This window comes from Cricetulus griseus, chromosome 6 (genome assembly GCF_003668045.3).
Source record: "Cricetulus griseus strain 17A/GY chromosome 6, alternate assembly CriGri-PICRH-1.0, whole genome shotgun sequence".
NCBI lineage: Eukaryota > Metazoa > Chordata > Mammalia > Rodentia > Cricetidae > Cricetulus > Cricetulus griseus.
Window position 1 is genome coordinate 59,655,582 of NC_048599.1, and position 134,183 is coordinate 59,789,764.

The 134,183-nt window shown below is 49.3% G+C and overlaps 8 protein-coding genes and 1 pseudogene across 9 annotated transcripts in view; 4 read left to right on the top strand and 5 right to left on the bottom strand.

Annotated features, from left to right (window-relative positions):
• Positions 1-5,994: 5,994 nt before the first annotated feature.
• Positions 5,995-6,138, top strand: LOC113831034 (annotated as a pseudogene).
• Positions 6,095-22,965, bottom strand: Knstrn (kinetochore localized astrin (SPAG5) binding protein). Its single transcript, XM_027422193.1, has 9 exons — positions 22,757-22,965; positions 22,564-22,655; positions 19,206-19,332; positions 17,592-17,639; positions 15,261-15,366; positions 14,991-15,084; positions 13,094-13,149; positions 10,193-10,267; positions 6,095-7,834 (listed from the first exon to the last, which is right to left on the bottom strand). The coding sequence occupies exons 1-9, from the start codon at positions 22,963-22,965 to the stop codon at positions 7,703-7,705; spliced, it is 939 nt and encodes a 312-aa protein (XP_027277994.1). The 3' UTR covers positions 6,095-7,702.
• Positions 22,966-37,588: 14,623 nt separating this feature from the next.
• Disp2 (dispatched RND transporter family member 2) lies at positions 37,589-46,703 on the bottom strand. Its single transcript, XM_035446133.1, has 7 exons — positions 46,387-46,703; positions 46,019-46,048; positions 45,778-45,901; positions 45,392-45,507; positions 45,074-45,201; positions 44,660-44,757; positions 37,589-43,087 (listed from the first exon to the last, which is right to left on the bottom strand). The coding sequence occupies exons 1-7, from the start codon at positions 46,698-46,700 to the stop codon at positions 39,839-39,841; spliced, it is 4,059 nt and encodes a 1,352-aa protein (XP_035302024.1). The 5' UTR covers positions 46,701-46,703; the 3' UTR covers positions 37,589-39,838.
• Positions 46,704-54,560: 7,857 nt separating this feature from the next.
• Phgr1 (proline, histidine and glycine rich 1) lies at positions 54,561-68,590 on the bottom strand. 2 transcript variants are annotated; one of them, XM_035446134.1, is made up of 5 exons: positions 66,886-68,271; positions 66,782-66,806; positions 57,977-58,024; positions 56,937-56,944; positions 54,561-55,021 (listed from the first exon to the last, which is right to left on the bottom strand). In XM_035446134.1, exons 1-5 carry the CDS (start codon positions 66,910-66,912, stop codon positions 54,692-54,694), a joined length of 438 nt encoding a protein of 145 aa, XP_035302025.1. In that variant the 5' UTR covers positions 66,913-68,271; the 3' UTR covers positions 54,561-54,691. The 2 variants fall into 2 exon arrangements, 1 of the variants encoding a protein (XP_035302025.1); XR_004770435.1 differs by lacking the exons at positions 54,561-55,021; positions 56,937-56,944; positions 57,977-58,024 and adding an exon at positions 64,722-65,201 and having other exon boundaries at positions 66,782-68,590.
• Positions 68,591-68,643: 53 nt separating this feature from the next.
• On the top strand, positions 68,644-77,300 carry Ccdc9b (coiled-coil domain containing 9B). The gene is given in 13 exon segments (XM_027422195.1): positions 68,644-68,705; positions 68,707-68,751; positions 68,753-68,804; positions 69,598-69,711; positions 69,997-70,104; positions 70,690-70,842; positions 70,927-71,055; positions 71,687-71,886; positions 72,139-72,191; positions 72,766-72,798; positions 72,883-72,973; positions 73,499-73,538; positions 73,621-77,300. Coding segments are annotated over 13 exon segments (1,608 nt in total). The 5' UTR covers positions 68,644-68,658; the 3' UTR covers positions 74,164-77,300.
• A 4,580-nt stretch (positions 77,301-81,880) lies between these two features.
• LOC113836408 (putative transmembrane protein INAFM2) lies at positions 81,881-84,922 on the bottom strand. Its single transcript, XM_027422196.2, has one exon. It carries the CDS (start codon positions 84,756-84,758, stop codon positions 84,306-84,308), a length of 453 nt encoding a protein of 150 aa, XP_027277997.1. The 5' UTR covers positions 84,759-84,922; the 3' UTR covers positions 81,881-84,305.
• Positions 84,923-102,379: 17,457 nt separating this feature from the next.
• On the top strand, positions 102,380-121,079 carry Plcb2 (phospholipase C beta 2). Its single transcript, XM_027422200.2, has 31 exons — positions 102,380-102,463; positions 105,957-106,034; positions 106,627-106,695; positions 107,334-107,474; positions 107,601-107,680; positions 107,772-107,825; positions 107,926-108,001; positions 110,237-110,337; positions 110,492-110,658; positions 110,750-110,896; positions 111,060-111,217; positions 111,459-111,541; positions 111,816-111,900; positions 112,557-112,731; positions 112,797-112,918; positions 113,031-113,127; positions 114,704-114,788; positions 114,900-115,024; positions 115,536-115,690; positions 116,231-116,395; positions 116,841-116,940; positions 117,625-117,729; positions 117,879-117,973; positions 118,099-118,174; positions 118,526-118,736; positions 118,821-118,980; positions 119,072-119,148; positions 119,237-119,332; positions 119,770-119,827; positions 120,432-120,518; positions 120,876-121,079. The coding sequence occupies exons 1-31, from the start codon at positions 102,380-102,382 to the stop codon at positions 121,077-121,079; spliced, it is 3,516 nt and encodes a 1,171-aa protein (XP_027278001.1).
• A 5,638-nt stretch (positions 121,080-126,717) lies between these two features.
• Ankrd63 (ankyrin repeat domain 63) lies at positions 126,718-127,893 on the top strand. The gene has a single exon (XM_035446607.1). It carries the CDS (start codon positions 126,718-126,720, stop codon positions 127,891-127,893), a length of 1,176 nt encoding a protein of 391 aa, XP_035302498.1.
• Positions 127,894-133,048: 5,155 nt separating this feature from the next.
• Positions 133,049-134,183, bottom strand: part of LOC100758984 (serine/threonine-protein kinase PAK 6) — a 6,420-nt gene continuing 5,285 nt past the window's right edge. The window contains exon 8 of the mRNA XM_035447050.1: positions 133,049-133,251. Coding sequence (XP_035302941.1) covers positions 133,049-133,251 — 203 coding nt within the window. The remainder of the gene's footprint in view (positions 133,252-134,183) is intronic.

Below are 134,183 nucleotides of genomic sequence, written 5' to 3' on the forward strand. Positions count from 1 at the left end.
TCTCCACCCAGGCACCAATCAGACGCCCTTTCACCTGGTTGTCACGTGGAACCACTCAAGTGCTTTTGACACCCTTAGATTGGCCTCCAGAGGGCTCCGCTCAGCTCAGAGGAGCCAGAACATGACAAGTCATCGTCCAGATTCCTCAAAGGTTACCTCTTCTCAGGGGAAACATGACAACTTCCATGACAACAGAAACTGGTTGGGAAGCTTTAAGGCAGCGACCCCGGAAGCAGCAGCTCCTGAAATGTCCTTGGTCCTGTCGTCAGCTTTGTCCTTGCTACAGGCCAGAAATGCCAGGAAGGCTTTCCAGTTCCTGGTTAGCTCTCTTAAGCGAGCAGCACTGCCTGGCAGCTCACGTGAGAATGTGATGAAAACTGAGGGGGGGGGGCACCTGCAGATTTCGTGGGTGGTCCAGCTGGACCGCCCACCTGCCCAAGCCTGACCCTAGTCTCTGCCATAGGTCCTAAAACACTCGCCTGGTCTAGCAGCTGCGTCTTGGGACCCGCTCCAGCCGCTACTCCCCCCACCCCCCACCCCACGCTTCACTCCCTACAATAAAACTCACCCTCTGAGGGCCAAGAATTTTTATTCTTTGAATTCACAAGAACCTGGAGCCAGTGGTTCGGTAAAAGTTTTGTGTGACTGTGAGCTTTTGGCTCCCTAACTTCCGAGTCAACGCCCCACCGCCCGTGAGAGAGAAAGCCTCCACAAACTCTAGAATCTCACTTTCCCTAGTCACCTGGGTTAGGGGCCCCTTTCCTCTCCCCAAGTCTCAAAACGTCCCTTGTCTTTCTATCCTGCCTCAGCTCTATTTTTTGAGAGCAGGTCTGGTTCTGAACTTTACACCTCCCAAGAATATAGGCTGTGCTGGGTAAACGTTCACTTCAGTATAAACTACCGTCGCTGGCACCCCATAAACCAAAAAGATGTCAGGGTGGTGTGATCAGTGCAAAGAATCCACTCCAGCGGAGAAGGACTTACTTACAATTCTGGGGCTGCATGCGTAAGACAGACCTTAAAAGGAATCAGCAGTGGCTCTCCTCAGTTCCTCCTGGGGTCTCGGGAGTTTTCAACTTCTGTGTGTCTTTTCTTCGGCTGCCAGATCCGTCCAACAGCAGAATTAAAATAGATTGTGGTTTCTAATTGCTTAACTTTTGAGAATTGAGCATTATATTCAATAGAATAAGTTAAGTGCATACTGATGAGGTTTTACAAAAAGAGAAGAGCTTGAAAAAGCAGAAACAAAACGCAGATTGGTCAATTTCCTTGGAGGGTAGAGACAGATATAGGAAATGGTAGGAAAGCAACTCTTACCACGTTGTTAAGTGAGCTTCCTGGCCAAACTAAGATAGAGTGCATATTAACTTTCTTTGTGTGAGGATTAAGGCAGAAGGAACTCCTTTATCATGCAACTTGGTAGTGGCAAGTTTTCCAAATTTTACTGTTATCAGTCTAATCTTATCTGTAAGAGCAGATAAACATTTTAGTTTTATTTTGGTGAAGTTAGTTTCTCTTTTGAATTTTAACCTGGCCTGTTTAGATCAGTTCAAAACAATGACCTCCTGTAACTCTCTCTCTGTTCCCCTAAAAAAAGGAAAAACAAAACAAAACCCTGGCTGTGTATGTAGCTGAGGATGATCTAAATAAAAGTTCTCTAATCTTGTGTGTGTGTGTGTGTGTGTGTGTGTCCTCAGGAGCCACAAGAGGACATTAGATCACTTAGAGCTGGTGACACAGTGCTGGAAAGTGAACTCTGGTCTTCTGGAGGAGAAGGTTCTTAACTGCTGAGCCATCTCTCTAGCCCAGCTGAGTCCACTTGCCTCCAGGCTTAGAAGCATGCATTATCACACCACCAAGCTCAGTTTAATACAGTGCTAGGGACTGGACACAGGCCTTCATGTATGCTAGGTAAGAATTTTGCTAACTGGCCAGGCAGCGGTGTCACACACCTTGAATCCCACCACTTGGGAGGCACAGGTAGACGGATCTCTGTGAGTTCGAGGCCAGCCTGGTCTACAGAGCAAGTTCCAGGACAGCCTCCAAAGCCACAGAGAAACCCTGTCACGAAAAACCAAAAAATAAATAAATAAAATAAATAAAAAATAATTTTTTTTCCAACTAACTACATCCCTAGCCTGGCCTCCTGTAACTTTCATTTACCATTAGAAGTAGCTCTTGGGAAATTATTCTGAATAATCAAACTGGAAAGCCTCAGGGTGGCTGGGGTGGTGATATATGCCTGTAGTCCTAGCTCTCAGCAGGGTAAGAGTAAGAGGGGCATAAGTTTAAGGGCAGCCTGGGCTACATATCGAGTTCCAGGCTAGACTGTGATACACAGACAGATACTGTTTCTAATAAATGAATGAAGTAATTTTGGCCTGGCAATGTTGCTCAGTAGTAGAATACTTGCTTAGCATTCTGGGATCCCTGGATTCAATTTTCAGCATTGAAAAAAAAACAAAAAACAAACCTTTAATTTATAAAATCAGCATAAGCATGTAGCAATTGAGAATAGGTTTATTTCTGATTTGTGAAAGGATCTCGCTATATAGATCAGGCTAGCTTTAAACTCACAGAGATCCACCAGTCTGTCTCTTTCAGGCTGGGATTAGAGGAATGCTAAAAATGATAACAAATCTTGAGAAAAAGCAACTAAACAAAAACCACTGAACATCAGAAACTTGATGCTACTTGCTGAACACTAATTCCTTCTCCCTCCATGCTCTACTCTACTTTCTGTCTGAATGAATTTGACTATTTTAGTGACTTTTGCATCAGTGGCTTCATTTGGTGTGTGTTGCCCGGGATTGAATCCAGTGCCTTGTGCATAGTGATGGAATACTTTACCAGTGAGTGCCCTCCTCTCATCACTTGAGCCCCAAAATGGCCTTGAGAAGCTTTCTGAAGTTTGGTTTTAGAGATGGTTAAATCTGAGTGTAAGAGTCAGTGATAAACACAGGAGAAGGGGGCAGTCTAGGGAGGCAGTGGGCATGCAGTCAGGACCCTGGCTGGAGGTGAAGCTGGAAACAGTGAGAACGCCTCGCTAAGGCACTGTCACAGGGCACTGGGCTACAGGTGCTGGAGTTGGCAGGGAATGGATCTCAAAGTAAAGGGTTATCACTCCCCATCACTTGCCACCTGCAATCTGTGCTTACACAGCAGCACTGGGGTAGTGCGATTCTACACATTCATGATCTCTAATTGGAAGGAGGGACAGCAAGAAGGGGATTAGGAGGTTGTTTAACTTGCCTGCCCTTCCCTCATGCTCCTGTAGCAGAGAGAAGATAAAAATGGGACACACGGAATCTCTAAAAACAGTTTAATGGAAAAAGCATAGACAATTACCGTGGACATAAGAGAAACGTTTGTGGTAAATCCCTTTCCAAGTGGTCAGTCATAGGTTGACTGGTTGGATTTCACCTTGTGTTTTATATAAAATAGAATTGATAAAACTTTTTTTTTTTTTTTTTTTTTGGTTTTTCGAGACAGGGTTTCTCTGTGTAGCTTTGGAGTCTATCCTGGCACTCGCTCTGGAGACCAGGTTGGCCTCGAACTCACAGAGATCCACCTGCCTCTGCCTCCTAAGTGCTGGGATTAAAGGTGTGCGCCACCAACGCCCGGCTTAATAAAAACATTTTTTGCAAAATTTAAAAGTGACATACATGAAAATATCAAAACGAAATCCATTATTTTGTATGTTAACTAAAGAGTAATAATGAGACTGGGTGGTGGTGGCACATACCATTAATCCCAGGCAGAGGCAGGAGGATCTCTGTGAGTTCAAGGCCAGCCTGGTCTACATATTGAGTTCCAGGACAGCCAGGACTTGATAGACTATCTCAAAAAACAAAAAACAAAAAACAAAGGGTTGAAGGTGAGTGTTCCTAGCTTGGGGTATAGAGAATCAAATGCTTGCAGTAAAATCTGGGTGCAATATTTTGGTGTGAAGAAAGAAGCTGGAGTAGAAATTGCATGAGAGATTAGAAAGAGAATCTTTTGTCAAGATTGTTTTACATTTTATTTTATGAGACGGAACCTTATGTAGCCCAGGCTGGCCTTAACTTTACTGTGTTGTTGAATATTACTTTAACTATGTAAAGGTGTGTTACATGTTTATATTGTGGAATATTACTTTAACTATGTAAAGGTGTGTTACATTTGTTAATGCTGAATTTGTTTAATTATGTAAAGATGTGTTGTTGTTTCACCTGGTTGGTCTAACAAAAAGCTGAATGGCCAATAGCTAGACAGGAGAGAGACAGGTGGGGCTGGCTGGCCGAGGGAATAAATAAGAGAAATCTAGGCTTGAGAGAGAACCAGAGAAGAATGAGGGAGAAAGAAAGGGAGACACTCAGGCCAGGCAGCCAGGCAGCCAGGCAGCCAGGCAGCCAGAATGAAAGAAAGGTAAAAAGCCTCAAGGCAAAATGTAGATGAAGAGAAACAGGTTGATTTAAATTATAAGAGCTAATGGGATGATGAGGGAAGACCTTCTGTGTATATGTTTGTCTTATTGGTTGATAAATAAAGCTCTGTTGGCCAATAGGAAAGCAAGATAGGTGGGTCTAGGAGTCAAGGAGGATTCTAGGAAATATAGTAGGGACAGGGTCGCCATGTGATCACCGGCAAGAGAGGATGCATGCCGCCAGCATCCTCGGTAAGATAAGTCCTTATAAAATATATAGATTAGTAGTTATGGTTGATAATTAAGACTGAGCTAGCATAAGAAATCCTAGTCACTGACCAGCAGCATTGTAAATAATATGTCTCTCTGTGTTACTTGGGGCCCTAATGTGGTGGTGGGCAGAACTCAGGTGGCTGGCAATAAGAGTTATCCTTCCAATGGGACAAGCATAAGAGCAAACATTCGTAACTATCAAGTCTCTGTGTTGGAGCTGGAGAGATGGCTCAGTGATTAAGAACACTGACTGCTCTTACAGAGGACCTGGCAGCTCACGACTGTCTCTAACTCCAGTTCCAGGGGACCCAACACCCATGGCAAAACACCAATGTACATTAAAAAAAAAAAAAAGTATCTGTGTCATTTGGGAGCTGGTTGGTGGCCCAAAAGAAATCGTGATACATCACTGTATAGTCCAGGATGCCTGAATTCCCAAGACCCACCTGGTTATTCTCTCAACTTCCCAGCTGGCTTTTAAATGTTGTTCTTCAAGTTCTAGTTTACTTTCCCTTCCAGGTCTTCCCTGGCTAAAGTAAAGGGCTGAACTACACCAAAGCGGCAGACAACAAAGTATTGTAGCCTGTTACGTAGCTGTGTGTTGCACATTTTGTTTCCTCAAATAGACCGTAAGCATCTTAGCAGACTGGAATGTCAGGTTTTAGGTTTCTGTAATTTCCTCTCAAGTAGGAGAGACAAATCTGAGAGCAGATGAGACCAGAAGACCTCCATGTATATTTACAGCAAAGAAGGAAGAAGAGGGGGTACAGATGCTGGCTGGCAGTGCTAAATGGAGCCCAGGGGGGCAGGAGAGGAAGCAAGGCCCCCCTAAGTAAGCAGCCAACCTCTCCTCCTAAGGAAGAAATGTTACTTTCTTTTCTGCCAGAAGTCAACTACAAATTTGAGCAGTTATTTAACCTGAACATCCTGAAAATGGGCAAAGAAAAATATTACCATTATCACTGGTTAAGAATATTTATTTAGGCTGGGCAGTGGTGGCACACACCTTTAATTCCAGCGCTAGGGAGGCAGAGGCAGTCAGATCTCAGTGAGTTCAAGGCCAGCCTGGTCTACAGGGCAAGTTCCAGGACAGCCAGAACTGTTACACAGACAAACCCTGTCTTGAAAAAAAAAAAAAAAATAAAAAAAACCAAAAATCAAAAACCAAAACCAAAACACCCCCAAAACAAACAAACAAGAGTATTTATTCTTCCCCTATTATACTATTTATGACATACTCAACAATATGAGGTTGTTTAGCAATTTCAGCCCTTTAAGATTGTGTGTGTGTGTGTGTGTGTGTGTGTGTGTGTGTGTGTGTGTGTGTGTGCTTTTGTTCCGCTGGTGGAAAAAGGCATGGAAGACAGGTTAAAAAAACAAAACAAAAAACAAAAGCACTCTTTTGCAACCCAGAACTCATTGTTCAGTATTAGTTTTTATAGATACAAGAATGGCATATGATAGTAAGGCAGCTATCTCAAAGTGATGGTGTGGGTCACACGCTCCCATAGTGGATCCTGTTGCTGGTGAGTGTCCTTTGGTCTCCTGCATGCATGAGCAGAGCATACTCCTGTGAGACTGCATGGCTGTCCACCCCTCATCTGAACTCTGCATACCATTCAGGACTTCACCAGAGTCTTGGAAGGATCGTGCATCACAAAGGAACCCAGAATGCATTCCTCTATAGCCACCCCTCCTGGAGTCCCACCTTGCATATGGTGAAGGTGCGTTGCTTTATCTACTGTGTGATGGTCCTTATTTGTGCCTTTACATTATAAGCCATTTTATACATTTGAAAAAGAAAGAAAATAAGTATGGGGTATGACTTGGCTTCACTGGGTTAGGGGACTCTGGGCAGTCTTAGTGATTTAGAAGGATATATTAGGCAGGTTTGGTGGAAGGCACAAAACCAAGGGGAGATAGCCAAAGCAAAAGCTGGAATATTTCAATTAAGAAAGGAAACATGGTAGCACTTTTGGTGACCCCAAGTGGGAGGCTACCATGGGTGCCAGGCCATAAACCACAGAGACCATAGGGCCTGTGGGATGAGGTTCTGGGTTGGCTGTGATAGATAAACTGCAGACATACAGGCAACAGAGACAGCAGCTGGCCATAAACATGGTGAATAGGACATGGCCCACAGTGCAGAAGAACCAGTGACCTGGACGGCAAGGGGGCTTGTTACAAGCAAGTAACAGGTGGAGGGAAAAATACACCACAGAAGTCAGGAAGCCTTGAACTTACCCAGTATGCTCGACTCATCTATCTAGACTGAAGTGCTAATTAATCCTTCCTCCCTCCCTTTTCCTCCTTTTTTGAGATAGGATCTCTGAAGCCTTGGCTAGTCTCTAATTCAAGGCAATTCTCCTGCCTCAGATTCCCAAGTCCTGATTATAGACATGAGCCACCACACTGGGCTAAAAAGCTATTTCATTCCTCAGTGCTAATCAGAATATGAAAATTCACATATGTATTTATTTCAAAAGCAGTACTTAAAAGCTCCAAGTGCTATTTGTTGCAGGTAGGTGTTATATATACCTCCACCCCGTTTATTAAGCCAAAAAAACTTCAAGAATTTCAAGTTCATGAATTTAGCTTAACCGGGTGGACAAAGAAGGGGACAGCATGGTTCTCAGTGACATCTCCTGTACAGTAAGTATATGCACTGTTGTATGAAGGCTTTCCTCCCACATTTCTGCATAAGAGCCTCTGGATTCTCCAAGGTGGCTGGCTGGGTTAGCATCCAGGCTCTGAGGGTTGGTGCTTTGTTGCGCAGGTGGTGGAGTCAAGCTTCTAGGTCCCTCTCTTGCAGGTCTCCATGAGCAAGCACCTTGTGAGGCCAGGTGAGCTGAGCAGTCTGAAGGTGGGCAGTCTGCTTAAGGAGGAACCCCGTTCCACATCAACTACCCTAAGTAAGATTAACTGCTACAGTGCATAAGGGATGGTGAGTCCTTGAGGATACCCTAAGGGGCTTCCTCTGGGAGTTTGCCCCAGGAAGAAGCCGTCTGGCCACACTGCCTTGTATTACATCTCTAAAAGCTGCTCCATTTCCTCCAGGACTACTGTGAAGTCACTGGCTTGGTCCTTACATCCGTTTTGCTGCTCCAGGAACTGGAGCCTTTCTTCTTCTTTCAACTTCAACTTCACCTTCAAGGCCTGAAAGGGAAGGCATTCCAAAGGAAACCCACAACAAAACTCTGGCCTCACAGAAGGATAGCACTTGGACCAGAGTGTCACATCTGTGCGGCAGAGAGCAAGACCAGCCAGTGCCAGACATCCAATTCCCTACCTTGGGAATTACTTGGGCAATTTTTTCACTCCTGTGTTTAAACTGGAGTATTGAAATCCTGTGTCTCCTGCCCCATGGTTTCTCTAGGCAACCTAAAGCCACCCAGGCCCAGTTTATTTTTAAAACAGGGTCTCACCATGTAGACTAGCCTTACAGAGATCCTCCTACCCCCTATGATAAAAGGTGTGTGCTACCATGCCTGGCTTCTTATTATTTTTCTGTGTGTGTGTGTCTGTCTGTGTGTGTGTATGTGTGTCTGTATGTCTATGTCTGTCTGTGTGCATCTGTGTCTGCCTGTGTGTGTGTGTGTATGTGTGTGTGTGTGCACTCGCGTGAATGCTTTGGATGCCTGTAGAGAGGAGAAAAGGGCATCAGATCCCTAGAGTTGGAGCTATGGAGTTATGAGCTCTGGGAAGCAGAACCTGGGACCACTGCAGGAGCAGCAGGCACTCTCAACTGTGAGCTGTCCCTCTCGCCCTGGAATCCGGATGTTTTGCTCAGGTCTCTTTACATCTTGACATAAGCTTTCTAGCATGGATTTCACATAGTCTCAACTTTGAGCAGCCTACTGTGTGGACCACTGGAGGTATGGATTTCCCCCCTCTCCGCACCAGCTTTATCCCTGGGAACATTTCTGGATCCTCAGGAACATAAAAAGAAAAACTTGCAGAGGAAAAGCATCCAAAACAGAAACTGATTCAGTAAAAACTCCAGGAATTTAGTTAACAATGACACACCAGTATTGGTTTCTTACTGGTGACAAATGTGTGAGGATTTGTGAGGTGTTATCCTTAGGGGAGCTATGCAACTTTTCTATACATCTAAAATTATTTAGAAAATGGGTTTTTGCTTGGTTTGGTTTTTAGAGTCAGGGTTTCTCTGTGTAACAGCTCTAGCTGTTTTGGAACTAGCTCTGTAGACAAGGCTGGCCTCTGTCTCCCAAGTGCTGGGATTAAAGGTGTTCAACACCCCAACATGGCTTAAAAATAGTGTATTAAAAACAAACTAGGAGCCAATCATGGGGACAGATGAAATAGCTCAGTGGGTAAAGGTACTTGCCACCAAGCCTGAGGACCTGAGTTTGAGTCCCATATGCTGTGGCATGTATGGACCCACAAACATTTATACATACATACTATACACACACTCACACATAACAAATAATATAAAGGCAGAGGGAACTGGAGATGTCTCTGCAGTTAAGTATCACCGCTCTTCCAGACAACTAGAATTCAGTTTTTAGTATCCATGTTAGTCAGCTCACAATTGCCTATAACTCTAGTTCCAGGGGATCTGAAGCCCTCTCATGTCTTCCATTGGTACCTGTACATACATGACATAATTCACAGTGACACATACTCATGAATAAAAATAAATGTTAAAAACAAAAAAAAAGCCGCCGGGTGGTGGTGGTGCACACCTTTAATCCCAGCACTGGGGAGGCAGAGGCAGGTGGATCTCTGAGTTTGAGACCAGCCTGGTTTACAAGAGCTAGTTCCAGGTTAAAAAAAAAAGGCAGACATGGTGGCTCACACCCATAGTACAGCACTTAAGGGGCTGAGATAAGAAAATCATCCTGAATTCAAGACCAATCTGGGCTACAAAGCAAGACTCTATCTAAAGAGAAGTAAAGAGTCAGGAGGTGGTGGTTCACACCTTTACTCCAGCATGTGGGAGGCAGAAGCAGGCAGATCTCTGAGTTCGAGGCCAGCCTGGTCTATAAAAGTTCTAGAGCACCCTGGGCTGTTACACAGAGAAACCCTATCTCAAAACAAACAAGAAGAAAGAAAAAAAGAAAGAAAGAAATGGAGAAAGGAAGAGAGAAAGGAAGAAAGAGAAAAAGAAAGAAAGAAAGAAAAAAAAGAAAGGGGGAAAGAAAGAAAGGAAGAAAAAAGAGAAAGGGAGAAAGGAAGGAAGGAAGGAAGAGAAAGGAATAAAGAGAGAAAAGGAAGGGAGAATAGAGAGATGTCTTAAGCAGCTAAGCAGCTGCTCTTGCAGAGGACCTCAGGTTCAGTTCCCAGGACCCAACATGGTCATTCTTAACTGCCTGTAACTCCAGTTCCTGGGGATCCAATGCCCTCTTCTGACCTCCGTGGGTGCTGTTTCTCATACATATCTTAGGCAAAATTAACTTAAAAAAAAAAAAAAAAACCAGGAAGAACTATTCCCCCAAATCTACAAACTGTAGTAAGAATGACACCCTGCCTTGGGGGTGGGTGTCTTACCTGTAACTCTTCCATCTGCTTCTTGGCAGTTTCATTGAAAGCCTTCAGCTCACCTTGTAAAGTTTCTAGCAGCAGCTGAAAAGAAAGAATATATAGAGCTGAGATGGGGTGGTGGTACAAGCCTCAATCCCATACTCAGGAGGCAGAGACTGAGGGAGATCTCTGAGTTCAAGGCCAGCCTGGACTACATTGCCAGCCTGGACTACATTGCCAGTTCTAGGATAGTGGGGAGTACGTAGTGAGACCCTATTTTAAAAGTTAGGGGCAAGGGAGAGAGGGGGGAGAGAGAGGTGCTGCTCTTAGGAATTGTTCCTCTATACCATATGTTCCTTTATCTAGCGTGATAAAATTCCCTATGTCCAATATCCCATCATTTATCCAAACAATTTCAACTGTCCAGACCCAAGAAACTTGGTTTTTACTACAGGTCCCTTCCTTGAGATATCAAATTTATCTACCACAATGTGCTCTGGGCTGCACAGACCTCAGGAGCAAACCCTACAGAGAGAAGCCAGAGGTGGCTTTCTCAGATGGCATTGTGACAATTGATCTTAGGTTTGGAAGTCTTTATGCCCAGATACACTACCTTCCTTTAGGGAAAGAAACTATGAATTCAAACAGGCTAGACTTTAGCATTATGAGTTGTCAGCAATGGAATAGGGGAGATGTTTGAAGAAGTGTAGAAGGTCTCTATACAAGTTCTCCCTATCCAAGGATTTTGTGTGTACACACATGTGCATGTGTGGTCTGTCTGAAGTGCTGGAGTCAATCTTAAATGTCATACATACTAGGTAAGCACTCCACCATTGAGCCATATCCCCAGATTGTGTGTGTGTGTGTGTGTGTGTGTGTCTGTGTGTGTGTGTGTATGTATGTGTGTGTGTGGTGTATGTGTGTGTCTGTGTGTATGTATGTGTGTGTGTGGTGTGTGTTTGTGTCTGTGTGTGTGTCTCTGTGTGTGTGTGTGTGTGTGTGTGTATGTATGTGTGTGTGTGGTGTATGTATGTGTGTGTGTATGTATGTGTGTGTGTGGTATGTCTGTGTGTGTGTGTATGTATGTGTGTGTGTGGTGTATGCGTGTGTGTATGCGTGTGTGTGTGTGTGTGTGTGTGTGTGTGTGTGTGTGTGTGTCTCTGTGTGTGTGCGTGTGTCTCTGTGTGTGTGTGTGTGGTGTATGTATGTGTGTGTGTGGTGTATGTATGTGTGTGTGTGGTGTATGTATGTGTGTGTGTGGTGTATGTGGTGTATGTGTGTGTGTGTGTGTGTGTGTATGTATATGTTCCTTTGGCATATGCACACATACATGCAGTTACAAATGCTTGTGGAGGCCAGAGATAGACATCAGATACCTTCTTTGCTTTCTACCTTTAACAATTATTTTCAATATTATCATTTATAATTGTGTGAGTGCATGCTACAACATATATGTAGAGATCATGGGACAACTCTGTGGAGTGGGTTCTCTTCATCCACTTTTTCTTCCAGGGATCAAACTCATGGTGATGTTTGTACTGCAAGGACCTTAATCCACTGACCAGTCATCTTAAGTCATCTGCCCAGCCTTTCCCCATCTTAAAGTTTTAAAAACATATATATATTTAATATGTATGTGAACACATGCATGCATGTACTGTGATATGTGTGTGGAGGCCGGTTGGCAACTTAGGGGAATTGGTTTCTTCCTCCTATCATATGTGTTCTGGGGATCTAAGTTGGGTTGTGAGGCTTGAAGCAAGCACCTTTACCTACTGAGCCACCTCAACAGCTCTCCACTTGTCAAAAAACATTTATTTATATGTGGGAGTGGGACTAATTCATACACCATGTGACGGTCAGAGGACAAACTGAAGGAGCCAGTTCAGGGACTGAACACAGGTCATCAGGCTTGGTAGGCACCTTTCCCTGCTAGCCCATCTCGTAGATCCATCTTTATTTTTTTGAGATCAATTGGTAGGCTGGCAGGACAGTGAGTGCCAGAGACCCACCTGCTTCCACTCCTCTATCACCCAGCTTTTACATGGGTGCTGTAAGAGGATCTGAACTCGGGTCCTCTTGCTTTGTGGCAGGCACTTTACTGACTGAGCCCATTCTGTGCTTTACTGTGTTTTCAGTCACTTACATCTATCTACCTGTGAGGATACAACCACTTTTCACGTAAAATATGCTGGAAGTAGATACTCCATTTCTCTCATCTAGTATCTTGGACAACCAAAGCCAAGCATCTTAAAATTTTCAGAGCACAATACATAATCTTAGCTCCTGCTGGGTGGCAGACCAGGCAAACCCATTTTAAGACTGAAAGTCATTGTCAGTCAGGCATTGGTGGCACACGCCTTTAATCCCAGTGCTTGGGAGGCAGAGGCAGGTGGATCTCTGTGAGTTCGAGACCAGCCTGGTCTACAAGAGCTAGTTGCAAGACAGGCTCCAAAGCTACACAGAGAAACTCTGTTTCGAACCACCTCTGTCCCTGTCCCCACTACACCCCCCCCAAAAAAAAGATTGAAATCCCCTTACAAAATCAAAATAAGTTAATTCCTGCTTTCAGTAAAATTTGGATTTGACCAGGCCTTGAACCATTTTCTGGACTCTGACGTATCCACACCCTATACCCTGATTTCCACCATGATAAGATGTTCAGCCAAGTCCGGTGTAACCAAAATTCCTCTGGAAAGTCCCCAACCCTTGAGAGTCCCCTAATCTTGCAGTTTTGGGAGCTGTATAGACCCCACTGTCTCCTATGATCAATGCTATTTTCTCAAACCCTCCTTTAGGGGATAGCCCTGTCTGACAGAAAATAAAGCTTAACTTGACCAAAGACTTTGGTGATGTATTTACTCTCATTTGGTGAGACCAGCACCAGACCCTGGCTGAGGGCCTGCCCATCCACACCCTTGCCCTCACCATGGAGTTCGTGTGATCTGTAGTAGGTTCCCGCTGTGATGCCAGGGTCCCGATGCCTAAAATGGATGGATACAACAAAGTCAGCCTCACATGGGACGCACACCTTAATCAGAGGGGAAATAGCCCTCCACGGACAGTACACACATATTTTTGAGGGAAGCCTCTCCAATGCCTGTTCCTGGAAGTTTTGCCCTGACCATGTCTCCCACGCCTGCCCTCAGAGCTGTATTTTCTCCAGAGCTGTCTCTCTAGGTTTGCAAATGATCTGCTTTTCTCTGGAGAAACTTTGTCTGAAGGAAATGCGTGTGTTAGTTTTCATTTTGTTTACAATATACAAACTATTTAAAAAAATCTTTCAGGCCTTAAAAGTCATTATCTTTGGTAACTATGGTGTGGTTTGAATGAGAATGGCCCCACAGTCTCATACATTTGAATGCTTAGTCACCAGAGAGTGACACTATTTGAGAAAGATTAGGAGGCAAGGCCTTGTTGGAAGAAATGTGTCGTTAGAATGGGCTTTGAGGTTTCAAAAGCCCATGCCAGTCCCAGTCTTTCTCTCTGCCAGCCTATAGATCATGATCTAGCTCTCAGCTACTAGTTCTGTGCCTGCCTGCATGCCACCATTGTTCCAACCATGATGGGACTTAGCCTCTGAAACTCTAAGCAAGCCCCCAATTAAATGCTTTCTTTTATAAGACTTGGCTTAGACAGAGAGTCTCATCACAGCAATATAAGTTGATTAAGACAGTAAATATACGCATACAGTAAAGATGGTGGGCTAGGTGTGCTATTTCCCTGCCTTTTAACTCCAGCACCTAGGAAGCTTCAGCAGTAAGATTCCATTTTCAAGGTTAGCATGGGTTACCAAGTAAGGTCTTGTCTCACAGGCTTCCCCCATAAACCTATTCTAGTACCATGGGATTCAATACCTTCTTCTGGACTCTAAGGGTACCAGGCTCACATGTGGCACACATATGTATACATGTAGGCAAAACATTCATATACATAAAATAAAGTCTTACAAAAAGAAAAACAGGGCTGGGTGGTGGTGGCACACACCTTCAGTCCCAGCACTTGGGAGGCAGAAGCAGGCAGATCTCTGTGAGTTCAAGGCCAACCATGGGTTGCAAAGCAAGTTCCAGGACAGCCAGGGCTATTATATGGCTGTTTTCAAAAACAAACAAACAAACAAACAAAAACAAAAAAGAAAGAAAGAAAAAAAAAAGAAAGAAAACACTCCCACAAATGTCCTACACCCCCAAACAGACACTAAAACTGGGTCAGAGGGTGTAATAAATTCTGGCATATGGCAGGCCCTGGGTTCCATCTCCAGCACCAGCATTCCTTAATTCAAGGAGGCCCAAGTCCCTTTCCTGGGCAGTCTCTGGCTCTTCAGTGCAGACTGAGGACATCTCTCAGTCTTTGGACAAACTCTCTTCTTGGGGGTGCATACTGGGGATAGAACTTAGGGTCTCCCACATCCTAAGCACATCCCTTCACTGAGCTATACCCTACCCAGGAGTCACATATTACAGGTACTGTGAAGAAGCCAACTCAAGAACCATTGAGACAGAATTCTCCCTCTTGTCACCTGAGCAGGCTACCGTTTAAGCTCTATTGCCCTGGAAAGAAACACAATGTTTCTGGTCTCTTTGCAAGCTCATACCTGTTGGCACCAAGTGAAGCAGTACTCAGCTAAGAGAGAGAAGTGACTCTACAGTCACCTGAAATCATATTAGTCAGGCAGAAATGGACATTTCCTAAGAACATTAAGAAACACTCAATAGGGCTTGGCTAAGAAGCTCCTGTACTCAGGGCAAAGATCCTTTGCTGCCAACAAAGCCCCAGGAAGGGTGCCTGTACTGACTTTGGAAGGCAGTTGTGTGGTGCCCCTTACCTGGGCTGAGGCCTTTGCTCTCCAAAATTGCTAAGCAGTTATCCTGAAACTTCTCCAGTAGCTCCACTTTCTGGGTCAGGTCCTTCAGCTCTCCCTGTAGAGTGGCAACCGACAGACACATCAGGAGGCATCCTGCAAGTGATGGGTCTTCCTTGCTTGTACTCCTGTGGAGGCCTCTTTTCTGTCTGTGGTGGTCTGCTGGCTCCCACCCAGCGTCCACCCGAATCACCCAGGGGCCTCCAATGAGTTAGATCTGGGTGGGCTTCTTACCTGAGTCTCTGCCAGCTTCTGGTGTAACTGCTGGTTGACAGCCTCCAGGAGCTGGTTTTTATCCTTTAGTTCCTCCTCTGGTTTTTGCTTATTCAGTGGTTTGTAGCTAAGATAAATTTGTAGTAACATGATGGGAGTACATGCTATTGACTTAGTCAAATGGGTTCCAGTCCTGGCTTCCTGACAGTGGCCTATAACCCGAGGCTCTGTTATCTCATTTCTAGAATTAAGACAATGTTTCTATATCTTACCATTACTATAAGACAGAGAATCCATGGACATTTGCCGGCACATGGCAAATGTAATCAACAGCTGTTATCCTTAATATTAAACCTTCAGTTTTGAAGGTTTGAAAACCTTGAGTTTTCAAAAATGTGTGTGTGTGGTGTGTACATATGCAGTGGCCGAGAAGGACTTGAGGAATCTTCCCCGATTGCTCTCCACTTCATTCCCTTGAGATAGGATCTCTTACTGAGTCGGAAGCTCACCCAGACCACCAGCCAGCAAGTTCTCAGGGTCTACCTGCTTCCCCCTCCTAATTCTGCAGCTACAGGCAGATGTGGCCATGCCCAGCTTTTTACAAGGGTGCTGTGGGATTCTAATGAAGGCCTTCATACTTACATAGCAAGCACTCTTACCTAGTGAGATATCTCCCCAGCCCCCAAAACCTTTTGTGTGGGGGGGGAGGGTGTATGAAACACCATGACCAAAGCAATTTGGGAAGGAAAGGGTTTATGGAGTTTATGCTTGCAGATCACTGTTCATCACTGAAGGGAGTCAGAACAGGAACCCAAGCAGGACAGGAACCTGGAGGCAGGAGCTGATGATGAAGGCCAGGGAGGGGAGCTGCTTCCGTGGCTTGCTCTGCCTGCTTTCTTACAGAACCCAGGACCTCCAGCCCAGGGGTGCTCCACCCACAATGGGTGGGCCCTCCTCCCTTGACCACTAATGAAAAAGATGTCCTACAGGCTTGTCTGCAGTCTGATCTTCTGGAGGCATTTTCTTCAGTTGAGGCTCCCTCCTCTCCAGTGACTCTATCTTGAGTGGTTGATATGACACTACTTAGCATACCCTACACCCTGGTTGCTCAGGATGGCCTTGAACTTGTGGCAATCTTGCCTCAATTTTCTAAGTACTTCTATTACAGGCATAATCCAGCACATCCGGCAAGAAATTGTTCTGGGAGAGGGGTATTGCAGGATATTTAATCACACTGTAAATCCCAAGATCCAGTTATTTACTTGAAAAACCTATTTCTAGTTGTGGTGTGGCTCAGCCCTAGCACACACCTTTAATCCAAGAGCTTTGTGCTTGAATATTGTAAATAGGAATAAATCAAATCATAGGTCAAGACGCAGAGCAAGCACCCAGTTGACAGGAAGTGAACATAGGATTATTAAGAAAAAAACAGAGTAAGAGGGAGTCAGAAGGACAGAGAGAGAGACACGCACAGGTGGTAGGAGGGAAGGACACTGAGTTTGAATTTTTGTTTGAGATGGTGTAGAAGAGGGATCTTTTCAGGGATGATGGAGGAGCAGGGTCAGCTGGGTGCCTTCTCTGCCTCTCTGAGCTAGCAGGCTTAAACCCCAGCAACTGGCTCTCAGGTCTTTATTGGTAAAATCAAACCATTGAGATTTTGATTAAACAAACAAACAAAAAAAACAAAAAAAAAAAAAACAAAAAAAAAGAGGGGGACTGTCAGATGGTTCAGTGGTTAAGAGCATGCACTGTTCTTCCAAAAGATCCAAGTTCAATTCCTAACACTCAAATCAGGCAGCTCACACTGCCTATGATTCCAGCTCCATCGAGGATCCGATACCCTGCAGGTACCTGCATTTGCGAGCGCGTGCTCACACACATACACATGCACAACACACTCAAGAGTTAAAAAGTAAAATAAGAAAATACAAATTTTAAAGAAGCTTTGGGGTTTCCAGTCAAGACTACCATCAAGATGATGGTACCACTGATCCTTGCCCTAATGGTGGTTCTTACACCTTGTTGTGTCTTACCCCCCAAATTCTACTCAGGTATATGTCATGGTACCTAGACTCAAACACAACAAGCAAGCCTAATGTGACTGTTATCTGTATCCACACTGGCGCCTCCACCCTCAGTCTACCCCTGCTCATGTCATCTGTATTCACACTGGAGCTCCCACCCTCAGTCTACCCCTGCTCATGTCATCTGTATCCACACTGGCGCCTCCACCCTCAGTCTACCCCTGCTCATGTCATCTGTATCCACACTGGCGCCTCCACCCTCAGTCTACCCCTGCTCATGTCATCTGTATCCACACTGGAGCCCCCACCCTCAGTCTACCCCGCTCACCTCTTCCTGATGTTCTTCTTGCTGGGGGCCTCTGCAGCTCTCACTTGCCTACGGAAGCAGAATCAAAGCTAATCAGAGAACCACAGCGCTAGGTGCTATGAATGAGGTGCAGCTGGGGGCTTGGCTTCACTACTGTTTGGAAACAGGGTTTGGACTCCCAATCCTCCTGCCTCAGCCTCTCCAGTTCTGGGATTACAGGTGCATACTACCATACCTGGTTTACGAGATTTCAATTTCTGAGGAAAGAATCAAAGTAAACAGTAAACAGCACAGGCTGAGGGCCAGTGGGCCCATGCCTGTTGTGGGATATTTGTACACTGTGTGAAATGTATTGCTGTGATTGGTATAATAAAAAGCTACATGGCCAATAGCTAGGCAAGGGGCTAAAGGCGGGACTTCCAAGCAGAGAGAAGCTGGGAGGAGGAATCTAGTCGCTCACAATTTCACCAGCAGACTCAGAGCAAGTGGGATGTGTAGCACTAAGAAGAAGTAACTGAGCCACATGGTAGAATGTAGATTTAAAAAGTATGGGTTAATTAACTTATAAGAGCTAGTTGGGGGAAAAGCCTAAGCTAAGGTCAAGCTTTCATAATTAATAACAAGTCTCTGGGTCATTATTAGTTGAGGGCTGGTGGTCCAAAGATAGTCCGACAAGAAAGCTTGCTACACATGCATGCTGGTTTCAGCCGGTGTGGGAAGATGGCTTTTTATAAAGGTAAGGGGCCTTATGCACACCAACAACCTGACAGACCTGAGCTTGCTTCAGATACTGTGGCCATCTCATGTCAACCACACCCATCTGGCAGAGGATCAGGGCTAGGGTCACATACACACTAGACCCTGGGGCTACCAGCCAGCCAGGTGCTGCTGGTGTAGTCAGAGCCAGTGTGGCAGAGGAAGTTCGGCTTTCTCAGAACCCTTACTGTGTCTCTTCAGAAAGATGAACAGAGGGTCCTCACAAAGACTACAAGGGCCCCATTTTGTTTGTATGAGACAAGGGCTCCCATACCCTATTTTTTTTTCTTTTAGATTTTTTCAGGAGGGAGTTTTTTGAGACAGGGTCTCACTGTGTTGCTCTGCCTGTCCTGGAACTCACTCTGTAGACCAGGCTGGCCTCAAACTCACAGAGATCTACCTGTCTCTCTCTCCCAAGTGCTGGGATTAAGGTGAGCACCACTATGCCCAGCTTTAGTCTTTTTAAATGTATTTTTATTTATTTATTTATTTATTTATTTATTTATTTATTTATTTTGTGTATGGGTGTTTTGTCTGCAGGTATCTATCTGCATCAAATATGTACCTGGTATCAACAGAAGTCAGAGGATGTTGGATCCCCTAGAACTGGGTTATGGATGGCTGTGACCTACCATGTGGGTGCTAGGAACCAAACTGGGGTCCTCTGAAAGAACCACAAGTGCTAAGCCATCTCCTCAGCCTCGTTTTAAAATTTTGGTGCTCAGCAATTTCTAGAAAGATCAGTTTCTCCCGTCCTCCCCCTCTCTGCTGGAGAGTCAATCCAGGCCCTTGAACACACAAGGCAAGCACTCTGGCACTGAGCTCCACCCACTAGCTCTAGCAAGATGTTCTAACTAGATGCCAACCGTCTGCTCTTACGCATTCTCTCGTCTTGTTTTGGTGACTTTTGTAACATCAGGATCTGAACCTCCTGGATGAAGATGTCTAAACACATCAGCTTCTTTGGACTTAACAGGAAGCTTAGAAGTAGTTCGAGTTTGTGCATCTGAAAGGGAAAACAAGAGTGAATCACAGCATCTTGCCCCCCAGCAGCTGCCACCCTGTGCCACACAGAGTCCCCTTACGAGTTATCATAAGCCCTTATTTTCATACTGTCCACTTCCAGTAAAGGAATGGAGGTTGTTTCCAAAGACAAGGACTCTATACTAATTGGCTTTAGAAAGATTCCTTTTTATTTTTTGGAGATACGGTTCTTCCTTTATATCTGAATGGCCTTGATCTAGATATGTAGAGACTGTTCGAGACTTACAGTGATACTCCTGACTCTGTCTCCAAATGCTAGATTGCAGGTATGCACCAACACACACAGCTTCAAAATCCATTACAAGTGATAGCTCAGTGTACCTGACAATACATCAAATTGATAGGCTACATGTATGTGAATATAGAGGTCAATTCAAGCAAAGAGTCAGAGGAAAGGCCGAGTTAGTAGGGAGAGCCCAACTGGAACTGACCTGTCTCAAGGTTCCATCCACCCTCCCCAGACAACATCTAGCTGGTTTCTCTTAAGAGTTGCCTATTTTCACCAAAATGTCTTCCTAACCACTCAGAGACATCTTTACTCCTGGTGCCTACTAAAGGATCTGGATACCACCAAAGGTCAAGAACCAACAAGTGGAATAGACGGAACACATCAGCCATACACTGCTTCACTGCCCTGTTCCTGTGAACAATTTCCTCTCCTCTTCCCTGTGCCAGGCTCTTGCCCTTCTATAGCACTTTTACTTGGATGACCCCTTATTAAACTTAAGAGGTTCCTATCTGGTATTCCTGTTCATCTCCCTACCTGGCCAGGCTGGGTAACCCATCCGCCCCCACCATACATGTCATTTAGCATACATGTTATATTAGTATTTACACATCACAGCACCTGTCATGCCCCACCCCCAAGCTTTTCTATTTCTTTCCAGCTCAGGGTTTCCTAGAATATATTAACTTCACATTGTTCACTGTAAAATGGCTATACTAATTAAATAATTAAGTTGAAGAAATGAGGTATAAAGTGCTGGATCATATTGCAGGGTACTTTGTATTTAATAAAAATTTTATTCAAATAACTTGCTGCACAATAATTTGGAGTAAATATATAATTTCTAAGGTTGACACATTTTGGTTTATAGGTACAATTTACAGGGCACCAGATCTCTAGTTTCAATATTCATAATGCTATGCAAATATTAAATGGGATCTTTGGAGGTATCTTTTAGAAAAGTTATTTTGTGTCATTATCTTGTCTTATCTCAAATAGTATTAAGTTAAATACAATTATATATCTAGCCCATGTAAGAGAGTTCATAGTAAATTGAAAAACAAAACAAAAAAAACAAAAGAAAAAAAACATTTGCCAGGCGGTGGTGGCACACACCTTTAGTCCCAGCACTCGGGAGGCAGAGGCAGGTGAATCTCTGTGAGTTCCAGACCAGCCTGGTCTACAAGAGCTAGTTCCAGGACAGCATCCAAAGCCACAGAGAAACCCTGTCTCGGAAAAAAAATTTTTTTTTTCATTAATTGCAATAAGCTCCAACAATCTCTTTCTGCTGAGCCCTGAGGATTGCACTGTAGGAAAAAGTCAGAATTTAACAACAATCATCTTCTAGAAAGAAGACACTAAGGAGAACTGGATGGCTGATGTAAAGAACACTTGTCAAACTTGTTGATTCAAACCCCTTCCAGAAAGATCTTACTGTTCAGCCCTGGCCTGCAACTCACTATATAGACCAGGTTGGCCTTGAACATGCATTCATATAGGGGCACACCACACCCAGACTCACTCTTCCTTTGTAGGTGCAGACCGCCTAAAAACCTTAAAATGTTGCAGTTCATGTGATCATAAAGCTGGGACAGGTCTTACAAGTGGAGAGATGAAACCTGGGGTTTGTCTAGGAAGACTGGTCACTGCCAACTATCCAGAACACTGTGAGGGACAAGGCTGCAGAGGTCTGCGCATCCTGCCTCCACTCCCTAAGCAGTGCCTCTGCTGACAAGATATTTTGAGGAAAATGGCAAAGAGAACAACCCTTTAATCCTGATAGAAAAGCCTATCTTACCTTAGAGACCCATCCTGCCTGCCACTGCTCTTCAACCAGCTGCATGGAATTTTTGGAAAGCGATGGTAAAGGCTGCTCCAAAATTCCACAAAAGAGCTTCAGGGTGCCAGGGCCATCTTCTGTGCTATAATCTTTACATTAAGCAGCACGACCACTACAGACCCCATCAGATGACTTTCAACCACAAGACAATCAACACCGACCAAGATGGAAACGCAACTACAAATTGTTTTCGGTCACATCTCCCTTCTGTCAAGGTTCTCAGTAATGGGTTCTTCTCTCTCACTCTTTTCAACATATATGTGAGTGACAGGGAGAGCCACTGGGCACCTGCTAATGTGAACAAGGCATCCTGAGGCTTTCTCCCCACTATCCTACTCCTCAAAGGGTTCATTCTTATCTGACAACAAACCCACAGCTGCATGACAACCAACCTTAATTTAGAAATAAAAAGGATAATTGCATAAAAAGTGATTTCTAGGGCTGAAGAGATGGCTCAGCAGTTAAGAGGGAGAACTACTCTTCCAGAGGACTGAAGTTTGATTCCATGACTCACATCAGGTGGCTCACAACTGCCTTTAACTCCAGCTGTAGGGGATCAAGTCCCCTGACCTCCCTAGGGCACCTATATTTATGTGCACAAGCGCCCTGCCCCCCAACTCCCCGTTTAAAAAAGTAATTCTTTCAAACAGAGTTCTAGAGAGGCAGGTGTGGTGGCTTTGAGCCTACAATCTCAGCATGCAGGAGCTGAAGCAGGAAGATTCCGGCAAAATTAATGTTAGGCAGAGCTACATATTGAAAACCTAGTTTAAAAAGAAAAGTCAGGCCAGGCACTTGGGCATGGTGGCACACGCCTTTAATTCCAGCACTCAGGATCTCCGTGAGTTCGAGGCCAGCTGGCCTATAAAGCGAGTTTCCCCACCACCACTATATCACACAAAAAAGCTATTCCTAAACAACAATTTGGGTCTAACTGGAAAACACAGGAGGAGGTGGGGTCAGGGGTAGGAACAGGGACTCGTCCGTCATAAGCATACACAGCCCGGTTTGGGGTGAGGAGCAGGCAGGCGTCAGAGCTAACCGAACGCCGTCCCAACATACACAGATTTCAATCCTCTACTCCTGGTATAGTCCACGGAGCCCCGGCCGGTGGCGGTGTGGACACCCACCTGTGGCCAGGCCGCCGCTCGGCAACGAATGGGGCTGCGTGTCGCACACCGTCTTAGCACTGGCCATCGTAGCCGGGCGGCTTGACTGGGCCCTGGAAGGTGCAAGGTGGATTATTAGCAGCGCCGGGGTAACGCCACGCCAGCCGGCCCGACCGCCCACACGCAGCCCAGCCCCGGGCCCGCAGAGCCGAACCCAAGCTCCAGCTGCTCCCGCCCGCAGTCCTCTTCTTCCCCTTTCAAAAGATGCTCGGCAGCAACCGCCCGGCTCTGGGCAGAGCTTGCCGCCACGCTTTCAAAAGGAAACTTCCGGGAGCTGGGCGGGAGGGGGCGTGGCTCCGAGTCAGTAGGCGGCCCTGTTGTACGGAAGACTTTCTCCTGCTCCACGGCCTCGGAAGCCGCCATGCTGTACGGAAGTTTAGAGCCGCCTGCCCGAACCTGCGGGTCACGGCAGGCCAGGGATGCACTTGGCAGGCTTGAATGGGGCTAGTGAGCCACTGTGTCACATTTCTGGGTGGAGGCAGAAACGTGATCTTTCTTAGCGTCCAAGTCACAATCCTCTTTATTTGTCTTTGATTGTTAAAAAGATCCTACTAGGAGTACATATGACCTGAATAAAAACTACCAGATACCTGGTGTAGTATGGCAGAACCTTCTTGAAGGACACCAGTGGGCTGAAATACCTAACAAACCCGCATCCGGATTTAATTAGAAGTTAAAGTTATTCATACAAAACAAAGCAGAGTTTTCAGTCTTTCGTTAAAAAACACACATTGGAGCAGCAGGTATGCTGGACACTAAGAGGGTGGATGGGTTAGGGGAAGTAAATACCAAAACTGACTTTAGCTCTACCATCTTGGAGTTCACACTCTAGGAAAGACACTAAACACAAAAATTCCAAATACATACTTACCATCCTTGGAAAGCCACAAAATGCTATAAGAGAGAAAAGCCAGGAAGAGTTTTAAATTGAGGAAAACAGTTTAAATTGGGAAGATTGAGGCCCTGGTGGTTCACAACCATAATTCCATCACTCAGGAGGGCTGCCTCTCGGGAACTGCTATGTCTTCGAGGTTAGCCTGGGCTACATGGTGAACTCCAGGCCAGGCAGAGCTACAATAGTCCAGTAAAATCTTGTCTCAATAAATAAGATTTAGGATAGGTGGACTTTTCTGTCCTGCCAGCTGCTCAAGAAATAACCACACAGAGACTTAATATTAATTGTAAATGCTCAGCCATTAGTTTAGGCTTATTTTAAGCTAGCTCTTACAACAAATTAGCCCATTTCTATTAATCTATGTGCTGCCACTAGGCTCAGGTTTTTTGTTTTTGTTTTTGCTTTTTTGTTTTTTTTTGAGACAGGGTTTCTCTGTAGGTTTGGAGAGTGTCCTGGAACTCTCTTTGAAGACCAGGCTGGCCTCGAACTCACAGAGATCCACCTGCATCTGCCTCCCGAGTGCTGGGATTAAAGGTGAGCACCACCACCACTCAGCTGCCCCTAGCTCGGCTTGTTTAACTCACCTGCATATTTCCCATTTCCCATCCTGCTTGCTCTGCATCTCATGGCATCTTTCAAGACTTCACTTTCCTTCCCAGCGTCCTCCTAGTCTGACTTTCTTGCCCAACCTCTTCCTGCTATAAACCAGCCAGCTCTTTATTAGTGAATGAGTGTAATACATATTTATAGTGTGCAAAGACACAGCAATTTTGGTGTATTGATTTGGGAAAGACAAGTTAGTTAATATCATTAACACTGAGAAGTACAAAGTTCTAAGGTAGAGATGAGTTTTTCTCTTCATGGAACTGAAAGATAGGAGAAATGTACAGGTTAAACTGGGGGTAGGAATTAAAGTGGGGCCCTGGTATCACAGGCCAGTAGGGTATGCTGGTGGAGCCAAGAGGATCAGATGTTTTTTTCTTTTTTTTTTTTTTTTCTTTTTTGGTTTTTCGAGACTGGGTTTTGTGGCTTTGGAGGCTGTCCTGGAAGTAGCTCTTGTAGACCAGGCTAGTCTTGAACTCACAGAGATCCACCTGTCTCTGCCTCCCGAGTGCTGGGATCAATGCCCAGCTTAGTCCATATCTTCTAATCTATGCTGTTTTATGTGTGTCATTTACCTTTACTCTATACTCCCCATCCTGCTTCCTCTCCATATGGCTGTTGACTCTACCTTTCTTCCTCCCAGAGCTCTCTCTGTCCAGAATTCCTGCCTAACCTCCTGCCTAGCTATTGACCATTTAGCTTTTTACTAAACCATTCACAGAGACACATCTTTGCAGGGTGTAAAGGAATGTTCCATAATAGCTAGAAGCAAGTTTTTCCAGTAAATACCACAATCTTGGGTTTCACAGTGTGATCAACCATCCTGCAACAATCAGGAGTTTGGGGCCAGAAGTAGTCGGCAAAGAGAGTTCCAGGCCAGTCCCGGTTATATAGTGAGACTCTGTCTCCAAAGTAAAAGAAGAAAATCGTAGGTGGAGTTTTTTGTTGGGACCACAGTTCAGTTTTGTCCCACCAGCTGGCTCCCAAATAACCACAGAGAGGGGCTGGAGAGATAGCTCCATGGTTAAGAGCACCGACTGCTCTTCCAAATGGATCTGTGTTCAATTCCCAGCACCCACATAGCAGCTCATGGCTGCCTGTAATTCCAGTTCCAGGGAACCTGACACCCATTGCAAAACACCAAATAACCACACAGAGACATCAATTATAAATGTTCAGCCAATAGCTTAGGCTCATTACTAACTAGCTCTTACAACTTAAATTAACCTGTATTTTTATCTATCTTCTGTCAGGTGGCTTGGTACCTTTTCCCAGTATGGCATGTTCATCTCCTGCTTCGTCTGCCTTCACCTTTAGAGTACTGTGTTGCCAGATTGTTGTGGGATATTTTGATCAAATTATGACACTCCAGTGTAGGTGGATATTCTCTGTGTCCCCCCAGTAGCTCCCAAATAACCACACAGAGGCTTACTATTATAAACGCTCGGCTAAGAGCTCAGGCTTGTTACTAGCTAACTCTTAGATTTTAAATTAACCCATTTGTATTAATCCACATTCTGCCGTGCGGCATTACCTCTCTTTCATCTTGCACCTCTGGTTTCCTCTCTGTGTCTGGCTGGTGACTCCTCTGTCCTTCTTTCGAGTGTTCTTAGTCTGGCTTTCCTGCCTAACCTTATCCTGTCCAGCTATTGGCTAGTCAGCTTCTTTATTAAACCAACCTCAGTGACATATATTCACATAGTGTAAAGGAATATTTGACACTCTAGACCGTCAATAATGTTTACTTTGAATCAGGGAGCAGAGCCAGTGACTGGCAGATCATTGTTAGGAAGCTAACAGCCTGACAAGAAGGTCTGGCTACTGTAGTGGGATTAAAGATATACAGCAGACATTTCTTTTCTTGTTAGAGCTCCTAAATCCCCCCCCCTTTTAGAGACAGGTTTTTTCTGAGTAACAGCTCTAGCTGTCCTGGAACTAGCTTTGTAGACCAGGCTGGCCTCAAACTCACAGAGATCCACCTGCCTCTGCCTCCTGAGTGCTAGGGTTAAAGGTGTGCGCCACCACTGCCATATTCAATTTTTTTCCTTTTATTTCCTTTTATGAGTGTTTTGACTGTGTCTATATCAGAGAACATAAGAGAGTGTCAGATCCCTTGGAACTGGAGTTATAGAGATAGTTATGTGTTACCAGGTAGGTTCTGGGAATCAAACCCTGGTCCTTTACAAGGGCAGCAAGAGTTCTTAACTGCTGGGCCATCTCTCCAGCCTACTGTTAATATCCTTTAAACAAAATAATATAGCAATGAATCAGTGATGTAACTCATTTATAGAGTGCTTGCCAAGTACAAAGAATGCACAAACCCTCGGCTTGACCCTCTGTAATGGGACTTTCTTTGGACCAACTTCCTCTTCCTGTTGCTGGTGAATCCTCATCTCTCATTCTTCCCAGAGTTCCTATCTCTGCCTATAAGTCCTGCCTATCCTTTTCTGCATAGTTATTGGCCATTCAGCTCTTCATTAAACCAATTAGAAGGTGCCTTAGTTAGGCAAGGTAAAACAGTGACACATCTTCACACAATGTGATCAAGTAACCCCTAGCACTGCATAAAGCTAGCTATGATGCCCACACCTGTAACCCCATCTCTCAGAAGATAGAGGCAGAGATAATCAGGAAGGAATTCAAGGTCATTCTCAGCTACAAATCAGTTTGAGGATATCCTGGGCTATGTAAGACCCTGTTTCAAAAAAGTTTTTTTTTTTAAATTTATCAATGGTGTATATGTTATTTATATTGTATTGTATATTACAAGCAACCTCAAGATAATTTAAAGTGTATGTGTCAATTATATGCAAATACTTTGCCATTTTACACAGAGGATTTGAGTATCTGGTTTTGGGATCCTGTGGGGTTCTAGAACCAACCTACTGCAGATACTGATTGGGCTCTTGGGAGTTATTGGTATACAAATGTATTAAAGTTGTAATACTTGTTGAGATCATTAAAAGTATAGACAGAGCCTTGGAGCCAAGGGCAGGAACTCTGGCACTTAGAAGTTGCAGTGATACAAAGTGATACAAGCTTCCTGCCAAGAAACCTGATAAGGAGGTTCAAGAGAGGTGAGAAGAAATGGAGGGCAGGGCAGTGTCCCAGAATCCAAGGAGGAAGTGGTGAACTGTTACAAGAGAATGGCAAACTACGGGAAATAATGGAAAGGTCTACAAAGTGAAGAGGTCAAACCAGACTGGGCGAGACCCTATCGAAAGAGGGCTGAGATGTAGATCAGCGTTACTGTACTTTGTGCTGCATGGGTGAACCCCTAAATTCAATTCTGGCTACTGCAATAAAATGAACAAGATGGAAAAAACAAGCTAGATGAGACCTAAAAAGGATTCTTTTAATTTAGTAAAAGCAAGTTATTGATGAGTCTAGCAAGAGGATCTGTGGTAGAAATCTTGAGGGGAAAGCCACATTAGAAGATGTAAGTGAAAGAGGAAGCAGAGACAGCCAGGAAACAGAAAATAGAATTTGAGGAGGAGCTGGAGGTGGGTGGTGATGGTCAAAGGAAGGTTTTCTCAGAGATGTGGATGCAGTGGGGGTGGGGAGGGGATAGAAGCATGCCAGTTAAGAGAGGAGAGGGGTGCTTTGAGGGATGAGGTGGTTAAAGAGAAGGGGGAGAAGGTGGATCTACAGTAGCACCCACAAACTGTTTTCCAGTGTGCCCACACTGTTGTGAAATAATCTGTTGTGGAATAATCTTTTTGTACACTGTGAATATGTGTCACTCTGATTGACTTAATAAAAAGCTGAATGGTCAATAGCTGGGCAGGATTTTGGGGGGCAGAAAGAATGCTGGGAAGAAGGGCAGAGTCTTGAAGAGACTCACCAGGGATGCAGATCAAGCAGCATGGGCTTTACAAAGTAAAGGTAACCGAACCAGGTTAAAGAACGTAGATTAAGCCAGATGTTGGTGGCGCATGTCTTTAATCCCAGCACTTGGGAGGCAGAGGCAGGTGGATCTCTGTGAGTTTGAGGCCAGCCTGGTCTCCAGAGTGAGTGCCAGGATAGGCTCCAAAGCTGCACAGAGAAACCCTGTCTTGAAAAACAAAACAAAACAAAACAAAAACAAACAAAAAAGAACTTAGATTAAAAGATGTGGGCTAATTTAAGTTATATGAACTAGTTACAAACAAGCCTACGCTATTGGCCAAGATTTCATAGTTAATATTAAGTCTCTGTTGTGATTTGGGAGCTGGCTGGTGGGACAGAGAAAGATTTGCAACAATAATCTTTTTGTACACTCTGAAGATGTGTCTTTACCAACATGCCTTCTGATTGGCTTAATAAAGAGCTAAATGGCCAACAGCTAGGCAGGACTTCCAGGCACAGAGAGGACTCTGGGAAGAAGAGAGAGGCAGAGAACCAGCCAGATGCAGAAATAAATCATTTCACCCCGAAGTCGCTTCTGGTCATGGTATTTCATCACAGCAATAGAAATCCTAAGACACTGGCCTAGAATTCATTATGTAGCCAAGACTGACTTTGAACATGAAGTAATCTTTTGCCCTTCACCTCTCAAGTGCTACAATTATGGTCATGAAACACCACACTCTGCTAGTTTACCATTTTTAATTTTTTGGGGGGGACAGGCTTGGTGGCACATGTTTGTAATACTAGTACTTAGACAGTAGAGACAAGAGGATGAGGTGTTCAAGTCCAGCCTGGGCTATATGAGGCCAGACCTCAAAAGTAAACAAAAACCCTTAGCATCACAGAGACTTATATGAAAGCTCAGCCTATAGCTTAGTCTTGTTCCTAACTAGCTCTTATAACTTAAATTAACCCATATTTTTTTTTATTAATCTACATTCTACCACGTGGCTTTTACCTCTATCCCATTATGTGTGTCCATAGCACAGTTCATCATTGAAGGCGGTTCTGTTGTGGGATATTTGTATACTGTGTGAAGATGTGCTGTTTTAATTGGTGTAATAAAAAGCTGAATGGCTAATAGCTGCATGATTTCCAGGGATAGGAGGAGGACTCTAGGTATGCAGAAGCCAGGAAACATGGAGAGAAAACAGGAGGTGCAAGAGAGAAATGACACCACAGCTGTCAGGGCAGGGATTCAAGGTAGGGTAGGAACCTGGACACAGAGCCCATGGAGGAGTACCGCTTACTGGTATGCTCCTCATGGTTTGCTCAGCTGGAGACGGATTTTTCTTTGGGCCACCAGCTCACAAAAATCGAGACGGAGACTCCTTTTTTTTTTTTTCGAGACAGGGTTTCTCTGTGTAACTTCCCTAGTTGTCCTAGAACTAGCTCTGTAGGTCTGGCTGGCCTTGAACTCACAGAGACCCACCTACCTCTGCCTCCCAAGTGCTGGGATTAATGGCATGCACCATCACCACCTGACTGACACAGAGACTTCTGAATTATGAAGCTCAGCCTGTAGCTTAGGCTTGTCCCACTAGCTCTGATAACTTATAGTAATGCATTTATATTAATCTATATTTTGTCTCGTGGCTTTTTACCTCTCTTCTGTCTTACACCTCCTGTCCTCTGACATCTCTCCCATGCCTCGATTCATCTCCCCTTCTTCATTCTCTGCCCAGAAGTCCTGCCTAACCTCTTCCTGCCCCGCTATTGGCCATCCAGCTCTTTATCAAACCAATCAGAAGGTGCCTTGGCAAAGACACATCTTCACAGTGTACAAAAAGATTATTCTACAACACTCAGCCTGCTTTCTTATAATACCCAGGACTACCAGCTCATAAGTGGCTCTGCCCCCAAGGGGCTGGGCATTCCCCCATCTATCATTTATTAAGAAAGTGCCCTATAGACTTGCCTACAATCTAATCTTTTGTTGTTATTGTTGTTTTTTTGTTTTTCAAGACAGGGTTTCTCTGTGGTTTTAGAGGTTGTCCTGGAACTTGTGCTGGAGACCAGGCTGGCCTCGACCTCACAGAGATCTGCCTGCCTCTACCTCCCGAGTGCTGGGATTAAAGGCGTGCGCCACCAATGCCCAGCTAGACTAAATCTTATGGAGGCATTTTCTCAGTTGAGGTTCTCTTCTCTCAAATGACTCTAGCTCACAAGACAGGATGAGTCCTTGTCCTGAAAATAATTTTAAAGCTCAGTGAGATGGCTCAGTTAGTAAAGACACCTGCCTGCAAGCCCGACAACTTGAGTTCAATGTCCTGGACCCACCTTGTGGAGAGTTACTGTCATGCTCTTTCCCCCCACACAAGCACTGTGGCCACGAGTGCTCAGCAAACCATAAATAAACAAATGTCAAAAATTATTTTTAAGAGTACTCTCTGTCTTGTTTTTAGTTAATGGCTAGTTTTTTGTTTGTTTAAGACAAGGTCTTGCACTACTATGCAATCCTAGCTAATCTGGAACTTACTATGTAGACCAGCCAGGAGGACCTTAAACTTATAGAGATCTACCTGCCTCTGCCTCCTAAAAGCTACAGCTAAAAGCATGTGCCTGGCCCTTATCTTTTGGTTTTTGTTATTGTTTGTTTGGTTTGGGTTTTGCCCAAAATTTTAGATAATTGTAAGGGACATAATTTCAATGTAGTCTCTATTTTGCATTTTTTTAAACATTCATATATTTTTCTTGGTGTTCTGTTTGTATAATTTCTTTTATCATGTCCTCATGGTGGGGGCTAGAACCCAGAACTTTGATTATGCCAGGCAAATGTTCTACTTTTAAACTACATCCTCAGTCCCTATTGTTATGTGTATACACACATACTCACTGGAATTTCTAAACTGTTGATTTCAACCACTGATTCCCCCACCCCAATCTCAACCATTTTAGTTTTCACAACCACTAGTTCAAGGTGGATATTTTTATACATCCTAAATCCCTCCTTTGACATATGGGAGAGAGCTGTAATAACCACTTATCTTTGTCTAATTATCACTTACTGTCAATTTGGCTTCATTTCCATTGATTTCCCACCTCCCTCAGGATGGGTCATTTTTGTTTTGCTGGTAATTGTTTTTCTAGAGACTCCAGACATTGTGAATTTTGTGTTTTGTGGGGCTGGTTATTTTTGGACTTATATAAATATTCTTGAGCTTTTCTGGGATGCATTTGGTTGCTTAATGAGAGTTTACTCTTTCCTAGTTGGTCTCGAGATTTGATAGCATAGAACTGAGGGTGTAGCTTGGTGATGAGTGTGTGCTTAGAATGTGTGAGGGTGAGGGCTGGAGAGATGGCTCCACAGTTAATAGAGCATTTGACTCTTCTAGAAGACCCAAGCTCCTAGCACCAAATGAGGAAAGTTTACAACTGCCTGTAACCCCAGCTCCAAGAAATCTGACATGTTCCTCTGGACCAGGGGCAGTCACATAGACACACACACACACACACACACACACACACACACACACACACACACACACAGAGAGAGAGAGAGAGAGAGAGAGAGTTTAAAAGATAATAACAACAGCAAGGACCTAAGGACCTTTCTCCACAGCTGAGGGAGTTTTCTATCTGGCTGGTGGGAACAGGTCTTATGTGAGTAGTATCATCTTTGTTATTTTTGGTGGATTTTTCCTTGGGTTCAAGGAGTTTCCTCCCTCTTAGATGAAGACCTGTGGCTGGCAGAACACCCCAGAAGATGGGGAGTGGTGACATTTTCCAAAAGCCCCAGAATTGTCTTTGTACTCTCCAGTACTGTGTTCTGAGCACTACCCTATTTGGCTCCCCAACTCTAAACTGACACCCAAGGCTCCACAGTCTTTGCCCCCGACTCTCCCTCCCTGTGGTACACATTGGAATTTCAGCAGTAAACTGGGGCACTCCCGGGCCTGGTCTTATGTTTCTTATCTGCCAGAGATCACTGGTCTTTGCTGTCTGATGTTCAGGGTTGTGAATTCCACCATTTTCTGGCTTTTGCTGTTGGGTTGGTTGTTTCAGACAGGACGGTGAATTTGGTCATGGATACCCTCCATTTTTGCTGAAAAGGGAAGTTTTGTTAAATTTTATTTATTTGTTTGTATTTGTTCATTTTTGAGACAGGGTTTCACTATGTAATATAAATGGCCATGAAAGCCCGGATAAAGGGAAGGCCACGTATTTATTGGGAAATCACTCACAAATGACAAAGCAAGGTAGAGAACCGCCAAGGTCTTCTGTCCTTAGCAGCTGGGTGTTGCTAGCCGCCTTCTGACCACCATCCGAGAGACTGAGTGCTTACTCCCAGCCCACATGTAGCCTCTGAGCCCTGCCCCGAAGGGGCGGATACCTCAAAGACTATTGGCTGAAAGAATTCCCGCAACAATGTAACTCTGGCTAATTTGAACTGCTTTGTAGACAGGTTGAATTTAAATACATGGAGCGCTGCCTGCTACTCTGCCTGCCTCTGCTTCGCTTGTTCTAGGATTAAGGGTACGAACCACTACACCTGGCTCTGTTTTATTTTAGTTTTAAATATTTTTTATGTGTATGAGTGTTTGCCTGCATGTATGTTTGTGCACCATGTGAATGCCTGATACCTACAGAGGTCAGAAGAAGGCATTGGATTCCCTGGAACTGTTATTATAGATGGCTATGAGCTCCTGTGCTGGGAACTAACTTGGAAGAGCAGCAAGTGCTCTTAACCACTGAGCCATCTCTCTAAACCCATTGTTTTTTTTTTGTTTTTGTTTTTGTTTTTTTTTTTTTAATAGCACTGGAGATCAAACTCAGAGCCTTGCACATGCTAGACGTATCAGCACTTTAAATATGTTCTTGCTTAAACTATGGAGCAGATTGAGATTATTCTATTTTGAGATTAAGTGATCACCATATGTCTTCTTTACAAGCCACCTTCCCCCATCCCCAGTGCTGAGGATAGACCCCTAGACCTTACATACACGTTAGGCAGACGCTCCATCGATAACCTACATCCCTTGTTTTGAGACAAAGTCTTGCTAGATAGCCTAGCCTGGTATTGAATTTGTGATACTCATGTCTGGGATTACAGGCGTGTACTACCATGTCTGACCCAGTTCTAATCCATTAGCCAAATCAAACTAATTTTCTATAAGATTTTATTGTCCTATTCAGATAAATGGGGCTAATAATACCCTCCATTAACCTTCTAAATATATGTTTTTATTATTTTTAATTATGTGTTGTGACTGTGTGTGGGTATTTAATGTGTGAGTATACATGCCTGCTGAGGCCGGAGACATCAGTTCCCCTGAGGCTGGAGTTACAGGTTATTGTCAGTACTCAGTTTCCCAGAACTTGGGTCCTCTGCAAGAGCAGTACGACACACTTAACCAGGTGAGAGGCCATCTCTCCAGTCTTTTGACCTTTTTTTTTTTTTTCCTTCTTCGAGACAGGGTTTCTCTGTGTAGCTTTGGAGCCTGTCCTGGAACTCGCTCTGTAGACCAGGCTGGCCTCAAACTCAAGAGATCTACCCGCCTCTGTCTTCCAAGTGCTGGGATTAAAGGTGTGAGTCACCACACCTGGCAAAGTCAAATGCTTTGTGACACAGGTCTCACTATATAGGCCAGGCTAGTCCTGAACCTGAGTCACTCCTCCTGCCAGCTCCCCCTAGTGTTGGGACTACAGCCGCTCTCTACCATCCCCAGCAAAACTGAACTTTGCCCTCAGTGCAGGCACACTTGCTTCATGGTGCTCATGAGGACAATTTTGTGGAGTCAGTTTTCTCCTCCCCCAGTTAAGTGGGTTCTGGGTCTGGAACTCAGGTTGTCAGTCTTGTGTGGCAGTCTGCACCTGCTGAACCATTTTACTCATCCAAAACTGAAGTGGTTTTGTTGTTGTTATTTTCTTAAAAAAACAAACAAGAAAACAACTCTCTAGCCCCACTTATGTGTGTTTGTGTGAGGGGTATGTGCACATGATTGTAGGTACCCCTGGATGCCAGGGGTATCTGATATTTCTGGAGCTCACTGGAGCTGGAGTTATAGGAAGTTGTCAGCTTCCTGGTGTGGGCGTTGAGAACTGATCCTCTGCAAGAGTCTCTAGACCAGGCTGGCCTCGAACTCAACAGAGATCAGCCTGCCTCTGCCTCCCCAGTGCTGTGATTAAAGGTGTGCAACACCACTTCCAGGCTCATCCCTTGCATTAGCTTGTTTGTTTGTTTTGAGACAAGGTTTCTCTGTATTCTGGAACGCTGTAGACCAGGATGGCCTTGAACTCACAGGGATCAGCCTGTTTCTGCTTAAAGCGGTTGGCCACCACCGCCGGGTTCCACCACTTGTATTCTGAAATGGAGGAGGCAGGTAACAGCCACAGAGCTGCCCTTTGGGAGTTCTCAGGCAAGTTTTTCTGCTCTTTGTTTTTGCTCACGGAGCTCATTCATTTGCAGCTCTCTTGTTGCTAAACTACAAATCCAGAGTCACTGGGGTCATCGTGACAGGGGAAGTTCTACAAGAAAGCAGGTTGGGCAAGCCATGAGGAGCAAGCCAGTAATCAGCCCTCCTGCTTGGCCCCTGCATCAGCTCCTGTTTCCAGGTTCCTTCCCTGAATGAGTTGCTCTCCTCACTGCTTTTGATGGTGAACTGTTGTTTGGAACTGTGAGTGAAATAAACTCTTTCTTCCCCAAGTTGATTTGGGTCATGGTGTTTCATCACAGCACTAGTAACCCTGACCAAGACAGGAGACAATCCTAAAAATTAATTTCCTGAAAACTTGGTGTTCCCCCACCCTCCCAAAAGTCTTCACATCATTGAGTAGCATCAGCTCTTGTTTGAAGGGCTGTCAAGCAAAGTGCAAGGAGACATTGCTGGTGCCATCATTGGTTCCTTCATCATCACAGAAAGGATGGGAGGGATCCAGGACACGGCAGAGGCAGGAGTGAGTGATTGGATAGCCTCCTATCTGGGAAGTCAGTGACTGGATGAACTCCTATCTGGGGGTAGGGAGGTGGGGTTGTTTTCCCCCTTTTAAAGAATTATTTATTTATTTAGTTTTTTTGAGACAGGGTTTTTCTGTATTGCTGTGGAGGTTGTCCTGCAACTCACTCTGTAGATCAGGCTGGCCTTGAACTCACAGAGATCCACCTGCCTCTGCCTCCCAAGTGCTGGTATTAAAGGCATGCGCCACCAACGCCTAGCATAAAAAGATTTATTTTTATTATTTTTAATTATATGTATTTATGTGTGTCTATGTGTAGGTGTGCACCCCGTATTCAGGTGTTTTCAGAGGCCAGAGGCACCAGATTTCCCCGGAGCTGGAATTACAGGCTGTGTGAGCTGTTCAACATGTTAAGAACCTGGGTCCACTTCTAAGAACAATTATGCTCTTAACCACTGAGCCATCTCTCTAGCCCTCTTCTCTCTCACTCTCTCTCTCTCTCTCTCTCTCTCTCTCTCTCTCTCTCTCTCTCTCTCTCTGTTTTGACACAAGTTTTCACCAGGTAGTTATGTAGTCCTGGCCGGCCTTGAACTCTTGATTCTGGTGTCTCAGGTGTGTGCTGCGGCCCCTAATCCCAGGAACTGGGATTATAGGCATGAGGTAGCAACCTGTAAGACTTTAGTTTTCCTTATGAAGAATGAGTTTCTTCTGTTCTCTGAAGTAGGGGTGGGAGGAGCAGGTAGAGTGGAGAGCACCAGATGTTGGAAGAAGGTGGGAAAACAGTCATCTCAAATGATGAAAACTAGTAGTTAGAATAGAACTTCTAGCTAGGCAGGGCTGAGGGTACAGGTGATGAATTCAAGTCTGCATCCAAAAATTCCATCAGTCTGCTCCACTGTGTGATTTTGTTTGTTTGTTTTGGAGATGTAGCCCAGATGGACCAAGGATGACATTGATACTCTCTGCTTCTACTTCCCCTGCAGGCACTTTGCCAGATGAGCTACATCCTGAGGCCCAAAGCTACTCAGAGAAACCCTGTCTTGGAAAAATCAAAAAAAACAACAACAACAACAAAACCAAACCAAACCAAAAAACAACAACAAAAAAACCAAACCAAACCAAACCAAACCAAAACAAAAAAACAAAAACAAAACAAAACCCCCAAACAAAAAAACCCTAATGTACACACACACACACACACACACACACACACACACACACACACACACACTTAAGATTCCAGGGATGGGGGGGCTTGCAGATTCTTTGTGGGGAGGGTTTTTTTGAGACTTGAGACAGTCTGGCTTCAAACCTGCTATAAGAGGATGACCTTGAAGCCAGCCGTGGTGGTACGTACCTTTAATACCAGCACTCGGGAATCTCTGTGAGTTCCAGGATAGCCAGGGCTACACAGAGAAAGCCTGTCTTAGAAAAACAAAACGGGGGCTGGGAGACGGCTCAGTGGTTAAGAGCATTTGTTGCTCTTGCTGAGGACCTGGGTTCCACTCTCAGCACACACATGGCAGCCCACAACCGTCCGTCACTCTAGTTCTAGGGGATCTGATATCTTCTGACCGCTTCAGGTACCAGGCATGAGCACGGAGCACATGCATACAAGACAGGGAAAACATTCATACACATAAAATAAAATAAGTAAGTCTTTAAAAAAAGCAAAACAAAACAACAAACAAACAAAATCAACCAACACCTCCCTCCAAGAGGATAACCTTGAACTCTTGATCTTCTTGCCTCCATTTTCAAGTGCAGATATTATGGACATGCACAACCATACCCAGGGGAGGGAGTAGACTCTTCAGGGTTCATGAACCTGTTGGTCTCCCATAACACAAAGTAGAATAGCCAAGGCCAGTTGCTGAGGAGATACTGTGCTCTCTTCTGAGTTAAGGTAAAATTTTGTGGAGAGGGATGCAGGAGACGGATTACAGCACTACTGTACGCTAAACATACACTATACTGCTGAGCTGTACCCCAGCCCAAGGCAGAAATGCTCAAGAACATAAGTCGACTTGCCTTCCCTGGAACCTTCATCTCAGCCTGGCTGCCTGATAGAGAGAGAGGTGCACAGTACACGGTGCATACAAGCCAGTTTCCTGATGAATAGTCACAGGCTAGGAAGGCTGAATGCCGCTTGGGAATAACTGGAGAGATGTTCTTCTACTCCCTACTCAAGGAAACTGGTTCATACAAGCAATCCAGTGACTGCTTATGCTTTCAAATATCAGCAGCTAGTTAGCTCCTCTCTCTCTCTCTCCCTCCCTCTCTCTCTCTCTCTCTCTCTCTCTCTTCCTCCTTCTCTTTCTTTCTTTCTTTCTTTCTTTCTTTCTTTCTTTCTTTCTTTCTTTCTCTCTTTTTCTTCCCTTCTTCCTTTCTGTTTTAGCTGGTCTTGTTATGTTTGTTGCCCAAGCTAACCTTGGTCTTCAGGGCTCAAGTGATCTCCTGCTTTAGCCTCCCGGGTAGCTGAGACTGCAGAATATGCCTGGTACCAGCATGATCAAGAGTTACTTATCTCAATTTAGTTATCTTGCAAGGAGCTGGCCTTCACGGTCAGCTCTCTGTAGCCATGAGTTCTGTATCTACAGATTCAACCACACAGACCCAGAATATTTGGGGGTGGGGGAGGACCGCACCAAACCTGAACACATTAAGAAAGAAAAGGAAAGAAACACAAGCTCAACACACACATTTTTTTTCTCGTCATTGTTACCACAACACAGTATAAGGAGTGACATAGCATTTACATCATATTAGGCATTATAAGTACTCTAGAGATGATTTAAAGTATACAGGAGAATATGCATCATTGTATGCAGATACTATACCATTCTACACAAGGGACTTGAGCATCCTCAGATTTTGATACCCTGGGAGGGGGGCAGGGGTGCTGGAACCAGTTTGCCATGGATACTGAGGGACAACTGTCTTCTGTCTTTTCCACATTCTTATGCTCTCATTTGAGTTTCTGCTTCACTTGTCCTGGGCTACTTGGGGTGGGAGGTAGATCTCAATAACACAGGAATGCAACAAAATAAAACAAAGACACCCTCTGGCTTGCCTCTAGCTTCACCAGAGATGATTTGGCTCTGAACAATTCTTTTTATTTCTCTCTTCCTCATATGTAAAATGGCCTAGACTGGTGGTCTTCATTCTATGTCTCATGGGTCTGCCAGGAACCTGGGGCCCCTGGAGAGCTGCACTAGAAAGGGAGCTAAGCTGGCTGTCCCCAGTGCTCAGACCCACTGAAGCAGCTACTTTTAGACACAGGAGTTCTTTGAAAGAACGGTCCTTAGGGGACAGGGTTTGTCGCTGAATCACCATGCCCCCTCCCGTTTGAAGTGCTTGATCTTCTGAAGCTGCTCAAGCCTCTCCTCTTCAGGAGATCTTCCTGGTCACCTCACTCTGGGTACCCACGCTGCTCAGCAATAGCACTGACCCATTAATGCCCGCCTGTGTATGGAAGCTGCTTCCCCCATCACACCTATACTGCTGGCAATACCATTCCCAAAGCAGGTGTGCAGTCAACTTGACAATGCTGCCTAGATGCTGCCGAGTGTCAGCAGCTGTGTCACATGGGACAAAGCCTCAGGACAGAACCTTTGCTTTTGGTGGGGAATGCCAGGCTTTGGTCTTTGAGTCCCCCTAGCACTCTAGAGAGAGCTGGTCTTTAGAAACCAGGGACCTGACCTAGAGAACTCCCCCACAAGAGCAAGGCTGTGTAGTGTCTTAAATAGATTCTGCTCAAATTCTTCTGTCCCTCAGTACCTGGCAAAGTCTCTTTGCAGTCCTTAGCCATGGAAGAGGCATGTCCTTGAAGCCTAAGACGGAGATTGGCTGCTTGCGATCTGCTATGCCCCATTGTGAATTGTCATCTCAGAGGATTTCAGAGGGGGGATCACAAAGGCAAGGAGGGACTCTGGGGTCTGCTCAGACTGCAACTCTTTCTGCAGGTGGAAAGGGAAGGAAGGTTTACAGAGAGATACTCAAGAAAGGAGAATGGGTAAGTGCCAGAAGCAAAGGATCAAGACAGCCAGGGTCCAAAGTCTCTGAAGCAGGCAGTCGTTAGGAGGAGACTGGGAGCTACTGTGGCAGAATGAGTCAGTGACATGACTTTGGGTAAATCAATCAACCCTACGTAGTGTCTTGACCAACTGCAGGCCTTTCTGCAGTGGAGTTCCAAGAGTCCAAGGAGGCTGACAGGTGTGGTGATGGTAGAAGATGTTCTCAGTAGGGGAGCATTCTGGCGCCCACTTCTGGTAAGGGAATCTGGGGGATTACAGGCACTCCAAAGCCAACCTTCACATCTTCTCCTGCTTCTCCCTCAGCAGCCGTCTCTGCCCTGCTTCTGGGGAGTGTCTACTCACACCGGTGAGTATGAGTAGAACAGGGCAGTGCAGGACAGAGGCCCCGGGTTCAATTCTGGCCCAAGAAAGCTCTCCTAGAAGTGAAGCCTCCTGATTAAGAGCTGTTGAGAAAGGGATGAGATTCAGCAGGCTGTGGAGGTTCTTAAGGGCTTTTCTAGTCAGCAAGGTACCCTGACGATCCCAAAGATGGGGTACCTTAGCATCACTGAACTTGCCACGTGGGAGAGAAATGATCAGCCTCCCCTGATACCTGGAGGCTGCATATCTGGCCTCCCCCCTTTCCAGAGGAGGGGGGTCCTTGTTGGCACTGTGGGGGAGATGAGCCCTCAGCTCATCACAGGGAGAGCCTGGTATTACCTTGCAAGGCCCTGCCACTGAATCCTCCAGATGTAGGGGTTAAGTAGCAGAGAGATCAAGGCTGGAACATCTGGCAGGGTTTCGACTCCATAACTGGAGAGTAAGATATCAAGTCGATATGGAGAAATACCTTCAGGCTCTAGGCGAGTGTGGCTGCTGCCTTATTTTCTTTTACCAACAGGGTTCTGGACCCTGGTCTGGTCTTCCTTGGGCTCTCTCAGCTGCTGTAGCCAGAGGTGTAGGTGCTGGGCCTACGGAGCCAAACATCAGGAAGATCTGGCTGACTGTTGGGAAGCATCACAGGACTGATATCACCTGGCCCCCCACGGCCCTTCCAGGATAAGCTGGTGTGATGAGAGTTGGGCAGGTTTGGATCGTAGATGGTCTCCTTCAGAGCCAGCCATAGAGTGTCACGCTTCCCATTCAGCTGGCCTCGTTCAAGTATGGGGTGCCCAGTGCCATTCACAGCTTCTGGTGAGGTGCCCACAGAATCTGGCACACGGATACTGGGCTCAGAGGCACAGGTGTCATCAGAAACGCTGAGTCCCTCCAGAGTGCTGGCTGAAGAGCAGAGGCCATCCGGGAGCTCTTCGACTTTGGACTTGGGGCAGTGGGCAGGGGCTTCTGGCAGGGCCTGCAAGGGCTCCGCTTTCTGTCCCTGGGAGTCCTGCCTGATCCAGGGTTGGGGGTTGGGGCCGGCCTGCTTATAGGGAGAGGAAGTCTGCAGGGCTGGGCACTGGCTGAAGACTGTCTGGTGGTCCAGAAGCAGATCTCTCGGGGAGACGGGGGCGGGGACGAGGATGGGGGCGTGGGCGTGGGCGTGGCAGCAGCTACCGTCATGCAGCTGCAGATCTTCAGAGAGTATGGAAGGCCGGTGGGACAGCTTGCTGGTGGCTGTGCTGGTATCAAAGCTGGGGCTCCGGCGCCGTGCCAGGGGCTGCAACTCATAGTGCTCGGAGAACCCGTGTGGCCCCATTCGTCCTTTCTCTTCATCAGGATCCTCAGTCCCGGCATCCCACGGCAGGTGGGCACAGGGCCACAGGATCTGCCCACAGTTTTTCTCTGGCCCAAAGAAACAGCACAGGGACTGGAAGAAGAAGCTGGCAAAGCCACAGCCAACAAACTTGACCATCATGACGATGATGCCCAGCTTTCGATAAAGCAGTATGGTGGAAGGCAGCATGAGCACGCCAGAGGCAAACAGCGCTCCAGTCGCCATTGCGGTGGCACGGCTGGTCTGACGCAAGGAGTAGGCCACACGGCTCAGGCGGTCAGGGTGTGGGCTCAAGTGATAGGAGATGCAGTAGTTGACAGTTAAGTCTACAGAGAGGCCCACAGAGGCAGAGAGAAAAAGGGACTCGGCAGTGTTGAGTTGCCACTCGAGTAGAACTAGCAAGCCCACAGTGAGCAGCACAGTGCCAGCCACAGCTGCCACAGAGAACAGGCTGAGGGGAACGTTCCAGGAGCCCAGCAGCAGTGTGGCAAAGGCCAGTGCCAGAGCCAGACCGAGCACCACAGCAGGCTCTGTGCTTAGGCTATGCTGCAAGCTGTACAGCTCCAAGGTGCTGGTGAACCAACCCTGGTTGAGGCCTGGAGGTGCCTTGCCCAGCTCTGTTGACAACCAGCGGCTGACCTCAGTGTAGAAGTGGTGGACCGGGCCGTACTCTGTACTGTATGGTAAGTTGGTCTGGAACTTTAGAACTAGAGCTGCCAGGTTGCCATGAGCATCGAAGCGGAGTCCCAGGTCACGGGTGCCATCAGGACTTTGCTCCAGAGCCATCATCTTGAGGCAGTGCAGGTAAAGCTGGGGGGCCCAGGGGAATTCTGACTGGCCACAGCATAGATCGGAACCCAGGCGGCCACAGCTGGGGCTTTCCATCCACTCCTGGAGGGTTTCCACTAAACACAGTGTAGGCCAACCCTCTGGCTGGTCTCCAAAGAAGCTCTGATTCCGGGCTCCATGGCAGAGAGCCAGGAGCCACTCCTGGGCCTCGGGGCTGCTGGGCGCAAAGTCAGGATCGGTTACTACTGAGCTGTTGGTGCGAGGGTCCAGGGGATCACTAGTGTCCACTGGCAGGACTCCCCACACCATTACCACTGGCAAGTTGCCGCCCTCGTTTGGAGGCAGGTCCTCGAATAGGAACTGCTGACGGTATTCAGCATCAAAGCGCTCAAAGGGGTGGCTAGCCCTGAAGACCTGGCCGCCAAGGGGTAGTAGAATGGGCAGTCGCAGGCGAGGGCTTACGCCGCCGATGTAGGCGCCCCCTGCCGCCAAAGCCGCGAACCAGCAGATCCAGATGTACCGAAACTTAATGACGCCACAGGGCAGCAGGCGCTGGAAGAGCAGGCGCGAAAGGATGGAAAAAATCCTGCGAAGAACGCGGATCCGTCTGTGCAACGCCAGCAAGAGCCGCAAGGGGTCGGCGCCGCCCCTCTGACCCTGCGCTTGGGACACACAGCCTCGTGCCAGGTAGCGCTCATGGAGCACTATGGTGGCAGGAAGCCAGACTAGTGTGAGCCCCATGTGCACTAGCACAGCGGTGCCCATGAAAAGAGCAAAGCAACGCACTGTGGGCAGGCGGCTCAGGTAGCTGCCGTAGAAGCCCGCGCTGGTGGTGAGGCCTGAGACCAGAAGCAGGTAGCCAAAGTGGTGCATGGTGCGGCCCACACGATGCGCTAGACCCCCAGAGGGCACCTGGCCCCTGCTGAGGCGCCACAGGTCGAAGAAGATCAGAGTGTAATTGACACAGACGCCAGTAAGCAGAAGGAGGGATGCTAGATTGACGAAGGGGAAGTAGGCCATGCGGAATACAACATGGTAAAGAAAGAAGGCCACCATTAGGGAGCCCAACACCCCCAGCAGTGACATGAATGTGATGAAGAGTGAACGCAGATAGAAGGACATGCCAAAGAAGATGACAACCAGGGCTAGCAAGGGGTACATGGTATCTTCGGCCAGGTAGTACTTCAGCAGTCTAGGCTTGAGGCCCAAGTCCATGCCACTGATGGATGTGTAGTTATCAGAGACCTTAATGGGGTCAACAAGGCCATCCAGATAGATATCTAGCAGGGAGGAAGTCTTTGTAATGGGCAGGAAGAGCAGGCCGAACTTGAGGGAGGGCACCTGGTAATCTGCCGTCTGGGGACTCAGAAAGTCTCTGTCTAGCAGAAAGTGCAGGAGTTGATAGATAGCACTGCTCCAGGTACACTTGGTGGGGACTTGAGCACAATATGGGGGCTTATTCTTCCCAGGTCCCACACAAGCTGGCACCAGGACACCCCGATGGTAGTAGGTGGCACAGAACCGAAGCAGGGCCAGTGTGCGGTCTGCATCAGCCTGGGTAGTGTCCTGGCAGGAGGAGCGGTTGGACAGCACAGCCAGATAGTTGCCCAGGGACCAGCTGGGGCAGCACTCATTGGCTGCTGATCGCTGGCACAGAGCCCCAAAGCTGATGTGAGAGCGGATCTGTAGGGCACACAAGAGTGGGAGGAGGGAGCTCAGAGGCAAGTTCGGGGGCCCAGGTCACCCCAGCCCTGTCCTCTCACCTCTTGTCACACTGAAGGGCACAGAAAAAACATCCTGACAGCTCAACAGAAATGCGTTATCTCAGAGCTGCCTTTGCCTCTGGCCTAGCTCCTAGGAGCCCTAGCTTGGCTTCATCGAACAGGGAAGTTTCCCCAGGCCCCTCCCAGAGGCTCTGCCAGAGGGCTCCAATAGGCCACACACCCTAACTCTGCAACTTCCTGAGTCAGGAATTGGAGTGGAGGTGACAAGTCACACACGGAACAGGGCAAGAGATCGGGAGCTGGAAGCAAGCCATAGGAGACATTCTAGGGTCACTGAGAACGCCTGGCTTTCCCCGGGGTGCTTAAATCCTTCTTCTTTGCCCAGCTTGTACCCCTTTCCTCTTCAGCCTTGCTGTTCACATCACAACAGCTGGTTTAGTACAAATTGCTCCCAGCCGGGAGTCACATGCCCCGCTCTACCACTAACCTAACATGCACAGCCTTGGGACTTTGCTCACAGTGATGACAATGCTGAACGTTTATCACTTCATTACTAGTGCCAGCATTGTGTAAGATTATTCCAAATCCTATCTCATTTCACTGTCACTATCCCTATAAAGAATGCACTATTACTGTTCCTATTTCACATATAAGGAAGGGCTGAGGATGTAGCTCAGTCATAAAGCACATACCTAGTACATACAAGTATCTAGGTTTGATCCCCCAGCACTACAAAAACAAACCAAACATAAAACAACCAGCACATATGAGGCACTAAGAGATTAAGAAGCATATTCCAAAGGAGCCAGTCCTAGAGCTGGCCTTGAGCTTGGGCATCTGAGTGCAGAACACATATTCTTAACCAGTGTCCTCTGATGCTCTGGACATCATGCCATAGCACAGGAGGACTTGAGCTACAGAACTATAGAATAGTTTCCACACTTCTTTTTAGCAGCAAACATACCATAGATGTGATTGTATGTAGTTCTCTAATAGCACAATCGAATTGGCATTCCTTGGGTTGACGAGAGCTGCATCCTTGAAGCCTGGAGTCTCAGCTTCCAAGGGCCAGAATCTCCTCCACACATTTTTTTGTTATTGTTTTTCGAGACAGGGTTTCTCTGTGTAGCTTTGGAGTCTATCCTGGCACTCGCTCTGGAGACCAGGCTGGCCTTGAACTCACAGAGATCTGCCTGTCTCTGCCTCCCGAATGCTGGGATTAAAGGCGTGCGCCACCAACGCCCGGCTTCCTCCACACATTTTTGAGATCTCTTTTCAAAGCCCTTTGAAACCCTCCAGGCTCTGCTTTAGCTCTCTCTGAGACAGGGGGCTGGTGCTTCTACACTCAGCCAGTTCTGTTTTTTCCTAACCCAGCCCAGAGCCTCCAGGAGAGCTGAATATTTCTAAGCAGGCCGAGCTGTCCCGGGTCCACCCTGGCGGTTCTGGCTAAGCTGTATTGCCCTGGGACTGGGACCTTTGTGTCCTCAGTTCCCACCCAAGCCCCTGGCAGATATCTCCCCAGCCAGCTCACCTGCTCCTGTTCTATGCGGCACATGGAATGGATGGCTTGCAGGTTCCACAGGCTTCCCCCAGAGGTGGACACAAACACCAACTTTGCATGGCTCTTCTCTGCAACACAATCCACACACAGCTCAGACCTTTGGCCCCAGAACGTGGGCCCACTAAAGAGAAGATGCCCAGCCTGGGCCACCTGAAACCTTGATGCCCAGGAGCCTAAAGCCTATGCCTGATGTCTTGTCTTCCCCATATCAGCTTGACTGAACCTGGCTGGAATACATGAGACCTATTCATTACTCCATCTTCCTCGGCTTGAATATGGCTTGTGGTCATTTTCTCTTTCTGTCTGCCCACATATGCTCTGGACCTGCTGATCTGACTCGGTGGGGCCCCCACTGATGTCAGGACTGGCCATGCTGTAGCTTACCGGGAGGACCACAGAAGAAGTTCTCTTCTTCTTTGTCTTCCACGGGCTCTACCATCCTCTTGGTCCGGACCACACTCTCCTCAGCCCTGCCCCAGGATGCAGGGCTCAGTGTGCTGAGGAGGCTTGAGCTGAGGTAGAGAGAGTAGTTTTCCCAGGCTACTGTTTGGGACGGTGAACTCACACGAAATGAAAGAGCACTGTCCCAGGGAGCATCAGCAACCCCTCACTGCCTCATGTCTTTGGAGAGGTCAACCAGCGTCCCCTCCTGGAAATTTTTCTCCCTTTGCTACCCTCAGTGGGAAGATGGGAACCTGTTACCTGTTCATCTCAGGGTCTGGGGAAAGAGAAAACAGATTCTTGGGGCCAGTGAGGGCCTGCATAGCTTTCCAGACCTCTAGTTTTCTGGAGATCTCTGTGTCTCGAGGCTCAAAACCCTGCAGGGGGGAGAGCAGAGAGGAGCAGGTGTTCAGGAGCGAGTGGGGCCAAGGGGGGAGTGCCTTCCCTCTGGGACCTTCCCAGCTCTCCCCCTATGTTCCCCCTGCCTGGATTGTAGACACATACATGGTCTCTGTGCCATCCTTACAGCTCTCTGGCAATCAAGAGCCCATCAACGCCACATTACCCCCAAGATGGGTCAACTGTCTGCCTCAGACTGAGCTGCAATGTTCACACTAGGGGTTTCTCTCCCTCCCCTGGCTTCTCACCAGTAAAGGCTCAGAAAAGTCAAGTGGAGGGCTTCCCAACAACCCAGCTAGGGTACAGAGGAAGATGAAGGCCAGACACAGCAGCAGCATAGCCATTGGCCACTCAGCAATCAGCTGGGAATAGCTGGAAAAGAGGGTGGAAGACCACATGAGTTGATGTTGGGTGTGGTGGGAAGGCTGGGAGAGTAGAGTGGGTACCATCCTGGCCACTCCTGGGAGTTCAGGGGAGGCCTGGGCCTACCTCTTTGGCATCCGGAAAGTGCGTTCCTGCCTGTGGGAGAGAAGAAGAGAAATTTACCACTGTCTTCTGGTGTGTGTATCTGTGTGCACACGTGTGTCCGTGCCTGGTTGGATGGAGGTGGGGGAAAGAGCGAGTACACATTGGATGGGGAGGATTTGAGTGAAAGACAGATGACAGAGCTTAGAGGAAGTGATACCAATTTTTAGAGTTGCCCACCCCCCAAGTTTCAGCTTTTTCCTCCCTGCTCTATCCAAGCTTCCTCCTTCATCAGAGGCAGGGCACATCCAGGTCGCCTCTGGAATCTGGAGGCTTCAGAGTCTGTTGTACCTTTCAATGGCAGCCAGAAGGGTTTTCCAGCCCCTCCTCACCTGACACTGACCACATGGCGCTGCACAGAAGGTGGCTTCCAGACCCCATCATGCTGTGAGGGGTCTATGGAGGTGCTGAGGTTGGAGACATGGGCACATAGAGATGCTTGATCTCCAAATCCTAGTAACGAACTGCCTTCTTGATATTCTTGAGGCGCTCGAGGAAAGACAAAATGGCCCGCTGTTAACGGACTGGTCGGGTCTACATTCTGGAGGGTAGAAACCGTTGGCGCTGGTACTGAAGCTCCTGTCGGGTCTTCAAGAGGACAGGTGTGCAGAGAGCAGCTCCTCTCCGGGCTTGCCTCGGGGGCCATGGCTTTGGTCTAGGACCTGGGAGAGGGCAAGCAGGGAAGATGGAGTACTGCTGAGTTATCTGTGTCCCAGAGTTGTTCAGTAAGCAAGACAAGGAGACAGGGGCTCAGGGATGGCTTTTCATTATTATTTTTATTAGTTCTGAGGACAAATGAGAAGGTGGGAGCTGAAAGCCTGCATGCTGGGATCCATGCTCTCATGTAAACATCCATGCATTCAAAAAAAAAAAAATCATTGGCAACCTGCCGTATGTCAGACACTGCTTGATATCAAACCTGTTTCTGCAAACATGATCATGTTTACTGCCAACAAAAACAAGAATTTCCTTTTTTTATAGGTTTGAAAACAGATTCGGTGAGAAGTAAAGATTAGGACCTTGAACCATACTGAAGTTCTTCTGAACTTGTAGACTGTGCACTTCCTGTATAGTTGTTTATTTCCACCCTGTATCTCTCCAGGGTCTTAATATGTAGATCTGGCTGTCCTGGAACTCATATGCAGACCAGGTTGTCCCTGAACTCACAGAGATCTGCCAGCCTCCACCCAGTGTTGGGATCAAAGGTATGTGCCAGCTTGTTTATAATCTTGACAGACATCCTCTGAGTACCTGCTTCCCTCATACTCTTCCTAAGCCAGTCACTTGTCCCCTCTCCGTTCCATTGCCCTACTGGATATTTCTTCATGTATTTGCTGCAGCTAGCTATCATATGGGCAGGGGAGGCTGGGAATGCAGAAACTGATGCATAGAAAGGTTCATCTCCATATCTGCAGGGCCTCGAATAGCTCACTGGCACAGGAGGTGTCCAGGGAATGTTCATTAAGTGAACACCGTGCTAGATGGGCTGTGAAGAGTGGCATGATGATGAATAAGGCCCTGTTCTTGTCTCTGGGAATTCATACTAGTTGGGAGATGCAGACAGTCCTACACGCTGGTTTGTATGAGAAAGAAATTCAGATGGCCCAGTTTTAATGGAGGTGAAAGATGTTGGAAAATTTAGCAGACAGGAGTGTTGCTCTTTCAACAGCCCTGGCCTGGGGCCATCCACACCACACAGTTCAGAGAGGGAGCTGGGACCGCCAAGGAATATGGCAGGAAGGAGTCAGTGATGGCCCCAAATTAGTCATCAGAACAATACCATGCATAGGTTTGGTTCCAGTCTTCAGCTCCAAGGGAAGGTAGAGTCTCACTCCTGTGGCAAGATTGCCAGTCTTAGGAAAGAAAAAAAGATGGTTACAGAGCCGATTGCCTGGAGATTAGGGGGAGACTTGGGGGGGGGTGGTTCAGGGCTGAATGATTTGTCAAGGTCTCCTTTCCCTTAGCTTGCATTGTAGTGATAGGAAAGTAAGGCCTTTGTGTCTGGCTTAGAGTAAAATGTTTCAGCAAAACCATTGCTATGCTGGGGCTACTCAGTAGAGGCTGAGAAATTGTTCTGAGACTGTTTAAACCTTGAAGAAACATTGTCTCTCTGGAGAGTCTGCACTTGGTGCTATGTGAGAGCTTGAAGCTACACCGAACTTGGTCCTAAGACACTACTGGCAGACCTGGAGTCCCTACAGTTTGATGATGGCCATAATCAAATGGGACTGAAATTTGTGTGGGTTGTCTGCTCTTATGGGCAGCAAGAGCAAGTTGATTTTTGTAGCTGGAACCTTTTCCAGCCCTTATTAACATTGTACATGTTTGAATAAAGTAACTGGAGTGAGCTAGCTGGGTGTCAGTCTTTCCCAAGAAGGCTGTACACCTCTGTTCCTTCAGAAAATGAAAGACTAGCATCTTGGTGAGCTTCTCTCTCTACTGCAGCACCTATGGGTGACATTAAACACAGCTAAGTTCTGCCCAGGAACTATGAAGAGAAACAGGAAATAATAGAACTCTACCTATTTTCCTCCGTTGGAAGGATGGTTGTTTAAGAGAGAACAAGCCTCAAAACAGTCGAGGTAGACTCTAGGCTCCATCATCTTTGGCTCTGGGCCCTCAGAAAAGACAATGATTGGAGCAATTGGTGTGGAATGTTTTGATGTAGCACACCTGAGGTTCCCAGAGCAGAGCCCGGCATGTTGAGGGCGTATTTGCTTTCCTGCCCTTTCCCAAATTCAGAACCATAGGGACTAAGTGCTCTAAGAAGTATGTTTGCATGGGCAACTTGTCCCTTTTAGGTACACAGGTAATATCCCCATTTTATAAGGTCTTATATCTTGGGAATTTCATTTAGTTCTAACCTTAAATTCTTTCTTTTGTTTGTTCTCTAAAAGCTGTATTTGAAATCTGATGTCATGACTGAAATCACTGACACTTATTTGCACCAACTCAACATTTAGAAATATATGAATTTGACCAAAGACATTCTAAAGCAAGACCTCAGACGACTCTGCAAAGCCAATGACATAAGCAGCCAGGGTGCTGGCAGATATCAACTCTTGGAGGCCAATCTCCTTGAGTCAAAGAATAATTGGATCAATGCCTTGGGTCATGTGTTTGTATGAGATCATTTATTAATTTATTTACTTACTGAGACAGGATCTCACTGTGTAACTCAGGCTGGCCTTGACTTCATAACTTTCCTACCTTCGCTCCCTAGGTGCTAAGATTATAGATGTGTGCCACCATGCACTGACATTTACTAGAGTATTTAATTCTGTAGCTTCTTCTATTTTACTTATTCATCCATTTATTTGTATATTCTGTATGCTCAGCACAGTGCTTGGTCTGTGCACAGTGCTTGGTCTGTGCTGGGTCCTGAAGGCTTGAGTACGGCCAGCATCAGCAATGCTCTCTCTTGAGAATAAAGCCTGCTTTCTGTGTCTTACCTTCTTGAAAAAGGCTTTCTACCGACCAGATTGATGAATTAATAAGAGAAGAGAAAACATTTGCTTCCACAGGTGGGGCTTTCTCTTGTCTCTGTTGTTTACCTCTGAAGAAGGTCTTGTATTTCACCATTGCCTGCTCATCCCCCCCCCGTCCCCACCTGTCACATGGTTATTTGCCTCTCCTGCCTGGCTGCCTGCTTGTGTACATATTGGTTTAGATTATGCCCCTGTCCATAATCTTACCCTTCAGCACTACACCGGCCAATATATCACCCTGGAGAGCCTGAAACCCCTGGCTGCTGTAGAGCTTGGCCTTTATCTCAATCTCCCCAATTTATTTATTTAATTTGTAGCACTGAGTTTGATCTGGGTTGGGTCCCAACATGACCAGCATCAGCTCTGCTCACCCTCTTTACCCTCTTTAGAGCAGGGCCTGCTTCCTGGAGGTAAAGATAGTTGGGTAGCCAGGGTGGAGTGAGGGGCTTGTTCTAACAGCCCATGACTTCACAGCAAGAGTACAGGACTTGTCCTAGGAACTAGGCCCCCATTTGGAGTGTCAGTCTCTTTTGTAATAGAAGTCAGTCAGTCACAGGGAATGCTGCTGGAAAATGGAGCACTCTCTTTCCCAAACTCTTTCTAGTTAAAGAGAAGCTATTCTCCATCATTTGTTTGCTTCCACTGGGGTCTTTGTGGGTCTAGACCCCTCCTTTCAACCCTTTCAGTCTCTCTTCAGAGACCAAGGATCAATTGATCCTAATCTTAACCCTCTTCACTATGCAAGACGTTATACCAGTGTAGAGAACCTGGAATCCTCTAGCCTGACTGCTGTAGAGCTGAGTCCTTGTCTCAGTCTTCCCAGTGAAAAGAGCCAGGTCTCAAGTTAGGATGAGTAACTTCCTAGGTTGCATGTCTGCACCCCAGAGCCTAGAAGCTAAGTCAGGGGGGATAGAAAGTGATGTGTCTTGCCTCACACACAAGGCCACCTTTTATCAGGACCCCAGGCACAGAGCCCCAGTTTGGGCTTCCCAGAAGGGGCAAATGTGTATGAATCAACTTGATCCTGAACCTACAGAGTAGTCATCTGAATGTCACTGTGATCCCACAGAGTGGCCAGGACAGAGAAAGGGAGCAGTTCACACCACTAAGAAAAATAGATAGTAACTTAAAAAACACAAATAATCAACTATTTCAAACATCTCTGTAGTCAATGAATTTATAAAATACTGTAGGATTGGAAGTCGCTCCTCTAGTTCAGATACTTGGAGGCTAGCCTAGGCAAATGATCCCCATCCCCTCCAGGCTCTCTCTCTCTCTCTCTCTCTCTCTCTCTCTCTCTCTCTCTCTCTCTTTCTGAGCTTTTGGTATATAGCCCAGGCTGACCTCAGAGTCATGGCAATCCCCTCCTCAACCTCCCAAACTGAGGTTATATATAGCCTATGCTAGTCTTGAACTAAATGTGCAACTGAGGATGGCCTTGAACTCTACATGTCTGCTTCTGCCTCTTAAGTGAGTGCTGGGGCTAATTTGCCCCCACACCTGAAATTTTTTTAAATATAGAGTCTTTCTATATTGCCTAAATGATGATGCAGAGACAGAGCCTAGAGGGAGGAACCAAGAAAAGGGAAAAACTAGGGCCCATGTAGTCCAGAGTAGCCTTGAACTTGTGATCTTCCTATCTCAGGCACCTAACTTCTGGCATTACAGGTATGTGTTATCTTGTGTGGCACCAGGCTTAAGGCATGAATCCTTCCCAAAATGTTCTGGGGGTAAGGGTGTGAGTGAGGATGTAGTAGAAAGCATTCTTTGCACACATAAGGTTCTGGATTTAATCTCTTGCATTGGAGGGAAGGACTATAGGGCATTCGTGGGGCGGGGATATGAGTGTGTAATGTGATATGTGTTTTACATGTACAGTGTATGTACTCTTATGCATGGTATATCTATCCCCAGGATGGTACTTAATTCAACAGGAGGAGAAGGCTTGTGTTTCTTCTATTGAGTTGAACAAAGTCCTTACGCCTGTGTAGTATCCACAGTCTCTGGGGAAACTGCAGAGAGAGGCCAGTTTCCAGAGAATTGCTGGAAGAGAACAAGTGGTTCTCATGCCCGGAAGAAATGAGAAAACCAGACAGGGCTGATCCTTGGCAAGATATGCCAGACAGCCAATGATGAGGTAGCCCCTTGTACAGATGCTCCTGGCACTGGGCCCTGCCCTGATTTGTCACTGGCCCTCCTCTCCCCCCTTTTTTTCTGCAGTGGTGGGGGATGGAACCTACGGCCTTGCCAATGATAGAAAAATGCTTTATCACTGAGCTGTCCTTTCTGCCCCCATCCCCACCTTCTTTTCATTAGGCCATGACTCCAAGCAGAGTCCTGGTATGGAGAATACACTCATCCTGTGTCTTACCTTCTTGAATATGGTTTTATATCTTCCAGATTGACAAATTAATAAAAGGGAAGAAAACATTTGCTTCCCCCTGTGGGGCTTTCTCTTCCCTCTGAGGAACAGAATGCACATTTTAAATCAGATAATCTGGAGATAATGTGTTTGTTTCTGCTTTTTGCCTCTTAAAAATGCCTTTTATTTCAATACAGGCAGGAGAGAGAGGTAGTGTCATGTCTGAGGAGAGATGCTGGGGTCGGCAGAGTGAGGCAGGACACAGAAATGGCGCCATATTGCTACCTGGCCAGACTGTTCCACCACAGTATAGTGAAGGCAGAAAAACGAGGGGCACCCGGCTCGAAGATGGGTTTCCTCTTCCACCAGCCTGAGGCTCCTTCAGGGGTCAAATAGACCACTGCCTGAGCCTCAGACCTTGCATACACAAGTGGCTTCGGTTTAGTTTTTACCACACATGGGGACTAAAACCATTATGTACACAAGCAGGAGGCCATGCAGAGGAGAAAAACAACGATGTGATGGACAGGCAGCAACCGATGGCAAAGGGCAGATGCGTAGCTGATGGGGATGGACAAAGACAGTCCCTGATGTAGATTCCAAATGTCTGCCTTCCCTCCCCAGGACGCCTGCTTTGGTGAGCCTCTTTTTCGGTGTCCATGCACACCCCTTTGCACACTGACATGCAGACTGATGTAGCTGCGAATGTGAGGCCTTTTGCAAAGACGCAGAGGCAAGGCCTAGGGGGAGTCGGGGAGCTCCAGAGGCCAGGGAAAGGGACATCCGGTGGCCTTAGGAGAAAGGAGGGAACAGTGGGTGGGGCAGGTCCCCCAGGAGGTGAAAGCAATGAGATCTGGCATTATCGAGTGTCGTTGAGAGGATAAATTGACCAGGCAAGATGAAGGTGCATAGACATACCCGCCCCGAGAAAGGGCTCTCAGAAGGGCTGGGAGATGAATGAGGTGATACGTGGCGGCAGCTACTAAGTATACCTGATGCAAGCGTGCTGAGATCTTCCAGCGGGATCTACGGAGGGGCTCTTCCTACTCGTCGCGGCAGCTGCCTTCTGGGGCTAATGTATTCCCCTCAGGCCGCAGCTCGCCCGTTCAGGAACTGGCATGGAGACGATCGCTGCAGCAGCTGGGGTTGCTACCACCGTCCATGCCCGTGGGCGGCGCCGCTGTCCGGGCTCTGGTGCTGAAGCAGAGGCAGCGGGGGACTCTTGCGCATGCGTCAACTCCAGAAACCAGTCGCTGGGCGGTGCCGAAGGGGAATCCACCAATGGACGCAGGACAGGAAGGAGGGCGGGGACATCGGGACGCAAGCTGTCGCAACATCGGGGGCTGGGGGTTCGCTGCCTCTAAGGCTGGAGGCTGCAGCTCAGGCCTCTCTACCCTGGCCAGGTCTGTCTGATCATTGTCCTTAGTAATTAGGCCAAACTGCCCTTCCTGGACGCGTCGTTCTTATAAGAAACCAGACAGAACGACCCGGGCAAAAATCCTCACAACTTGAACCTCAGGTTTCTACACTTCGTAGTGCAAGAGGGTCAGAGAGTTCGGGTCTCATGAGTACCCCTTTTTCTCTCTGCTTTTCTCCGGGTCTTCTGTCTTCCCCACGGTGTTAGGTATCTAGACGCTTGAACTAGATACCAAAGTTGTCTTTCTTCCCACTTTGGACCTGGCCTTGAGGCTGCGGCCTCTTCCGGCTTTAGAGCCTCTTCTCTATTTTTTAAAGTGCGCAACAAGGGGAAGGGGGGTGAGAGGAGGAGAGGCTGGGAGAAATGCCCAGCCTCTTTCGTGCAGTTGCCACCACTCCCCACCTCAGCCTTACACAGATCTGACAGCCACCCACTCCAGAGCCCCTGCCAGGCCTCACTAGGGACTAGCTGTGAAGGAAAAGAACATATTGGGGTGCTGGGTAGGCCTGGCTAGAGGACTGTAGCATAATTACGGTGGATATCAGAAATATGAGAAGCCTGAGTGCAGTGGAGTGGAAAGATCCTGGATAGATTTGGATAGGCAAAAGCTGAGAAAGCAAGGGACCGAGGAGAGTTAGACTCAAGAGGGTTTGGACGGAAGATATCCCTTAAGTGTGCCCAAGTGCTGGTCAGGGCATGGGTCATAGGGCACAGAGTGAGCAGATCTAGAGGTTTAAAAGTGCTTTGAGAGATTTACAGTTGACTGGAGAGATAAATGGCTAAATTGGTGCTAGGCAGTCAGGATGTGGCCAGGCCTATGAGATAGCTCATACCATCTCTGATCTGCCGTTTTTGGCAGAGAAGGGTGCAAAGAGAGATGTTTCTCTTCCTAACCGGTTTAAAGAAAACTGTCTAGAGACAGCAGGGCTGCAGCTGGCTCCAAAGGCTTTGAGAATGTGAAGGTATGAAAGAGAGGGAGCACATCTCACCTGGAGTGAGAACTAGGGGACTGCAGCAAAAGGAGGTTGGGAGGTTCAGTGTGTTTCTTCAGGAAATGGTGAGAATGTGTGCCGCCTGACAATAGGGAGCTGTCCCCTCAGAGCAATAGTCTTAAGCAGCCCTATGCTGTGGCCACCATCAAGTCAAGCTTCTGGGAATGCCAAGACGGACATCCAGTTTTCACAACTTAGGTAGAACTGGGCCTTGAGTGCCAGGTTGAATGTGAAGAAAGACAGTCTCTGGGGAGAGCAAACATGGCCTCTAAGAGGCTATTTATTTGAAAGGGAAAATTCTGGTTTAGAGCTGGGGGCTGGTTCAGCTGAGGGTTCTATGCAGACTCCTCATCCTGTGTCCTCTTTTCTTCTGATTCCTCAGTGATGTGGACCACAGTGCCCTGGTCCATGGGCAGGGGGAGGCCCACAGTGCCCTGGTCCATGGGCAGGGGGAGGCCCACAGTGCCCTGGTCCATGGGCAGGGGGAGGCCCACAGTGCCCTGGTCCATGGGCAGGGGGAGGCCCACAGTGCCCTGGTCCATGGGCAGGGGGAGGCCCACAGTGTACTGGTCCATGGGCAGGGGGAGGCCCACAGTGTCCTGGGCCATGGGCAGGGGGTGGGCCACAGTGTCCTGGAGGGTGGTGTTTCCCAGGACAGTGTCCTGGACCATGACCAGGGGGTGGCCCTCCATGAGGATGGCAATGACCCTGTGGAAAGCCAAAAGGGAAATGTCAGAGTTCAAAGCCAGTGTCGATGGCTGCAGTCAGCTCCTCTTTACCTCCCCTCTTCAAGGGACTCAGGGTTCCCAAACATCAGCAAGAGGTTGTGATGGGAAGTTGGGTGGCAACAGACTGCTCCTGGCCCTGCTCCTTTTGCAGTAAAGTCCCTTAAGCAATGGTCAAGGAAAAGGGAGATGTCTAGTTGTCGCTGGTTTATTCTGCAAAGCAGTGACCTCTTTCACTGGTCCTTGAGTTATTTATTTGTAAGAAGCAAAATTATCTCATAGACGCCTTCCCTGGCTCTGGGCCCCTAGCAGAATGGCTACAAGTTCTGCCTTTTTAGAAATGGTACCTTGATATGTTTAAGAGCAAAGGTGAAGCTGGGGAGGCTGGGGGGGGGGTTTCCTGAAAACTAGGTAGGGAGAAATCCAGGCTCTGAGAAGAGATGTGGCAGGTCAAAGGTAGGAGGCAGAAATCAAGGATGTGTTTGTGTGTAGCTAGGAAGTGTGTTAAATGTGTATACAATAGCTATGGCTGCAGAGTGTGGTGGCTCATGGCTTTAACCCTCTACGGAGGCAGAGGCAGACAGATCTCTGTGAGTTTGAGATTAGTCTGATCTAAATAGTGGGTTTCAGGCCAGCCAGTGCCTGTATGTCTATATAGAATGAGGCCCTATCTTAAATTTCTTTTTCTGGCCAAGTGTGGTGGTGCATACCTTTAATCCTAGCACTCAAGAGGCAGAGACTAGTGGATCTCTGTGAGTTCAAGGCCAGCCTAGTCTACATAGGGAGCTCTGGGCCAGTCAAAGCTATGTGGTGAGACACTTTCTTAAACAATAATAATAAACAAACAAATAAACAAAAGATAAATACAGTCTTAAAGTTGTGTCTGGATATGGAGCTCAATGGTAAAGAATTTGTCCAGAAACTGCAAACCCAGCCCTGTGAGAAACAAAACAAAACCACAACAAAATGCTGTGTCTGGGTATATTCCCCTGGGTAGGTACATAAATATGTACACATATGCACACAGACGCATGCACACGCTGCCTGGGTATGAGCCTACAATGCCTCCGAACAGCTGCCAGACCCAGTCAGGAAGAAGAGAAAGTAAAGTTACATGTCCACTTCTGAGACTCAAGAGGCCTGGGAAAGTATTGTTTAACCTTCTTCCTTGGCTGGAGACCAGGAGGGTTGGTTTCTTGTGATAGGCCCAAGAGAAACCATTTAACCTGTGCTCGGGCACTGGGTCTGAGCCCAGTGTGGTAGAGATGGGGTTAGGCCTCTACTCTGGGAGTAGGATGGCTCCCAACTCTGCTTTGACCTCCCAGGGGTTTGAGTAGACAGAGAACAGGTGGGGGAAGATGTTTTCTAGAATTGGGGCTTCCCGGTTACAGCAGTCCCTGCCTCAGGAAGCAGCCACGTCCCACCATTCTCCTCTCGTCTATGGCGGCCACAGGTCCAGAACAGGGAGCTTGGCTGGTGCTGGATGGGAGGGGGAGGTGGCGGGCGAGCAGGCAGCCTCTAAGTCTTTCCTTCCCTAGCAGAAGCCTGTCCGTGGAGCCCTGAAGTGTGGCTGGGGCTTGGGAGCAAGCCAGCCCTCCAGCCAGGGAAGCACAGAACAGGCTGAGAAGCAGCAGGAGAGAAGATGAGCTGTGGGGCCAGGGGAGGGAAGTGAGGAAAGGGGAGAGACAGATGGGAAAACAGAGGAGAGACTGCCAAGGAGAAGGTTGCCCTTGGCAGGGGGTGGGTGACTACAGCAGTACCCCGCCCTTCCCAGGCTTGTGCCTGAGTCTTCCTGACTTCATTTAGCAGAAGCACTGGTTTAAGAATGAGGTGGACCTGAAAGAAATAGCCAGGGTTTGGGGGGGCGCAAAGGGAAGAAGTCTAGAGAATGTTCTTACCTTGTGACCTGTTGGAGAGAAGGGGAGAAGAAACAGCAGCTTCAGTCTTTTGGTTCTGAAGGGGACAACCTGCCTTCTCCTTGATGCTAGTTTTGTGCCCCCACCCCACCCCTAACCAGGCTCCTCAGACCTGGCCACTGGCCCAGCAAACTTTCCTTCGTTCATCCACTAACAGCGGAGTCATATTGAAAGTCAATACAAGGCTCACTTGTGCATCCCTGTGGGCTCAAAAGCTGGCTGAATCCCCTGGGTGGCATTGGGCCAGGTAGGAGGTTAGGCTTCTGTCCACACTGCCAGTGGTCTGCCATCCTAACCTTGGTCAAATTCCAGGGCATCCGGGAGGCATTCTCTTGTGGTGGAAGCCCAGTTCTCCCTTGTCCATCTCCATCTCGACCCCAGGCTGTCTCCCCTGTTCATTCCTGTACATGCCAGTTACAGCCCCTCAGAGCTGTGTGTTGGCTTCTGCTTATATCCTGGTCATAACCTTCTGGTCTTGGCTCTGGGGCCTTTGTTGTGCTGTCCGCTGCTTGGAAATCTCTCTTGCTTCACTCTGCCTTTCTATACGGAGGGAATTCCACATCACTGGGGCACAGAGATCCCCACTGTGGACATAACAGCTCATTCTACCGAAACCACCTGTGTGGTACTGGGTGTCCTAAAAGGTAACCTATGGTGGGAGTTCTAGTTCTTTTGCAGTTTTTGAGGCGAGCCAGTGGCTCTGGGCTCTGGGTCCCAGACCTGGCAGTGCCTTTCATGACCTCACCTTGAGCATAATGCTGACCTCCCTGGGCCTCATGTGTACCCTGGGAGAGGAACCTGCCTGACTTTCTTCTGAGGTTGCAGAGCTAGTGAGATGAAGGATGTGCATACCTGTTTCTTAGACTGTAACACGTTCTTTGGCATACAAACCCTGCACACGCACATATGCAAGCACACCTGGCATTCAGTAGAGATGGCTGTCTGCCTGCCTCTGCCCTCCCCACTTGCCTTCCTTGTCTCTTTCCTCTTCTACCTCCTAGCCTCCCAGCCATACCACTTACCTGGATCCATCTTTATGGAGCAAGAACAGGAAGAGACACACACAACACCTGTGGTTAACAGAGAAAGTTTTAGTTTGCAGTGATCTAGCCGACGCCCCCCCTTCTAATCTCTTATCTTCTTCCCTCCTAGGGCTGCACACACATAATTCCTTCACAAGATGAAAGGGATGCCTGCCATGTGCCCTGGTCATGGTATCCTCCCTATGTAGGTCTCTGTATAAACACATGGCATAGAGATGGGGTACAGAGGCTTGGAGAGGTCAGTGTACCTAGAGATGGGAGGGTAGAACAGACTGATGAGTATGGGCTTCTGGGGACCCCGGAGACCTTAAGAACTTTGTTCTTGCCTCACAGATAAATGGAGAGCCTTCCATGGTCCTCACTGCTTATTACTGCCTCTTCCCATGCAGACTGGGAGAGGGTGGGAGGTTTAAGATCTGAGTCAATTTGTCATTCACTGACAAGCTCTCATCATGTGGAATTGTGGAGGTCTAGCCTCATCTTTTGGGGCCTGGCATGCAAATCACAGTCAACAAGCCCAGAATGGACCAATGTCAAAGTACCTATGACAGAAGGCACTTGAAGACTAAAGGTATCAAGGCTCCCTGAACTCATATGGTGACTGAGCATGTGAGCACAGAGGTTCACACACACACACACACACACACACACACACACACACACACCTCTAATACAAAAGACCTAGAGCTGCAGATCAAATGTAGAGCCTTGTACTTGGAATGCAGGCTCTTTACCACTAAGCCTCACCCCAGTCCCACCATTCATTCTTATTGGCTTTTGTATGTTCAGTCGAAATCAGTCCCAAATTATGATCATAGTCTTTCCCACTTGCTACTCTTTTATTTTTATTTTTTTAATGTGTATGAATGTTTTGCCTGGACTTACATCTGGGCACCATGTTTATGCGGTGCCCACAGATGCCAGAGGAGGATGCCAGATACCCAGAAACTGGAGTTACATGTGGCTGTGAGACACCTGTCTTGTGGGTGCTGGGAATTGAACCCAGGTTTTCTGGAACAGCAGCCAGTGGTTTTAACTGCTAAGCCATCTCTTCAGCCCAGGTTGCTCCCTACTCTTTACCCTTGACTAATGATGAGCTTGGCAGAGTCTCATGAGGCTGGACGTGGGGGTGTGAGGTGAGGTAAAGGAAACCCTTGGTTCAATCAAGACTTGAATCAAAAGCAAGAGAAAAGACAGTCCTTGGAATGTCTTTGCCATTCAGGCCTAGCCACTGGGAAACAGGGATTGTCTGTTCTAGAAGGGACTTAGCATGCAAGTCTGCAACTCTCAGGTGAGCCCTCTACCTAGCATGTCACTTCTAATTCCTGCAGAGTGGTGATACAGGGTCCAGCCTGGAAGGTGGGGAGGGCAGGTAGACAGACATGCATACAAATACACAACCACCTGTCACAGACATACAATCCTTTAGAAACAGACCAACACCTGCAGACATCCTCACAAAGACCCAGAGGCACAGGCACCAACCAGTTCAATGCACAGACACATACCCAGAGAGACGAGGACCGCACAGGCCCCCATCCACTCTCATAGAGCCCTCTCCCTTTACACCCTCTGCAAGCAGGGCCAGGTCCTTACCTGAGAGTGAAGAGTCGGGGACAGGAAGACTGAAACTGTCTCCCCCAGGGGAGTATTTGTATAAGAGAGGGTTGGGCTGGGTCAGGTCATATGCTCTGGGAGCGTCTAGAGTAGAAGGTTCAGGGAATGAGGAGGGATGGGCTAATATCTACCTGGGCAAAGAGCACTAGGAAATAGGATGGGGTGGGGTGGTGTGGAGCAGAGGAGGAGAGTGGGGAGCATTCTCAGAGCCAGAATCAAGGTCAGGGCCATCACCTCCTCCCAGCAGGTGGGAGAGGAAAAAAATGACCCTAAGCACATTTTTGCCTTGCATTCCATGGCCCAGATGAGTTCTTAAATTGTCCAGAAAGCTTGACAGGAAACAGAAATTAAACACAGAAAAGGGGGCAGTGGGAAAGAGATCAGGATGGGGCAGAAAGGATGAACCCAGACTGCCGGCTTGCTCTGCATTTGTAGGCTGCTGGTACTGCCACCCCAGCACATGTATATACCACAGAGATTTGCTTTGTATGCTCTCTCAAGCAGACCGGGAGCCACTACCTTCTGGGATCCTTTCTTCTAATGCTTTTTATTTATTCCCACTGACCTCTACATGCCTCAGATTCAGGGACACAGTGACTCCCTCAGTCACTTGACCATTGATGACTCGTGGCATTAGTAAGAGCCTAGTAAATTCAGCGAATGAAATTCTTTTTATTACTTTTTAAAAAGTTTATATGGATGGGCAGTGGTGGTGCACGCCTTTAATCGCAGCACTCAGAAGGCAGAGACAGACAGAGACAGTTCAAGACCAGCCTGGTCTGCAGAGCTAGTTCCAGGATAGCCAGGATTGTTAAACAGAGAAACCCTGTCTTGAAAAACAAAACAAAGTGAAGCAAAAAAACAAACAAACAAAGGATAAAGAACCTAGAAAACTGATGAGGAAAGCAGGCCAGTGAGCAGTGAAGAATGCCAGAGTGGAGGGAACACCAGAGAAGGAAATGAAAGAGTTGGTGTATGGCTTCAAGAAGTATACCCATAGCAAAACAACTTGCACAACTCAAATATGCATGGTTTATGGCATGTCAGTTTGAGCTCAGTTAGAGTTGTAAAATAAAAAGTACCATAGTCAACCTCAGAAAACAAGATGAAAATATTGAGGGACAGGCTGAGTTTTCCTCATATCAATAGTATGGTGGGAGGCACCTGCCGATGAGGATCTCCTGCAGCATCAGGGAGCTCAGATCAGCTCCAGCTGGATATATATATATCCTAATTGGTATTGTTATTTTATATTATATATTATATAAATAAAGCATTGCATTATGGGTATTTTGCTTATATATGTGTCTGTGCACTAACTGAATGCTTAGTGCTCTTGGAGGCCAGAAGAAGGAGTTGGATCCTCTGGAACTGGAGTTACACATGGTTATCAGCTGTCATGTGGGTTCTGGGAATTGAACTCTGGTCATTTGGAAGACCAGACAGTGTTCTTAATTTCTGAGCCATCTTTCCAGACCTCCCCTCTAGGAGGTGTTACCCTTACCCCTCTTTTTAATTTTTTAAAAATTGTGTTTAGATGTATTATTTATTTTGCTTCATGTGTGTGAATGTTTTGCTTGCATGGTTTAGATGTATTATATATTTTGCTTCATGTGTGTGAATGTTTTGCTTGCATGCATGTAGCTATCTCACATACATGCCTGTTGGATCCCCCGGTGACTCATGGTTGTGAGTCACCATGTGGGTGCGGGGAGTGGAACCTGGCTTTTCTTCAAGAACAAGTGCTCCTAATCACTAAGCCGGCTCTCCTGACTCATTCTCACCTCTTTTAGAGGTGGGGCCTCAGCTTTTGAGACAGGGTCTCAAGTAACCCAGGCTAGCCTCGAACGTAGAGCAGAGGATAAACTGGAATTCTTGGTCCTTTGCCTCTGCCTCCTCAGTACTGGGATTGCAGGTGTATATCACCACACCTAACCTGGTTTTGGTGTGTGTGTGTGTGTGTGTGTGTGTGTGTGTGTGTGTGTGTGTGTGTGTAGACTTAGTCTCTCATAGCTGAGAATTTCTGATCCTCTGCCTCCATCTCTGGAGTGTTGGAATTAGAGGCATGCACACCACACCCGGCTTTATCTTCCCTTCTTTGACAGATTCAAAAAGGACCCAGGTTCAGAGGTATTAAGAGATTTGCCAGTGTGCAGCAGTCCTAATCAGGGGCTGCCTGAATCTAGAGCCTGGGCTTTTCTTAGGTAGAACCATCTTCCTTTCAGGAAGGCGCTTCTAAAAAAAAAACAAAAACAAAACACTCCAGCCTGCTTTGGAAACGTCTGTGCAGAGGACTTTGGTTTATAAGTAGGCGGGGAGCTTTGTGTACATTCCTTGCCATTCTGAGGAGAGTGAGCCAGGGCAGAGGCAGCAGACAGGCAGAGCCCCAGAAGAGGTTTGCAAAGGTGTGGTGTCTGTCTGTGAGGCTCCCACGTTACAGTCCACGGGGAACAGATGGTATTCCTATGCCCACCACCCCCTGTGTTATCACCCCTCCTCTTCCCGGAGTCCTATTCTCTCTAAGGGACACTGATACTACATCTACTTCCCTGCCAGCCTTGGGCAGGAGGCTGAAAAAAAAGTCTTGTGTCCTTGTAGACCTCCCCAGGAAGGAGGTGACAGCAGTGCTCTGGGCTCCAGCTTTGGGGCCTCAGTGCCTGCTTTCTCTGGAGTCAAGCTCTGAGTCACTAGCCTGGGATAGGGCAGGCCAAAGTGGAGGTGCTGAGGGCTTTCAAAGAGGAGCTAGACTTTGTCTTGATGGGATAGATGGAGAAGGTAAGGCCGGAGACCTTGAGGCAACAAGGAGGCTGCCAGAGCCGTGATGGGCACATTGGAGAATCCACAGCAGAGTGTCTGTTGCTTCTTACCCTCCACAATCCTGAGAGCCCCGGTCACACGTGTATCCCCTCCACCCTTCAGCGCTGTGCCTTACAGAGTAAATGTTCTCATGATACTCTGTTTAAGGCTTGGTTGACAGAGGACAACTTCCTGCCAGAAATCCCCGGAGAGGTAACCTGGTGGAAGGTGGAAGGCATGTCTGTGGTGAGAAGCTGGAAAGAGGAACAGGATCAGGAAAAAGAAGACGTGTTGGGGAGTCTCCTGGGGCGTTGGGGGAGGGGAACAGCACATGGGGTCTCTGGGCTGACTGGGGACATATAATAGTCTCCCCAAAGCAGAACACTGACCTTCTCTGTGACCTTCCAATATTTGCTAAGAGAGCTAGCCAAGTCACTCTGCTCCCTGGCCTGCTCAGCAGCCGGTTACATGTGTATCCTGGCGCCTTGGTTTGGTGGCTGTGCTGATAAAGGTGGCCCACCCAGGATAAAGTGCTGGGCTGGAGAAAGTGCTGAAGGGCTATTAGCCTTAGTGGCTCAGGATGTGCTGGAGAGCAGGGAGAAGGCCTCACCCACGGAGACATTAATCAGGTCCCTGACCTTGACCTCCTTAGAGATGCCAATAACACCAGGCTCATTCACGGATTTCAGAACTTGAGGAGATCAAATGATGTCAGGGGTGTGAGACTCAGCAAGCATAAGCTGTGGGTACAATGTGTTACTGTAGAGTGTAAGCATCCCTGGCCTGTTTGACTCTCTAACCCCGTTACTCCGCCCCCTGCTTCACACTGGGCATCTGGCTGCTGGACACATTGTTGTAATAAAAAAAAAAAAAAAGCACCTGGAGAGAGCAAGACACCATGCAACAGAGTTCAAGTGAAGGGTTTTTGTTTTGTGTTGTTTTGTTTTTTTCCATTAGGGAAAAAGGATTGTAAAAAGGGGAGAGGGGAGGAGGGAGATGGATCTCCAGGGACAGAGAGAGATAGGGAGAGAAAGAGAGAGGGACATGGGAGGTGGGTAGGGCCCCTTTAAAAGGGAGCATGGTGAATAGGCACAGGTGGTGCTCTTAGTGGCAGCCCCTGAGGGCGCATTCTGTCAGAACCCCAAGGGCAGGCCAGTACAAATGCCTGAATAGTAACACACATCATCACCTTTGACTTTTGACTTTTGTGTCCCTCAGAACATTGCATGGTTGCTCCTGAGGGACGCCTTGCTGTTCCCATCTCCTTTGTTGGAACATTCAGTGGGATGAACATATATTCCTAGCCGAGGACCCTGTACTAAAACAGGGACAGATATGGGCAAATAGAGACAACCAGTCACCCTGTCCCTCCCTCCACCCTTCAGGTTGCCAACTTCTTCTCAGCAACTAGTGTTGTGACCACAGGATCCTAAACCTGACCTTTTGACATGTGCTTTCTCACCTGGTTCCTCTCTCCTGCCTGGAAGCCTCAAGTCCAACGAAGGTTTCTCCCCATGCTATCCAGTCCCCAGCTCCTACCCATTTCAGCCTGCTCATGGCTTCTGTCCTTGTCACCCTTCAAAACTGTGCCAGACCCAGCTATTCCCACCAGGTGTGGCCTGACCCACACCCCAGCCTGAGGCAGTGAGCCTCAAGGTTGGTAGAGCCCGTGTAGCCCAAGATGGTTTTTCAGCTTCTGTCCCTGAGCCTCTACCTCTTGTTCCAGGCCCTTGTGAGGAATGCAACATATAGGCTAGCTCTTTCTGCTTCCCGCTTCCATGAGGACTCCTGGCTTGAGACTTCATGACTCTCCTGGCTCTGTGTCCACAGTGGCTCTTGGTTCCCCTAAGACTTTCCCACACACTCCTTCCCCTGCCAGGCCCAGGCACCATGCTCTGGTGTCTGGATATTGCTTTGAGATGCCCATCCCAATTGCCTCAACTGACCCGTCTTAGACCCTCCGGCTTCAGCTTCCTAGACTGTCACTTGGCCTTACCAGCCCTGCTTTGGAAACTTCAGTGAGTTCCCTGACTTCCTCATCTCTCAGGCTGCCCTCTAGTGACCTACCCAGTCTGGCTGCTACCTTCCTAATTTGACACCCTCTTGTTAGTAAAGGCCACTGTTGACACACCTATAATCCCAGCACCAGGGAGCCAGAGGCAGGCGGATCTCTGAGTTTGAGGCCAGCCAGCTTGGTCTACAGAGCAATCTCCAGAAGGGCTACATAGACAGACAGACAGACAGACAGACAGACAGACAGACAGACAGACAGACAGATACACACACACACACACACACAACACACACACACACACACACACACAGAGAGAGAGAGAGAGAGAGAGAGAGAGAGAGAGAGAGAGCCCTTAGTAGATATCTTGCCAATAGCATGTGATGGGCAGATCCTGATGAAGGCAGCACTCAGCCTCTTCCAAGGGTGGCATTAGGTAGGAAATGCAGGGTTTTGGGGAAAAACTGAGTCTGTCTCCCTGTCACAAAGAACAGAGCCCCAACCCAAGGAGTCCCCAGGAATTCAGTCCCCCCCCCAGGGTTCACCTCCCACGGTTAGGATTGAAACTGAGGAACACACAGACTGGGTGTGTCCTCAGAATGGGCACTGCAGCCTGGGGTGTTGGAAAACAGAGAATCTCAGGCAGGTCACATGCTTCCTCCATACGTCACCCTGCTGTGGCGTGTGTGCTTTTGGTAAGGTGGGGCCCAGATTTTGGAGCCTGATCAGGACAAGTCCCTCCAGTCCTTCTTCAAGCACTCTGAGGTCTCCCTTCCAGGCCTAGGAGTCAGGACAGCATTCCATGAGACAGGAATGTCCACAGTAGAAGTGGGTTGGGGGTGGGTCATGCCGAAAAGGGATGTGCTTTGAGTGGCCCTCTCCTTCCATCTGGAGGGTAGCCTATCTAGTATCTAGGCCGTATGCAGCCCACCCCTGCCTGTCCTCTTCTTTGATATTTCCCCACCAGTGACCTCTAAGGACTCAGCCCCAACAAAGAAGAGCCTTTCCTGAATGCAGGGATGGGAGCCTCAGCCAGCCAGCTGGGATCTGCAGGAAGATCGGGGACAGGTTCTGCTTCCAGAAGCTCCTGCCCTGGTGTGGAGAGAAGGCACAATCTGGGGCCTGGCAAGGGGAGCAGACACAGAGGACTTCTGCCTGGTGCAGAAGCCTGGCTTTGATCTGTTGGGCAGGGGACAGGAAAAGAGGTCCAGAAAGGATGCTAAAGGGGTACCTCAGGACATCCCTAGCACTTTACAAATATCTTACATAACAGCCATGTGCTCAGGTCCCTAGGACAGGGCAAGGCAGCCTTGGGCACTCCTTAAAGGCCATGGGAGCAGATGACTACCATGAAGTTACCTGAGGCAAGAAGAAAATTGCTTGAACCTTTCTCTGAGCCACACATCATTCCAAATATGGATGTTGCTAGATATTTGGATGCTATCATCGTATGACTCACTGAGGGATAGCTATATTGTTTTATAGAAGAGATAAGGGACACTGCCTCTAAGGAGGGAGGAGACCGGAACCCACCATCCCATCTGCCTCCTCCTAGACCAAGGCCTGGAGTAGGGCAAGGGCCCAAGAACTGTACTTCACCAGCCAGATGCCCACGGGGGCAGCCACTCAGAAGTGGGGAGAAGGGCCTGAGCGTCATTGCCTCCTTGGTGGACTTCTTAGGCCTTTTCTCCTGGGCAGATCTCCCTGTTTCTCCCAGAGAGAAGCTTGGACTTACAGCCATCTTGTTCTTTTAGTTGGCTGTATTTTTCCAGATGTCACTAATAAGGTTCATATGATGTAGGCCCTGAGGGTGTGGCTGCCACCTGAGTTGGCAAGTGGCCTGGGAAGGTGGGGAGCCACCATAGAAGAGCAATGATCCAAGCCCAAGCAAGGTCACCCCTCCCAAGCTTAGTAGGAGAAAGGGAGAGTATAGAGAGGAGTCTCAATCAAATTAGCTTTGGTGGGGCAACTGTGAAAAGAGGCAAGGAGGCCTGCCCAGGACAGCAAAGCCACCGCCCTGGAATTTTGTATTGTCTGCAGCACTAACAGTTGTGACATCCCAAGAGGTGACATCTCTCTGGGCCTGCTTCCTCCTCAATAAAATAAACCTTCTACCACAGGATAGTCTGTCTAGTCTAATGAAGCTAGAAGGTGGGGTTGAGCTAGACTTGGGAGATGATAGAGAGAAAGAGGGGTCGCCCCTCCCCCACCCGTAGCCAAGCTTTTGGAATGCTTCTGCCCCCTAGTGGTGACTCAGAGTAAAAAAAAACATGTTTGGGAATACCAGACTGGAAATCCTCCTGCCTGGAAGCCCAACTTCCTATGCCCCCATGCCCACCCCAGGATCCTTTGCCACTCACCTGCCCTCTTCGGCGTGTGTGCATTCTAGTGGACAGAAAGGCAATCACAGCCTGTACACAGGGTGCCCACAGGGTGCTGGCTATTTCCATACTCACATACTCACCCTGCGGGCAATGAGGTTCTGCGGCATGGTGGCCCCAGGCCAGGCCTTGGGGAGTCTCAGGGCATTTGTGAGAGCAGACAGGCAAATGGTGGGTTGTGGAGAAAGTGGTAGAAGAACGAATGTGGAGGGTTGCTCAAAAGTATGACAACCTGTGTGAGTGACACTTGAAAGTTCATGGTGAGCAACTGTGGGTTTGGTCTTGACTGTAGGTTTGTTCTGGGCACATGGCTCTTCAGCCAGATAGCTGGGAAGATTTTGTTTCTACATTCAGGATATCTTCCTGCAGTCCTTCCAGGGGTCTGGGTCATCCTCTCTTTAGGGTAGCCAGATTTCTGTGGGTGCCTCCTGAACCTGGCCAGGAGCAGGAGCTGAGAGGGATAAAGACCCTGCCTTATCTCTGTAGTCTATCCACATCCCCCCTCCCTGAACCTGGTCAAGGGACTAAACTTGCAAAAGGAGTAGACAGCGTTAGGTCTCTTTCTTTCTAGGACTGGGCTCTGGGGACTTCCTTGCTGAATGAAGCATAGCAGGGGCCAGGTATAATGGGAAGCTTGAGACTTCTAGAGACCTGTGGGGTAGGGCTGAACTCAGCAGTATTTGGGGGGCAGGGTGCAGTGTGCAGAGAAGGTGGGAGAGAGGAAGAGACATGTGCGGGCACATGTGCGTGTGGAGTGTGTGTGTGTGTGTGTGTGTGTGTGTGTGTGTAGACAAAGAGGGGAGGGAGACAGAGAGGGAGCGATCTAGGAGCTAGGAGCTAGGGTGCGTCACTGTTGCTGGGAAAGTACAGTCTGACTCAGTGGGAACATCCGGCAGGAAGGGAGGAGGGTACACAGTGGCATTTGCAAACAGGATGGGAACTCTGGGGCTGCAGAGATGGGGTGAGGGGCCAGGGGTGAAAGCCTGGACAGCAAAGGGGCTGAGGACAGTGGCAAGAGAATACAGAGAAGGTAGATGCTGGTGGGGTATAAGAGCTGAGGCCTGGTCTGTTGGGGACACAGGAAATGCCAGAGTTTGTGATCCTCATTTCAAGGCCTGGAATTCAGGACCTCATAAAGCTGACCTAGGCACCCCTGGGCTGAGAGACTGGCCTCAGCTGTGTGAAGACTACTGGGGAAGGGGCCTGTGTCCTTTCGTGGGGTCAGAGGGTCTGGAAGGGTCATCCCTAGAGTGCCAGGCAGAGAAGGACCCTGTGAGAGGATCCCACAGGAAGAAGGCTGTTGACTGCTCTGAGTGGAAATGTTAAGGACCCCAGAGAAAGGCCCATCTCAGCATAGTAAAGGGGCTGGAGACCCAGAGAGTTAGGCCTCCAGGAGTAGCTATGCTTGGAGTACAGAGAAAACCATGTTCTACCTCAGGGAACAAATGGTGGCCTGGAAGGAGGGTTTCTCACTCTTACCTAATGACTTAAACCTACGCTCACTGGACCTCACTGGACGGCCAGCAGGAAAGCAGAGGCGGGGCCCTCAAGGGGTGGAGTCTGCATCCCTTGCCTTTTGCTACTACTGGGGGTTGGGGGGATGAAGGACCATGCTGTGCACTCATTTTGTTTGCAGGCAAATACAGGCAGGGGTCTTACTGGGGCTAAGGACCACAGGTGAAGGTGGGCCCTGGGTGCCTAGGCTTCCTGTGTGTGGACACTGAGGCAGGGCAGGGAAAGGTGTTGGATGAGACTAGCTGGCTGCTGGTGCCCTGGTCCTCTTGAGAGTGGAAGGGTGGGGGTGGCGGCCAGGCGTTCCTGGCTGGGAGCCCAGAGCACTCTTTTGTAATCACAACATGATCTCTTGTGCTGAGCAGAGAAGCCCAAGCCGGCAGGGAGAGGCCGACAGGCCCGGCTCTGGTGGCTCCAGCTTCCCTACAGCTCTGGCTCCGGGGGCTGCTTTGGAATTCTCTCGGTGCCTGCTATTTCCATGCATTTGGCTGTGAGTGGCACCTCTTCTTGGGCAGAGGGCTTCTAGAGGATGGGAGGGGGTTGAACTACTAAGCAGCCATGTTCTGGAGACAGCTGGTGACAGCTGGGCCCGGGAGGAAGAAGGCCATGATGAGGCAGGTGGTGGACTGGGCAAGTCACTGGGCCAAACACAGACTCTGAAGCCAGACAGAAAAGGACCTCAGATCTTGATGCAGAGATGTAGTTTGCCTAGAGTAGCTGCCGGCAGGAGCTGCTATGACCTGCTGCTCTGCTGCCCATCAGCCAGCAGCTCAGACCTGGAGGGTTGGCTGAGCCTGTGGGAGCAGCTCTCTCCTACAGACTGGGCACAGGCCTAGGGTGTGGGGTCCAGAGCCTGGGAGTCCAGAACCAAGTTGAGGCCTGTGTTTTTTGTGTGTGTGGTTCTAGATTTGGGAAGCAAAGTCCCCCCCCCCCCCGACCTCCTGAATCCCCTGGCAGCTTCCCAGTCATGGCGGGTTCTGCTGCCAGAGCCATTTTTAACTCCCATTCCAGGCTGTGCTCACAGTAGAACTCCCTGGAGAGCCAGGGGGAGGGGCAGCCTGCTGCTGGAAGCAAAGGCCCTGGGTATGAAGCCCTGACCTGAGCCTCCTGAGGAGGCAGACTAGTAGACAGACCTCTTTGGTGGAATGGGGCCTTCTATAGGCCATCTTCCTAAGGAACCCCCTTCACCTTCCTCGTGCCTTAACTTGGGGATATGACATGTTCCTTGTGTGGGGATGTGAAAGTTAGGTCATTGGTAAGCTTGGGTTCCTTGTCTTCTGTAGGGGCCTCACAGAGCCGAGTCCACAATGCGCAGGCATGAGGAAAAAGATGCCGAGTTGGACCGTAGGATAGTTGCCCTGCGCAAGAAGAACCAGGCCTTACTGCGCAGGTACCAGGTGAGTAGGCTGTAGTGGCTGAGGGGGCTCCTGTCCCTGGGTGCCCTCAAAAGCCTATTTGATTAGCGGGTTCTTTCTGAGGGTTCTAGACCATGTCTCTAGGTTCTGGCTCAGGGTTTGGGTGGACAGTCTGTCTCAGAGACATGGTCAGAGTCTTGGGCTCTGGTGATATGGTGCCTCTGCTCCCTGGTGTCCCATTGGTGTTTCTCTGTGTAGGCCTGTCAGCGTCTGTGTGTCTATGAGCCTGGGGGGCCGTGGCCTTGCTGACCCCAGGCCCTCCCACAGGAGATCGAGGAAGATCGTCGCCAGGCAGAGCAGGGGGGCATGGCTGTGACCACACCGGGGCTCTTCCAACCCGACTGTCTCACAGTCACCATCAGCCAGGTTCCTGGTGTAAGTCTCACCCTGGAGACAGACAAAATTGAGGCCTGGTCCATGCCTAGGGTGTTACAACTACCCCACTTTCTCCTATGTGCCTTTCTGGGTGCCCCCAGCAACAGGCCCCCTCAACAATCAAGTATTGCTCTCCTCCCCCGAAGGCTGCAGATGAAAGGCCACCAAACAGAAACCGTTTTACAGTCTTTTCCAGTCTCAAGGCACTGTACATATGCCCTAAGGTACAACCCCAGCCCTGAGGCTGAAACCTGCAGGAAGCAGAGGACAGAGAACCCTGTGCTGAAAGCAAAAGAAACAGTGTCCTAGAGATAAGGCTGTATTGTCTGTGAGCTCTGGATTTCTCAACTCAGAGATGACAAGCCCTTGTGGCATCTTGGACCCTTGGGTTGGCTCTGAATAACTAATGCCATTGGCATGTGGACTCCTGAAAGGTCAAGCTTCTCCATGGGCATTCCAGAGAGGGCTAGGGCTAAAACCCAAACCTAGGAACCCCCTGCCCAGCACCCAGCACCTAGCACCCAGCACCTGGTCCTGCCCAGGACTACCCATGTGGCCTGAAGACACAGGTGTCTCACTCTGCAGGAGAAGAGGGTGGTCAGCAGACACTGGGCCAGGGTGCCCTCTTCACCTGGAATGACTGAAGCACTGACAGATGATGATGCTGCAGACTCGCCGGGCACTTTCTGTATGGAGGACCGGGTGGAACTAGCTGTGACCATGGAAAACAAAGCCAGGGTGAGCAGCTGGAGCTTCCAGACCCCAGGTACATGGTCTCCTATCCCTTGGCTCGGTCATGATGCCCATCTACACCCTCTGCAGGCCAAACGGATCGTAAGCGAAAAACCCACCACCCAAGCAAGGACCCCAAGGGCAAAGGGGACATCTGGAGGAGGCCGGGGCCAGAGTTTGCCCCTGCAGATGACTTCCAGCACAGATTCATCAGGGAAGGTATATCTACAAGAAGGGGTAGGGACACAAATCAGCAATCCCCATTTGGAGGAGGCAGAGAAACTAAGACACACATGTCCCTTGCCTGGGGAAACCGGACCTAGGCACCACCTTTGAGAATTCTCATGCTCTCCCCTCCTCTGGTTTATATCCACTTTGGATGCACTTTGCTGTGAAAAATGGTTTAAGTCAGAGATATGATCCAGCCACGATAAGACCCATGACTCAACCCCAAAGGTGTCAGAGGGATGTGTAGGCGACTGGCTATGTGCCAGCTGTGGCCTCTAGGTGGCAGCAGCCCCTTGGAATTGCTCTTGATCTTGCTCAGCCTGTGGGTGCCCCTCCAATATATCTAGGGCCAGTCTACCCATACCAACAACTAAGAAAGGAGATACCTCCTTTTACAGATAAGGAAATGATGCACACAGAGGTTAAATTACTGGTCCCAAACTGACAGCTAATAAGTGTCTGGATGCAAACAGTCCATAGCAAGCACCGCATGCTGGAGATGAGACTATATACAGGGATGAGGAGACCTTTGAGAGAGGAAGGGCTTAGCAGACTCCCTGGAGCTCCACTTGAATCCTTTCCCTACATCTTCCCCACAAGCCTAAGTGTCTTTCCCTTGCAGGGTGTTCTGGACCCCCGGAGTCCAGGAACAGTCCCAGGCCCACCTCCCCAACAGCCCCTGGGACTGCCCCCAGAGGCCAGCTGGGACTACATGCAGTGGAAACAGGAGAGAGAGCAGATTGACTTGGCCCGCCTTGCCCGGCACAGAAATGCACAGGGTGACTGGAGCCGCCCGTGGGACCTGGACAAAGCCAAGCCCATGTGGGTGGCATGGCTGAGCAGCTTGCTGAGCCATTGTGATTGTGGGACCCGGGTAGGGCTAACTATGGGTGCTTCTTGGAGGGAGAGGACCTGCCTTGGACCTCTGGTCAGACCTTGGGCCAAGGGTTCTGTGTGCCCCCTCTACCACCTTTGTGCCCTGAGCTCTGCGGGAGGCAGTATCAGTGTGGGGCCTGATGCAGCCTCTGTCCACATTGCCACAAGTGACCTAATGCCCTCCTCTGTCTAACACAGGCAACAGGACTGCAACAAGCAGAGAGACAAGGATTCAACCACAGGCAGAAAGGGTGAGCCAATATCTACCTCATGTCCAGTGCCTTGTTTGTTTGTTTGTTTGTTTGTTGAGACATTCTCAGCCCAGGCTGGCCCACAACTCATGAGTCTCCTGTCTCATGTAGGAGACTCTCTTTTCTGTCTCATCAAGGATGAAAGGGGACACGGAAAAAAATATCTTCCTTTCCTTTCTTCCTCTCCTGCACTATTTGATCTCTCTTGTGTCCTTTGAGCCACAGCTCAGTCTGTGGCTAACCCGGGTCTTTTCAGACTCTGGTCCTTGTAGGGGTAAAAGTCCGAGTGGTCCTCCCTGGCTTGCTGTGGGAACCAGTCCTGTGGACTTCTGGTGCCTTCCTTCCTCATATACAGAACCTGGGAGCTAACAAGTTGGCTAAGTCACCTATCTGGGGAGTGGAAAAAAAGTCCAGGACTGCAGGCCAGACCAGGCTTTTCTTGGGAGGTGGCTCAGACTTTGGGGGAGGTAGGAGATCTCCTAACGGAATTACCACTGGTAGCTTTTGGGGGATAGAGAACTGCTCTTTCTGTTTCAGATCCTTTGACATCCCCATTTCCTTTGTCTCCCTCTAGGTCCTAGGACCCCCCTATCCATGGATGGAAAACGTGAGTTTGGGAGAGGAAAAGGAGCAGGGTTGCTTCAGCTGGCGAAGGCATTTGCTATGGCCCTCTGTCCTCTGTGTCTTGCAGGTCGGGGTGGACAATCTGGAAGACCCTCGGTGACATCCACCATAGGCAGCAAAGCCCAGGGGAAGGACAGGCTGACTGGCAGGGCCCGAAGGTAACAGGTGACAGGGTACAAAATCAAGGCAGGCATGTAGGTGTCCTCATTTCCCGGACTCTGCTTCATCCCCAGGGCCCCTGCTTCCTGGCTTCTTGCTGTCTGCTACAGGTTAATGAGATACTGAGAAAGGCCACCAGTATAGGTGGTGGCTGTGAGAGCCTGGTGCCCAGAGACTGTGGTAATTACAACAGCTCACTTCCTCTGGGATGTGAGGTGTGCCTTTCCCAGGCAGGGCGCGCAGGGGCATGCCTGGAGTCCCCATGGATCTCATGATGCAACAGGCTTGGCAATAACAGCAGCTGGGGACCCAGGACGGGTGTGCAGAGGAATTGGCTATATTCGAGAAGAAAGATCAGGCTGGCAGGGAGGGGGCATCCTGGAGCCTTATTGTGGCTCTGGCCTCACTCTGAAACCATTGGGCTTTAGCTTTTCTCTGGGGTACACGGGCTCCTGGTTGTGAAGGGGGTTACCTGAAGCAAGGTGGACTTGGCACAGGCCCTGCCACTTGCTGTGTTTCTACAGGTATGACATGAAAGAAGACGAGGAGCTGCAGAGCCAGGAGGTGGGTACCTAGGCATAGGATAGGACAGTCTGGGGACAGGAGCCCCAAATTTGTAGTCAGTTGGGCTATTCTTTTGCTTCAGGGAAGCCAGAGCACCACGAAGACTTCCAATGCAGAGAACGAGTGTGTACAGAAGCAGAGTGAAATGGAACCAGGCAGACAGGAGACCATGCCTGCAACCAGTCCAGCTCTGGCCTCCCCAGAGGGGCTAAAAGGGGAGTCAGGAACCTCGACAGCCAGTGTGGCCCGAGGCTCCCCACAAAATTCTGACTTGGCTCCCCTTGACCTCTCTCTAGGAGGAGCTAGCAGCCCCAAGCCTGAAAAAAGCGCCCGTGGACTCAGTCCAAAGTGTGGGGCTCCGCAAAGTCCAGTACCATGGCCAGATGGCTCTAAGCAGCAGACCCTAGCATGGAATGACCACCAGCCTGGGTCGGAAGGCCACACTTGTGCTGAGTCACAGAGAGAAGCAGAGGCCTCAAAGCCCAAAGAGGTCAGGGCTGGTAAAGGTGGGGCCCAGCAGAGTCTGGCACCGAGAAGCAGGCCACCCAGAGGAATTGGCCAAAGGGCAAGAGGCACAAGCGGAAGAACCAGGGCAGGAGGTCCTGGACTTGCAGGAAGATGGTGAGCAAAGCTCATGAGAGTTGGGGAGCCAGGCTATGGAGGGGAGAACTCAGTCAAGAGTCTTCTGTGTGGCAGGAGTCTGGCTGCTGGTGGCTTGTACTTTTTTGGTCCAGCAGTGTGGCAAAATTCCGCAGGGACACCATGTGGGGGGCTCTTATGTACATCTCTCTATATAAGTGGGATTTTGACCTGTAGGCAAGGCCCCTGGTGTATTTTCCAGGCTGGGATTTCTTATCCAAAGATGGCACCCCTGGTCTGGGCCTACTGCTTTCTAGGATAGGCCTTTCCCACAAAGCAAGAGTCAGTAGTACCCCAGAATGTGGGGCCTCCCTGCTCCTTGTCCTTCCTCATTGCCAGGTCTCCCTCCCCAGTCACAGCCTTCAGACTCCTCAGCTCTGGCAGTCTCAAAGCTGGTGTGGCCAGCCCAGCCCCTCTCTTATACCTGTGCCTTCATCTAATTCACAGTCCTGTTCTTCCAAGATGGCCAAACCCAGGTTTCAACAATTGCCTGAGGCCCAGAGAAAGTGGGTTGAGGCTCACGACAACAGGAGCAAGGTTGGAGTGGAAGAGTAGGACCCAAGGCTTCTTGGGGGAAAGGAGGCATTGGAGGGCCTCTTCTCTGAACTGGGCTAGGCTTCTCTTGTCCATGGCCACAGGAGAATGGGAGAGCTCACTGGCAGGTACTGAGCCTGCCTCTTCTATATCCAGATCAGACATCATGGGTTCCCTGAATGGACCCTGCAGCCCAGGGCCATTTCCTGACCTCTCTTCCTTCTGCATTTCCCCTCACCAGGGCCATGCAAAAGCAAGCACACAGACAGAGATAGAGGAATAGCAACCTCAGCTAAGTACGACATCAGGATGTGTCGTTTTTCACTTGTCTCCATGCAGGCCCCTCCCATGAGGCCCACGTCTGGTGAATTATCCAGACTCTGCACAAGCTGTGGCTTCCTTTCAATACAACAAACATTTCCTGAGCATCTTCTCCCAGTAATCTAGATAGTGGGCGAGGGTGACTCTGCCAGCAGGAGGGAGGGAAGAAACTCAGGCATCCAGCTCAAGGCTGAATGGCAAGTACTGTTCTCATCTGTAGATGCCTGGCAGCCCTAGCTATGATGAGGGTAAGAACCTGAAGAGACCCATCCCATCTTTGCTCCCCCTCTTTTGATATGGCCTGTGCCCCTTGCTCCCAGGCCCTTACCTGGACAGCTCCATGCAGGCCCCCTCTTCCTCTCTACAAGGGTGTGTGTGGGGGTCTCACATAATCCTCTGAAAATGTAAGGAAAGCCTACATCATCTCCATCTTCACACAAGGGGCCTGAAACGTGTGTTCCTGTCCTGGCCTTCCTTCCTGGCTCTTGGTTCCATCTATTCCCTCTACTCAGGTGAATCTTTAAGCAGGTCAGGTTGATTAGAGACTTCTCACACTTTCATGTGGCTCTGCAGTGCAGGTTGAACTCAGTGGGTTTGAAGAAGGTCTGGAAGTTTGCATTTCTAATAAGTCTCAGGTGAGGGATGCATGGCTGCTCTTCTTTTTTTTTTTGTTTTTTGTTTTTTGGCCTGAAGAACCCTTTGAGGAGTTGTGTTCTGGAGTGGGGTGTGTGAAGCATTAGGGTTAGAGCCAAGTCTAGCAGGAGCTAGGGGAGTGCTGCCCCTGCCAATGGAAGAGGCTTCCCGTCTTCAGAGGCTCCTGCGGAAGAGTCAAGAGCCATTGGGCAGTGGGCAGTGGAGTCAACTACAGTGTATCAAAAGGAAGCTGGCCAGGGAGGGGTGTGACTGGATGAAGGGGGTGGGCGGGTCAGCGGAAGTTTGGAAAGGCATAAAAACATCCCTGTGCATGTGAGACATGCCTAGGCCAGAGTGAAGGATCCAAATTCAAGTTTTTATCCTGCCTTCCAGAAGTCTCAATCTCAAGGTCTTTGGAGTGTGACACAGGCCCTGGAGCTCGTGACTGCTAAAAGATGGGACTAGAACAGAGCATGTCCAGACAGAGCTCTTGAGTTCAGATACTGCAAGAAATGATTGTGACAAGGATGTGAATTCTTGGTTGGTGGTATAGATTGGTAGAGCTCATTCTCAGCATACATGAGCCACTGGGTTCAATCTCTAAGATCCTCAAGACAAGGGAGAGAAAGGGAGAGAGAGAGAGAGAGAGAGAGAGAGAGAGAGAGAGAGAGAGAGAGAGAGAGAGAGAGATTCACAATTGCCTCCCACTGGATGCAAGACATGTTTGACCATGGGCTGAGGATATAAAAATTTGGTGGGGTTCTGGCTCAGTCCTTACAAAGTGACTTAAGCAGGAGAAAGAGCTGGCAAGAAGGACTGAGAGGGCACAGGGCTTTTCTTCATGGGCAACAGCCATCAAGTAGACCATTGGGGGATGCAGTCCTAGGGACTGGAGAGAATGGAAGCCCGGAAGCCCGACACAGGAAGCCTGCAGTACTAGCAATGACACCAAGCTTTTCCTGGGAAAGGGGAGCTCTTCTCCCGGAGAAGATAAGGGTGACACCTCCCAGCTCTCCGTCCAGGTGTGGCCATCCTGCTCTATTACAGAGTCAGCTACGGAGCAGGAGAAATCTGTCAGCTGTTCCTCTAGTGTCTACAAAGAGCTGGTTGGGACTCTTCCTGGTCATTTTGTCTGACCCAGAGCTTTCCCTTAGGAAGCCCTCTTCTCTCCAATGACCAGAAAAGACTACCCTTTAAAAGCAGCAGTTGTCATTAAACACAGCTCTGGGGAACCAGATGCAGGGATGGAAGGAGCCGAGCAAAGTAGGAGGGCCTAGTAGGGAGAGGACGAGAATCTTACACAGAACCTTGAAACAATGAGGGCAGAAGGAAAATGGAGACCATACTGTAAGAAAGGTTCGAGTTTTGATTCCAGGCACCGTGGTAGAGTAGAACACACCTTGGAGTCTGAGAGACTAAATATGAACCCTGCATCTCCCATCCACCTTGGGCAACTTTAACCTTTAAAAACCTCAGTTTCCTTGTCTGCAAAATGAGGCTTGCAGTTCGACTTTGAAGGGGGTTGCAGAGAAAGCTAGAGTGTGCAAAATATACCTACACTCTGCAGACTCTGGGAAGGGTAGCCTGGTGCACAGAGAAGATACTGAATAAATGAAGTAGACGTTTGATACGATGTCAATGTCTGCTTGTTTTTGGTCATTTTTATTTTCCTTTTACTGGGGACCAGCACTCTCTCAGGGAAAGGATGGCAGTTTCGTTTCGTTATTTTCCTCTAGAAGCCCACCCTGCTTGGGGGCTTCCTCCGAGTTTTCCAAAATGAAGTTCTGCCACCCAAATGAGCCAATGACTGGTTTTCTTATGGCCAACCTCAGCTGTTTAAAACAAACCACAAGTTTGGAAGACTGGACCACTAGTTAACTCCAGCCCTGGTCCTGCCCTCAGGGATAAGAATTACAGGAAAAAGATGGCACTGTCCTTACAAACACCAGGAAATGGCCAAATTTTCCATATGACTGCCTTTTCTGGGAGTGGGGGCTATACCTGGGTGGGGGTTGTCGAGAGAATAGAGAAAACAAAGGCATTGCCATTTCATACCGTGTCATTTATCAGTGTCCACCAGCATCTCCTTCCAAGTCAGGGTTATCTGGGCTACCGAGGAAGTACAGATCAGGTGGCCATGGTCTTCCCACAGAGGCAAAATTCAGGGCTGGGAGCCATGAAGAGGAGAGCCAGGCAGCAGAAAGTGGAGACTGTGGCTGCTTTCTCTCAAGTCTGCTGCACCTACGTCACTGGCTCTCAATAAGCATCCACTTGACGCCAGGGAGGTGAAATAACGCAGACCTGGCACCAGAAAGAACAAGTGTGGCACCTACTGCTCCTTGTAAGGACTGGCTGGAGAAGCAGCAGGCCCCAGGGCAGGAGGTGAGGCAGAGGGAGGAGGCTCTCAAGCCTACCTCCATCTTAACAAGCTCTCCAGGGCAAACTGTCAAAAATAATGGACAGTGTAGGCTTTTTCCTTTTTCTTATAAACTCCGGAGACAGAGTGTTTCCTCTCCCTCGAGCAGGGCAGCTGACTCCAATGAAGCAAAAGGGCCAAAAGTCACACTGATAACCAGCTAGCAAAACAGAAAGATCCCCAAGGTGGAATCAGAAAGTCTGGGCCTGGCTCTTCAACTTCAGTGTGTACTACAATCACCTGTGAAGCTGGTTTTTTGATTTTTGAGTTTTGTTTGTTCTTTCTTAAATTTTTTGTTTGTGTTTTTGACCACAGGGTTTCTCTCCCTCTGTAGCCCTCGGGATCAGTCTGACCTCAGAGTCAGAGATCTGCCTGCCTCTGCCTCGGGAGTGCTGGGATCAAAGGCGAGCTCCTCGGCTGCCAGTACCACTTGGCTAGAAAACTGGTTTTAAACAAAAGGCCTGCCTCCACTCCCCGAGGCAGCTTTTCATTTGGTCTGGGATGTGGCCCACAGTGTCATAGTTCTACCCGTTTCTCAGGTGATGCAGACGCTCTTGGTCTGGGAGCTCCTGCCATGTTCGCTGGCCTTCCCTTTGCATTTCTTTCCATGCATCATTTTTTTTTCTACCACAGGAATGGATATTCCCTTGAAAACAGATTACTTCATGTGTATGTACCGTCCTTTTATTCCCAAGGCCTTACAGCTCTTCACGCCCACTGCCTCCATTTGCTCTCATGATATCCCATTTGGCTGGCAGAAGAGGCCAAGGCCTTTTCCATGCTACCGATGAGTTGTCAGGTTTCTTAACTTCCTGTTCAGGGGTCACTTCTGAGAACACACTGCCTTTGTACCCAGGTCCTGGTCATGCCATGAGCTGACTACACCTCAGACATCGGCTCCTGTAACTTTTGTTACAATACACAAATTATTTTGTATGTGTATGGTTGTTTTGCCTGTGTGCCTGTCTGTGTACCATGTTCATGACTGGTGCTTGTGGAGCCCATAAGGGGGTGGGGGATCCCCCAGAAATAGAATTACAGACAATTGTCAGCCACCATGTGGGTGCTGGGAATGGAACCTTGGTCCTCTGGAAGAGCAGCCAGTGCTCTTAACTACTGAGCCATCTCAGCCCTGCTTCTGTAACTTGACACTTCCCAGCAGGCACCCAAGGTGGCTTCTAGCACGGGGTGGGGGGGGGGAGATCTTATCTAATGCTATGAGCACGGAGGGAGCAGAAGGTCTATTTAAAGAGAAATCATTTCTGATGAACACAGTTGCTTTTTTTTGACAAGTTTGTTTTGAGAATTTGGAGTTTACTTGGCACACTCTAGGCGCTCAATAAACACTAAATAGTAATGGTTTGTGGAAAATATTCCTGAGGATATTAAACAGAATCTTGCTGCTGGTATAAAAACTAATGGCTGAAAATAGGAAAATGGGGCTGTTTAGGCAATAGAGCATGACAGCTGTGGGCAAGAAGTGTGTGGTGATTTTCTGGTCCCTTTCTTGTAACTTAACCAATGCTTCCAGAACTGACTAGGACCACCAGAACTGGCTCAGCAAGGGTGCTCATGACCTACCAGGTAACTTAAGTGTGAGAGGGACCACAGGGCACCGGGTTTGGTGTGACAATGGACATCCTAATACAGTTGGGGTGTGTGGCAAAGACAGGCTTTGTTTGTTTTTTGATGAGCTACTGGAGGGGATGAAAATCGTAACACGGGCTCTCTGCAGCAGAAAACCACAGGTTACGTCTGTGAGGGAAACAGATGTGACCAAAAACCTGTCAACAGTGCAGCTATTTTTGTAGCTCTCCATTAAGGCTGGGGCAGAGGGGACAATGAAAGGCTCACAAAACCTATGCTCCACCCACACGGATGACAGCATGGACTTCTGGTCCCTGGATGAGACTGGAGGGTCAGACCCAGGCCTGTCAACATGGAAGTAAAGAACTGTTCAGCCAGGCCAGTGCAGCTATAGTTTGAATGAGACTACGGGCTGTGGTGCAGGTTCCATGAGGGGACCATTACAGAGACACCATGATAATATGTCATTACATCCATCATGGTGACCACCCAGGTGATCAACAGACTCTGAGGACCCAGTGCTCCATGCCAGGCACTGAGTTGGCACCGGTCATGAGAAATGAGCAAAGCCGCTGCAGCCCTTTCCTCCCTAGAGGGAGGCCAATTAAACAGTACAGCTGTGGCCCTTTTGTTACTGAATTGCAATTCCAGAAATACCTCCATTTTCTGCAGACAGGAAGAGAGGACAATTATTACCCTTCTAAATAGCTGCAGTGGCCCTAAAGCCACCAACCTTTCAGTGCTCCTTAGAGCAGCATGTAGGAACAAGTAGATGTTCTGCCTCCAGCATTTCAAAACAGGATATAAATACTCAACTACAGAACACACCAGCTTAGAATTCCCCAGTGAAAACTGAAAAACAAGGTAGACAGAAAAGCTTCCCAAAGCGTGGTGCCATACCATGTAGCCATTAGTGGGGGAAACAATGCTGTTTAAGGCTTCAAGAGAACCCACTTCTCTGTACCTGAGCATCCACAGAGGAAAGAGAAAGATGCAAGCTTATCCCAAGGGCTTACTGACCCCAGACTTTCCGAACCTGATTCTTTTTTTTCCTTCGAATTCAAGCTGCCAGGGAATGAATAAACATGGTAACTTTCAATTTAAGCAGACACCTAGGGATCGTCCCAGTGCAGAGCAGTTAAAGGGAAAATCTCTAATGCCCTTTGCACAGACCTCCCAGGCTTAAAAACATGGACAGTTTTGCTCCTTCCCAACATTTGCATAGAAAGCTGTTTCCGACGCCTGTTCCCATCCCATCGGGCCCTGTTCTAATCAGCCAGCAGGCTCTCCATGTACCTACTGCAGTCTTTGGCCAATGTGGTAAGCTGTGTGCAGCTGTAGAAGCCACATGTCCCCATCCGCAGAAAGGAGGGGCTGAGTCAAAAGCCACTAAACTCACTCTCCTCTGCCTTACCAAGCCCTCTCACTGAAAGCCATTGTGTAGGCTGAAGAGGGAAATAAAGGAAGGGTGGGACTTTTTCCTGGCCTCCCTGCAGACTACAAGGTGAAGTAAAAGCACAGTGGCTACTCCCTAACAGCTCTGGAGAAGTGCAGGCCACAGGGGGCTCCACCAACACAGGCTTCTCACTCTGAATCTGTACTGGGCACCATTGTCTGGTAATGAGCTGAGCTCAATTTCGTACCATGTATTTTTGTAGCATAACTAATCCCTTATATTTATGATTTTCACCCACATGTCTTTTTTGTTTGTTTGCTTTAAGGGGGGGAACCCTCACCTTTGAAGCAACCTATACCTCTTAGCAGCTTGGCTTCAGGGGAGACAGGCTCTGATGCAGACCGGCAGTGCAGATGCATGGCTTTGTCTTTTCCAGTGTTAGCATTTCCTGAGTTAGCAAAAGGCCAACAGTTTAAGGTGAGATGCTAGCAGGATACTGTATCTTCACTTCAGACAGCTAAATGTTTGTCATTAAAACTTAATAGTCACACTTACTAGCCCTTTAACTAGGTATTCTTTAGCTAGGTAGAACTTTTCTTGCCCTACAGCTTTTTTAGGTTGGCAAAAGCTGGCATCATTGAGACTAAGATGGATCCTGCCATCCTTCTCTAATCTGTTCAGTTGCAGGCACCGACAACAGCAAGGCAATTGCTTTTTCCTTCTAAACCTATTCATCACCACCCATCCATTGCATCTGAGACCACCTCTACTCCTTCTCCATGAAGTCAGTAAGAGAAATGATCAACCTACACAGGCTTAGGCAGAGTTCTTAGAATGTATTTTTGTTCACCTGAAAAATAAAACTTTTAAAAAATATACAGGACTTTTAAAGTACAGGTATATCTTGAATGGCTGAATTACAAATAATGTCTCTGGTTGTGTTCACAGCTAGGGCTGGAGAAAATGTCCCAATTCCAGTGAAGGCTTTGGAGAGTCGGGAGGCCAGCTGGACCACAGTGGTCTTGCCAGACTCTGATTCACCCCAAAGTGAATTTAAACAGTCCATAAAGCAGGGTCACCAGGGGAGGAGGAATGGACTCCCAGATATTCTCCCATGAGTCCCGAGGATTCTTGGAATAAGAGATCAATTTACAAATTATTAAAATATAGGACTAAAAATTCACACCATAAATATAAATTACAGGCTATTATTGAAGTTATAAAGTGGCATTTTATGTTTCTTCCCCCCCAAGTCTCTCATCAAAAATTTAAAAAGTCCCCATGGGCCTCCTAATGACCCAAGTCCTCATCAGCTGTGAAGCAATCTCCAAGCCCAGACACCTTGGGGTGTCGGCAGCCTGCTGGGAAGCTGCCAGCTTAGGAGCTACTTTCTTGCCCAGGACAGGACATGGCTTAAATCAAGACTGTTGTCCTGTAAACTTAAATCAGAGCTAACTACAAGGTAGGCCAGAAAACTGAATAGACAGTTCAGGTCCAAGGTGGGCAGGGTTCTTGTTTGTTTCTTTTTTAAGTAGCTCATTTCCCAAAAAGGAAACACTAAGGGGTTTGATCTCTGTCACTACCTACACTCAATTGCCTAAAAGCAAGTGGCAGAGGAAATGGAATCCAAATTGAAGAAGTATAATTCTTGCTGCCCTAGAGCTGTGTGTGTGCGTGTGTGTGTGTGTGTGTGTGTGTGTGTGTGTGTGTGTGTGTATTCCTGGAGCTCTGTGTGTGTGTGTGTGTGTGTGTGTGTGTGTGTGTGATGTGTGAGTGTGTGTGTGTGTGTGTGTGTGTGTGTGTGTGTGTGTGTGTGTGTATTCCTTGACATTTGTCACCACCTAGAAAACTCGCTGTATTTAAGTGGGAGCTTATCAAGCTGCCAATTCAATCTTCCCATGGCTGGTCTCTTCACGGCTATCTCTGCACACGCCTAAGCTTGACTCCTACCTTCTGTTCTTTCTGATCCTATAAAGTAACTCAAAACCAGAGCACATCAAAGCTCTCTCTGGTTTTGAAACTGATTTTGTCCTAACAGCAAGCTGCTGTGTTGTTTCAGGCTCAGAAAAATAGGAAATGCAAAAATGAGTAAGACGAGATCTAGAAGGGCAAGAAATTAAATAAGATCTGGAACCAGATAAGATAATTCAGGAGACGGAAAAGGAATGAGAGAAAGCACTTGCCAATCACTATACTTAAAAAGGCTTGCTCTTCCTAAAGGAATTCTGTGAGGGGAAGGGACTGATCTAAACACAGCACTTACTCCTCTCCATTGCCCCTGGCATATATCCAGATACTCAGGGCTACAACAGGAAGCCACTTTGGTGGGAGCTCTAGGATGGGAACCAGAGGGGTATCGGCACATTCCCCACCCTCCCTAAACTGTATCTACTGCTAAGGTTTATCCACTGTCATGTTAGCAGTCTAAGAATGGACATACTTTTGTGTAACAATGTCAGGAAGTTATCTTCCTTGGAACAGGTGAAAGAGTAGGTGATGGAAACAAACAAACAAACAAACAAAACAAAACAAAACAAAAAACCCAGCTGTGTTTGTGCCCTTCTGGCTAAGTGCAGATTGGAGGCCAGCAAATAGCCCTTGCTGGACCCCCACCATTCAGTAGCTACCCAGGGTGTGGGGAAATACATAGAGTTCTATGTGATTATAGCTTCTAGTGCATATGTCAACAACTATATACAGGGATCTATAAATTAAACGCTTGTCTGGCCACTGCAACTAGGTTGACGTACCTGAGCTCCGCTACTTTTGGTGCTCTCCTCTTTTAGAGAGCTTCAGCTTATTTAAAAAAAAAAAAAAAAAAAAAAAAAAGAGCCCCAACACAACTCCCTCCCCTCCCCTGAGTCTTGGGGATGGGGCGCCCGAGTCACCCCCTGCTTTAGGATACACCAGAGCTAGCGGCGCAGAAGGGCTGGGTGCTAGGCTCTCCCCACCCCCCCACCCCCAGCTCCCCTTATGGCTCAGGGCCCTGGCGCAGCACGGTGCTGGGAAGATCAAACCCCGAGTCCCCGGCGAATCGTGGTCCCTTGGCTGAAGATCCGTTTGTGCGTTGCCCGCTCCCGGGGCAAGCTGGCGATCGCTGAGGTGTGTGGGGGCGTTCGCTCGCTCGCTCGCTCGCTCGCGTAGGGGTCACTCCGGAGGGCTCCGGAGCCGGTCCTGCTGCAAAGTCCTGCCTATGGGCTTGGGGAACGAAGATTCCCGACCGCCCCCAAGGCGGAGAGGGTCAACGACTCCGGGGCGCTGCAGCCGCTTCCTCTTCGTCCTCGTCCGGCCCCCGCGGCCGCTCGAGCGGCCCGGCCGGGGGGTTGTCTGCAGCGGGTTCCGGGGGCGCCGGCCCCGCCGCCTGCAGCGGGGGGGCGTCGCGTGGCGCCTCGCGCGGGACGACGGTGGTGTTGGGCCCCGCCGCCGCCCCAGAAGTCCCAGACGGGCCGGTGGCGTTGGAGCCGCCGGGGGGCGGGCCGGCGGCTCCCCCCGAGGTCCCGGCGCCCACCGGCTGCCAGATGAGGCTGTAGTAGACGGCCAGTACGATGGCGGCCAGCGACACGGAGAGCACGTAGGCGAACACCGTGGCGAGCCGGACCCACTTCTTGTTGGTCTTGGCCGCCATCTTCGCCTTCTTGTCCCCGGTGTAGGTGGCCGGCTTGCCCCGCTCGGCCGCCGCGTCGCGCTCCTTCATGGGGGGCCCCCGGCCTTTGGCCCGGTGCTCCACGGCCCCGGCTGGAGGGGGCCTGACGGCCTGCGAGGACTGGGCAGGGGGCGTCCCGGCGCCCTAGCTTCCCGGCGGCCCCGCGCTCCGCCGCCGCCGCCGCTCCTCACGCCGCCCGCCCGCAGCCCGCCACCGCGTCGCTGCGCTGCCGCTGCGCCGCTGCCGCCGCCCGGGCCCGTCCGCCGCAGCGCCGCCGCCGCGCCCCGCCTGCTTCCCGGCCGCCGCACAGCCACAGCGCCGACTCGAGTCCCCATCCGCTGCCGCCGCCGCCTGCCCGGCCGCCGGCCGCCTGGTCTCCGGTGGCCGCGCGGACCGCGCGCTCCAGCTCCAGCCCGGCTCCCCCGCGGGGCGCGCCGGTGCAGGGGGCGGGGCCGCGCGCTGCCCGGGGCTGCCTCTTAAAAGGGCGATGTACAGGCCCGGAAGTACCGCTCGGGGAGGCGGCTGCGGCTGGGCGGCGCGGGCCCCGCGGGGACGCCCAGTTAAGAGAGAGTTAAGGGAGGCTGGGCCTTAAAGGGGCGACCGGTGCTCCTTTAAAGGGGGAGCGGGGCGTTCTGCGGGAGGGAGGGCGAGCTGGGCGGAGAGCTGTCAATTCAGGCATTTGCCCACGTCGTCCCAGGCTAGGAGGTGGTAGGTGGTAGGGTCAACCAGGTCCCGGTCCCTTAGGCCTCTGAAGCTGACACTAAGCTCCTGATCTCCAACTAGCTCTCGCGGAGGGGGTGTAGTGGTGTCCCAGACCCCTCTACCCCGAAGAGCGGGTTCAGGTCTGGAGACCTGGAGCGCACGCACACGGAAACCGTTGTCTGTCGCGATTCTTTTCTCTTGTTGGGCTGGATTCTGAGAATACACGAATCTTGTCTTTTGGGGTCCTCTTAGGACCCCTGAGTCCGGCTGCCGTGAGCCTTAGGGACAGAGCCGAAGTTTCCTCCCTAGACTCGTCTACTCCCTTAATCTCAGATCTCAGAACAGGTCTCAGGTCCTACTCAGGTCTTTGATTCCCCAAGTTGGCCTTGCATTGTACCCAAGGGGCTGCACTGAGCTGATGGAAGGCGACTCCCAGCGTTTTCATTTTGTTGTTGTTGTTGTTTTGTTTTGTTTTTCAGCCCCAGGGTCTAGAGAATTGTCTTTTCCCATTTGAGGTTTGTCCTACCAGGCTCTAGACTTTATGTTTGCTCTTCCAGCCCTTTGGGCGCCTACAACCCTCGGCTTGCAGGGGCTCTCTGTGACCCCTCTTTCTAAGCCTTCCCCTTCTTTGCTTCTTTCCTTTCTAATTCGTCTCTATGGGATTCACTGTGGTATCTGGTGCCCTCCTGCTTGAGTCTTTCCGTGTTCCCAAAAACTGTCTTTGTGAACAGTCTGAATGGATGAGAGAACTGCGGTGTGAGGGGTGTATGAGAGGGAGACTGTGGTTCTGATGAGTTTGGGGTGGGGTACCTTCTCCGCGAGGGAGGGCCTGGCTGGCTTCTGACCTGTGGGGCAGGACTCCCGCTGCCCTTTCCAACTCTCCTTTTCCAGGAGCCTTTGACTTGGATGGTCCTTACCCAAGCCTTTACCCAATCCTCCCATCCCTAGGCACAGAAGCAGCTACTGGTGGGCTGCTGGGACCACAGGCTTCTAATCTAGTCCTGGTGGAGGCTCAGGTAGGGCTGTGCCATTAGCAAAATGGCCCAACTCAAGCCATTTCAAGGAACAGCTTGCCCTTTTACTTTCTGAGAAATTACAAGGACATTGGGAATTGGGAGTTTGGAGTGTTTATTGGCTTCTTTGGATTGATAGGTGGTGTGTGTGTGTGTGTGTGTGTGTGAGAGAGAGAGAGAGAGAGAGAGAGAGAGAGAGAGAGAGAGGGAGGGAGGGAGGGAGGGAGAGGAGAGAGAGAGAGAGAGAGAGAGAGAGAGAGAGAGAGAGAGAGAGAGAGAGAGAGAGAGAGATTTCACTACCCTGCTCCCAGGGCAGCCAGAGCTAGTCTTGAAGGTGACCTATAGAGTTAACATCCATGAATTGCCATCAAATGCTGCTTTCTCTTTTCTCTGTTGTTCTCTGACCTTCCTGGCAGGATTGATCATACAACCACCCCAAGGTGAATTATGCTTTAAGATCCCACATAACACCCGTATGGAGCCCCTTTGGTCCCCTTCCTGGAGTGCACTCCATATTACTTCTCCATATTTCTGTTGCAAATTACACTTCCTTTTTCTTGCTTGCTTCCCAGCAGAGTAGGAAAACAACATGTCACTCTTTTTATTCTAAACAATGATGTACTTGAAGCCCTTATTCAATTCCTCCCCTATTCTTCCCCAAATGAAACGGTGCCAGATTCTTTAACCTGTCGTCAATAAGCACTATTTATTATCTGGATTTACATAGTGTCTTTTACCCCTGGAACTCAAAATGCTTTCAGATATAATTGAGCCTGATCTCCCTGGTGCCTGAGCCATTAAGAAACCATTAGTGTATTCCTGTTGCCGACAACTAAATGGCCCCCTAGTGGCCTGAAAGTGAATATGCTTTTCTAAGTGCCTCTCCCCCACTAAGGTTAGGCAGGAACTCAAGAATCAAGGCAAGTTTGGGGACAGAATGGATCCAAAAGGCCATCTTTGGTGAATATCCTCAAGCGCTCTGGAGCTTCTTGGACAACATCCTGCGGAGAACTCCGCAGCAGCAGCTAAACGACTGTCACCGCTGGCGCGCCACGTTGTCTGCCCTGGCAACCTTCAGAAAAGTTCTAAGCAACAGCAGGAACTGTGGCCTTGGATGTATCAGGAACTATGTCGAGTGTCATAAGTATTCACAATTTATCAAGTAGTTACCATCTACTCTATTTTGTAGAAGAAATTGCTTCAAAAGGGCTAAGGCACTTATCCAAGGTCACATAACCAGAATTCAGTTAAAACCCAAGTCTTCCTGACTCCGGGGCTTGTGTACTGGATTCCTACTCTTCTCTGCTTGGTAGCACAACCAAACCTCGTCTCTGTTGTGGATTTTGTGAGGGTACCACATCTTCATCCCTCTAGCTGCTAGGGGGATTGGCTATGGATGGTTCCCTGCTGCTACTGTCCCTGGCAATTGTCCCTAGGCAGGCACCAAAGGAAGGTGCCTCTGTCTCCACATTTACAAGTCTGTACTGGCAGGGGCCAGAGACAGATGTATAGTTTAGTGGGGTGTGGGAAGGGCTGAACATGGTATTGAATCACAGAGTCTGTTGTTATGGGAGCACTGCCCTATAAGGCAGGATTTTCTGTCCTGGCAAAGACCTTGGAGGTTGGAGAAACACCAGAGTAAAATGGAATGTCAGAACTACCATGGAAGAAGGTTTCAAAAATCAAAACAAAACAAAAAACTGAGCTGGGCAGTGGTGGCGCACTCCCAGCAGAGGCAGAGGCAGGCGGATCTCTGTGAGTTCGAGACCAGTCTGGTCTACAAGAGCTAGTTCCAGGACAGCCTCCAAAGCCACAGAGAAACCCTGTCTCGAAAAAACAAAAACAAAACAAACAAACAGAGTGGGGTGCTTCCGTGTGTAATCTGTGTATGGCTAGGAACCTATTTAAGTTTGCCAAGAAGACTCAGACAAGCTTAGATATCAAAGCAACAGGAATGTCTGAATGAATGGTGGGAAGGATACCAGTATCATGGTTCTTCTCAGTGTGAACTGCCCTCTGTAGGCCAGCAAGAGGCCCTTTCAGAACAGGCTCTGTAAAATAATAGAAGTCAGTTGTTGATATAGCTAATACAAAGAGCTTCCAGTGTGTGTGTGGGGGGGGGGGCGGGAGGTTCCAACCAGTATATCTATGGACCAGGTTGATACTATAGTATCTCTCAGACAAGCTATCTCTCAGGGCAGCTCACAATGGTACATTGTGGCTCAGTTGTGCCAGGGGTTCTCAAGCATTTTAGTTTCAGGTTTCCAGAACTAGCTTTGGTAGCACAATCATGTAGTCCCAGCTCCTTTTTCGGTTGAGGTAGAGAAACCACTTCAGGCCAGGAGTTCCAGACCAGTCTTGGTGTCACAGACAGACAACAAAAAACTTTTGTTTGTATGGGTTATAGTTATTGATATATTGCCATATTAAAAAGAAGGCAGGAATTGATAAAATATGATTTTGTTAGGGTATTACAATTCCATTGCATGTGAACAAAGAGCATATTTTTATGAAAATAAGAATATTTATTTTAAAAAGTTTTGTTTGTGTTTTTAAAGTAGTTTGGCTTTATTTAAGATGGGGTTTTACTAAATTGCCAAGGCTCCCCTTGTCTCTGCCTCCCCCGTGCTGTGATTAAAGATATGTGCCACTATGCCTGGCCAGTTTCACATTTTTACAACTCTCTTGAACATTGCTTTATGGAAGACAGCTGGAGTCTTACTTTTGCTGGCACTGTGTTCCTTCGGTCAAAATATATAAAGAAAATCTGGCATCATGTAGATATGTGGTTGGAAAATAGAAGAGTATTTTAGTAGTGTTTCAGATTGTTGTGGCTATTTTTTGTACTACACCAAATCTCAAGGAGTACTAAATGGGAGTTGCATTGCAGACTATAAAATATTATTACTAGCTAGGTGGTGGTGGCATACACCTTTAATCCTAGCACTTAGGAGGCAGAGGCAGAAGCAGAGGCAGGGGCAGGTTGATCTTTGTGAGTTCAAGGCCAGCCTAGTCTACAGTTCCAGGACAGTAAGGGCTACACAGAGAAACCCTGTCTCAAAAAACCAAACCAAACAAACGAAAAAACCCCTGCACCCCATTATTACTATATCAATGGAATTTTGATACTTGATGCTAAAGTCATTGTCCACCTTGCTCTTGGAATGGCACTTTTACCTATGTATGATTTTGTAACATCCTGTTTTGGTTATTATGAAAATCTTGATTTACTGATGTATGCATATTTCCAAATACTGATACACTTAACTATGCAATATATTAATCATATTTGGTAACACCAGCAACAGTTTAAGCCCTTGGAATTCAGTCAAGGTCATAATATGGTGCATACATGTTATTCCAAATTCTATTTTTACTTGAAAGGTCAGATTTTTATCATTAGTAATAGATGCCAGTCCTCCTTAAAGTGACAGGAACACTTGGTTCACATTTGAGAAAACAGCTGCCACATAGTCAAGTCTACATGACAATAGCTGTCTGTCAGTTATTCTTCAAGTGAGAATAATGTTCCACAATGAAGGTGGCTACTTCAGTTCATAACCCAGTCACTCAAGTGATTCCCCCAAAAGGACAGTTATGTTCCTGTGTGCAGTAGAGCGCTTTACACTCAATCACTTGGAATATTAGAAAGAAATGTTTGTAAGTGTCATGATTCAGTTTGGTTACCAATGGTTATTGCTTTGTGAAGGATATTCTTAAGTGAAATTGGCTTTTCCTTCCTTTTCTTTTCTCTTTTTTATTTTTTATAATTAGTTATAGTTTTATTTTTATTTTTTTATTTAGAAACAACCTTATTTTACATATCAATCCCCCTTCCCTCTCACCCCCATCCTCCCATGCCCCCTTCCAACCCTCCAACCCACCCCACCCTCTCTTTTTATTTATATCTATCTATCTATCTATCTATCTATCTATCTATTTTTGTTTTTTGAGACAGGGTTTCTCTGTAGGTTTGGAGTCTGCCCTGGAACTTGCTCTTAAACCAGGCTGGCCTTGAACTCACAAAGATCTGCCTGCCTCTGCCTTTCCAGTGCCAGGAGTAAAGATGTGCGCCACCACCCAGCTTCTTTTCCTCTGTTAAACTTAGTCATTTAGCATTGGCATTCCATTTAGTGTCACTTCCTTGTTCTTGTTGTTTAAAGATGCCAAAATTTTATGCACTATTACCTTTGCACCATTGGTACAAATGTCAATACAATTTAAAAGGCAAATTATCATCTCAGTATTATGAAAATAATGTTTACCTTATGAAACCTCTAAAAAGGTCTAAGAACTTAATATAAGACTTGAAACTTTGAAGCTGCTAAAGAAAAACTCTTCAAGATGTAGGAATAGACAAGTACCTTCTGAATGGGCCTCTAAGAGCTCAGATAAACAGAACTAACATCTTGGATTCATCAATGAAAAGGCTTCTTCACAGCGGAAGAAATAGATGCCAGTGTGAAGAGATATCTGACAGAAGTGTATGGAGGTGGCTTTGCCAGCTATTCCTCTGACAGGGGATTAATATCCAGAATATATGAAGAATTCATGGGTTGGGGAGATAGCTCAATGGTTAAGAGCACTGACCACTTTCCCAGAGGATCCAGTGTTAGTTCTCAGCACCCACAGGGCCCCTCACTGTGGTGATTACTATTTATGATTTATTAAAGCTTGCCTGAGGGTTCAGAAAGCAAAGCTAGCCACAAGCCATAGAGGTCAGACAGTGGTGATGCATACCCTTAATCCCAGCAGCCATACTTGCAAGCCATACAGCCAGGTGGTGCTGACACACACCTTTAATCCCAGGACTCTGGAGACAGGCAGATGGATCTCTCTGAGTTCAAGGCTACCCTGGCCTGCACAAGAGTGAAGAGTAACAGAGCTCATGCCTTTAATCCCAGCACTAGGGAGGTAGAGACAGGAGTGATAGGATTGGATGGAGAAAGGAGAATAAGGAGGAGGAGACAGGAACTCGGAGCTTTTTGCCTCTGAGGACTGGTGGAGATAGCATTGTCTCTGAGAATTTGTGAGGACAGGACAGCCCTTGCAGCCTGAGGTAGAGGTAAGAGCTGTGGCTGGCTGCTTTGCTTCTCTTATCTTCAACTTGAAGCTTGAACCCCAACATCTGACTCTGCGTCTTTTATTATTCATGTTATACCTCACAATCACCTGTCTGTACCCCCAGTCCCAGGGTTCCAAAGGCACCAGGCACACATGTGGTGTAGACACACACTGGTGGACAAAATAGCCATATGTATCAAATAAGATTTTAAATTTTTTAAAAGTCAAACACCAAGAAAACTAACAATCCAATCAATAAATGGGTGAATGAACTGAATATACAGTTCTCCAAAGGAAAAAAAAAACCATACCAATAGCCAATAAATACATGAGAAGAGGGACTGGCTACATGGCTCAGTGGTTATGAACACTTGCTGCTCTTGCAGAGGACCTGAGTTTAGTCCTCAGTACCCACATGGAGTTACAACTATATAACTCCAGTTCCAGGGGGATTTGACACCCTCTTCTAGCCTGTGTGTGTATTCTGTGTGACATCAGGCACATACATATGTACACTTAGACAAACACTCATACACATAAAATAAAAATACATCTTCAAAGGGAAATGGTTTAAAAAGTATTGAAATAGAAAAATATGGGGAAAGGTGTTTAATCCTTTTCCATCAGGAAACAGCAAACTGAAAATTATTCCATTTTACCCAAATTAGGATAACCATCATCAAGAAAAATAACAAGCTGGGTGTGGTGGTACACATCTTTAATCCCAGCACTGGGGAGGCAGAGGCAGGTGGATCTCTGTGAGATCCAAGCCAGCCTGGTCTACAGAGCGAGTTCCAGGACAGCCAAGGTTGCACAGTGAGACCCTGTCTCAAAAAGCAAAAAAGAATAAGAATGAATGAGTGAATGAATGAAGTCATGTCATTTTCCAGAAAATGGATATAGCTTGTTAATTAAATAAGCCAAACTCAAAGACAAATGTCACATTTTCTTTCACATGAGGAACTGTATTAGGATTCTCTAAAAGAACAGAACTGAGAGAATGGATTGTCTTTCTGGGAGGTGGTCCAGGTAGTCCAACAATGGCTGCCTCACATTGTAGAGATCAAGAGTCCAGTAATTGTTCAGTCTGCCAGGCTACATGCCTTGCAGTCCTGACCTGGCACTGGAGGCCTGAAGGAGTCCGGGAGAGCTGCTGATACTCGGTCTGTGTTGAAATCCTGAAGGTGTTGGTCCTAAAATTGGTGAAGAAATGCCACAGCAAAGGGCAGATGCTGTGGGTCAGATTTAAGGTGGGTCTTCCTGCTCCAAATAATCTGATTCAGAAAATCCTGCACCAGGGTGCCCAGCAGCTTGCTTTTAGTTAATTCCAGATGCAGTCAAGATGACAACCAAAATTAGCCCTCACAGGAATCTAGATTTTAAAAAAGACATGGAAGCAAGCAGAAGAGGGACTATTTGGGAGGGGGAGGGGAATCAAGAAGACGGGGGAGAGGAGAGAGGATAATGTCAGCTAAATGTGATCAAAGTATATTATTCACATGTATGAAAATGTCATCTTCTGTCGGGGAGGTCAGTACAAGACTGATCCAGACCCCTGAACATGGATATCAATAAGGAGGCCTCTGCACTCCAGGGAGCCTCTGGAAGTGGATTAGCATTTTTCCCTGGTGTAAGAAGGGACTTTGAGAGCCCACGTGAAGGGTTACACTCTGGCCCTGGACACATGGGGAAGGGCCCAGGCCCAGCACAGGAAGATTTGGTGGAAGTTGCAGAGTCCCCGTTGAGGGCCCTACCCTGCCTGGGGATTGGTGGGTGGATGGGGTAGGGGGTAGGCTGGGGGTGGGGGAGGAGGGATGGGGTGAGGGGAGGGAGAGGGAGAAGGGACTTACATGTGAAACAAGCTTGTTCCCTAACTAGAACTAATAAATAAAAAGAAAAAAGAAAATGTCATCTTAAAACCTATTTTTTTTTTTTGTACTGTCAAGATATACTAATAGGGCCATTGAGATGGCTCTGCAGGTAAAGATACCTGCTGCTTGATGACCTGAGACTGGTCCCTGGAAGGAGAGGAGAGAATCCCCTTCCACAAGCTGTCCCCTGATCTCCATATACAAACCTTTGCACACCTGTGCCCACAAACATACTGACACACACACACACACACACACACACACACACACACTCACAAAGTAACTTCTAAAATGTACTAAAGATGCACAAATAAAAATTTTAAAACAAAACTAGTGGATAAAAGACCAAGAGACAGATGGTAGCTGCTTCAATAAAAACCTATAGATGCTGTCCAATTTCTAAATCTGATTCCATTTTTACATTTAGAACTTGACTATGGTGGTTTGAATAAGATTGGCCCCCATAGGCTCATATATTTGAATGCTTGGTCATCAGGAAGTGGTACTACTTGAGAGGGATTAAGAAGTGTGGCCTTGTTGGAGGAAATATGTCACTAGGGGTGAGCTTTGAGGTTTCAAAAGCCCAAGCCAGGCCCCATGTCTCTCTTCCTGCTGCCTGTGGATCCCGATGTAGAACTCTTAGTGACCTCCCCAGCACCATGTCTGTCTGCATGCCGCCATGCTCTCCACCATGATGACAACGGACTAAACCTCTGAAACTGTAAGCAAGCTCCAATTAAATGCTTTCCTTTATAAGAGTTGCTGTGGTCATGGTGTCTCTTCAAAGCAATAGAACAGTGACTAAGACATTGACTTAGAGGAAGGCTCCCACAGCACTCAGGCAACGTAGCTGTAATTCTCCTATTTCCTCAGGGGTGTGTGTGTGTGTGTGTGTGTGTGTGTGTGTGTGTGTGTGTGTGTGTGTGTGTACTGAGTACTTGAGTACTGAAGCAAGCATGAAAGCTAAATACTAGATATAGTGTCCACCTATATACTGAAGACATACTTGACTGGATTGTATTATCATCAAGACCTTCCAGTATAGATATCTAACGTGAAAATCTGTACAGGCTCACGAGCTGCAGCAAATGAGGATGAAGAGCAAGAACGTCCAGGAAACAGGGAGGTGTTGTATCTATGGCAATAGGTACAAAGTGGGGAAATTTGTGTGTCACATGTTAATGTCCACTTAAGAGAACCCAGCACAAAGGAGATGTTCGACAACCATGTATGGCACAATGGTCACATGAATGGCCGTGGCAGTCTACATGGAGGCTGTGAACAGGCCTGTAAGTGATGGTAAGGGTTGTCCACCAGAATGGACTCCCATACAGCAAGACTGACCTCTCTATTACCTCCCAAACCCAAGGGTCAGCCTGCCATATGGTAACAAGTCGATTATATTGCACCTGTTCTATTCTAGAAAAGTTGGTGCCTCACTTGACTCAAGCTGGTGCATTTCCTGGATATGGAGTTGGGTTTCCATCTGAAAGACCACTCACTGTCTGGGATGCTTAGAAAGTGTCAACTTGCTCACAGGGGTCTCACAGGACAGTGCACTTTATGGCAAAAGTAGCATATGATCACAGCATCGTCTGGCCTGTTACACAATTCACCAACCTGATGCTACAGGTTGAACAGAGCTGAGACAAAAATGGACTAGTCTCTCTGAGTTAAAGTGATAAGAAAATGAGCCTCAGGGATCCAGGGGATGTGTACACCCTAATTAATATCCATTATATGGTACCATGGTTGAACATGTGGAGTATAAAGTCTTAGGAAACCAGAGATGGAAATATGAATGATCTCATTCATCTATCATTCCCCGTGTTCCTACAGTTCTGGGTAGCAACTCCAGCGTTTGGAGAATTTGGCTCCAGAGTGTGGAATAGGACCAAAATCCCATAAAAGTGCTCATTTCTACCTGGAATCCTTGTGCAAGGAGACCAGGAAGCAAGACCAGGAGTCACTTGCTGGCAGGGTAACTGACCCCCATCCTTTGGAATGCCATTATGTAGTGGAGAAGGAAACTATTCTGTATCTAGGGGATCTACTGGGGTGTCTCTTGGTGTTCCCTTGCTTGATCTTGATGGAAAATAGGCATAGTTGGAAAGATAACTCACCTACACCAGCAGCAGTGCACACTGAAGGTAAAGAGACTCAAAATGGGAAATAAAGGACGGGGAAGGATAGGAGTACCTGTGTGACACCAAGATCTGACTGTGGTAGTGAGACCTATAGCTCATCCCATTCACATTTTGTAAGTTTCCCAGAGAAAAATGCCATCACTGTGAGGGAGTTAGTCCTGGTGAAGGGAGCGGGTCTGAACCATGCAAAGAGACACTGCAGGCAGACCTCAATCTTGTCTTTAGGACTATGTTGTCAGGAGTGTTGGCTGCTGAGGGCTTATGACTGAGTTTTTCCTTAGATACTTCCTTCAGCTGCCAACAGAACTGCCTTGCCAGGCTTTGAGACCCCTCTCAAAGGTACAGATCTTTCTTTGTTTAGTAGGGGCTAGCTCAGTGGGGTCATGGTAACCCCAGAGCTCCCTGTCTTAGTTACTGGTCTATAAAGGGTCACAATATCAAGGCAACTCTTACAAAGGAGCTTACTTGCTTACAGTTTCAGAGGTTCAGTCCATTATATCATGGTGGGAACATGGTGGCCCACATGGTGCTAGAGAAATAGCTAAGAGCTTTATACATCCTGATCCATAGGTAGGCAGGAAGAAAGAAAGACTCACAGAGAGAGACAGAGACAGAAAGATAGAGACAAAGACAGAGACACCGAGCCTGGCATGGGCTTTGGAAACCTTAAAGCCCACCCCTAGCAACACACCTACTCCAACAAGGCCACACCTCTTAGTACTTCCAAAGAGTTGCCAACTGAGGACCAAGCATGCAAATATATGAATCCCTCGGGGCCAATCTCATTCAAATCACCACACTTCTTATGGAGGCATTCTGGGTTGTGGCTGCATCATTGATCATTTCCCTTTTTGTTCCATCCTTACTTGTTTCCCCACTTTAGAAGTGTTTTCTCTGGAAGCATACAGCATACACTCCCAGCCCCAAGGTTTGTCTCCACTTTTGGCCTTTGGAACCCAGAGACTAAGGCTCATCCAAATGAAGGTGGAGCTTCTAGGCACTTGTGTTTTCTCTCCTGGGATTCCCATACTGGTCCAACAAAATGTTGCATACATTCTACATCCTGACTGATCTCTACCAAATGCCCTCCAGTTTATGCATTTCCTGCAATAAAGCAACTTAGACAGAAATCCACAAGTATTTCATGTGTGAGCTGGTAATGCAGAGAAAGAGAATGGGGCGGTCTTCCTTGGTTCTACAACAGTGCCTGCCCGGGCACCAGAGAGTGAAGATCTACAGACGTCCCAGTTCCCTAACTGCCTTGTTCTCTCCTTTCGTTCTAGATCCTGATTCCAAGGGCCTGTGTACAGTCGGGAATATGTAGCGTTGGTGATTCTGATGAAATTTTAAGATGGAGAACCACTAGGCTCAGAGTCAGCTTCCATCCGGCAACTCAAAAGCGTTTGATTTTATTGGCAGCTCTGTCTTTTGACTCAGATGGCGCTGGCTGTCAGCAAAATCCCTGTTTTATTCACACATGCTTCTGCTAAGCCGACACTTCCCCACCCTGTTCCTGTACAGCCGATGTCTTGGAGGCAAGCCTGGATCTCCCTGTGAAACCCTTTCATCTTACCTTGTGGATTTGGGCTGTTGCTCCTTCGGAGTAGATGTGTTTGCTTCTGATTCTCCCAAAATATTTTTTGTAATCACTAGCTTCCTGCTAGTCACAGAACCAAGAAGCTGTTGTTTTTCTCAGATACAAATAAACAAATAAAATAAAAGAGGTGGGGGATGACCAAATTAGGAGTAAAGACAGAAGCAATCAATTATACCTAGGGAATTTCATATGTGTGATGCACTATGCCCAGTAGAGACAGACGTCAACTAATTTATTCTCATTGTGTTTATGAAAACTGGCCCTTTTCACAGATGTATAAACATAGGCAGAAAAGCTAAGTGACCATGTCTAAAGAAACACTGAGTCAAGCGTCATGTTTTCTCTGCCATCTGCAGCTCTTATCCCTGAGGAAACCATCTCTTGGAGACATAGGTGGCAAGGTTGGCCCACCTAATTGGAAAGAGATTTTTAGAACTAGAGGAATCAGGACATGATCAAGTTTATTAGAACGCCAAGCTCAGTCATTTTGCTAAGAGCCCACAGCCAACATTTACTACAGACTCCCACCGAGACTGGAGCAGGTAAGTTTAATCCACAATGGCACTTCAAAAGGAAAGTACAGTCACCTTTGATCCCAGGACTGGGAAGCCAGAGGCAGGTGGATCTCTGTGAGTTCAAGGCCAGCCTGATCTACGTAGTGAGTTCTAGGATGGCCAGGGTTATGGTAGGGTTACACAGAGATATCCTGCCTCAAAAACAACCGAAACAAAACCCACATTCGAGACTGTTCTTTCCACTTTGAAGTTCCAGATGGTTCTCAGAGGGTTAGGAGGGAAACGACAAGCAACATCTTACCCCTAGAATTCTAGAGACCTTTTTTTGTTTGCTTCTTTCTTTCTTTTTTTTTTTTTTTGAGACAGGGTTTCTATATATTGCTTTGGAGGTTGTCCTGGAACTCGCTTTGTAGACCAGGCTGGCCTCAAAGTCACAGAGATCCACCTGCCTCTGCCTCCTGAGTCCTAGGATTAAAGGTGTGTGCCACCAATGCCCAGCTCTAGAGAACTTTTATTTATTCACTTATTTATTTTTGAGGCAGAATCTTATTATGTAGCCAAGGCTGCCTTCAAACTTACGATCCTTCCGCTTCAGCCTCTTGAGTGTTAGATTGTAGGTATCTATGCTCTTTTTGTTTTGTTTTGTTTTAAACAGATACTCAACTCTGTAGCCAAAACTGGCCACAATTCCTGCCTCAGCCTGCTGAATTCTAGGATTACAGGCCTGGGCCATACCAGCTTCAGAGGTGCTTGAATCTTCTTGGTTGTCCAAGTGTCTTGGCACCTGTTCCATCTTTGTCCCTCCTCTGCTCACACTCAGCACTGCAGTGGGCAGCTGGTGGAGTCTCAGCTGAGGCACAGTTGGACACAGCAATAGCACTGGGTCGGCATTCTTGTGTCTGTCTCATCAGCTGTGGAGGCTGAGCTGAGTTGCTCATGGGAGGCTGCCGTTTGTTAATGATTTGAGTCCTATTGCTCAAAACTGTGTGTCTTCAGGCAGCTTGGAGACAGCAGATTTCAAGACTACAGCTCGGAGCATCGCTAATTCAGCTTGCTCTGGGGAGATGGGTCCAGCACCTGATTCATACAAACAGTGGTGTGTGTGTGTGTGTGTGTGTGTGTGTGTGTGTGTGTGTGTACGTACAGTAAGTCAGTGAAGACACTCGTGGAAAGCGTAGCATGTATAAAATTGTCTCTCGGTATCCATGGGGTGTGAGTTCCTGGATCCCTTATACACGGCAGAATCCAAAGACACCCTTACATAATATGGTGTAGCTTTTGCATGTTGCCTACCATACCTTCCACATCCTTAAGCCGTATGTAGATCACTTATGCCTGATATGATGTAAATGCCATGTAAATAGTTGTTACCCTGCATTATTTAGAGACTAGTGACAAGGAAAACATGTCTGCATTTTCAGTGCAGATGCCACTTTTCACCATCTGTGGTTGGTTGACTCCACAGATGCGGAACCCATGGATTCAGGGACTAACTGCACAAGGAGAAATTAAAAAGGCTGGGCACACTGGTACATGCCTGTACTTCCAGCACTGGGGGAGCCCAGGCGGGAGGGGTGTCCTAGGTCAGGCTGTGAGCACGGCAAGGTGGGATCTATCCTTTCGAGGCAGCTGTTGAGCGTGAGCTCTTTCCCTACAGTGCTCACATGTCAAATTCACATGGGCTTGCAGATGCCATATCTATCAGCAGCCTCCGGGAGTGGTTGCCTTCTCCTGGACCCAGCCCTTGCCCCAGCAGGCTGGGGCTATCCCCATAAGGTGGGACTATTCCCACTTTATAGGTGAGAAAGATGAGGTGCAGAAGACAAGGTATCAGAAGATAAACCTACTTGGTGATTGGCTGCCTTCATAGAGTAGTGTGTGGGAAACAGATGCCAAAGGATGCACTACGTGACCCATCTCAGGAGCAAGATAGCCATTGGCCCGCAGCACACAGTGTGCCTCCCTATTCCTGAATCCTGTTGCATCATGTAGGAAAATGACCTACTTGGCCGGTAACTCTACGCCTGGAGATAAGAGTTCAGCTCAGAAGTTCACTCCTGAACTTTTTTTGGTGAGCAGATTGGAAATCCAGTCACCCTGCAAGTCCGGAGCCACACTGACAAATGATCTCGGGAAGTTGGGACCTACTAGCCCGCTCCCCCTCCCCCCGGTTTCCTCCCCCCACGTACTCGCCCCTCCTCCCCTTGCTGTGGAGTGTAAGCTCCTACCCTGTCTGCGCAGCCCACAGCTCCCACATGTCAAACTCAGTATCACAAATGACACAGATCTACCAGCGACTTCCTGGAGTGGTTGATTCCTCGACTCCGCCTCTTTCCCTAGCCGGCTTGGCTTTCCAGTGCACCCAGCAGGGGGCATCCTCGTCCTTCCGCGGTCCACCCTGGGGGCCAGATTGGCCTCCTGCCAGCAGTGCCTTCCAATCAGCAATGCCCAAGAGTCAGTCCAAGGCCAACTCCCCAAATGTATTCCTGTGACTTCCTTCTGCCACAGCTACTCTATTATTTGCATTTTTTGTCAACTTACTATTTTTAAAAGCTTTAATGATTTTTTTAGTCTTTCTTTCTTTCTTTTTTTTTTTTTTTTGGCAGACTCTCACTACATTGTCCAGTCTGTAGGCTGGCCTAGAACTCCAAACAGAGCTCTAGCAATCCTCTAGAGATGCTCCAAGCTCTAGTCTTGAAATTTGCTGTCTCCAAGCTGCCTTTCCAAAGAGCTGTGACTACAGGCATGTGCCACAGTGCTGGGCAACTTATATGTATTTTTAAGTTCAGTAAAGGTCTTTCAAGTGGCTTGCCATTCTTAGGGCCAGCATTAGGATTTGGTTGGAGACTACATGCCTCCATTGAGGTTACAGTTGGGAATCCCAGGACCTGTCCAGGAGGTGCCATCAATGGATAGGGATATGAAACCTTCGTTCTGTGGCCTTAGGGTCTGAGATTGAAGGAGCAGAGTCCGGAAATTTTTGAAGGAGGAACAGAAACATCCCTCATGCCTAGGCTCTCTTCTAGGCCTATGGCTTTAGGCAGGACAGAAAGGAGGAACTTGGATGTGGGGGCCAGATCCGTTGCAGGTGACAGGTGTAGGGCTTTGGGAAGGGACAGGGATTTCCCTTGCAAAATTCATTCAAACAGAGAGGGAACCTGACCCTAGGGAGACAGGCAGATATGCAGGAGCTCTGAAGAGGCCCCCAGGAAGATCCAAGGCTAGAGGGAGAGGGCAGGAGAGAAGTTGAGAGAGGGGTTGGAGCACCTGTCACCTGTAGGAGTTTGGGAGCTGTTTCCTGGTGGCTCATTTAGATCTTGCTATAGGCTCTGCCTCTCTGGTCTTAGAATTGCTTTTCTGGGAACCATTTCTGAGCCAGCTTCCACTGACATGCACACTACTTTTTGCGGGGCGGGGGCAGGGGAAGGCTGTCTTGTAGCTCAGGCTGGCCTAAACTCTTGAGCCCCCTCCTCCTACTTGCAAGTGTTGGGGCAACTGGCATGTGCCACAGCCCCATAGCTGTACCTTTGCTTCTCACTAATGCTAGCTAACTTGTCCATCCAGCCTGCTCTCCCCGTGCCCACCCCCCACTCTCCTGTGTTGGCTCTGACCAGCAGAAGTAATTCCAGGGCACAGGGAAGGCCTCACAGTCATCAGGGGTGGCACAAAGATGCCTGGTGGGATCTATTGCAGAAAGCCAGGGCCTCAGAGGGGAAGGAAACCACGGGTAGAGCTTCTAGCCTCCCCAGCTGGGCTAAGAAATTCGATAAGAGTGGGTTAGGTAAGAGGAAGTGGCTGGGGCCAAGCTGGGCTGGACCTGGACCTATGGGATAGATAGGGACAGTGTAAGGATCGTGACACCCTGAGCAGGGGTCTAGAGCAGGGCTGCTTCTGCCTTTTAGAACCTCTGGCCCCCAGGGTCCCAGTGTGTGAAACGGGGCTCTCAATGGAGGCTGGGGGCAAAGGGCTTCTCCAGGCCGTGTAGAACAGTGAAGGTTTTAGGTCTTCACTCAGAAGCTCAAAAGCCCAGAGAAATGTCATGGGTGAGGGGCATATTGCTTCACCTGACCCTCATTTTCATTAGGAGGAAGCGTTGAGAAAGAGGAGATGGGTGCTCCAGCAACTTTGCTTATTCAAAACACTCAATGCCAGCTGGGGCTTGGCATGGCCTGTCCCTGACTCCCACCTTCAGAGTGGGCCCATCCTCTGAAGACAGAACCCCTGCTCTGTGGAGGACTCTTTTCCTAGAGAGATCCTCGTGCCCTGCCACCCACTCCCCATCCCTATTCCAAGGCCCATAATGGTATCACCTGCTGTCCAACACCTCACATCATTCTCTTCCAGCTTTCGGGTCAGATCTAAGAGGACTATCCTGGTAACGGAGGCCCTGGCCTCAGGACTTCTAGACCTCACAGCCCAGAGAAGGAAGCCCAGAACAGGAAGTGCTGAGGCAGAGGGTGGGGAGGGACTCCCAGGAGAGGAGCCCAGCCCCCTAGGCAGAAACAGCCATTGCAGCCCCCCACTTCAGACAGAGGAGGAGGCTGATTTACAAGGCAGATCGACCAGACCCCTGCCTGAAGCTCTGAGCCCTGCACCCAGCCACTGCCACCCTGTAGGTTATAAGAACACCCTGACTTCCGGACCAGTGCTGGGCGGGTGCCATGTGAGCCCAGTCTAGCTTCCCCTCCTGTTAACCCTCCTTCCTTCTCTCCTCCTGTCTGCTGGTATTTGCCCAACCTCCTCAAAGAGGGACACTTGACATCATGTCTCTGCTCAACCCTGTCCTGTCGCCCCCTGACGTGAAGGCGTATCTGAGCCAAGGCGAGCGCTTCATCAAGTGGGACGACGTGAGTAGGGATGGGCCCTGGGAGTGGCGCTGCGGTGCTCGGTAGCTTGGGTGCTTTGCAGAACGGGCGGGCGGGTTGATTTATGTCTCCCAGCACCCAGGCGCCTATGTGGCTTGTCCAGGCAGCTGGCCCAACAGCCTAGATAAACAAGTCTGGGGTGAGGATGGGTGTCCCTGGCTGCTGCAGGGAAGCCTGTGTGTCTGGGAGTGAGGAGGTGGGCTGTATGTGTGTGAGAGAGAGGGGGGCAGTATCAGAAAAGGTGATCTCTTTGGACCTGATTTGGACCCTTTTTCAAATCTCTAAAGATGATAAAGGTTCGTTTCTAGATGGCAGGGGAAATGCATATCCCTGAGCTTATAAGACAGGGCAAGCAAAAGAGGTCAGCTAGGCTCCCTTCCCAGCACAGACACCCAAGTTTGCTCTGGCAGGAGGCCCATAACCAGCTCGACCACCCCAGTCCACAGAACAAGATGTGTCCTCTCCCAGGGAAACTTTGTTCTCCCTCAAGCTATTGCTGTGGGGGCCGTCACAAAAAAAAAAGCGCTGTGGACAGAGTTGAAAACTTGAGGCTCAAGCTTCTGGGGCCTGGGAAGGAACTTGCTGACTTCTGCTTCTCCTTGGTGGCTCAGCTCAGCCTTCTACTTTACTACCTGTCAACCTGTCTGCAGGGAAGGGGAAGACGGCTTTGTACACCAGTCCACCGAGTCTCCTCTTTGCTAAACCGTCTCTGCTCCTTCTGGGCCCTGCAAACACTGCCACTACCACAGAATCTCTTTGTCTAGGAAGAGCAAAAAGAGGACTGTCCTTTGGGTAGGACAGGCCTCCTTAAGAGAGCTCTAGACTATCCTTAGGAAGGCTTGGGGTTTCCAGCATCACATGGCATTCAGGCCACCTGCAAGTATTACTTCAGCTCCTTGAATTGGCTTGTCTGGTTTCTCTGTGCAATGAGGGGAACCCGAATCTACACTCTTTGGAGCTATGCTAGGTTAAAACATCTGGTTGCCCAAACTGTGGGGATGAGGTCCTAGGATGAGATGCTTTCTGTCTCCCTAGAAGTTTTGTTTTGGTTTGTGTGGAATGGTGTGGAATGGTGGTGACGGGGAGGTGATGGGATGTGTCTTAGAAGCCTATGGAAGGAGGGGAATGACTCACAATGAAAAGTGAAGTGACTGCTCTCAGTTCCTCTGGGCAGTGTGTATAACCTGAGTGGGGCAGTGGGTCACCAGAGGTAGGGACATGTTATGTCTCTCTCTCTCTCTCTCTCTCTCTCTCTCTCTCTCTCTCTCTCCTCTCTCTCCCTCGTCTCTCTCTCTCTCCCTCCCTCCCACCCTCTCTCTCTCTCTCTCTGTCTCTCCCTCCCACCCCCTCTCTCTTTCTCCCTCCCTCCTTCTCTCTCTCCCTCCTCCCTCTCTCTCTGTCTCTCTCTCTCCTGTGTGTCTGGTTGACCCATTCACTTCCCCAAGCCAGAGCACTGTGTGATCCCTGGATCCTGACTTACATGAGCAGGAACGTCCCAAGCCTGGTCACAGGACACATGACCTATGAGCCAGGTTCTGCTCTTGGGTTGCTTCGGGCCATGTTAGTAGATGACAGGGATCTATCCTACTGTATTGCATGGTTTACAAACCAAACCCGACTGTTTAGTCTCCCACAGCCCCTTCAAAACACACTTAGAGGGAAAACCTCTCCTAGTTGTGGGAAGAAACTTGGCAAACTATCAGACATGACCCTCACCCTTGGACAGTTCAACAGTCCCCACAAAACCCAGTCCTAAGCCAGGCAGTGGTGGCTCATGCCTTTAATCCCAGCACTTGGGAGGCAGAGCAGGTGGATCTTTGTGAGTTTGAGGCCAGCCCGGTCTACAGAGCCAGTTCCAGGGCAGGCTCCAAAGCCACAGAGAAACCCTGTCTCAGAAAACCAAAACCAACCAACCAACCCCCCCCCAAAAAAATCAGTCTTGTTCCAGAAACAAATTAGAAGTGAAACTCCAACCTTGCTTTCATTGTGTTTTGCTCTCCTCTTTCCAGGGCAACTGCAAGCTCACTAGAAGGGCCAATGGTGGTATTCTCAGCTCTTTCTTTTCTAGGTTCTTCTAAGTGGGGTACAGGGAGGTGTGGGAATTCATTCTTGAGTATATGCTGTTAACAGCTGCCTTGGAATTTCTAAGCCTGGCAGACCTTAAAACTTATTTTTCCTCTGGTAACCTTTTTAATGATTTCTTGGGGGAGACCCTCCTCCATGTCTTGGAGCTCACTTGCTTGAAATCCCCCAATACCTGTATTCAGGGGATCACTCATAATTACTTATTCAGCTCCCTTTTGCCAGTTACTTCTCCCTGAAGTGCTGGGTCCATTGCCCATCTCTCACCCATGAGTCCACTTGAGTCCAGCCAATACTCTGGTCCAGCTAGTTCTGAAGATACAGGCTCATCCCATACAGCCACAACTGTGTACTCAGAGGCGGCCTGCCTGGCAACTGCTTGGTTTCCAGTCTACTCTATCCCACACTAGTCTTAAGGTCAGGGAGCAAGTGGTCTCTTTTCCCTGGGGAGGAAAGGACTCAGAATTCACTACACAGCTCTCCCCAAAATCAGCTGTTTTACAAAATCTTTCCCCCATACTCTAATGACCTCTAATGTGGGAATCTTTATATCGTTTTCTTGGCAGATCCCATATTTGGTCTGGTGTGTCAGAAGCAATAATCATGTATTGTTGGAAACTTCAGTTGTAATATCTTGTTTATGTATGCAAAGACTATTAAAATAAAAGGTGGCCTATGTACTCTGTGAGTGGAATAGGAATTTAGAAGGCCAGCTCACACATTCATTCATGGACTTATTCAGCAAACTCCAAGTTCAAGTCTTAGCCCTGGGGTCCTTGAATTAATAGGGATTTCCCAAAGATGTTTCTGCATCTGGGAACAGTTCCTGACTGCACCCCCATATTAATAACAACACATTCCAGGAAACCCTTTTCTGAAGGGGTGAGGTGTGGGCTGGTCTTTGGAGACAGTTCAGGCTGAGGAGGCTTGAGCACTTTACTTTGGAGGTGGGAAGTACTTGGTGTCTCTTTGGATTATTTGGATGAGGGGGGGGGTAGACAGTGCTCATGGTTGGATGGAAGGACTTCTGAGGAGCAGGTCCGCTGCTGTATTGTACAGAGCCTTGGCTGTACAGAGCTCAGGCTCTCAGCTCCCACTGGGTCAAGCTTTCCAGGATGGTAGCAAGGAATCTTAGAGATTCTATCCCTTGGTGGAGCCATGACCCTTGAGAACATGAAGAGGGAGAGGCATTGCTGGGGTCCAGAAAGTGCACCACCTCTCTTCCAGCAATTCTATCTCCCATTCTCAAGGCCGCCCCCTGTTAGCTAGGAGAACAAAGGGAGATGCCTTCCAATTTCTAGGAAGAACATTGGACTCTGTCTGAATCTTTGGCCTGGGCCAGGGAAGTTGACTTGAGATCTCAGAGCAGTGAGCTGACCCTTTCTCTCTGCAGGAAACTTCAATTGCCTCCCCAGTCATCCTCCGTGTGGACCCCAAGGGCTATTACTTATACTGGACATATCAGAGTAAGGTAAGACACTATCCAACATGTCCTCAGCTCCAACTACACCAATGAACTCTGCTAGACCCTGGTGGTATAGGATGGGGGCAAGGGTGCAGAGGAGTAGAGAATGTCTTGGGAGAGGAGCTCCCGGGGCTCTCATGGGCAAGGGAGGGAAGCTGTAGTCACTTCTGCTTGCAGCCTACTCAGTCCTGAGTTAGTATCTCTTGGAAAAAGTGGGAAACAAGTTGCTGAGCTGAAGGGCAATGATCTAACAGTGGCTCCAGGTCAAATCAGAGCTCAGCACTCAGAGAACAGGCTCAGCAGCCATACAGAGGGATAGGAGGAGGTCTGAGGAATTCCAGGATGGAAGGCAAAGTGGAGGTTGCAGCTCTTTATTCCAGAGAAGGAATGGGCTAAGGAGAAAAGAGAATCCGATAAATAGAGAGAAACGGATGAGTAGAAAGTGGAGGGAGGGGTAATCTCGAGTAGTCTTGGCATCCAGAGACGGCAGCAGTAGGATTTGAAGGAATGTATTAGTGCTCTCCACTCTGTGTTCTTCATTCTCTACCTGACCTTTATGTCCCCACCCTTCTTTGTTCCCACTGGGAACTGCTACCAGGAGATGGAGTTTCTGGATATCACGAGCATCCGAGATACTCGCTTTGGCAAGTTTGCCAAGATGCCCAAGGTACGTGGGCCCAGAAGCAGCCACCAGTTGCATAGGGCAAGGAACAAGTCTCTACTGGGCTTGGGGAGCCCAGCTGTGGGACCAGATGATGAGTCCTGGGCTGTTAGGCAGCAAGGAGTCTAGCTCAGGCCAAGGCACAATGATGCGGTGGCGGCTGCTCCGCTGGCCTAAGTTCTGAGCATGGGCACAGTGAGCCAAGATGGAAGGGATGTAGGAGGAGGAGCCAATCCCTGCCCCAAAGTATGCCAGGCTGTCTAGGAAGTGTTTCTTCTACCCTTGTTCCCCACTGCTTGGTGACTGCTTTGCCTACATTTGCCTAAAGCTGGTAAGAGTGAAGTGATTGACAGTTGAAGTCAGATTCCCTGAGTTAGGGAGCTAAGAATCTTTCTTCAAACAGAATTCCCAGGATTCTCAGGTCCCGTTGCCTTAGCCAAGCTCTTCCAATGGGCCTTCCCTTTTCCATGCCAGTTGCTGGAGCCAAGGGCAGGGGGATACTGAGGTCTATGGTTCCTAGTTTCCTAGGTTCCATGGCTATTCTGCCCCAGTGGCCTGCAGTTGGGGTGGCTGATGAGGAGATGTAGGAAAGACATGCTGGCAAGCCTGAGAGCATGCTTCTGACCTTTACTGTGTCACTACAGAGCCAGAAACTCCGGGAAGTCTTCAACATGGACTTTCCAGATAACCACTTCCTGATGAAAGCCCTCACAGTGGTGTCCGGCCCTGACATGGTGGACCTCACCTTCCACAACTTCGTCTCTTACAAGGAGAATGTGGGCAAGGTGCACTGGCAACACCTGGGAAGAGTGTTGGGACAGCCTGACCTTCCCGCGAGAGTTGTAGGCCTGGGCCGAGGGGCTCGGACACTTGTGACCAGAAGCGTGACTTCTAGGCTCTGTGTTCTGCAGGATTGGGCTGAGGATATACTGGCTCTCGCCAAACACCCGATGACAGCCAATGCTCCCCGAAGCACTTTCCTAGACAAGATGTAAGTAACCTCCCCACCGGCCCCCCACATCTGAGCTCAAGGGGTTGGCTTGCCAGTTCCCAGCCTGATGGGCTACTGTCCATTTCTCCAGCCTGGTGAAGCTTAAGATGCAGCTCAACCCTGAAGGGAAGATTCCCGTGAAAAAGTGAGTCTCCTGCGTTTCCCCCTCACTGCCACCCGGCTACCCAAGTGCCCTCCCTAGGCGTGACTCCCCTGCTACCTAGTACTTTTCTTTGCTCCCTCAGTTTTTTCCAGATGTTTCCTGCTGATCGCAAACGAGTAGAAGCTGCCCTCAGTGCTTGTCACCTTGCAAAAGGCAAGGTGAGTAGTTTCCCACCCCCAGTCAACTCTAATTCTCACTCCCACCAGGACAAAAGTGGCCGGGATATTCATGGAGGGGGAGAGCAGAAATGGCATCACCACCCCATCCATAGCTCCCAAAGCCGATTAGCCCAGAACCTCTGGTTACTGACACTAGGCATAAAGGCGGGACCAGGGCAAGGGTGTGCAGTGCTGGATTCAGAGTTGGGAGGCCTGCATTCCACAGTGCCAGCAGCAGTGTTGGGGAGGACAGAGCACACACGGCAAGCCTTCCTATCCTAGCTTTGGGAATGGGAGTGAGATGTTTCCATTGTGGGAGAGCAAAACAGGGTCAGCAGGGACAGGAGAGAGGCGGTGGATATGACAGCTCCAGGAAGGGACCAGTCCTGCAGGGCGCTGGGCAGAGGAGCAGGGCCAAGGGTGGAAGCTGCCAGGGCACAGACTTCGGCTCAATTCGGAAACACATTTTCCACTTCTTTTTTAATTAAGCAATTAATTTTTAATTACGAGTCTGAGGCAGGGTCACCCCATGAGATGTCTTACGTGATTTACCAAAAAAAGAGCTCTCTGGGTAGATACGGCCGATAGCCAAGGTTCAAGCCTGGCTCGGGGAGTGGTGTTAGTCCCCAAGCCCTTGTCCCCCTTGGCCAGTGCCCTTGTGCAATTACAGCCCTCACCCTGTGAAACATTTCTCCTGGTACGAATTTAAAACAGTAGAAATGAGTAAAAACTAAGACTCTAAGTATCTATCCTTATGAACCACGCGAGGAATACTCTGTTATAGGCCCAGCTTCTACATCACTGCTGGCCCCACGTGCAGCCAGGCACACTGGATGTCAGGCTGAGGCAGAGGAGAAGGTGCAAGGGGCTCCTGAGGCAGTTCTTGCCTGCTTCTAGTAATGCCCACCCACCTTCTCTCCTGAGCTCCTGTCCCCAGCTGTGTCCTTATTGTGTCCCAGTAGAGGCCACTGACTGGCTGCGGAGGCAGAGCTGGGCTGGGGGAGACCCTCACCTCCCAATTAAGACTCAAGCTGACTTCCCAGTGTGATCTTGAATGGTATTTAATGTTTGTTTTGTTTTCTGGGGGAACACAATGGAAGCACAGAATCCCCCGAGAGCTGGAATCTCAGGCAGCTGTGAGCTATCTGATGTGGGTGCCTGGAATCAAACTCAGGTCCGCTGCAAGATCAGTATTGGCTCTTGACCACTGAGCCATTTCTCCTACTTCCATCTTATTCTTTGAAGAGCGTTCACTGGCCCTGGAGCTCATGTTTGGCTGGCTGTCAGTGAGCTTCAGGGATCTGTCCACTCCCAACCCTGGGGCAACAAACACACAGCACTGAGACCAGAATTTATGTGGGTGCTGGGGATTTGAACTCAGGTCCTCATGCTTGCTCAGCTGGTACCTGAACAGTCAAGCTGTCTCCTCATTCTTTGGGTTATCTTTTGTTTGTTGAATTATCATTTAACAGATAATTGATTTGTAAATATTTTATCTCATCCTGTGGATTATCTATCCTTTTCTCTCTCTCTCTCCCTCCCCCCTTCTCTGCCTTCCTTAGCACAGGCTAGCCTTCAGTTTCTTGATGGTATCCTTATAAGCACACATATTTTAAATTTTGATGGAGTGTGATTTTTATCCCTTTGTGGGTGTGTGTGTCTGTTTTGCTTTTCCCAGTTATTTGTGGTTTGTTTGTTGGTGTGTGTGTGTGTGTGTGTGTGTGTGTGTGTGTGTGTGTGTGTGTGCTGGTCTTGTGCATATTAGGCAAATACCTTGATATTGTTGAATTGATTTATTTTTCCCTCCAATTCTGTCATATTACCTCTCATATTTCAGGGCTCTACTGTTAGGTGCATCTTTTGTCTGTGTTCAAATAGTTTCTTTAGAGAATTTGTCCTTCACTTAAGAAGGAAAATAAAAAAAGAAATGAAAGCCCAGTACTTGAGCAGGAAAGCAGCACCCTTTGCTTGTGGCATTCTTTAAGCTCATGTTAGTTCCAGTTCTGTTCCAGCTATGAAACTAGCCACTATCCAAAATCATCGTCAAAGCAAGCCAGCTAGCTGGTGCTGCCAGATGGCAAGCCCCTTGGGATGTGCATGCCCATGAGATTGCTGCCTGTTTGCCTTGAGGACTCTTTCTGATCAGGCAACCTTTCCCAGAGCTGGGGATAGGTTGTGGTGAGTCTTAGCTCTGAGCGGATGAGATGAAGGATAACAAGGTGACTGTTCTTCCAGAATGATGCTATCAATCCTGAGGATTTCCCAGAGTCCGTATACAAGAGCTTCCTCATGAGTCTCTGTCCTCGGCCAGAAATCGATGAGATCTTCACTTCTTAGTGAGTTCCTTGGGCTGGGCATGGAGTGGCAGCAAGGAGGCCGTTCCTTCCTTCCACCCATCCTTTTGGGAATCACAAGATTGTACAATAGAAGAGGGTGGCCCAAGCCTGTAGGCCCAAAGACTACATCTGTGCCCCTTTCTCTGGCCCGCAGCCATGCTAAAGCTAAACCCTACATGACCAAGGAGCATCTGACCAAATTCATCAATCAGAAGCAGCGAGACTGTCGACTAAACTCCTTGCTGTTCCCACCAGCCCGGCCTGAGCAGGTGCAGGCCCTCATCGACAAGTACGAGCCCAGCGGCATCAATGTGCAGAGGGGTGAGGATTAACGAACCCTACTTCCTGTAGTCTCCTCCCTCCCTGAGAGCTGGGCTGCAGCCATGACTGCTTGCTATCCACTGTCTTGCAGGCCAGCTGTCACCAGAGGGCATGGTCTGGTTTCTCTGTGGACCAGAGAACAGTGTGCTGGCCCACAATGCATTGCTGCTCCACCACGACATGACACAGCCACTGAATCACTACTTCATCAACTCCTCACACAATACCTACCTGACAGGTGAGTCCTGGAAACCCCATGTCCAGCTGCTCCTGGACTCTGGATTCTCCAGGGATGCTTCTCAACTACTGCTTGCCCTGCTAACGGGACAGACAGAATGAAGTTGTGAGGGGACTGGCCTGGCTGGGAGTGACATCCTTGCCCCTTCTTTCTGCTGGCTCAGCTGGCCAGTTTTCAGGCCTTTCCTCGGCTGAGATGTACCGCCAGGTGCTGCTGTCTGGCTGCCGCTGTGTAGAGCTGGACTGTTGGAAGGGGAAGCCCCCCGAGGAGGAGCCCATTATCACCCATGGCTTCACCATGACCACAGATATCTTGTTCAAGGTGGGTCTTGCGGTATGGAGACCGGTTACAGTGGCCGTCAGAAAGGGGCTGAGGAGAAGCTTTCTGAAATTAGGGTAATGAAGCTGAACGAAGAACTATCTGGAATACGTCATGCTGCCTGGAGGCTACAGTGGCTATCTAGATTCATGTCTATGCTAAAACTAAGTAGTGGGAGAGGCACCATGGGAAGGGACACCGAGGGGAGGGGTTACCCTCTTTACAGAGTTCCTTTCTCCTCTAGGAAGCAATCGAAGCCATTGCAGAAAGTGCCTTTAAGACCTCCCCCTATCCTGTCATCTTGTCATTTGAAAATCATGTGGACTCGTGCGTACCCGGACTTACTCAGCCTAGTTCTCTACCCGTACCCCAGCCTCTTGCCTGAACCCCACCCACTCACATGTACTGTCCCCAGCCTCTAGTCCGTCATTGAGCTCTCTGGTCTCAATACAGCCTCCTTGGGACCTCAGCTTCTCCTTCCTGTGTTCCTATCTCCCCCACATCCTGGGCCTCTGATCTGGGTCATCAGGGCACAAAAGGTGGGCAAGAGAATTGGTGCTAAGCTATTAACCCCTCCTTTACTTTTGTTCCCTGCTACCAGACCCCGCCAACAGGCTAAGATGGCCGAATACTGCAGGACCATGTTTGGAGACACCCTGCTCACAGATCCCCTGGAAAAATTTCCCGTGAGTGCAGTCTTGTAGGGCATCTGGACCTGGGAAAAGGTGGAACCAGGTTAGGAGGGTGGAGATACTTGCGTTTCTTTGATTGGATTGTGAGTCTGGGCTCCCGTCAGTCACCTGCCACCTGTCAGAGAGTATGCTAGAATTAGGAGTCTGCTAGTAATGACACTTGAGAAGCCAAGGCAGGAAGATCTCAAGTTTCATGCCAATCAGGGCTGCATAGTGAGATCCCATCTAAAACAAACAAACAAAACAAAGCAAACCCAAACTTCACAGTTGCTGTCCCAGGTTTCTGACCCTGTTCATGAGAAGATGGACAGGTATCCAGGCCAAATACAGCCAGTGGTTGCTATGGGAAACAGTGCTTGGGAGTTGGAGGATCAGGGAAGGCTTCCTGGAGGGGTGTGATGGTTAAAGTGAAAGCTAGAAGATGACAAAGACTCAGTCAGCATGGGAAACGCTCACTCTAGTCAGAAGGAATGGGTCAAAGAGACATTACTGCCAAGGATCAGGCAATTTTGGTCAAATGAGAATTCAAGACGAGGGGCCATGGCAGCAAGCGAGGCAGCAGACATGGGCCCCACCAGAGGGACACAGCTTGGGGGTAGGAAGCACACACCACAAAGAAGCAATGGTGCCCACCTCTCCCCTTTCCACAGCTGAAACCTGGCATCCCTCTGCCCAGCCCTGAGGACCTTCGGGGCAAGATTCTCATTAAGAATAAGAAGAACCAGTTTTCTGGGCCAACATCCCCCACCTGCCCTGGTGGACAGAAGCCTGGTGGGGAGGCTGAGGGCAGCTGCTCATCTAGTGTCCCTACAGAGGATGACACAGGTGAGTGAGTCACAGGAATGGGGTGGGGTTTGGGGAGAGCCAGTGCTGACAAAACTGTGTGGCAGTGTGGACTGGTGAGGACCGGACTGAGGTGGACCGGACTGAGGTAGAGGAGGTGGTGGACGAAGAGGAAGAGGAGTCAGGAAGCCTGGATGAAGAAGAGATAAAGAAGATGCAGTCGGATGAGGTGTGTGGGGACAGTTCCTCTGCCTTCTCCACTGTGGTACCCTCTGGGTGGGCATGGGCTGCAGACTGGGTTCTGCACTGTTCTTGCCTTCACTCTCCCACTTGATCTCTAGGGCACAGCAGGCTTGGAGGTGACAGCTTATGAGGAAATGTCCAGCCTTGTCAATTATATCCAGCCTGCCAAGTTCATCTCCTTCGAGTTCTCTGCACGTACGTACATTAGTACAGGGAGGTGGGGGAGAGAAGGCAGGCTGGGTTCAGAAGGCTGCCCTCGTTCAAGAGTGGCCTGGTGAGTGGGATGAAAGGAAGTGGGGACCTTCCCCCTCCTTGCACTAAGGTCCTTGTCTATAAATACCCAGTTGAGGAGTCAGGCAGAGAGCTTGTTTAAGTGACAATGGCTCCCAGCATTGGACTGAAGAACTTGGCAGCAAATGGAATGTTCTGGAGTGTGTCAGTGACAGGCAGGTCGTTATGACAGGCCACCTCAGCCAGATCTGTCTGGGGCTTCTGCAGTTTTCTAAAGTTTTGCAGCTCCCAAGCCTGAATTATACTAAGTGCTGCTCCAAGTCTAGGAGCCTCAGTCCTGGAGGTAAGAGTTTCTAGGGGAACGTGCCTTTAATCCTAGCACTGCGGATGCAGAGCCTGGTGAATCTCTGAATTAGAAACTGCATAGTGAGTTTCAGAACAGCCAGGACTGTCCAGAGAGAAAGAGAGAGACAGAGAGAGGGAGGGAGGAAGAGAGGGAGGGAGGGAGGGAGGGAGGGACAGAGGGAGAGAGGGAGAGGGAGGGGAAGAGGGAGGGAGAGAGAGACAGAGAGAAGGAGGGAGGAGAGAGAGGGAGGGAAAGAGAGAGAGGGAGGGAAAGAGAGAGAGGGAGGGAGGGAGAGAGAGGGAGGGAGAGAGAGAGAGAGAGAGAGAGAACGCTCATGAGAGTGGGATGGTAGGCAGAGAAACTCCTGATGCTCTCACTCCCTTACTCCATTGGATGTACTCCCCTTTTGTGTGTCTACATGCTATTTGCTCTGATCTTTTCAGGTTGCACTCAAGTACATTTCCCACCCTCCATGTGTCTCCCCAACATGAGCACTTTCTGAACACTCCTGTGTTGTTGGTTCTCTGCAACACTGACTCCCCATAACTGACCTCACAACCTGGGCATGTCCAGATGTGCTCTGAAGGGTGGGGTACTGCCCTTAGCACACCGCTGTCCCCCTTTGCAATTGCTAATTACTTGCACATTTCACTCCCTGTAAATGTCACTGCCTGCATATCCCTGAGGCCAAAGTCCCCTCAATGGGGGCTTGCAGGAAGCCCTGGGGTCCTTTCAGTGAAAATGACCTTGACCACCACCTATACTCAGAGACAGCCAATAACAAACAGCATATGTGCTTTGTGTGTCCCAGGGGCATACACACGGACTCTTCCAACTTCATGCTCCAGCTTTTCTTTCACTCGGTGTGTAGACTACATGTTCCTAATACCTGAACTCAGCCTCATATGTCCGCCACACCCTCTGTGCCCCTCTACGGCATGTAGCCCTCACTCTTTAGGACATTGGTTCCGGTTCCCTCCCGTTGCATGTCCACTGTGAAGTCCCTTTACCCCAGCACATTTTTTCCCATGCATTCCTCTTCAATCTGGCTGCTGAACCCTGAGACCACAACAGAATCCTCAGAGTCCAGGGTTGGAAGCATTGCTCCATGGAAGAAGGTACCACAAAAGGAGGACATGGCTGAGAGAGAGGACAGCCTGATGTAGACTTCCCCTTCCTTTCTCCCTTGCACAGAGAAGAACAGAAGTTATGTCATCTCTTCCTTCACGGAGCTCAAGGCCAATGAGCTGCTCTCCAAGGCCTCGATGCAGTTTGTGGAGTATCCTTGAGGCTTCACCAGCCAGCGTCCCTGGTGGGATGGGGCTTGGGGGGAGGGCTTGGGGTCCTGCTGGTACAAGTGGCCTTGGCCAGATCCTATACTCAGCAACAGCTACAATAAACGCCAGATGAGCCGAGTGTACCCCAAGGGCACACGAATGGACTCTTCTAACTACATGCCCCAGATGTTCTGGAATGCTGGATGCCAGATGGTTGCCCTCAATTTCCAGACAATGGGTAAGAACACTCCTGGACCCCAAGAACCCTCTCCTGGGCCCTGTCTAGCCCATTTTTACCCCTTCCTGGAGGATCTTTGGTACATACTGGATATGGTGGTTGTGTAAGCTCTAGGACCATGTCCTGGTATGTGAGCACTTGAGGGGGGCGGGACATTCCCTGATGCCTGTTCAGCTGTTCATATATTGGAACATACATAAGAGACCAAGGCTGGCATGGTTTCTGGCTGCTCTGTTTGGCTGTGTTTTTGGAAATACCTGTGCCAGTTATCCCCAGATCCACTGTTAGTTTGTAGCCCAGTCACATCATTGCTCCTTGCTGACTCTAGGCTGAGAACCCTTCCTGAGAGGTTAGATACCCCAAGGCCCTGGAGTGGGATATGAGAAACCCTCACCCTCGTGATCTCCCCAGATCTCCCCATTCCCAAGGCAAGAAAGACTTGAAAGTATTGAAAAGAGACTGGGAATGATTCAGGCTCCACCGTCCTCACTCCATCCTCTCATACCCCCAGACCTGCCAATGCAGCAGAACATGGCATTGTTTGAGTTCAACGGGCAGAGTGGATACCTCCTAAAGCATGAGTTCATGCGCAGTCTGGACAAGCAGTTCAACCCCTTCTCCGTGGACCGCATTGATGTGGTGGTAGCCACCACCCTTTCTATTACGGCAAGGCGCAGGGCTGACTAGAGGCTGGGAGGGCTGGGCTCTTGAGAAGGAAGGCAGAGAAGCCCACCCCTCTATCCCAACCCCCTTCCCTGCTATCCTGAAGACTTCAGCCCCAGCCACTTCATGCAGTAGCAAGTTGCCTTGGAAACTGCCTCCTCCTCAGCACAGGAGTCTGCCTCTTGGTCCCCATGGAAACCAAGGGGAAGGGCTGAGGTTCCAGTGGGGGAGGGGAGGGTGACTGGGCCATGTTGGACAGCAGAAGCTCAGGCTCCAGACCAGGGGGAAAATGTTTGTTGCTCCCTTCTTGTCTGAGGAGAAATGTGGGTGGCCTACTTCTCCCCCGAGTGCCGGAAGCACTCAGGTCCTTAGAGCTTGGCTGCAAATCTTGAGCCACACGGCCTCTATTTGATGGCCAGTGCTGAAAGGGGATTTCCTTAATACCTATGATACTTAGCACTATGGAGACAAAGGCCCCAGGGGCTTAGGAACCAACCTAAGTGGGGTATCTAATGCTGGTCTCCCCTGGGCCCTCACCCTTAGGTGATCTCTGGGCAGTTCCTGTCAGAGCGCAGTGTTCGCACCTATGTGGAAGTGGAACTATTTGGCCTCCCGGGGGACCCCAAGAGGCGCTATCGCACCAAGCTGTCACCTACTACTAACTCCATCAATCCTGTCTGGAAAGAGGAGCCCTTTGTCTTTGAGAAGGTGCTAGGGATGGGGCTGGCATTGGGGTCTGTCCCTAGTTCTCAGCCTTTGCTTCCAGAGAAGAAGAAACAATGGGAGAGGGGCTCCTTGACCTACTATTTCCTCTCTCTGTCCTTCATCTATGACTTTGTCTTTCAGAAGTCCCAAACACAAGTTCATTAGGGGTATGGGGCGGGGGAGCTTGTACACATTAGAATTTAGGGTAGAAACATGAATTCCTGGAAGGGGATGATGGGGTTCTTTTATCTCCTTGGTTGGCAAAGCTGCCAAGGGCTATTTGCATGGGGCTCACTGTCCGGGGCCTCACATCTAACCCTTTTCCCATTGTGAGCCTGACACAGACTGTAAGATGCCTCTGGCACTGAGACTTCTGGAGACAGGGGAGGGGCAGCTTGGCTTCCCCATGCCCACTCCTCATTCTCTCCTGTCCTAATCTACCTCCTAGATCTTGATACCTGAGCTGGCCTCCCTCAGAATAGCTGTGATGGAAGAAGGCAACAAATTTCTTGGACACCGAATCATCCCCATCAATGCCTTACATTCTGGTAAAGAATGGACCTCTTACCTACTTGCTGAGACTCTGAGACGGAGACCAGCATCCCTTCTAGAGGTGGGGGGCGGGGCTTCAGGCAGGGTCTTTGAGACCTCACCAGCCTCATGTCATCAGCTTACCTAAGGAGTGGGACAGGAATAGACTTTCTTCCCGACCTGTGGGAACTCTGCCCACCTCACAGAATGCCCATGCTTTTCCGGAGTCCCTGTTACAGGTTCCTGAGCAGCTGGCATCCATGGGCACTTAGAATGTGTGAGAGGAGCTGAGGAGGTGGCTCAGCGGGTAGAGACACTAGCTGCCAAGCCTAATGATCTGAGTTTGACCCTAGACAGGCCTCACATGGTGAAAAGAGAGAACCTGTTTCCACACTCTGTCCTCTGACTTCTGCAGGCACTTGTATGTGCATGCACACACAAAGTAAATACATAAACACGTAATATAAATGTGTGAGGAGCTTAAAACACATTCTCATAGTAAGCACACAAGGCTGATGGATGAGGAGAGACTGGGAGAGTTAACCTAACCTGCTCAAAGCCGCATGGTAGGGAAGCATAGCGTTACACTTAAGACTCTGGCCTTTGACCCTAAAGCCAGGCATCCTACATGCTCTTGGTGTAGTCCTGGGCAGGAATGGGCTCTGGCTTACCGTCACCACCCACCCCATCATGTTCAATAGGCTACCACCACTTGTGCCTGCGCAGTGAGAGCAACATGCCTCTTACCATGCCTGCCCTCTTTGTCTTCCTGGAGATGAAGGACTATGTACCTGACACGTGGGCAGGTAGGAGACCTGTGGCACGGGACCCAGTCTGTCCATTCCCTTTCCCTTCGTTAAGCCGGTATCTCCAGTGGAACAAGAAAAGGTTGGTAGGTGGATCCTTCCAGCCCAGCTTCATACATACCAGGCTGGTCATGCCCTGTGCTTCCCAGATCTTACCGTGGCTCTCGCCAACCCCATCAAGTACTTCAATGCCCATGATAAGAAGTCTGTGAAGCTCAAGGAGGTGACAGGAAGTCTGCCTGAGGTCTGTGTTACCTGGACTACTGTCCAAATTTTCCAGGAGCTGTGGAATGAGTGGGGAGGGGCAGAGTCTCCTGCTTAGGGAAATCGGTGTTGGAGCCGCCTTTCTAACAGGCTGTCCTCACCCAGAAGCCCTTCCAGTCCGGGATTCCTGTTGCCAGCCAGTCCAATGGGGCCTCAGTCTCTGCAGGCAGTGGATTAACAGGTAAGTCGTTCTGGGCCCACCTGTCTTGTATACAGCTCTCCACCTGTCCCACCATAGTCACAGTCCCCAAAAGACTAACATTTTCATCTGCGGAGGGAGGATGAAGCCTCTGCACTAGAAAGGGGTAGTTGCAGAGAGCTCAAACTGCAACCCTACAGGATACAAACCGAGGTGCCTCCAAGGCACCTGACAGTCCAGCCCTGCCCAAAGAAGTGGCAGGTAAGGCCTCCTGAACCTGTGATCTTGAAACAGCATCTGGGGGAGGGGGGGCGGCCTCCAACTGGGGTGCGAGGGACAGCAGGGCAGGGAGGAGGCTATGGGCGGCTTGACGCCTTAACCTTGCCTGTTCAGAACCACAGACGGCCAGCTTGGAGGAGCTGAGGGAGCTGAAGGGTGTGGTGAAGTTGCAGCGGAGACAAGAGAAGGAGCTTCGAGAGCTGGAGCGGCGTGGAGCCAAGCGCTGGGAAGAGCTGCTGCAGCATGGCACCGAACAGCTGGCAGAACTCCGGGCTCAAGCAGCCGGCTGTAAGCTCCGCCCGGGCAAGGGCTCCCGCAAGAAGAGGTAAAGGATTCAACGGTGTCCTGCCCTCCCCCAGAGGATTGGCGCCTGACTCAGGGTCTGTTCCCACGTGGCTGGCTTCCGCAGGACCTGTGAGGAGACTGTCGTGGTGGCGCCTAGCGAACTTCCCGAGGGTGCAGACCCGCGCGTTCGGGAGCTGAAGGACTGGCTGGAGCAGGAGCTGCAACAGCATGGCGAGGAGCAGTACCACTCTGTTCTCAAGCGCAAGGAACAGCATGTGGCCGAGGTGTGGGACATGGCAGCAGCAGCAGCAACCAACCCCACCCCTTCTGTGCGGCCAAAGACTTCTCGCTAAGCCCGTCCTTCTTCCTTCTCAGCAAATCGCCAAGATGATGGAGCTGGCCAGAGAGAGACAGGCTGCTGAACTCAAGACCTTCAAGGAGACCTCAGAAACGTGAGATCTCCTCCTTTGTCTGCCTGTTCCTACCTCCTGGCAAAGGCGGCAGCTCACAGAGTATCTCCTTCTCCCTGTCTCCCCGCAGTGACACCAAAGAGATGAAGAAAAAACTGGAGGCAAAGAGACTGGAACGAATCCAGGCCATGACCAAAATCACCACAGACAAGGTGGTCCAGGAGAGGTAAAGCCTGAAGGGGGAGGCCCAGCTAGGCACATCCAACTCCAGCTGGAAGAAGGTTTCCCTACAAGGGATCCTAACTTGCTTCCCACAGACCTGCTTCTCTCCAGGTCTTTAACAAGTTGGTCCTACTGCTGTTTCTCAGAGTCTCCCTTGAGCAAAACACAGATGCCAACACTGCTTAAGCAGAGAAGAGGGATGGAGGGAACCCATGCACAAAGAGAGGGAGATGGAGCCTGTCCGCTTAGACATCTGTGCTCCCCACCTGTGCCCACATGGATGCCTTTAAGTCAGTGTGTTTTAGCGAGAAAGAAGGCTCCCAGTGGCCCCTCTCCATCTTCTGCTGATTGCTGCTTCAACGATGGAGTTCTTATTTGTCGAACTCATAGGACTCTGTCCCCCAGGCGTGCCCCTTTATAAAACTCTAATTGTACCAACAGGCTCAAGAGAGAGATTAACAACTCCCACATCCAGGAAGTGGTACAGGCTATCAAGCAGGTACAAATGGCTGGGTGGGTATGTGGGTGTCCTTCCTTTGAGCCCTTATGGCACGCTGTCCAGAAGTGTCCATACAACTAGGAATGGGAGGAAGTACTCTGAGGTCCTGGCTTGGCTATAGAGACTGGGGTGCCAGTCTGAAGGGAACTGTCCTGGAACATGAGTTTGCCAGTCATGGAAGAATGGGAGGGGAGGGGGAGGGGAGGAAAGCTTCCTGAGGTGCCTGGGACTGGAAAGAGGAAGGAAAGTCCTGCTGAGAATGGACCTAAAGCTTCTTCCCTGGGCATTGCTGACCACAGGAACAGACCTTGCACCGCCTGTGGCCTGACCTTGTCAGGCACTGTGTATGCCAAGTGCTTCCTGTGAATGGTCACACGTAATCCTTCACACTCCCTGGAGCCAAGTACTATTACATTATTTTACAAGAAAGAAAGAAAGGAAGAAAGGAAGGAAGGAAGGAAGGAAGGAAGGAAGGAAGGAAAGAAAAGCTAACCAGAGGTTAAAGAATTTGTCCTAAGTCTCACTGCTGGTTAGGCGAGATTAGAGCTGGAGCCCAACCTTGCCTGTACCATCTTGACACTCTCTGCCTCTCACCCCTACCCAGATGACAGAGACCCGGGAGCAGCACCAGGAGAGGCTGGAAGGGAAGCAAACAGCCTGCCTGGAGCAGATCCGGGAGTTGGAAAAGCAGGTGAGAAGATCTCTGTCTTGGCCCCAGTGGAGCCAAATGAGCTCTAGGGTGGGAAGGGATCAAACCCCAGGGGCTCTGGGCAAGAGGTCAGGGATGGCGACCCTTACATCTCATCAGTGGGCCACAGGCAGGTTCTCATGGTGTCCCGAGGCCCTTTCAAATGAGAACATCTCTGTGGATTTCTTTGCTTGATCTTTCTCCTGGGAGGTTCTCTGATGGGCTCCACTACCTCCACCTAGCCCAGTCTCTTGGGAGCTATGACTAGACTAGGCATCTTAGTATTCGGTAGTCCAGTTTTGGAGGTGGTGGGCAGTGCCTCCTCCCGACTCAAGTAATAGCACCCTGATGCCCCTACAGTTCCAGAAGAAGGCGCTGGACGAGTATGAGGCCAGGATGAAGGGCTTGGAGACTGAAGTAAAGGAATCAGTGAGGGCCTGCTTCAAGGCCTGCTTTCCCTCTGAAACAGAGGACAAGCCTCAGAGGGCCTGTGAGGCCTCCAAGGAGTTGTGTCCCCAAGAACCACCCATGGACAAAGCAGACACCCAGGAGAGCCGCCTCTGATGCCACCATCTCACTCAAACATTTTAGCAAGGGTATTCACACCCTTCTCTGGCCCCATTCCCTAGAAGAAAAGAACCCTAATAACAGAGACTGTGGGAGCCTGTGGCTCTCTTGGATGCTGCAGCCCCTTCTCAGGACATCAGGACAAGAACCCACTTGGAACCCAAGTCTTTTTCTAAGCTGGCTTCTGTCCATCCCACCCATAGTGCCATGTACTCATTGAAGGCAAAGGAGTATGGGCCAAGAGAGAAGAAACTGCGTTCTGGTCTCCCCCTCTGCCTTTCCTGGTGTGCAACTGATGGCTCTCCACTTGGAGCTCATTTTCCTTTCCTGGAGGCTTGGCTTTTCGCCCTAGAACCTTTACTCTTGTACGTGTGACTCCAGCAGAGATAGATCCAAGCCCTCCTGCCTTGATGTGGCACCCTGCACAGGCTTCTAGGCCATATCTCAGGCCTGCCTTAAGTACAGAGTGTTGCCAACTCTTTAAGGCAGAGCCTGACACTGCCTCAAAGCTCTCTGGGGATGGCTACTTCCAGAATGGCAGCAAAAGCCCCTGCCCTCACATCCTGTCTATGGGGACAGGTTTCTGCATGGAGAAGTTTCCTTGGCTGCTCAAACACTGGAGCCTGAAAGGAGACTGTAGCTTCTCAGGTGCTGTCTCTTCCCACTCTGAACTTGGTTCACCCTTTTGCTTGCAGAGTTCACCATCATTTTCTTTCCTGGATGTATGTGGTTTATTTATTTTACTCCTTCCCGTGCCTATCAAAGAACCCTAACCTGGAATTTCCTGCCTTAGGCTGGCCTCTGTTCTCAGATTAGGAAAAGACAGCAGGGATGTCTTTGGAATGTCTTTGAAATGAAGCTGCTTGAATGGGGATGGGGGTGGGTCCCCTGGGAGCCTTCTGTGGCCCCCATAAAATGACCCTGTCCTTGGCGTGGAACAGGAGTTGCTTCCCCATCTACCGGCCCTGATGCCAGAACCACTGGAGGATGATGTCACCCCCCCCCTTCTCCACTCCCACACAGATGTGGCCTTCCTTGTCTCCACCCTCAGGGCTGGAGAAGTTCCCAGTAGAAAAGTGCACTCCGCCCTCTTGGTAACCCCAGACCTTTAGGTTATCTGGGCCTCTTTAGGAAGAGCTAGAGTGAGCATGCATTTGGGGACCTGCCTCTGCTGCAGCAGATTCCAGTGCTTGCTGGAGGCAGGGTTTGTGGGCAGCCCTTTACTACACCTTCAGCTCCATCCCAAATCCCAAATGGGGCTGGCAGGGTGGGGCGATTCTGGGAAGAGGTTGTTTTCTTATCCGAGAGTTACAACAGATGCCATTAACTGTGAGCACCTGTGCCCTTGGAAAATAAACAGGGACACCCCCCCCCTTTCCCTCTCAGGGCCTGACCCCAGGGGTCCCTACCAGTCCTTGACCACAGGGAAAAGCTAAAGCCTGTTCATTCATACAACTAATGTCTGACATTTGTCAGCCAGCCTCCCTGTCATAGCCACACTGGATACCACCAGGGTGGGACATCTACACTCCAGAGCAAAACCCTGACCTCAACCCATTGCCAGAAGTCCTATTTTCCCCATCCCTCCTACCTCCTGGGGCTAGGATCAAGAGCCAGGTGCATGGGCATCCATCAGAACTAGCGCAGTCCACTGGGCAATAGCCACAGTCAATATCCATGAACCCACAGGGCAAGGAAAAACTGCCTTCAGTTCTTCTCTTGCCTGGCCAGGATTGAACTGAGCAGCCCAGGAATGGGAAGAGGGTTCAATCCTGCCTCCGGAAGGGGCCTCTGAACGGCTTCTCAAGCAGTCTGCTTTCAATCGAAACCAAAGGACCTGTTCTCCCCCTGGGCAAATGCTGTCTCTAGGCCTTGAAGAGAAGTTAATCTCTGGCCACTGGGGAAGTACAGAGGAAGAGTTGATGTTCTCCCTTGAGTCCTGGGCACTGGTCAGGTGAAAGACACCTGGGTTCCATCCCTGTTGTGCCCCAGGGACAGGGCCCCTTTTCACTCAGGATTTCCATTTACCTTTTGCATGGAGAAGGGTCCTCATCCCTTAACAGTCCCCTGGCTGACTCAGTACCAGATCCTCTGCTGACTCACCCCACCCCCTACACCCCCCACCCCAGCTCCCTGCAGCTCCCAGGCACGTGCCACTAGGCTCAACCCTGAGGAGCTAGCTAGTGCAATGTGACAGGGTGAGGGGGCTGGTGACACTTGAGGAGGAAAGGAGGGGGCGGGGAGGGGCAGTTACAGACAGACAGACTTGCAGACTGAGGCACCTCTAGGAGGAAGCCCTTTTGCCAGCCTGGGCCTGGGGGAGGAGAAGCTGGGCAGGTAGGAGGGGAGGAGTGTGAAGTGCCTGCCTGCCCCCTGCCAGCATAGCTCCTTCTCCCGTCAGCCTTCAGCTCCCTCAGCGACAGCTTCTAATTCCGGCTGCTGGTGCCTCTGTGCTCCACAGTGGAGTCTCAGCTTTTTTTTTTTTTTTTTTTTTTTCAGCTTTGCTGTTTCGCTTCTGTTCAGAACATAGTGAACCCAGGGAAGAAAGTCAGAGCAAAGGCTGTAGAGCCTGAGACCTGGGATCACTGCCCATCTGAGAATTCTGCACAGAATAGCTAGGCTCTGAGAGGGCGTTGACCCAACTACTCCCCACCCCGTCCCCCCGCCCCAGTCCCCAAAGTTGTTTCTTTCCACCACAGGCAATAGGGGCACAAACAAAGCTGAACTGGTCCATTGGGAGGAAGGGCTTGGCCAATGCCCTGGGTTTTGTTGCTTTTCTCCTCCTAGAGGTACACAGCTTAACTTTTCTCCCGATCCCGAAGGCAGACAGGGGAAGAAAGTGTTTTCTCTCATAATGCAAACAGGGAAAACTGGAGTCCAAAAGGGACAAAAGCCTTTCAAGAGGGAGAACATCCCTGTTCCCTTCCTGGGAGTGAAGAGTGTCACCTGGTCGTAGGTGGACAGACTTTAAGGGCCACCCTCTAAATAATGATGTGGTGCTGTCTCTAACACAGGGCCCCTGGTCTTGTGCGGAGCAGGCTGAGTTGTCATGCCTCTTAAAGACAGGCAATGAAGGTTTGGAGTGACACTGTTAGCACATGCCACAGACCTAGCTCTCGTGCCAAGAAAAGCGTGGGGCTCACTTCACAGGGTGTGCAGTTTGTACATGGTCCTCAAAGGCTGAGTGTGAGTCCCTGCTTACGGTCTGGCCCAAATCCATGGAACCAGGAGTTCCAAATCCTGGAACCAGGAGTTCCAGAAGGCACCGTGGAGGGGGAGCGGAGGGGGGGGGGTCCTGGGCCTTTTATCTCCAGCAGCATCAAGAGCCCTCCTCACCAAATCCTGTGTCTCAGGAGCCATCTACAAAGCATATTCCTGCCCTGCCAGGCTGGGGACCCCTCAGTTCTTCACTGAGTTTCCTGACTCTTACAGCATGGGACCCCTGAACACAACCCTCAACGTTATTCCCTACAGTTGTCCTTGTTAGGTGCCTTTGTCTCTGTAACTCCTCTGTCTGGACCATCTTCCTATTGCTTAGCAGCCCAACATCACTCGTCCTTGAAGGACCAACCACCTTTGGCTGCTGTCTTCAGAAGACCCCAGATCCCTCTCTCCCCCATCATTCCATCCTTCCTTCCACTGGCTGGCTGAGTTTAGTATTTAGCAGATGTAGTCAGTCAGTCCTTGGGCAACAGCCTCCCCTTGTCATATGCTGGGTTTGTCTGCCTGACTGAGAAGGCGAATCTCATTCATTCAGGATCCATTTTGTGCATCTGTCTTTCCCGTTGCTGGAAACACAACAATGGACTCATGACATCTCAGAAATTCAGTAGTTGATTCAGTAGTCCACCTTTTCTTCTTTTGAAACAGGGGTCTTCATGAGGCCAAGGATGATCTTAGGCTTCTGATTCTCCTGCTTGCTGCCTCTCAAGTGCTGGGGTTACAGGTGTGCAGCACCACACCTGGTTTCATGCAATGCTGGGAACTAATGGTTTTGTTTATATTGGACAAATACTCTACCAGCTGGGAAAAATCCCTAGCTCTTCACTTACTCTACACATAAATTCCATTCCAACTATCCTTGTGCCCTCTGGACCTGGGAAGCTGTGAAGCATTCATTGTTAACTCATCTCAGCTGAAGCCTTCAGTATCAACCCCCACTGGCCCCCAGCAGCCAAGCAGCTGGTTCCCCAAAAGAAGAAGCGATCCAGTGATTGAAATGGATCTCAGACTCTCCCCTTTCTTTAAAGGGCAGGCCTAGAGCCCTGTGGCCTAGAGATGATTTTATGTTCAAGAGAATCCATCCCCGAGGAGGAGTACTTTTGTCTTTTGCCCTTTCCTGGACCATAGCTTGTCCTGGAGGGGCTAGGAGGTAGTGCCCGGATAGTACTAATGCCTGCACTCTCAGGTCCTTCCTAAGGCACCTGCCCTGGGTCACAGCGGCCGGTGTCTAGTTAGCCTGCTCCACAGCGACCGTGGAACGGGCATGCGGGCGCGCTGTCAGGTTTGGAGACGCCTGAGGTTGGAGAACGCACCCCCGCCCTGCTCTGAGTGAGCGTGTGCGGGAGGCACAATGGTGTGTGACTGATTCGCTGCACTTTGGATGGCAGTTATCAGCCAGACTGAGCGCCCTCAGTCCGGAGCACAAATGCCTCATATCCCAAATTACTCTTCTGTCTCTTGCCCCCCGACCCCCCACTCCAGTCAAGCCCGTGTTTTGTTCAGTTCTATCTTCATGGGGTCCCAGTCCCTTTAACCTAGAACCGATGGCAGGCGCTCCCGCCAGTTTCTAAGCAGCGGAGGGTACCGACTCAGGCGGAGGCGGGGGGCGGGGAAAGAAGGCTGCGACTTTAGGATTGGCCCCGCCGGGTGCATGTGGCCCCCGGCGAGCAGCCTCCGCCCCCGCCCCGCAACCGCCGCCGCATTCCCAGGGGAGCGCGGAGGAGGAGCCGCTCCCCAACTTCATGGCCCACGAAGGGGTGGGGGTCAGGGGCGGTCTCCCTCGCCCTGTCCGTCTCTGTCCTGACGGCGGAGCCCGCTTCCCCGGGGTAGCCATTGCCATGGAGACCCCCGAAGCTATAAAGCCAGGTATCTAGGCGTCGGGCACCTCACGAGCGGCTGAGCCCCCCCCCCAAGTAAAAAATCAAGAGTCCCGGCCCCCGCAAGAGGGGAGGAGGTGGGGAGAGGCTTGGAGAACTGGAGGAGCGCTCCCCGCCGAGGCAGGAGGCAGGCGCGCCAGGCGGGAGCCACCCGCTCAGCAGGGGAGCCGGGGCTGCCTGGGGTGCCGGTGAGTGGCGCTGCTCCAAGCCAGGAAGGTCCGAGGGGACGTCGGACACGGGGAAAACGGCCCGAGAGCTGAGGAGGTCGAGCTTGAGCGGGAGCCAGGAGTTACAAGCAGCCCACACCTCCAGGCGGGAGGCCCGGGGAGGAGCGCAAGACAAATCCGGAGCTGCGAGGCAGAGAGAGCAGCAGGGAGACCTGAGCGGGAACCGCAGGACCCTTGGCTGCTGCCACCTACGAGCGAGCGGAAAGAGCGGTACCGGTGTCCGGGCCGGGGCCGTAGCCCCGTAGGGTGAGGGAACAGGGGCGCCCCCGTGCGGAGCGGTCGGACCGCCCGGGCACGGTCGCTGGAGCCATGCTCAAGCCCAAGGACCTATGTCCCCGGGCGGGTACGCGCACCTTCCTTGAGGCCATGCAGGCGGGCAAAGTCCACTTGGCCCGTTTTGTGCTGGACGCGCTGGATCGCAGCATCATCGACTGCCGCGCAGAGCAGGGCCGTACGCCGCTCATGGTGGCCGTGGGGCTGCCGGACCCCGCCATGCGCTCGCGCTTCGTGCGACTGCTGCTGGAGCAGGGTGCGGCCGTGAACCTGCGGGACGAGCGCGGCCGCACTGCGCTCAGTCTGGCCTGCGAGCGAGGCCACCTAGACGCCGTGCAGCTGCTGGTGCAGTTCAGCGGCGATCCGGAGGCAGCGGACTCGGCGGGCAACAGCCCGGTGATGTGGGCGGCGGCGTGCGGCCACGGGGCGGTGCTGGAGTTCCTGGTGCGTTCTTTCCGCCGCCTGGGCTTGCGTCTTGACCGCACCAACCGTGCGGGCCTCACGGCGCTGCAGCTGGCCGCCTCCCGTGGTCACGGGACCTGTGTGCAGGCCCTCACCGGGCCTTGGGGACGGGCAGCCGCAGCCGCAGCAGCCCGGGGCTCCAATTCCGACAGTCCTCCTGGCCGTCCTGCCCCGGCGGCGCCCAGCCCAGAGCGTCGACGACCCAGCCCCCGTCGTCTACCGCGGCCCCTTTTGGCACGGTTTGCGCGAGCTGCCGGCGGCCACGGCCACGGCCACGGCCACGGCCATGGCCACGGAGGTGAGCTTGCCTCTGCTGGCAAGGGCTCAGGCCGTCACAGGGCACAAGGCAGCGAGAGGCCAGAGCTGGGCCGGAGCATGAGCCTGGCGCTGGGTACCATGACGGAGGAGGAGACAGCACGCCTTCGGGCAGGAGCTCTGATGGCCCGAGCAAACTCACCCCAGTCTGCGGGGAGTGGGCGGTGGCGCTCACAGGAGGTGCTGGAGGGAGCGCCCCCAACCTTTGTGCAAGCCCCTATCGGCCTTAGTCCTCATCCCGAGGGTGGCCCGGGCTCTGGCCGCCTGGGTTTGCGGCGACGGTCCACAGCCCCAGACATCCCCAGCCTGGTCGGTGAGGCTTCAGGGCCAGAGAGTGGCCCGGAATTAGAGACCAATGCTCTGCCTTTCTCAGTGCCTGGGCCAAAGCCTTGGCAGGCTGGCACGGAGGCTGTGGTACTGCAGGCTCAACGATAAGGGGCATGCAGGTCGAGACCTGCGCAGTCCATATGGCCTCTTGTGTCTCTGGTCACTGAGATGTCCCTTTCTCCGGTCACTGAGATGTCCCTTTCTCCAAGTCCTCCCCTTTTTCTGTGACTTGCCCCCTACACACACACACACACACACACACACACACACACACACACACACACACTTTGTCCTCACAGATAAAGGGAGACCTTCATCAGTCCTCCACCAGATTTAAGAAAGATCTCATCTTTTTGTGCTGTTTGGTATTTCCTGTGTAGAACTCTCACCTTCCTACAACCTCTCTTGTCCTGGGGGAAAAAAAGAGACTCGAAAGACTTCTGTAGGTTTCAGCTTTCTAGCCAGAAAAGTGGACCCTGTGGCGAAACCGCCTAGGTTCTGCTTCGGTTCCTGTGAAATCCACTACTTATTTCTAACTTTTTCAATCACGTTGGTAGTCCGGCAACAGTAGAGCTGGCTTTGGAAAACAAAGGCCCAGCCGACCGTGCCTACTGTTGCTGACCATAATAGTTTGGTAACTACCAAAGTTTCCCTTCGCTCTAAGTGTTGGGGAAAGGGAGGACTGAAGTCCCCCCAAATGCTTTTTGGATCAGAGGGCTGATTATGAAGGAATCCAGTGGTTACAGTAGAAACTCTTCCCTTCAAGGCAATGAGAATATTTTGGGCTTTGTACCCGGTCTAGGTGTTGTTCACCAGTTGTCTCTTCTGGGGAGTAATCGTCTTGTGACTTCATTGATATTATAGGGTTGCTGCTCTTCCAAGCCCCTACTGACTTGGCTCCTGGGCCAGCTTGACCCCCAGCATGATTGCGTTTGAATTTCATCTTTGAGGTTCAGTGCTTCCTGGCCCAGCCTTACTTATATTTCCACTTAGTCCTAGAGGCCTGAAATGGAAAGGACTTACGGTCCCACCTCCTCCTCCCAGCTCCCCCATTCTGCACGTGGGTGCTCCAGGAGGGTAGAACAGTTAGGAAGGATTTGCTTAATTGTATTTCTTTCAACCCTCAAAAGAACTCGTGTTTTGAGCCTTTGTGTATGAGGCAGAAAGCAGCAGGTCTGATCCGAGGCTTAAGAACCTGACAATGTCTCTTTAAATAGCACCTCGGCGAGGGGGATAATTGACTGGAGTGTTTGCAGCGTTAAACGGCGGCGCGCGGGAGTCGGGAGCCCACACGAACCGCAGGTCCGGATCTAAATTACATCAAACTCCGGAGGGAGCATAGGAGGGGGCTGCTAAACGTCTCCTGCTTCTCGCTGGGCTGGTAATGGTGGGCAGGGCGGATGATGGATGCTAGATCGAGACCAAGGACCCCTGCCTGTGCCCCACCGCGTGGGATGCAGGCCCAGCCCAGCTTCCAGCTTTTATTACTGGGCAGATTAGTGAGTCAGAAGCACCGCGGAGAGGTAGTTAGGCCCCCTCCCCTCCAAGTCTTTTGTCCTCTCCCTCTCCGCCCCTGCCGTCCAACTCTGTACCGCCTCCACAGGCGGCGAAGAAAAGGGTTTGACAGGTCGCATGCTCTACGACCCAGAGTCCGTAATAGCTCCTGGTGGGAGATCTGTACCAGCAGGCCGTGGTGAAAACTGCTTCAAGGCAGTAAAAGTTTTTTGGCCATGACAGTACCTCCGGTTTCTGTTTGTGAACCCGGAAGAGTGCTGGCGATAAAGTCTTTTTTAAGACGTTGATCTGTTGAATTTGTGGGTGGGTTTCTCACCAGTAACTCCGAGGGAACTGCCAAGAGAGAATGCTGGTGCTGAGAACCTGGTCCTGCGCTTGAGTGGTAGGAAGTCAGCTTTTGCAGAGCCCAGACACCTCCCCAGTTCCTGGCCTCGCTATAGCGTCCGAGGCCGCGCTCCAGCCCACACTTTGGACGGTGATCCTTGCTGCCCCCTGGTGGCACCTCTGTGCTCTCTTCGCTGTGCCCTGGGAACTCAGGCATCGCTTTTGCGGGAGATCATTGATGTGTAACTTCTTCCTCTGTGTGCATTTTACCCACGAAGCGCGTTCCTCTTGTAAAATATTAAATCCGGATACTTGAAGTCACTTCAGTGAAGTGAGGAACAGTGTACAAAGGAAAGTCAGCATTGTAAGAAGTGCCCAGAATCCCACCAAGAACCCCTTTACCGAGAACCCCAAGCCATTTCCCAAGCCAAGGCTACTGTTGAGAGAGCTCCTGCTATCATGGGAACAGCTGGAGCTGCCAACACCTATGGCTTCTGAGCCTTGACCTGACTATGTGCGTTGTTTTCTTATGAGTTTCTCTCCATTCTGTGGCAAGCAATCTGCCACCCCACCCCAACATACACAGACACCCTTCACCCCCTAGCACACATACCTGCCTCTCCTCAGTCCCCTGAGTGACAATGTCTGAAAAGCCAGAGGAGGTCAGGGCAGGGACACTCCAAGTGACTACTGCTTTTTCTCTAACCCTTCCTTGCTCACATTCCATTTTCAACTGTGTTTAATTTTAATGGCATTTTTAATGGTGTAAGAATACAAACATTTTGGCTTCAAGCACCATGAAGTTTGGCTCACACGTGTGCCAGGGGTACTGTCATCTTTTCAGTACTGCTGATGTGGGAATGTCACCTTGGCACATCTCTGTTGGGTAAACAACTGCTCTTGTCTGTGGTCTGCCGAGTGGCTGGAAGCTGGGTGGTTGAAGTGATGTTTTTGGAAGACTGCAGCAGATCTTTCCCGTCTGAACTGAGTTGTGGGTCTTGCTGTCTGCACAGACTTAGCAGAACTCCAGCACATTTCACTCTCCCTAAACTTCCTCTGTCAGCTCTCGGAACATTGAGGCTGCAGTCACCCTTTGTCCCCTCCTGCTGTAGAAAAGATTTGCTGTGTATTCTGCTTTTATATTATTGTCCTCACTGTGAAGAGTCACCCAGGCCACTGGCATTCAGTTCTGGTTGGTGTGGAAGGCTGAGGGGCATTGGCACATGAGTGTGGAGTGATATCTGTGGTTCTAAGGACTAGTGGGGGTAAGAGCAGATAATAAACCCAGTGCTATTCCATTTGGAGAACCGGCCTCTCTTTGCCTTCCTGCTCACTCCAGTCTTTCGGCATCTTTTGAAAAGATGGAAGCACACACTTGCTTTGGCCCTGGACATTCTGCAGCTAGAGCCTGAAGGGAGAGAGCTGCAGGGGCTGCTTCTTACTGAACTGGTGGGGCTGGGGTTGGGGCTGGGGCCCTGAGTATGGCTCCTCACTCCTGGTTGGTTAAGTGAGCATTGCTTTGGGTGTAGAGCTCAGAAAAGGAAGATTGGAATCACTGCCAGAACTAAAAGCTAAAGGGTAATTTTACCCACCTCCCACCCCAGGGCCAGAACCCAAGTTTTTTGGTTTCTGGCCACTTCCATGCTCTTTTGAAATTTCAAACTTACTCCTCACAGGGTCTGCTTTCTTTCAGGTAGAAATTTCAGGGGACTTTCTATGGGCAGCCTGGCGACTAGGCAAGGGGAGAAGCCAAAGTTGAAAGGGGTCAGTCCCTGTGGTTCAGCCAGAGCCCTCTCATTCCTTTGCTTCCATTCCCAGGGCCTTTCACTTCCTGTCCCCCCCTTCTCTGCCCTCATTCTAGGTGTACAAGACACAAGAGAAGCTAGGTGTTCTGTGGAGTCAAGTGATCTTGAGGAGCCCACCAAGCACCCATTCCAAAGGCATCCAGATCCAAGAAAGCCTGGCTCTAGTCCCAGAGAATGGAAAACCGGGAGGTTCGAACATTCAGTTTAATTTAAAACAGGCACAAGTGCAAACAATTCACAAAAAATTCTAGGGAAGATGCTTTTGTTTTTAAAACTCTGACCCTTAAAAAAAAGACCTTGCAATTTTTTTTTTTGCCCTAATGCAGGTCATCAGGGAGCAGAGGAATCTAAAAATATTATCTGGATAGGGTCCAGACACTGGAGTTCTTCCTTGGCATTCCCTGTCTCACAACAGCCAGGAAGGGGGGAAGGGAGGGGAGACAAAGGGGCAGGGTAGCATCTGCAGGGGCAGCTGGTTCACACATGGAAGGTACCTAACCCTTGGCATGAGGGACACCCCCCCCCCCAGGTGGTTCACCTTTCTGTCCCAGGGTTCTGAAGAGGGTCCCTGATGATCTGGCTACTGAGAAGTTGCTGCCAGGTAAAACAAAGTTTATTCCCTTACTATTCCTGTCTCAGTATGGGAGAAAGTCAGAAACTTCAAGGGCCCCAGCATGTGTTAGACTGCACATATACACACCCCTTCACTGTTTAGGTAATAACAGGAGACTTGAGAGGCAGAAAGCCAGGCCCCAAAAGCAGGCCCCTTCAGAGTAGAGCTTGATAGAAAAGAAGATTGGGGTGGGGGGCAGCTCTTCTGAAGCTCTCTGTGGATAACTGGAAAGGCCTAGGCTATTGGGATTTTACACACACACACACACACACACACACACACACACACACACAGAGAGAGAGAGAGAGAGAGAGAGAGAGAGAGAGAGAGAGAGTATGTTCTCTCCATTCTGAAAAAAAATGGAGCCACTTTTACCATCAACCATGCTCTCTCTCAGAAGATCCCCCTTGCTATTCCCATGGCCTACACACAGGCAATTCACAGTTCTGTGGAGGCTTTCTGGGGAGAGGCTTGCCAGGGGATAGACAGGAAACAGGTGCAAGTGGGGCTTCCAGGAGTCACACCAAGGGAGGATTCAGGCAATAAAATCCTTCCCCGAGGCCTTCTGGGACTCTGGGGTTTGAAGCTGTAGCTGAGATTAGCAAGTATCCATGTGAAGATGGCTCATGCACCCTCTTGGTGGCCCAGGACACTAGTGGACACTGCCTTTAAAAATCTGCAGCAGCCTGTCAGCTTTGCTGGCTGGTGGCCAGGAGCACCACTCTCCGTGTTTCTTAGAAACATCCCTGTGCAAATAACAAAGGGCCAAACCTGCAGAAGGGGTCACTGTCATCCCAAAGGCAACTGGGACGATGGGGAGTGAGACTAAGGGGGCAGGTCCGGCCTGGCCCGGTGGGCAAAAGGGCAAGAGGGAAGGGCTGGAACTTCACATTCAATCTTTGGAGAGAATACTGAGAGAACAAGGCAGGTAGGCCCTGCCAGTGGACTGGCTGCCCAGTGTCCTTGGCCTGTGGGCGCAGGCGGCAGTTGCACCCTGGGTGTGGACTCAGAAAGTGGAGGTCTGCTTGCGGTAGAGCTGTATCAGAGGCACCAGACACTCAGGCAGCCCTGTCTGCAGCAGAAAGGGGTGATCCAGGAGCTCCTGGGCTGTGGCTCTCTCTTGGGGTTCCCGTACCAGCATCCGTTCCAGGAAGTCTCGAAGCACTGGGGAGACCTGTGGAGCAGAGCAGTGAGAGGAAGCCATGGCTCACAGTTACTTCCCTGCAGCCTGACTGTGGGGCTTCCACTGTTGTGTACCTCATTTGCTCTGGTTTCTTACTTCCTGGTTCCTCCCAGGCTCACTGACTGTTGGATTAGGAGGTAGGAAAAGGAGGCCAGTTCCACCGGTCATGAGAGCTGCAGGGCAATGGAATGAGGATGTCTGGAACTCTGGGTAGCTGGGTTCCATACGTGGCCCATTACCCCTACCTGCTTCTAGGGGCTCTTGGCATTCAGGCTCTGCAGCTCTGTGAAAGGGGCATGGAACTGGTGTCGGTGATCCAGTTCCAGATCTATGAGGCTGCCAGGATGCTACAGAAGGCTGCCTCCTTGGGACAGATGAGCGCTCTTCTGGACCTGCTCTCTTTGGGCTTAGCAGGGCAGTTTCCAAGGACCAAGCTGTTTTGGAGCCGTTTACAGACTGTGCTTCAAGCCTCTAGGATTTTTTCTTTGCTTTGGCCACCAGGTGGCAGTACCACTTAGCTGCTCCGTGCCAATCTGCCAGCAGGGCATGGATTTGGCAGGAAATAGTTAATTATAATAATAAGTATACACTGGTTCTAAGGGAAAAGCAGTGGCTCAGCTACGGTCAGGATGTGTCATACAAGAGGACAAGCCCATTCATGTGATGGCCCCTGACAAGCGGCGTGGAAGGATTTGTACTTGGGAGACAGCTGGGAGTCCTGAGGTCCTCACCCTTTCTCCTCATAGGTGTGGGTGGGCTCCTGTCAAGAGCCTCCGGAGAAGCGATTGTCCTGCTGCAGCCACGGGAGGGGGGGGATTGTTGGAGTACACGTGGGAGTTTGAACGTAAGTGTGACTTTGCACCTGGCACAGGTTTTATGTGGGAGAAGACCAAAAGCCTATACCCTTCTGCTTCCATGGAACCCGCGGTGTTCCCATCCTCTTATCCCAGGAGAAGAG

Coding starts and splice junctions, on each gene's coding strand:
- Knstrn (XM_027422193.1), bottom strand. CDS start 22,965: ATGGCGGCTTCCGAGGCCGTGGAGCAGGAGAAAGTCTTCCGTACAACA. Junction 15,367..17,591: donor AAGAAGAACATCAGGAAGAG/GTGAGCGGGGTA, acceptor AATTTATCTTAG/CTACAAACCACTGAATAAGC. Junction 10,268..13,093: donor CAGATCACACGAACTCCATG/GTGAGGGCAAGG, acceptor CTTTCTTTTCAG/CTGCTGCTAGAAACTTTACA.
- Disp2 (XM_035446133.1), bottom strand. CDS start 46,700: ATGGCCCCCGAGGCAAGCCCGGAGAGGAGCTGCTCTCTGCACACCTGT. Junction 44,758..45,073: donor CTTCTTCTGTGGTCCTCCCG/GTAAGCTACAGC, acceptor ATTGTGTTGCAG/AGAAGAGCCATGCAAAGTTG. Junction 43,088..44,659: donor GCCGCATAGAACAGGAGCAG/GTGAGCTGGCTG, acceptor TGTGCCCTACAG/ATCCGCTCTCACATCAGCTT.
- Ankrd63 (XM_035446607.1), top strand. CDS start 126,718: ATGCTCAAGCCCAAGGACCTATGTCCCCGGGCGGGTACGCGCACCTTC.
- Phgr1 (XM_035446134.1), bottom strand. CDS start 66,912: ATGCCGCAGAACCTCATTGCCCGCAGG. Junction 66,807..66,885: donor AGAACCTCATTGCCCGCAGG/GTGAGTATGTGA, acceptor TCTGTCCACTAG/AATGCACACACGCCGAAGAG. Junction 58,025..66,781: donor ACACACGCCGAAGAGGGCAG/GTGAGTGGCAAA, acceptor TGTTAACCACAG/GTGTTGTGTGTGTCTCTTCC.
- LOC113836408 (XM_027422196.2), bottom strand. CDS start 84,758: ATGAAGGAGCGCGACGCGGCGGCCGAGCGGGGCAAGCCGGCCACCTAC.
- Plcb2 (XM_027422200.2), top strand. CDS start 102,380: ATGTCTCTGCTCAACCCTGTCCTGTCGCCCCCTGACGTGAAGGCGTAT. Junction 108,002..110,236: donor GTCACCTTGCAAAAGGCAAG/GTGAGTAGTTTC, acceptor CTGTTCTTCCAG/AATGATGCTATCAATCCTGA. Junction 110,338..110,491: donor GATGAGATCTTCACTTCTTA/GTGAGTTCCTTG, acceptor TCTGGCCCGCAG/CCATGCTAAAGCTAAACCCT.